Here is a 124,628-nt window from a genome sequence, read left to right as displayed (position 1 = left end):
ACAGTGAGTCTTGAGATGTACCATCTGTAATTCTGCCTCCTCTGAGCATTTAAAATAGCTTTAAACCATTTTATTTATTTACTTACTTATTTATTTGTTTATTTATTTATTTATTTATTTATTTATTTATTTATTTATATAGAGCATGAGTAGGGAGGAAGGGGCAAAGGGAGAGGGAGAAAAAATCTGAAGCAGACTCCACACCCAGCATGGAGCCCAATGCAGGGCTCGACCTCACGACCCTGAGATCATGACCTGAGCCGAAATCAAGAGTCCAATGCTTAACTGACTGAGCCCCCCAGGCGCCCTTAAGATAGCTTTATAGACACCCACTAAGTTAGGGTTGGAAGGCTCCTTCGATACCCCTGAATCCAGCTCAGACTGCAATCTAGTTCAGCCCTGACGGATCACCTTCACGCTGGAGGGAGCCCATCACCTCCCCAGGCAGCTTCTTCCCTCTTTGACCAAAGAGGTGGATGGAAATGTCTTCCTTGCAGGAGCTGAGTTCTGCTCCCTCAAGCCCAGCTGCACTGTTCTGCCTTTTCATCAGTCCTCCACAGGGCAGTCAAGGAAAGGTCGGCCTCTATCATGTCTTGACTTCCTTTAAAAACATCCCTATCCTGCCACCCTTTCCAGTGTGTGGCAGGGTTTCATGGCAGTATCAGGACCAAAATGTCATTTTCTATATATGATCTGACATAGTCCCTGGACCCTTAGTGTTTCCTCTTCCTTTTTTTCTTTTCTTTCAAAGTTTTATTTGGAAGTAATTTAAAGCCAAGAGACAAGTTGTCAGAATCATGCAAAGAACTCCTTTATGTTTTTAACCCAGGAGCTCCAGTTGGCACTAGGTGTTTCTCTAGAAAACAGGATGGGCCAATGTCAAGCCCTTGGAGGGCTCAGCAGGTGGTCCTCATGGCCTGCCTGGGGTGGGGGGTGGATTCGGAGAATGCAGGCAGGGCTACCGAGCTTTCTAGGAGACAGGTTGCACACCATCGCGACAGGCTGAGTTTGACTTCACACACACTCTCCCGCTCATTTTCAATTCCTGCTTCCTTCTCTGTGGCACTCAGCCACGAGAAACCTCAGTTCAATGAATAACCCCTGGTGAGGCTATCTCATTCGTGTTAGTCCACCACCGCTTGTCAAAGTTTTGCTGAATGTTTCATTTAACACACGCTCACTGCTCCTCCCAGCTTTACCTTATCTATGGATTTGAAAGGAATGGCTTCCAGAACTTAATTGTGTTAATTCCTTATGCTGTGTGAAGTCATTAATTATTTGCTTTCTTGGACACAATTTCTTCTTTTAAAAAAAATTTTATTTATTTGAGAGAGAGAGCAAGAGAGCAAGTGGGGTAGAGGGAGAGGAGAAGCAGACTCCCCAGTGGAGCCTGCTGGGGGCTCGATCCCACAACACTGAGGTCATGACCTGAACTGAAATCATGAGTCGGGAGCTTAACTGACTGAGCCACCCAGGTGCCCGGGCCACAGCTCCTTCTGATTATATTATTCCCTAGGCTATATTTCCTCTTTTTTTTTCCACACGGCTAACACTAAATCATTGTTACGTTCCTTGACTGGCATCTGTATTTATGGGTCTTCTTCCAAACAAGGATCTTATCATCAAATGTTGAAAAACAATCTGTACTATATTCCCCCCTGGGAAAATGCACTGCACATGTTCGCATGTCATATGTTCTGAAAAGTCCTGCAATAATAACATGTGGTCAAATGAATTTGGTTTAACCGAGTGCTTCCCCAGTTCCTCGATAATCAATCCCCTTGTTATGGTCACCCTTTTGAGGAACCCTAGTGTTATGGGCAACACCGCGAAGGAGAAGCTGGTTGGTAAGATTTCACTAATTTGCTGTACAAGTCAACCCCACCTGTAGAAAGAAATGAGGCCACGTTGATAGTGTTCAAAACCACCCATTCAATACTTAATTCTAGATACCAAATTTTTTTTCAGGTGAATCAGACTTAATCTTCATTGCTTTTTTCCCTCTTTCTGGAAAAATGATAATTCTTTGTCCAGGTCTCCTCTGTTGGCATCTTCTCATTCACTGTGATCTCCTCAGTCTCACTGACCAAGAGGTGGGTCACAGTGCAAATTCTGTTAGCCTGGGAGGCGGTGTGCAAGTCCGGACCCTGGAGGGGTCTCTGGGTAACTCTTCCTGGTAACTCACATTTCTCGGTCAGTGCCGTGTATACAGTAGGCTCTTACCACACGGCCTTCCTTCCAGGCCTGTGCAAGACTTTCAGAGACGGGAGCTTGCCAAGCATTCCCGACAACATTTCTAAACACCAGTAAGTTGTGTGGATGCATCCAGGCCACGCGTTATTTTTCCCGACCGTCTGCAGTCATTTGTTCCAGCTGCCACAGCCCAGGCCCACAGACTGGGCCACTCCTACAGCAGACACTTACTTCTGGCAATTCTGGAGGTTGGAGGTCTGGCGATCAAGGTGTCAGCAGAGTGGCTTCTCCCAAGGCTTCTCTCCTTGGCTAACAGATGACCATCTTCTCTCTCTGTCTTCACGTGGCCTTTTCTTTGTATGCGGACATCGAGGACATATTCTACAAGGACACCAGGCATATCCGCTTGGGGCCCATCCCTATGACCTCATTTTAACTCGGTCACCTTTTAAATGCCCCATTTCCAAATACAGTCACATTCTGGGGTACTAGAGGTTAGAGCTTCAACATAAAAATTTTGGGGTAGACACAATTCAACTTATAGCATTCTCTCTGTTCCCCTCCCCCCATTTTTTCCTCTCTCGAATCATTTGTACTTGAATCAGAATTCTGTATCTTAGGAGTCCCTACCCTAATTGAATCACTAGAATCCCTGATCTTGAAATCATCCCTCTTTCTCTGAACAGCCGTCTGCTTTCCCGAAGCCTTGAGTACGTGCCCAGTTGTCCTGTGTCCATCTTTTCCTGCTGTGAACTGCAACATAACATGTGACGTGGGGTGAGTCCTGGACTGCTCTGTGCCTCAGCTGCCTCATCTGCAAATATGGGGAGTAAATTGGTGCCACAGCACACAGGGGTGGGGGGCGTAGGGGTGTAGGGCTGTGGGAGGACTGAGAACAGTGCCAGGCACGAAAGTGAGCCCTTAACATATGTTAGAGATTCTTGTAATTCTTATATTATTATTTTTATCATTAACGGGCACTGTCATCATTATGTTCTACTAAAAATCCATGGAACAGATTATGGAACAGATTATGAGACTAAACCTGACCCAAAAGAACGCATTTCAATGATCTTGTGACTATCGATTGTCGCCACCTAACTCATAAATGCAAAGTTGTTCGTTTTCACTTCAGTAAGAAAATACCTTATAAAATGACAGATATCAGATATTATCTTACGCACTTCCCACATTTAGTCAGTAATTATCTTCAAGACAGGCATCCTTTTCACCACCTTCCATGGCACAGATTAGAAAACTAGAGTGGAGAGATGTTAAGCATTTTGCTAAGGTCGCTCAGCTAGTAATGACAGAGTCCGAGTTGGAACACAGGCCAGACTGCTTCTAGAGCAGAGGTCGCTTCCTCGTATGTATGAGCTTCCCATGGTTGCTTTAACAAACAAGGACACCTCATTTAGAATGAAGTCGGGAGGCCAGCAGAGGGCGCCTCCACGGCCAGGCCAGCGCCTGTCCTCCATTGCAGACCCAGCAGGAAGAGAGGTACCTTGCAAATTGACTGCTTACTCTCTCAGCAGGAGGGAGGAGGTTTTCTCCACCCACCAGCAACAGCCCAGCCAATGAAAGACAGTCACAGCTCAGCCAATGAAAAGCCACTATACTTCCAGCTCCCAGTTTACTCCAATGGGCTTTTTGTTTATAACAGCCCCTCCCAACTCCCTCCTTTCTCTATAAAAGAGGGGCCTCTGGTTTGTTTTCCAGACTTATCTATGATTTTGTGGTAGTTTGTGTGTATGTGTTTGCAATTCTCTGCTATCCCAAATAAACCCATCTTTTGCTGGTAAAATAACGGGAAGTTTTGTTTTTAAGGTTAACACAAAGTACTACAGACTATATGGCTTAAAACAATAGAGTATTATTGCATCACAGTCCTGGAGGTCAAAATTCCAAAATGAGTACCACAGCCAAAATCAAGGTGTCAGCAAGGCTGCAGTCCCTCCAGAGGTTCTAGGAGAGAGTGTGTTCCTTCCAGCTTCTTGGTGGTTCCAGACATTCCTTGACTTACGGCCACATCACTCCGATCTCTGCCTCTGTGGTCACATGGCCTTCTCCTTTTCTGTCTATATAACTCCCTCTGCATCTCTTATAAGGACGCTTGTAAGGGCATTTAGGACCCAGTACAATAATGCAGGGTAATGTGTGTACCTCAAGACCCTAAACTTAATCCCATCTGCAAAGACCTTTTTTTCCCCAAATAAAGCCACAGTCACAGGTTCCAGGGATTAGGACCTGGATATCTTTCTGGGGGTGGGGGGTGGGGGAGCATTTTTTTTAGCTTATCACATTATTCCCATCCTACTGCCTGATTAATTCCATGATGTAATTAATACATGATGCTTTTGTGGACCAAGGGGAGAAACATAGCCTCCATGATGGCCCAGTCATGGAAAGGCTGAAAGGTGCAGAAATCAGAGACTGTAGGAAAGCCAGCTGTAAATGTTTTAGAATAAATTAAGGCTGCCATTGAGGCGTGGTCAGGAAGAGGTCCTAAGAATTGAAATTCTGACCATATAGTAACATGTAAAGATGAAAGAGGAGTGTCAAAAATAAATGTTTACCCATTAAGGTTTTTTTGAGCCCAGACTCAAAGAGGATCCATTCTAAAGATTCTAAGTGGGCACACAGCCAAAGGCAATTGTTTTAGAGTGGTTAGAACCTTCTAACAAGAATGTTAATGGAGACCACAGCACCAGAAGGAGCCAAGAGTATTCTGTGAGCTCTTGAGAAGCAAGAAGAACAAAGAGGGGCAGGCCCATTGTTCTGGGTAGAAGGTGTATTGTAAGTGGAGACCCAACAGGAAGCAGAACTATTCACCTGCTATTTCTGCTTCTGGCTCGCCATCACAGAGACTATCAGACAGGAAAGGACAGATGGGACTACGTGCTTCCAGGCAAGTCAAAGCCAGAGATGGGCGTAGCAAAGGGGCTATTATGGAATGAGCCCCCCTCTGAGGCTAGAAGACTTTGCAGACCTGCCTGCAGAGCGAGCCCCTGTGATTCATCTGAGAAATGTGGGGGTGAGGGGGCTCCTGGAGAAGGGCCGGGAGGGGGGTGAGGACAAAGGAAACCCAGGAAACTGCAGATTGGGATCCTCACATCACTAAAGTCTCTGGTGTGATGCATAATGCAGAGAATCCATTAACCATGGCCCAGAGAATAATTTTGAGTTTAGGAGACTTCCTGGAGATGGAGACTTTGAGTTGAGAAAGCACTCAGCAGATTTATCCAATTCTGATATATTGAGCCAGGTCACCAGATGGCCACCCTTGTCTTTCAGTGTTTATCCTCTGCCCTTTCCGAGGAGAATCAAGGGTGTATATGTCTTGAATCCGCTGACTTTAATTCTGGGGAAATCCCTTTTGCTCTTTCCCCCTCCCTTGTTTCTAGAAGCCCACCTGGATGCAGATCCCCTTGCGTACCCCTCCACCCAACATTTTTCCCCTAAATGAGGCCAATGGAGACACAGAGCCCATGAAAGGGAAATCCTGACAGCTCTGGACCAGCCAAAGGGCTGGCAATAGAACTTCTAAGAGGGAAAAGAATAGTTAAGGAAGTGGTAACAAGGTGTTAGCTTGGAAAGTGGGAGCAAATAAAAGTAAAGCTTTGCCAAGAATGTTTCTCTATCTCACAGTGCCATCAGGGTCATTCATGGACTGAGGAAAATGGGCCTCAAGGAATAGAGAACTTGAAATTGGCAGGAGTCCCGTCAGACATCTGTTAGCACCTGCTAAAAAGAAAACCACAGGCCCAGATGGTGTCACTTTGACTGAGTTCCCAAATTGGGGCTTAATACCCCATCTAATTGTGGTTTCAACCTTCCCCAGAAATGTAGTCTTAACTGGTCAGGAATTTTTCTATTGGGACCAAAGAGTCTGCCACAAGGGCCCTCTCCATCCCCCAAAAGGGAGATGAGGTCATCTGCATGGTAAGCCCCCTTGCTTCTCCCCCAGAGGGAAATCCTTGCCTGGAACAATCCTGCTTGTCTGCTAATAACTTTTTTGCTCCCACCCTCCTTCTGCATAAACTTTCCATTTTGTGCAACTCCTCTTGCTCGATGGGAAGCTGCCCGTTTCGTGAATCATTGAATAAAGCCAATTCAATCTTTGAAATTTACTCAGTTGAATTTTTGTTATTTAACACAGCTTTGTGGTTCCAAGTGCTGGGGAGACAAGGGTGAGACCAGAATATGGTCCTGCTGCTCTAATAATTAACAGAGGGAACAGACACTGTGGAAATGTTACCAAACTAACGTGAGTTGGCTCTTCCTGGTGAGTCACAGGTAGAAATTAACCAGGTGGAGTCGTCACACAAAGGACACTTAATCTTCAGCAAATGAGATCACGGAGAATAACATCCAAAACTGTGACTCCCTGAGTAAGGGTGAGTGGGTTTCTTTTTGGGGGGTTAGGATGAATATGCAGAAAGGGGAGTTTTGTCATCTTATGTAAAAGTAAGCATAAAGTCGCACAGGTGTGCTTAGAAAACATGTCTAGATACACATCCTATATTATGTGAATGAAGCTTGTGCTCCTTTTTGGGTGGGGATTCTAACATTATAATGAGGTAGAGGAAACTGAGACCCTCCCTGGTCCATCTGTGCAGGTGTGAGTCAGCGGTTGAGAAACTACCTTCCAAAACAGTCTGACAGTTCATCAAACAGCTAAACAGAAGATTATCTTACGACCCAGCAGTTCTGCTCCTAGGTGTCCACGCAAGAGAACTGAAAACACGTGTCCACACAAACACCTGTACACAAATGGTCACAGTGGCTTTACTCACGGGGGTCAAAAAGTGGAAGTGACCCCAATGTCCACCAGCAGGTGGATGGATAAGCACCGTGTGGTCTATCCATACAATGGAATAATGACCAAGCAATAAACAGCAACAAAGACAAATGAAGTGTGGCTACACACTGTGTGGCCTGGATGAGTTTCGGGAACATTCTGTAAAGTGAAAGAAGCCAGTCACGGGGCACCTGGGTGGCTCAGTCTGTTGAGCGTCTGACTTTGGCTCAGGTCATGATCTCAGGGTCTTGGGATGGAGCCCGATGTGAAGGCTCTGCACTCAGCATAGAGTTCGCTTGTCCCTCTCCCTCTGCGCCTCACCCCGCTCGTGCTCTCTCTGTCTCTGTCGCAAATACATAAATAAAATCTTAAAAAGAAAGAAAGAAAGAAGCCAGTCACGAAGGATCACATACTGTATGGATTCTACTTATATGAAATGTCAGAATAGGCAAAATCCACTGACACCCAAAGTGGATTAGTGATTCTCAAGGGCTGAGAGGGGAGGGAGGAATGGGAGGGACTGCTAATGGGTAAGAAACCTCTTTCTGGGGAGCTGAAAATGTTCTGTAAGTGAATAGTGGTGACAGCTGCCCGACTTTGTGAATACGCTGAAAACGTTTGCATCGTCCGCTTCAAATGGGTGCATTGTGTGGTATCTGAATTACGTTTCAGGAAAGCTGTTATTATTATTAGTTTTTAAAGTACTGAAATTGCAGTTTACGCAGGATGCTGGGCGGGACCGAAGAGGGCCACCAACTCCCTTGAGCGTTCACGGAGCACTTCCTGTGTTTTTTGCACTGATATTAGTATTGCGGCTTCCTGAAGGCCCTCCTGGGTTGCGATCAGCCACAAAAGGGTCCTCCAGCTGCAAATTGCAACCAGGCAAATATGAGCATCCCCTGGTTTTATTTGGCAAATGCAATCTGTTGTCATATTTTTAAGACTGCATTTTCTAGCCATGAGTTCTGCACGGAATTTCTGGAAGGCTGGAAAAAGAAAGGGAAAACGGTGATTTTTGTTTGTTTTCTTCCATGGTTATTTGATCCACGCTTATAGCTCTGCATTTGTTTCTTCCTCGCTTTTTGGTGAGAATGAGAGTCTGCGAGATTAGATGTGATTTCCCATGGCGGAAGCGGCAAACAAACGTCTAGTGATGGGGGTAGTCTCAGGAGTCCATCTTGGCAGGAACTGGCAGAGCCAGTCTTTGAGGAAAAAACAAACCTGGGGGCACAGCAACCCCTTAATTCTCACATCTGCCTCTCAGGATGATCAGGGCATTCAACGAGGACTGAGAATGTTTGACCCAACCCTGGATCTAGAAGTTCCTTGACACCGGGCTTCTCCAAACGCCAGCGAGCTGAATTTTTAAAAGCTCATTCTTGAAAACACTCCATGATTGGTCCTCGGGCTCCAAGACGGCTTTTTTTTTTTTTTTAAAGATTTTATTTATTTATTTGATGGAGAGAGAGACAGCCAGTGAGACAGGGAACACAAGCAGGGGGAGTGGGAGAGGAAGAAGCAGGCTCCCAGCGGAGGAGCCTGACGTGGGGCTCGATCCCAGGACGCTGGGATCACACCCTGAGCCGAAGGCAGACGCTTAACGACTGCGCCACCCAGGCGCCCTTCCAAGATGGCTTTTAACACAAAAACAGGTTTTGCCATTGAGGGGGTGATTCCCAATGGGCTCTTCCACTGCCGGCTAGATTAGAGGCCACCTTTTAGCGACGAGAAGCCAAAACATTAAGAATGGGGAATGGATGGAGATGTTGTAACATTCTGAGTGACTTCTGATATGCAGCTGGATCTCAAAAGCAGCTTCAACTCAATTTAGAAGTAGTCAGGGTAACCTTACCGAATAGAAACCCCCCCTTTCCTTTTTAACCTGGACATTTTTCACTGGATTTGTTGTTCTCTTTCATGTGTTTTATGGTGTTTTGTGAACTTATTGAACCCAAGCAGAATCTGCTCTGTTTGATCTGCATATGTTTATGACTCTTGACTTCATCTGCATGTGTCATTGTCACATATTCAAGAAAGCTTCCGTTTACCATTTTTTATTAGCCATTGATTCAATAGGCATTTCTTAGTACTAGGCTCTGTGACAGGTGCCGGCCCAGGGAAAGGGGTAGCAGTGCCCAGAACTGCTTCCCAGATGACTGGTGGTGAGGCCGTCAGAACCCTGAAGCAGTGCTGGGGAGAGGGAAGGTGTTGGCCATGACAATATTTCCCGGAGATGCTCACAACCCCGGATGACCTCTGACCTTCCTAGAAAAGCACAGGGTGGTGGGTGGACTGTGTTAGCTGGGTATTAAAATCAAGAGTGCTCCCTCTGAAGGCTAGAGAGCAGGAAGACAGAGGGAGTGCACTTAGTAGGTACTCACAAGCTATTGTTAAGTAACAAAAACTCAACCGAGTAAACTTGAAGATCTCACTGGCTTTATTCAATGATTCGTGAGCATTACAGCGTTGCAGCGTTGCATCTACAAGTAGAAGGGTGCTCTGAGGAATTGCACCAAACGGAAGGATTTTATGGAGTGAGGGTGGGGCAAGACAATTATTAGCAGGAACAAAGGACTGTTCCAGGCAAGGCTTTCCCGTCGGGGAAAGAGTAAGGGGTCTTATCAAGCAGATGACCTTATCTTCCTTTGGGGGATAGAGGGGGCCCCTGTGGCAGACTCCTTGGCACTGATGGAAAAACTCCTGACTGACCGGTTAAGACTACATTTCTGGGGGCAGTTGACACTGCAGTTAGATTATGTATCAAGCCCCAGTTTGGGGATTGGCCTCAGAGGCGCCATTTTGGGCCTGTGGTTTTCTTTTGAACAGTAGCTCTCTAAGAGAGCATCGGTTCTCCATTTTGGTTGCACACTGGAACAAGCCGGGGGAGGTTTACAAAAGAGTGATGCCCGAATCCCTCCCCCAGAGAGCCGGAATTAATTGGTCAGGGCAAGGCTGGGGCATGGGCATTTCTAATGCTCCCCAGGTGGCTGCAATGGGCAGCCACAGATGTGAGAGGGGAAATAGAATGCCTTGGAGGCTAAGGGCAGCAGGGCAGGAGCCCCAGGAGGACGTGTAGTGAGTTCCTCTCCCATAAGCCTGGACTCCCATAAAGAGCTGGCAAGGGGAAGGACGGGGAGGAGGGGAAGTTGGCTCAGCTGGCTGCCCTCGGTGTGTGTGGGGGGCTTTCTTGTTTTTGCCACAATGTCTTAGTGGTGGCCCACAAGATGATCTGCTGAATCCCGTCTGGTCTCAGAAGTCTTGGACATTTTCCACAGAAGTGGGGTTCTTCCCTCCTTCAGAGCTGCAAAGTTCGCAGCCTCACCAGCCCGTTGCCCACATCCTCTTCAATATGGCTGCGCTCCAGGCATTCAACAAGGCAGCAGAACGCACCCTGACTATGTCTCATCACAGATCCGGGACGAGCTCCTTTTGTTACACGGTTTCAGAGGTTCCTGCTGAAGGTTCAACGCAAAGAGTAAGTGAGACAATAAATGACAAAGCCTGGCACACAGCACAGCGTTAATACATGATCATGTTGTCAATATTATAACTAATTAAAAGAAAGAGGGCGCCTGGGCGGCTTGGTTGGTGAAGCATCTGCCTTCAGCTCAGGTCATGATCCCAGGGTCCTGGGATTGAGCCCTGAGTCAGGCTCCCATCTCAGCAGGGAGTCTGCTTCTCCCTCTCCCTTTGCCCCTCCCCAGCACTCATGCTCTCTCTCTCCCTCTCAAATAAATAAATAAAATCTTAAAAAAAAAAAAGAAGTTTCAAGTACATTTGAAAGGAAGACACCTCAAATGGTTCCATCATGTAGAAAAAGGGACTTGGACAATTCTGGGGAGAAAAGCCTCTGGGTGCCGACGCAGACAAAGTGAGACTGCAAATAAGAAGGAATCAACTGGACGGTTAGCTAGGACGAGGGTTGCTTGCCCCATGTCCTGGGCAGCATCCTCGTGGTGTAGTGTGGTTGCCATCAGCCCTCCTGTTTCTGTGGCTCTGCAGGACAGCCCCGAAGGCTCTGTGGGGACACAGGCTGAGCCTGTCCTGCTCACCACCCATGCGGACACTCCGCGTACCAGCGTGCGGTGTTCTCGATTTCTCCCCTGTTTGGGGGCCACCTCTCAGCCCAGGCAGCATCCCCTCCAAGAAGTCCCCCAACAGCATCCTCCCTGGCAAGCGGCAGTGGAAATGTTACTTGTTAGACAGGGAGATACCGGGACAGAGCCATCGATAAAATTAAAGCAGCAAAGCAAATGTGAAAATGCACAGATTTTTGTCCTAAGACAAAAACATATTACCAGCTCATTTTGAGAAAATCCTGGGTATTTGGAACACGTATGGAAATCGAAAAGTGCTGAAATGATGACTATTTATGAGCATTTGTGTATTTATTACAATTTTCCCCAACTATTGATTGTGAAAACTTTTTAAAAAGATTTATTTATTTATTTGAGAGAGAGGAGAGAGAGAGAGTGCACACTCACGTGAGCAGGGGAGGGGCAGAGGGAGAGAGAGAGAATCTCAAGCAGACTCCCCGCTGAGCTCAGAGCCCGAAGCAGGGCTGGATACCACCACCCTGAGATCAGGACCTGAGCTCAAGCCAAGAGTTGGACGTTCAACCGACTGAGATATGCAGGACCCCTTATCACGAAAGCTTCTGAAGCTATAGGGGAGTGGAATGTCTAGATTCCCTGCATTTAGAATCATTATCAACACTTTGTCACAGTTACTTCCTCTCTCTCTCCCTCTCTCTCTCCCTACACACACACACACACACACACACACACACACACACACACGCATTTTAACATCTCTGACATTTAGATTCGTCTGACCATCAATACTGAGGAATAGCTTCCATCCTAATATTTCCTTTCTTCCATTCTTCCTTCATCCTTTCTTCCTCTCTCTCTCTGCTGCTTTTTTTTTTTTTTTAAGTAGGCTCCACACTGGGGAGCCCAACGTGGGGCTTGAACTCTCCTCCCTGAGATCAAGACTGGAGCTGAGATCAAGAATCAGACGCTTAATGGACTGAGCCACCCGGGAGCCCCTCTTTCTTTTTTCTTAGCTCAAATACTAAGGGTGCATCTTACAACTGGTGGCATTTTAGAGTCAACCGACAGCAGAACTGGTAACGCGCCCAGCACAGCGTCGGGCTCGGAGTCAGCACCGCACAAGCCGTAGCCATTAATTACTAACTTAACAAGACAGTGAGTTTCTCTGGCTCTCCCTGCGGCTCTAGTTTGATCCATTTTGAAGCTACGCTGTGAAGTGTGTACACGGTTCGAACTGTTTTAACTACCTGATGAACCGAAACTTTTTACAAAGACTCTCTGTGCCTTAACGTCTTCTTTATACGATGTTAATATAAAGAAATCAGCTTTCTTGGTGAGCATTTGCCTGGCATATCCTTTGCCCTCTTTTTAAAAACTTCCCATTTCCTATATCTGTATGTTTTCTGTGGATCATTTAAAAACAGCTAAAACTTTACTATCATTTAAAAAATCCACTCTGACAATTTTATCTTCTACCAGATCCCTCAGTCCATTGACTTGTTGACTTCTTTCTGTTAGATTACTTAACGTTTTCCATTTGTTCTGCCTTTTTTTTTTTTTTAAGGTCTCTTCTCCTTTTTGGTCCGAGTAATCTCTTGACTGAGTCATTTTTCTTATTCTGCTTTTTTCTTTCAGTACAGAGTTTCCCAGCGTCTCCTCTATTGATATTTTGGCCCAAGAATTCTTTGTTGCGTGTTGGCTAGCTTGTGTGTGCTGGATGTTTGCAGTTTCCTAGCGTCCGTTCCCCGGAGGCCAGTAACACCCCTCCGGTTCTGACGACCACAAACGTTTCCATTGTGCCATGTCCTCTGGGGTCAAAACTGTCCCCCTCCCCACCCCGTTGGGAACCACTTCTCTAGGGATGAGGTGACTCTAGAAGTCTTAATGTCCTTAACTGATGCATGTCTCAAATGAATCAGCGTCTTTGTTCTCTGAAACACAGCAGGAATGTGAAGTCGCTTTATCCGAAGGTCTCCCCCTCCATGTTTTAGTTGCTGCCCTGCTCACCCAGAATAGATTATTACTGTTTTATACAGTCAGTATTTGTTTAGATTAACTCGCGTATTTACCAGTTTCTTTCCTCTTTTCTTCTTATGTCTCGTAACTTCCACGTGGGAATGGTATCCTTTGACCTAAAATACACCCTTTAGATCTTTATCTGATCAAGCCCTTTTGATGTCAAACGCTCTCAACTTTTGTTTGTCCGAGTCTTTGCTTTGTCCCTTTTCCTGATTTTGCAGGATATATGGGTCTAAGTTGACCGAGATTTTTGATGCCCTTGGAACGTATTCTATCCACTTCGGGCTTCGGTTCCTGCTGAGAAGTCATCCGTAAATTTAATTGGTCTTCCTTCGAAGGTAATCTACCTTCTCTGTTTTTGATGTCCTGCAGTTTCACTCTGATGTGATTTCTCCTTATTTGTCCAGCTTGGGATTTGTTGGGATTCCTGATTTGGTAGACTGGTGTCTTAAACAGCCGTCTTCTTTGCAAATATTCAAACGGTGCTGTGGCCTCATCCTTTCTCACCTCTCCTCTGAGATTGTGATCAGACACATAATAGATCATCTCACTCTATCCATCATATGTCTTATATATTAACCTCTCATATTTTCTATCCTATGTTTCTCTGTATTGCCTCCTTGATGTTCGCTTCAGATCTACCCTTCCAGTGGTTAATTGTATGTGTCAACTTGGCTGAGCCATAGTGCCTAGGTATTTGATCAGATGTGTCTGAATGTTGCTGTGGAGATATTTTTCAGATGAAATTAACACTTAAATCAGTAGGCTTTGAGTAAAGCAGATTACCCTCCATAATGTGGGTGGGCCTCATCCAATCAGTTGAGGGCCTTAAGTGCAAAAAGATTGAAGTCTTCATGGAAGAGGTAATGCTTCCTCGAGGGCACTTCCGGACTCAACTAAATGTCAGCTCTTCCCTGGATCTCTAGCCTGTCAATCTGCCTTATGTATTTCAGATTTGCCAGGCTCCACAATCCTGTGAGCCGATTCCTTAAAACAAATCTCTCTCTCTACATATAAGTACACACATCCTATTGGTTTTCTTTCTCTGAACCCTGACAAATACACTCTTACTCTTGCCTAGTTCTCTTACTCTCTCTTCAGCTGCGTCTGATTTGTGGTTCAACCCATCCTCTGACTTGTACATTTCAGTGCTTATACTTTTCATTTCCACAGGTCTATTTGCACCCCGCCCCCCCAAAGCTATTTGGTGATTTCTCAGTCTGTAGCAGATTGTAATGATTGCTCCCAATGATTCTCTCCCTTCCTTATAAGAAGATTGTACATTCCCAGTTGTTGCTACAGGATTTGCAGTTCCTCCCCTGGGAGGAGTACTTCCCCACTCTACTGACATTGGCCTTGGCCATGTCTTTGACCAAAGGAATGTGGACAGAAACGTCCAAGCAGAAGCTCTAAGAACTATTGTGGGGTTGACATTTCTTTTGCCATTTAGCATGCCCTTCAGCCTAGATCCCAGAATGAAGAAGTCACTGGGATTAGAACAGACTGACGACCCCCCGCCACACACAAAATGAGTGAGACACAAGTACTTGCTCTTAGTCGCTGAGATTTGGGATTTATGCGCTACCACAATAAAGCAGAATGATCCAGCCTCTTGTGCATTCCTGACCTTATTGGTGCCCCTTACACGTATTTAACCCTGCTCAGAGTGCTGTATATTCTGTGCATAGCAGGTTCCGAAGACGTTGTGGGTCTGACATAGTTGCTTGTTGTTTCCGTGGGCTCTTGCTCATGAGGCTTTCCTTTTGGGTTTTGTGATTTCTAACCGCTAACCCTGAAGCTTTTGTTGACCACCCAGACAGTGTGATTTGGGGCTGTACACCTTTCATTTGAGATGATAACTTCTCAGGAAAGATATATTTTGCCCCTTCACTCAAAAAACACAACCACAACCAAAAAGGTTCCCTTGTAGTCCCTGGTAGGGATGTGTGGTAGGCTGAATAATAACCCTCCAAGATGCCAGGTCCTAATCCCTGACACCTGTGGATGTGACTTTATTTGGAAATAGGGCCATTGCAGATGTGCTTAAATTGAGGATCTCAAGATGGCGAACATTTGCTGGATTATCTGGGTTGGGCTTACATGCAACCACAACTGTCCTCATAAGAGAGGCAGAGGGAGACACACCCAGAAGGGGAGAAGGTCATGGAAACACAGAAGCAGAGACTGGAGGGAGGTTCCCCCCCCCCCACCCAAGGGACGCTGGCATTTGGAAGAAGAAGGAACACATTGTCTCCTAAAAACTCTGAAGACTTTTTCAACACCTTGAATTCAGCCTACTGATACTGAATTTGGAGTTTTGGCCTCTGGAACTGTGAGAGAATATGTTTCTGTTAAGTCACCACATCTGTGGTGCTTTGTTACGGCAGCCCTAGGAAACAAATATGGGGGTGGGATGGGATTCATTTATTCCTAGTCGCCCTTACACTAGGGGATGGCTCTTTGGGATTTCAGATTTAGGGGGAGGGCTCCTTGAGACCCCACCTTGGGTGAGCCCTGGTTCTTGTCTTCTGTCCCCTGAGACCTTGTGAGGGGCCGATACCTACAGGGTTTGTCAATGCCCTCAAGGTGAAAGGAGGCACTTGGTCAGCTTCTGAAGATTTTGGCCTCCAAATATTCCTTCCTTCCTTGTTAGGAAACAACTGAAATGTTTTTTTAAACGTTACATCCAGCACTTCAGTTGATTTCATCAGAGGGTCAGGGAGGTTGTCCAGTCAGCCATGTTGTGGGAAACAGAAGTCAAATAGGCATTCCTTATCACCGAGATTGCGGAAGGATAGACGTGTCCCTTGTTTACTGTGCCGAAAGCATGAGCAGATCGCATCATTAAAGAGGCGGTCAAGAGATAAAAGGAGTGCTTAGGAGGATGGGAAATACCTGGGGTGGGGGGCTTTTCAGCACTAAGCAAATGTCCATCAGCAGTGGGAGTTGGGGCATGTGGGCAGGGTGAGGGGAGCAGACAACAGTGCATTTCTCAGTGTGCTTAGAGTCCTTGGTTGCTGAGGTCCCTCGGGTTCCCCCTCCCACCACACAAAATACTGGGGGACTTCCCCAGTGGGGTGGGGCAGCGCCTCAGTTGTCAACTCTGGGCTGGGGAGGACCCATGGTTTTCTGTCCCCTTGTCTTCCCATCCCATGTCTCCCATCCTAGGAAGGGGGCTGTTAGCTCCCCAGGCTCCATCTAGCCAATCTTGGGCTTCAACTCCTCCTTAAACCTTTCAGGACCTCCCACCTCTGGAGGGAAGGTCTTTCTTTCTTTCTTTCTTTCTTTCTTTCTTTCTTTCTTTCTTTCTTTCTTTCTTTCAAGATTTTATTTATTTGGCAGAGAGAGACACAGCGAGAGAGGGAACACAAGCAGGGGGAGCAGCAGAGGGAGAGGGAGAAGCAGGATTCCCACTGAGCAGGGAGCCCGATGTGGGGCTCGATCCCAGGACCCTGGGATCACAACCTGAGCCGAAGGCAGACGCTTAACTGACTGAGCCACCCAGGGGGCACCTGCTCAGGGTTTTAGATGCAAACATGAGAAACTGATTGGGGCTGACATAAGCAGAAAAGGAGTTTCTTAATATGATGGAGAGGAGCTCACAGATTCTCCGGAAAGGTTGTGGGAAACAGGTTCAGCAGGGACCCAGGCAGGAACAACATCCAAATCAGAGCCCATCTGGTGGGGATGTCACTGGTGCTGGTGTGAGCGCCCCCCCCCCCCCCCGCCGCTGACCACTTCTCCTAGAACCCCTGCCTCTGAGGCTGCCGCCCCCCTTCTAAGTCAAAGCTGGCCTGGAGTCCGGCTTGTGTGCCTATAACCCAGCAGTGAGGGGGCTGGGAAGTGAGCACCAAGCATTGGGGGCCCCCAGAAAGAGGGAGGGGTTCACATTTGCAAGGTGGGAGATTCCTCAGACATGTGCAGGAGATTCAGATGCGAGGGGGGCAAAGGAATGCTAAATGTCCACAGCAGGGAGAGGGTGGGCAATGGGGTGTCTCTTTTCTTCTCTCCTGAGCCAGGTGCCTCCCCGAATAGAGCCCTCCTGTAGCTGTGGGTTTAGGGAGGAAGAGCTTAACTGGGGAAGAGAATCCATTTCTGCTCTGTCTCGAGAGGAGCCCCAGACCACAGTCAGATCTCTGGGGGCACTGAGAACTGAAAATATGGTTCTCACGCCCTCACAGTATTACTGAAAATAATTGAAAAATACTCAAATGTAAAATGAACACAAGGAAGGTCAATGATCTTCTTATCGCCCTTCCCCCGCCCCCCCATGATGCTTCATTTTAAAAATGTCAAGTTGTTCGAAGAAATGTTTTTCCCGTTTTTGTGACCTTTGAGGAATCTGCTTAATTGGGCAATCTGACACAGAGGAAGGGACATTGGTTGCTGACCTCAGTACGTGGAGTTAAAGTCACACCCATGAGATTATGCTGCTGGTAAGAATAGCTACCATTTATTGAGTGCCTGCTGTGTGCTGGCACTGGGGACAGCACTTTTTTTTTTTAAGATTTATTTACTTATTTTAGAAAGAGAGAGAGAGGGGTGCCTGGGTGGCTCAGTCGTTAAGCATCTGCCTTTGGCTCAGGGCGTGATCCCAGAGTCCTGGGATCGAGCCCCACATCAGGCTCCTCTGCTGGGAAGCCTGCTTCTTCCTCTCCCACTCCCCATGCTGTGTTCCCTCTCTCACTGGCTGTCTTTTTCTCTGTCAAATAAATAAAAATCTTTAAAAAAAAAAAAGAAAGAAAGAGAGAGAGAGCACGCGTGCGCACACACGTGCAGGGGAAGGAGCAGAGGGAGAGGGAAAGAGAAACCTCAGGCAGACTCTGCACTGAGCATGGAGCTCAACACAGGGCTCGATCCCACGACGCTGAGATCACGACCTGAGCCGACTGAGCCCCCCAGGGGCCCCTGGGGGCAGTGCTTTTCATGGGATATGACTAATCCTTAGGTCTTTTAATTCCCACGTACAGATGAGGAAACTGAAGGATCACAGGCTCGTAGGTGCATGAGTGGAATCCAAAGCTTCCTAGATGGACCGCTCCCAGATGCCATTAGACCCTCACCCCTGGCACAGTTCCTGGGTGACAGAGGAAGGGACCGAGGAATACCTGATGAACAGACACCGGAAATGGCAAATGAAAGCCTCATGCAGTAGCTGCCAATTACCCAAACGTAGTACCGTTCACGCACACAGATTATTAAATAGAGAATAAAACTTTATTGAGCACCAGCACTATATAAAACATATACAGGTAGCAAAATAAATCCAGTCCAAGTATCCCTGAGAATCCAGAAAGTTCGCTGACCACTTTTGACTTGAGGCTGGTTTTTGGATCTGTCTATTGGCTGTCTGGTTGGATTTTACAGCATCTCAGTTTTTATTCCTCATTTTAAGTGTTTTTGTTTCTTCTAATTAAAACTTGTTCCTTATATTAGTGAGCAGAAGAGGCTGAAAATTATACTCCCAAGTGATCAACAATATATATATATAAATATATTTAAATCATCGAGGCCTTTATAAAGCAGCACGTGCCCACCGTGGAGTGTGTTTGCCAAGCGAGCCTTTAAAGCCTAGCTCTTTGGTTGTTGAGATGTTGTCCTGGAATCTGAGAGTTCTAGATGTGGGTTTTGCTCAGGTGGTTTCCCACTCTGATGACCCTCAGAGGTAGGCGAGAGAAGGAGGGGGGTGCTGTACCCCACTGAGTATGCTCCCTCCTCGGGGACCAGCTCGGAGGACCCCTGCCCAGACGGGGCCCTGGGGGTGCAGCCATCACCAGGATTCTGCCGGCTGCTTTCGGAGACTTGTGTAATGACGCTCAGTTTGTCAAAGACTTCATTCTCATCAGAGGGCGGGAAGGAGAAGAGCAGAAGCGTACTGTGATGAGGGCGGCCCAAAAACTGTGGGAGAGAGAGAGAGAAAAAAGAAAGTTAAGGATCGAAATGTTCCCATCGCTTTTTCGGGGCTTACACAGATTTTACACAGACCTCCCAGCTGGGGAAGGCTGGTTTAAAGCATGTGACAATCACAGCACCAGAGTTCCTCAAAAAGTTAAAAACAGAATGACCGCACAATGCAGCAATTTCACTTCTGAATATACGCCCGGAAGAACTGAGAAGCAGGGTCTCAAAAGAAATATTTGTACACCCATGGTCACGGCAGTATTGTTCACAACAGCCGGAAGGTCGGAGCAACACAAGTGTCCGTCAGCACTGGAATGGATAAATCAAATGGGGTCTATCCGTTCAATGGAAAATTCTTCAGCCTTAAAAAGGAAAGAATTTTTTTAAAGATTTTATTTATTTATTTGACAGAGAGAGAGAGAGACAGCGAGAGAGGGAACACAGGCAGGGGGAGTGGGAGAGGGAGAAGCAGGCTCCCAGTGGAGGAGCCTGATGTGGGGCTCGATCCCAGAACTCCGGGATCACGCCCTGAGCCAAAGGCAGACGCTTAACGACTGAGCCACCCAGGCGCCCCTAAAAAGGAATGAATTTCTGACACCTGCTACGACGTGGGTGAAGTTTGAGGACGTGATGCTGAGTGGAATAAGCCAGACCTGAAAGGACAAATGTTGTATGACTCCACTTGATACGAGGTCCTTAGCAGAGTCAAATTCATAGACAGCAAGTAGGATGGGATGCCAGGGGCTGCAGAGGGCCAGATGGGGACAGATTCCGTTTGGCATGATGAAAAAGTTCCGGCGATGGATGGTGGTGCTGGTTACCCACCAACGTGACCCAGAGTGAACGCACTTAATACCACTGAACGACGCACTTAAAAATGGTCAAGATGGCAAATTTTATGTTCTGTGTGTTTTACCACAATTTCTAAAAATGCGACAGCAAATCTGCACCTCCTACCACCGTCTGACAGTGCGATCAGGTGCCCCTCTGACGGTTCTCTTAAACTGGGAGGGAGATTTTTTAGACCAATCCCAATGCTGGGGCACTAACCTCGCCCGAGCGTCGCCTCCTCTAGGGGGCAGCACGTCGCAGGCCCGGGATGAATGTGTCTTGGAGTAAGGAGCAGAGCAGAATCTCCCGCCGCTGCTGTGGGGCCCTCTTTGGGGCTCGCCAGGACTTTCAGCCCTCAGCCCTGCACTGCCTGCCCAGTCGGTAGCCACGGGTCACGGGTGGCTTACTCACCACCTGAAACGTGGCTAGTCGGCAACAACCTGTGCGGTGAGAAATACCAGATTTCGAAGGCTTTGGTAGGAAAAAAGAACATCACTATTTAAAAAATTAAAAAGAATACTCATTACATGTTGAAATGATTATTTTGTGTATACTGGCTTATAAAATATATATTGTAAATGTTAATTTCATCTGCTCTTTTTTACTTAAAAAAAAAAAACGTGGCTACTAGCTGATTTAAAACCCACGTGGCTTGTGCTATGTTTCTGTTTAGTGCATTTTATGAAAACGGCCTCATTGGTTTGTCTCTCCCCGGGGACGGGGCTGGCTCTGGGTGGGAACCCTAGTCTACCCATTTGGGTCTCTGCCGCTCTTTGAACCACGAAAGACACCCAGGTGTGTTTCCTGGAACATCTGCTGACTTCATGTTTGCCATTTTCCCTCCTCGTAGGTCCACCAATGCTCTTGATGTTCAGGATGAGGTGGAAACGGTCTCCGAGCTCTGCAGCTTTCCCTCTCCCCTCCACTGTTGACTCGTAGCTTCACCCCTGACAATCTGCTTCATGTCATCTCCACACTCAGCCCTTTGATGGGACTTAAGTTAAGCTGCTGGCAGCAGCACTGCCCCTGGTGTGGACCTGTCAGGATTTCCACCTCCCACGCCCTGGGTCTCCACCAGCTGATGGAAGGGAGGGGAGGGGCAAGAGGAATTATGTCCAGATCTCTGTTGTGCAAAGGAAGACACTGAGTGCAGGAGGAACCTCCCCAAACCCTCGGGTCCAGTGGATTCGTAAGAATGGACTAGAGCCATTCTTGATTCTCCAGGGAAAGGGGACAGGAAAGAAGAACTTTCCAGCAAGGATCGGGCTGGTCTCTGGGTGGGACACACACAGAAACTCAATATATCCTATTGGGTAAACCTCCTTATGGTTTCAACTCAAAGTCTCCATCCCCAGTAAGTCTCCCAGAACTCGGAATTATTCTTGGGCCATGGTTAGCGGACCTTTACATCAGGCATGGCTGGAGAATTTCATGATGCAATGATCCCAGTCTGCAGTTTCCTGGCACCTCCTTGGTCCTCCCCCTTCCCCCCCTTCTCCAGCACCTGCCGGCATTTCTCAGATGAATCACAGGGGCTCGCTCTGCAGGCAGGTCTGCAAAGTCTTCCAGCCTCCGAGCAGGGGCTCATTCCAATGGCCCCTTTCCTACGCCCATCTCTGGCTTTGACTTGCCTGGAAGCACGTAGTCCCATCTGTCCTTTCCTGTCTGATAGTCTCTGTGATGGCGAGCCAGAAGCAGAAATAGCAGGTGAATAGTTCTGCCTCCTGCTGGGTCTCCACTTACAAAACACTTTCTATGCTGAACAATGGGCCTGCCCCTCTTTGTTCTTCCTGCCTCTCAAGAGCTCACAGAGGCCTGCCTTTTGGCTCATTCTGGTGCTGCAGTCTTGGTTAACACCTTTGTTAAAAGGTTCTAGCCGCTGGGAAACACTTGCCTGGGGTCACGTGTCTCCCTTTCCACCTGCTGTGGTTGCTGTGTGGCCCAGACCAGGCCTCACCGTGGAGGGGCTTGTGCCGTAGCCTCTGGGAACACTGGCGCTGGCCTGGCTCGCAGCAGAGCAGTCCCAGAAATTGCGCTATACAGAAGGGAGGGGCCTTGGCCACGAGCCTGTGGCCTTCCCAGGGTGGTCTGTAGCCGCTGACTGGGTGGTCTGGGGACAAGGCCTGACATCAGCTATCATGACAATGTGGTAGCAGGACCAGAAGGGAAAGAAGCGGCCAGGCCTTGGTGGGCACACACACTTCAGAGCGCGGGACACTCACTGAGTGAACATTCAGGGACCTGCCGTATCGAGATGTTTCAGGGGTCCCGTGGAGTAGGGTGTGTTGGACATTCTCTCCAAAGTAAAGGAGCAATGATCATATCTCACCCCTCCCACTGCACTAAGAACTAGGACAATCCTAGGTGGGCCTCGGGGGGTCTGGAAGCAGCACGTTCTGCCCCTGGGAATACAATTTATAGAGTGACACAGGACAGCTGCCGAAGGCAGGAGAGGGCCCCGCAGAAGGTACGAGCCATGGGGCAGGGTGTCCTAGCCACATCTTGTGGCGGGTTGGTGCAGGGCTATGAAAGCCCAGCACGATCTGCCAATGATGACACGTCAATTGAACGTGAACCGGCTGTGTGACGTGGCGGGTCCCTGAAGGGTCTGTGGTGGGAAAAGATGCTGGCTGGAGTGTCTGGCAAATCCTAAAAGGAGAATCACAGTGCAGGTCACTACAGTTTTCGGGCCAGGCTAGGCCATCATGCAGCAGAGAATTATACCCTCTTTGAAAACCAGCTCCTAGATGTTATAGGGAGCCGGTGGAGACAGGGCCTGTGGGTCCAGGACACTGGGAGATGACACCCCCCAGAAGTGACCAACCACCATAAGGCTGGTCAGACCCACCAGGTCCTACAGCGAGGTCAGAGAATGCATATGAACGGGGCCCAGCCTTTCACACCATCCACCCCCCCCACACCAGCACGTTTGCCTTTGTTCACACCATGACCATAGGGGGGCCAGCTGAGTGAGCAGGAAGAGGTCAAACATGGTTCACAGGGCGGCTGGCGTGGCATGCAGGCACAAACCCAAAATGGCCTCTGGTAGCACTAGCAGCTGAACCAGGGCCCCTGAGGGGCAGTGGCGAGGAGGAAGCCCTCTACTGGGCAGAGCTTTGGGCCGTGCATCTGGTCATCCTCTTGTGTTGGAAGAAACGTGGGCCAAGACTGGGCTCCTCGTGGACTCACAGGCAGAGGTTAATGGCGAGGCTGGTGGTCAGGGACCCAGAGGAAGGGGGACTGGAGGTCAGGGACGAGGAAGTCTGCGGGAGAGGCACGTGTGTGGACCCAGGGCAGCAGCTCCAAGTGTCTTGGCATCACTTATGAACTCCGAGACCGCCACGGGGCCCTGGGCCAGTCAGACCTCAGCGGTGCCGACCAAGGCCCTAGGATAGGGACGGCAAATCATTCCTCAAACCAACGTCAACTCCAGTTGAGGGGCTCCGCGGCCGCATCCAGTGTTGCCACCTCAGAATGAGACCTTATTTGGAGATGGTGTCTTTACAGAGGTAACTGAGGTAAAATGACTCCTTCAGGTGGGCCTCGAATCCAATATGGCTGGTGTCCTTAGAAGAAGAGGAAGTGTGGACACAGACACACACGCGAAGGACATCATGTGAAGATGAAAGCAGGGATTGGGGTGACATGTCTGCAAGCCCAGGGATGCCAGAGAGTGCCAGCAACTACCAGAAGCATCCTCAATGCCTAGAATACACGGGTCCAGGAACCACAGGGTAAGCAGACACAGGAGTGGCCCCGCTTACCATCGCTCCCAGCCACCCGCTCGGGGAATGTCGTACTCCCTGGGCACACAGTTTTAGGCTCTGTGAGTCTAGAGTAGGGTCAGCAAACTACGGGGGAGCCCAGGAATTCAGCACGGCTTTCAGAGCGTTTAAGTGGTTGTATGAGTACCTATATAATACCTTGATTTTGCCTCTTGGCCTTACAAGGCCTAAAATATTTGTGCTATCTGGCCGTTCAGGGGAAAGTTTGCTGACTGCTGGTCTAGAGGGTTCCCAGAGGGACAGCCTTTCTACTGGGGGCACAGAGGAGTCCTGGTAAACTTTAAGTATGGCCTCCCCCTCTTCATGTCAAGAGCATAGCTGGCAAGGAAAGGAGTCTTCGGGTGTCTCAGGGTCTCCCCTGCACAATTCTGACGGCGCGTGGATACGCAGGGCAGCCCAGGCCTCTGGTGCCAGTGACTGGGGACTCCAGACTTCTCAGAGAGGAGGGCCTGGGTCACCCAATCAGATGGGCAGTGGCTAGTCACGGGCGAGGGGAGAGGGGCTGGCAGGGCGCCAGGAGAGCCACGAGACCACGGGGGTCACTTGTGTTCTGGAGGCCAGCTGTGGTGGAGGGGCTGGGGCTGGGGCCCTTAACCTTGCTCTTGTCCCTTTCCCCAGGGAGAGGGCGCAACGGCCAGCTCAGAGGCCCTGCTCCACTGGGTCGCTGTGGTATCAGGGGTGCATGGGAGTGGAGGCTGAGGTAGGCCCCCCCAGGTCTCCTTCAGGAAGGAGGCCCTTGTGGCCCCAGCTGAGGGCCCCCTGGTGACTCGGGGCTTCAGGGGGGAAGGTCGGAGAAGGAACGAAGTCCGGGTTGGAGGGAGGGCTTTGCCTCCTGAAGCTGGGCCCAGGGGACACGCGCACGCAGAAGGGGGTCACCCTCCAGGAAAGCCCACCGTGTGGCATCGGCTGGCCCTGACTTAAAAGGAGAAGCCCTTCCGGTCAGGGCTTGCTGGTGCACCCCGGCCGGCCCAGGCCTACCTCTTTCAGGTGCTGTGGCAGGCAGTTACCAGGGGAGAAAGTGTGCTTGGTCTTCTGGTACAGATACCACAGCAGGGCCGAGCAGCCGAGCAGCAGGAAGGCCGCGCACACCGACGCCGCCAGGACCACGGCGACAGTCCAGGACGGGGCCGTCTCTGTGGGGGACAGCGGGCTGCGTTAGGCTCCGGTCAAGCACACGCGGGGTCACCCCCACCTCCACACTCGGTCACCGTGGCAATCCAGCGGGAATCCCCGCAAACGGGGTCGCATGCTCATCTCGGGAGGGGTGAGGAGGAAACGTGGGTCACCCGCTCTAGGATCCAGGGGTTTCTGGCAAGTGCCCCCCCTTCCCATCTTTTTCCAGCTTTGGTTTCTGGCACAACTGCTGACATACACGATGAGAACGATAAGCAGGAACTCTGAGCAATGAGCAATGCGCCTGCGCGTGCTGGAGAAGCCTCGAAGGAGGGAATGGGACCCCAGGGCCCCAAGTACACACGCGCACTGCGGTGCTTTGTCCTGAGAAGGGCAAAAGCTCTTGGCATGACAACACCACGCGAGCCCCCGGCACTCACACACCTGCCCACACTCCGGTTGTAGCTTCTAGTGGTGTAAGGCCACGCAGCTGGCACGACCCAGCACCTGCCGTGGGTTTCCGTCTGGAAACACTCAAGGCTGCCTAAAGAACTTATCCGTTTCTTCCGCCAACACCTGGCCTTCCTTTCTTAGAGCTCTTGCTATCAAACGCTTACGCCTGTGACTCCTTCCTCCGCCCCGTCGAGATGCACATGCATGTCCTAAAACCCACAGCTGCCTCTCTCAAGGACCTGCAAGCCATTCCTCTAAATTGCAGTCTTCACGAAGGAGGGCCCCTGTCCCCCAGCCTCGGGGGGAAGGGGAAGCCAGACTTGAGAAACGCCAGTTGGCCGTAGACGCAGATGGCTGAACTGCACGGACACTGACCCACCCTGTCACCTGTTTTGCGATGTGTCACTTTCCCGAATCTCTCTTCTCTGCCCCTCCCTTGTTCTTCCTTTAAAATGCCCAGGTAGCTCTTTCCCTCCTGTTAAGTCCTTAGTGAATAAAATATGTTTTTACTGCTCTAACACCCGGCTTTAACTCTGACCGGGGTTATTCGTAGTCTTGGCTCCCCTCATTCAGCACCAGGCTCCTTCTCCTGTTGCCCGGGGCCACCCACCCTCCCAAAGCCCGGTGCCTGGCAACCCGCACCACCTCCTGATTAAACCCCAAAGCATCTGGTGCTGAGAGGGGACAAGTCAATGAACCCTGCCCTTTAAGAGAAAGTCCTTTTAGAAGGGAGTCATTTTATTTGCGGAGAAAATGTCAACTCCTCCTTGCACAGGGCAGACCAAAGCACGCTGCATGGGGTCCCCACCCCTGGCACTGAGCAGCACGTGGCCCACAGATGTTCCTTAGATGTCTGAACCCATGTGGTGTTTGCAGGGGGAGCAGGGGTTGGGACAGGCCTCCCTCCCTCCCTCATCCCCTGTGTTTTCATTCATGCTGGCAGTGGTGTGGTCATCATCATTTTTCTGGCCTGTGCCCTCGCTGAGCTCAAGGGCCCTCCTCCCAGACCCCCTGTGAAGTCTCGCTTTATTTGCTAGAATTGAGGAGTGCTGCCCTCCAGCCCAGATTTTCAGTACGTCCAACCCGAGCGTGTCGTTTCTTGGTGAACGCAGGGTCACGTGATAAGCGAGTTGGACAGAGTGGCCCCCACCCAGCGAACACGGATTAAACCCTGCTGGCCGAGCCCCCGGGCCCGCCACTGTCGATGACGCTGTGCTGAGCCCCTGGAGGGCAGCGCCTGGACCCCCTGTGACCCAGCCAGGAGGTGTCAGCGTATTTATTTAAGGATGCTTCATCGGCACACCTGGTCAATTCCGAGGATGCTTCTGTGGCTCACCCCAAGAGAGAAAGCGTTATTGCATCACACGGGCTGGGAATTAGGGGAGGATCTAGGAGTCGAACCCTCCGCAGAAAGCTCTCTGACTTCCTTCAGTTCCACCTGACCGCGGCCTGGCGGACTGCCTCTCCCTGTTCTCTGCCTGCGCTCACCTGCGGAAGGAGTCCGCGGGCAGCAAATTACAGGAAAGGTAACCTGCTCCGTCCCTGTTCATTTACTAGCCGAGCGACTGTGGGCAAGTGACTCCCCCTCTCTGCACCTTGATTTCCCGGTCTGTGAAAGGGGCAGATCCTTACAAGGCTCTCATGGAAAAAATGGGTTGTGAGGTGCAGATGAGATAGCTATGTTTATACGAACCTAACATGATGTTTGACAAAAGCAGGTTTTCAAAGGGTTATAATTTTCTTTTATAAAATGTTTGGGTTCTGTCAGTTCCTGGGTCATCGTTTATAGTGACAAAATGTTTGAAATACTTCTCTCGTAGGTCAAATTGTAGGTCTCACAGCATGTCTCGTGCCATAAAGGGCTCAGGACATTTAGGAATCCCTCACAATGTGATTTTAAGAATGTCATTACTAATAAGCATTATATCTAACATATTGAGGGCTCATGTTGTGCCAGGCACTGTTGAGTCCTCCTCCGACCTCTGCCGTGTGGTGCCACCATCTCGGGCTCCCTATTCTGCAGACAGGGCGGCTGAGGCACAGAGCAGTGCAGGACTTGTCCCAGGTGCCATGTTATGTTCACGGGGGAAGGACAGGACACCAGGTGACCCCGAAATATACTCGAGGTTTTGGGAAAGCAGGTAACAGGTATTCAGAGAAAAGAAGGATGATTCCTTTTTAAAGATTTATTTACTTATTTGAGAGCGAGAGAGAGCATGCTAGAAGGGGGAGGGGCAGAAGGGGAGGGAGAGAGAAAGAATCTGAAGTCTCCAAGCTGAGCACAGAGCCTGATGCGGGGCTTGATCCCACAACTGCGAGATCATGACCTGAGCTGAAACCAAGAGTCGGACACCCAACCGACTGAGCCACCTAGGTGCCCCAAGAGAAGGATAATTCTAAGGCCAGGGATTTTAGTGACTCAAGCAGAATGGGGGCTCTCAAGGTACAGAATTCTGATTCAAGTAAAAATGTTTCAAGAGAGGAATAAAATGAGAAAAAAACAGAAAAAGTCTGTAGCAAGAACATGTGGCCTAGAAAATAACTTGCAGCCCACGAAGGGAAGGCTTTTCGTTATTGAAAGGCACTGCAGAGAGGCTCAGCCAGCTGTCACAGGCAGGTCCCCTGGGGCACTGACCTCGGGCTCCCAGCTGATGCGAGGCACTGAACTAACTGGGGACACAGAAAAAGAGAACGACGGAGCGTTCTCCGTCGAAAGACAGCAGGACTTTCATTTTCTATGCGGCTCTGTAGCCCTGAGAAAAACTTTGCTACTCCAACCGCAAAGCTCATGTGCCTGGGAGACGGGAAAGAATCCTGGGTTCAGGCAAACAATTTGTGCGTTTACAAAACAAGGAAGCAATAACAGTAACAAGATTGAAGAAATTCCAGGCCAGTGACCTTGATGCTGATCTCCAGAAAAAATAACAAACATCCCAGAACGGATAATTAAGTGGCTAATTACCAACACATAAAAAGGATAAGGATGATAACCGAAAACTACATTAAGGCACCTAGAAAAAATGAGCTCCAAGTGGCTGCCTTTCCTTTTTTTGGACAGGGTGCTTAGTTGCTAAATTATGGCGTATGATGGGCTGGTTTTTCCCAGGCTGTGTTCCTTGGAACGCTACTCCCCAGAAAGGGTGTTGAAAGATCAGATATGCTCACAGTGCTCACATACAGGGTGATTTTTCTGAAGGGGCCCCATCATTTCCGAGCACACCTGATTACGGGGCTTTTATTTTACTCGTAAATCGTCAGGAGCACAGCTGAGACAGCATTGCACTTGGCACTGGGTGTGTCCATTTTAGCTGGTATTTACCAGTGTTTTACATTTACATTTACAGTGACGTTGGGGACAAAAAAACCAACACAGCTTATATAACAGTCCGCTCTCTGCCGACGGGTCAGTGAGCAGCAAGTAAGCGGTGAGCAGTCTCAAGGAGGGGGCATCCGGGAATGCACCGACAGGTTAAGCAACAAATGGGTCAAGATCCTAAAGCTCTTTGTGGCAAATGAGACGAGACGAAGCCACACTGGGCGAGAAACACGTTCAATGACAAAAAGCAACACTCAGGAGCTTGCTAAGCAGAAATGATGAATCAATGAGATTGGAGCATGGCAATTATCCCCGAACTGCCCTGTGACACAGAGGACGAAAAGCTTTGTTCTCTCTGGAGGGAATTCATTATTACTCTCCTCTGTACTTCTGCAGCCCCCAGATCAGTGCCTCGCTTCCAGGAGGGCCTCGGTCAATGAAAATGGCTGGGAGTGGACCTGCGTGTATTCCTCCTTCCACGGTCTGAGCTGGCCGAGCCTTGCAGCGATGTCTTTAAATAATAAAAAGGCCTGTCGTTTGTGTGCAGACATCCAGGCGGCAAGTCTGTGTCACCCCGTATGCAAATGCAGTGTGTCTGTATGTAAATGACCACAGTGTCCTGGCCAACGATACTCTTCCCCTCCTCTCTCTTGTCTTCCTTCCCTCCTCCCCTCCTTCCCTCTCTCTTTTTCTTAAGAAATAGGGAGCACTGTGAGTGACTGTGCCGGAGGTCTTGGAAGCTGAGACAAGTAGTCCTCGGGGGCGGGTACAGGGATCAAGGTCTCTAAGCTCTCCCTCGTGTGTCTGAGGTGGGTGGAGACAGGCAGCCCAGGGAGGGCAGGCTTCTGAGCAGTGTGGCAGGGCTCACCTTGCTGGGCTGAGAAGACTTGTCTCAGGAGGCCTGAGAGGTCAGAAGGAGCACAGCGCGGGGGGCGGGGGGGGCATGAGGAGGCTGAGCCCGATGAACGGAAAACGCGTCCATCCATCCCTTTGGTCTAAGAGGGAATGCGCTGGCTTGGAAGGGGGTCGTCTCCTTCCAGCAGCAAGGTGATCGGTCGGAGCTGACCTGGCTTTTGCAGCTGGAGCCGGACGTGTTCATGTCTAAGGGACCTTCCAACGCGAACACTCGGTGGGCGTCTAGAAAGCAATCTGAAAGGCTCGGAGGAGCCAGAATCACAGAGCGTGCGTGTCAAGACTCACCATCGTCGGCTGTCGGCTCGCACATGGGCTTGCTCCATTCCCCGGTTTTGTTCCGATCCGGAAGGAACCCTTGAACTCGAACACAGTACGTGGTCCACGGCTCAAGATCCCTGAGGACCTCAAAGTCATATTGACAGGTCATCGGCCACTAGGAACGAAGACAAAAAGAAAAACAGGCCTCAGCCGTGAAGGGGACACCATCTTCTCCGCTCCCCCCCTTCCTTACCAGTTATGATCTTTACTTTGGGCTCAAAACAGGAAGCTGAAGGAAGCATGTGTTCCTCCCAGTGCATCTCCGGGGACCCTGAGAACATGTTACGGCGCGGGGCAAGAGCTGAGTGTTTCTGACAAACCACTGCGTTTCCTGAATTCTCTAGTTTAGACGCCATACAAACCCTCCTACTCCCTTTTTGAAAGGAATTAGGTTGTATGGGCTGAATTGTGTCCCCTCCTCCCCCCCAGTTCATCTGCTGAAGCCCTAACCCTCAGTATCTTGGAAAGTGAGTTGTAGCTGGAGGTAATCACGTTAAAATGGGCTCATTAGGACGAGCCCTAGTCCAACAGGACTGGTGTCCTTGGAAGAAGAGGAAATTTGGACGCGGACATGCACACGCCACGGAAAGATGAGGCGGAGACAGGGTTGTTGGTTCTACAGGCAATTGGGAGCTAGGAGAGAAGCATGGAACACATTCTTCCTCATGGCCCTCGGAAGACTATCACTGCCGAGCCCTGGATCTCGGCTTCCGAGCCTCCAGAACCTTGGGACAACACACTCCTGTTGGGTTTGTGGGGCTTTGGTAGAGCAGCCCCAGAACTGCGACACGGGTCCTTTAGAGCGAGAGGCCGTGTGATTTTCCTTCTAAGAGCCGATTTCTGACCCTGGCGGCCCAGGGATCTCCTTAGAATTGCTCCTCCGAGTGAGCACCTGAAATGCCCTCATCCGGCAGCGGCTGGCCTCCCTGACCCGGCTTCGAGGGAGCGTAAGCCATCCTCACGGATGATAGATTCCTGAGTTTGGGAAACCAAAACAGTTTCCGGCGAAGGAAGGGTAACTAGAAGAGTATATGCCATGCACATTTCCATCATGGTTCTATTTCCTGATAGAAGGGTCCTATTTAAAATGTGCTATGAGAGGGGCGCCTGGGTGGCTCAGTCGGTTAAGTGTCTGCCTTCAGCTCAGGTCATTGTCCCGGGGTCCTGGGATCGAGCCCCGCATGGAGCCCTGCATTGGGTTCCCTGCTCAGCAGGGGAGCCTGCTTCTCCCTCTTCCTAGGCTGCTTCCCCTGCTCCTGCTCTGTCAAATAAATAAACAAAATCTTGAAAAAAAATGTGTGAGGTGAATAGGAACTCCAATAGAAAGCGAGCACAAACTTTTTTTTTTTTTTTACTTTAGTAATTGGTTATTTTTCTTTTGGCGTCGGGTTTGTCGACAGCTTGTCTTTATTCCTTTATTGCGGGAGAAAGCCAAGCTCACTGACGACAAGAATTAGATTATACCATTGACTACACATGAAGAGTACAATATAACTTCCAATAATTAAAAATAATAAATCCTGGCTTGCTTTCCTAGAAATCCAATACCCCGAAAACCTTGCAATGGTAGGTTATCAGAGATTAAACTCAGGGCTGACCCACAGCGGCAGGCAGGGAAGGACAGACATGAAAGGGCCCTCTCAAGTCCCCCTCTGATTGCTTTTTCTAGCCGACTTTTACACCCGGGCAATTTCTGGCTTTCTCTGCTCACATTCTCCCATCAGGAAGAAACAGAATTTCCCGAAGCCTTTTATGCTATGAGTTTAGGAACCCGATATGGCAGCCTTTCAACACTGCCTTCTGGAAGGGAACCGTATTGTCTTATTCCTTGCAGGCCGCTATAACAGAACACCACAGAGTAGGCAGCTTCTAAACAACCAACGTGTATTTCTCATGGTTCTCAAGGCTGAGGAGTCCAAGGCCAAGGCACCGGAAGATTTGGGGTCTGGGGAGGGCTGCTTCCTGATTCTGAGCCAGCCGTCTTCACGCTGTGTCCTCATCACAGGGCAGAAGGGCCTGCCGAGGGAGGTCCCTCTCTGGGGTCCCTTTTACAAGGCCGCTAATTCCAAGGGCCCCACCTCCTAACACCATCACATTGGGGATTAGGTTTCCACACGTGAATCTGGTGGGGGCCACACACATTCAGTCTAGAACGCGCATAAACCGGTCCTGGTGATTTTGCAGACACGTGTGAGGGAGGACCTGGGGAGCAGGCAGCCTTTCCAACACGTGGCATGTCACACCAAAGGCTTCCACATAGCAGGCAGAAGCGACAGGACAGATGTGTCACCACATGCTTATCCTGTGGGCACATTCTAGATAAGAAGCTAAAGATAAACTGGGGGTTGAGTTTCATGCTTGGTGCAGGAGGCACTCAGGTGTGCAGGCCGTGGAAACGGATCCTAGAGAAAAGTCGGCTGCTAAGTCCTTGAGTGGGTCACTCCTGTCTTACCTTTGCATCCCAGAGCTTAGCGGGGATGCCTGCATTTGGTAAGCGACTGTAAAACCTCATCATTCTGTATCCTTTCTAGGCTCACATCTCCTGGGGCCTGGACGATAAGCAAAATCATCTATTCTATGAAGAAGACTGATATCCTACATCATTTAATGGAGGATTTTCGGGAGAAAAAATGAGCTTGAGATTTCGAGGGCCTGTGCGGTATGTACATATACACTCAATTACATCGTTCCTAGGACAACACACATGGGTGACCCTTTCCTCCCAAACTCTTGAGATGTAAGTGACAGAACCAACATTTTCTATAGAGGAGATAACATATATGTAAGCTAACTTACATAACATATTTGTAAGTCAGTTTAGGACCACAAATGGCATTCAGCTTGGAAGCACTAAGTATAAGGAAAACCTTGACCACAGATGAATGAAAATAGCCTTATTATGTCTACATAAGGGGAAGGAAAGCCCCATGTATCAACCACACACTTTGTTCACATAATAGGACAAGTTTATTTTTTTCATCATGTCATTAAACTCCCCCATATCCTGTGAAGTAGGTTATCGTCCCCACTTTGTTATATAAAGTGGGGTTTTTTTTTGAAGATTTTATTTACTTATTTATTTATTTTAGAGAGAGAAAGAGAGAGTGTATGTGCACATGGGGGGAGGGGGAGGGGGGAGAGAGAATCTCAATCAGACTCTGTGCTGAGTGTGGAGCTCAATGTGGGGCTCGATCCCACGACCCTGAGATCATGACCTGAGCTGAAACCAAGAGTTGGACGCTTAACTGACGGAGCCCCCCAGGTGCGCCATGAAGTGGGTTATTATGCCCATCTTGTAGATGTGAGGAAGCTGAGGTTGAGAATGTGACTAGAGTCACAGGGACAGGAGCAACATTCCAACCAGGTCAGACTCCTGGCTCATGTTTTTAAAGGAACCGTCCCCTGAAGAGGATGGTGAGAGCAATGGCGAAAAGTGGGGTCTGACAGGTAAAATGTGACACCGTTCATCTAGCATCCAGGGGCGGGGCTGCGCTGATCATGGACTTGACTACTCCGTGGTGTACCTGGGGCACAGGGGTTCATACCATAAAACAGCAGTCACGCAGTCTGTCACCTGACTCAGCTGACTGCAACTTCCGCCAGCCAACTGTGGAGTCAGCTCTACCTACCCTCTCCTGCAACTTCCCTTCAGGGACAGAAAGGCCTGCTCTCACTGTGCTATCTCCCTGGAAGTCTGCTCTACACATGTCTACTGGGGCCTGGGAAGCATGAGCCAAATACCAGGTATCCCTCAGACTGGGAAGCTTCTGGCCTCAGGGGACCTGGCCTTAGATCCTCTGGACCATAAGGTGCTACCACCTGGCAAGACCCTGACTGGATGGCCTCTTAGCCTCCTTTCTCCATCGTCATGGCCTCAGACTAACACTGGCAAAGAAGGGGAGTCGACATCTGAAATGCATATGATGTGCTGAGCTTACCTTTTCATCGGAACCATTTTTCCAATATTGCATATTATAAACCCATGAGTTATAAATATTCCTCATGGTCCATGTTTCAGGTTCATTCTCAATTTTAGGGGCTAAGAAACGCATATGTAAAGAATTAGCAAGTGCTTCTACTTGTATCCCAGGTGGTCCAATCATGGCTAAGAGGAAGAGAACAAAGCAAAATGACAGTCAAACTCACATTTAAAAAAATCAACATTTATTGTCCATAACTGTGCAGACCAACTGGTCGACTGAAGGACCCTGCTCTTTGATGTAAGCTTGCTACGACATGGACTGATGTGGTCAAGGAGGGTAGTTGGATTTTTTTTCTTTAGAAAAATCTGATAGCCTTTTGTTTTATTAATCAAGTGTAGTCCATTTATGTTTATTGTGATTTCTGATATATTTGTAATTATTCCAACTATATAATTTTGTGTTTTCTATAAAGATTTTGGGTTGAATTTTCTTTATTTCCTTTGCTGGGTTTGAAGCTACAGATGGTATTTCTACTACTTTTAGTGCCTAACATACATAATTAATCATACACACTGTCCAACAAAGGCTAAAGCTGTTTCTGCCCAAATGCTCTTTTATTGGATACTCACATAGCTAGCCCCTTCGCTTTGTTTAGGTCTTGGTTCAAATGTCACCTCCTCAGAGAGACTCTTTTACCACCCCATAGAAACACATATCCCAAGACATCCTGCCCCAGAACTTGCTTTCTTTTCTCGAGAGCCACAGTCACATCTGTCATAAAATATGTATCTACTTGTTTATCTGTCTTCCCCCATTAGAGTACATGCTTCCTGAGGGCTGGGATTTTGTCCTGTTATTATAGCTTCTGCACTAAGAATGTGCCTGGCGTATAGTAGTGCTTAATAATAACTGCACAGTGAATAATAAACATCTCTGGGCGACTGTGCTGTTTGAGTTACATCCTGTTTTCTTCTCTGACTGCAGTTATTTATTTATTTATTTATTTTTTTGAAGCTGTTAATGGGCCTGCTTCCGGCATTTTACCTTGTCTTTATCTGCTGGTAGCTAAAAACCAGATAAGAAAATTTATTAGATATCTTTTCAAAGCAAGTATAAACAGATTCAATGGGACTTCTTGCAGCACTTTCCTGTCATATACACTTCAAGAACTTAGCTGTTGCTAAGTGCACGAACACCGGCCTGCTCTGAATCCTTGCTGGGCCACTCCTTATCTGTATGACCTTTGGGCAAGCTGCTTATCTATTCTGTATTAATTTCTAAAGGGAATTTCCGCAGATGGGCCCAACACAGGAATTGGAACCAGTAGGGACCTGGTAAGTCAGTTAGCAATTACAGGAGCAGAGACCTGTCCTGTTTTGGAAACTTGACTACTGTTAAGCTGCTTGTATTTTTTTAATGTTGATTTTTCTTAGCTTTTATAAAGATACCTTTAGAAAAGATAATATAACTTTGATAATTTCTACTCCAGCAATAAGAGTTTTGTTGTCCCAGCCTGGGACAGAATTGGGAAAGAGCAGAAGGGTATCCTAGCTGCGTTAGGCACTGGGGAAGGTGGAATTGTGGGAGCCGTGGGGGTCCAGAGCAGGGAGCGGTATAAAGACCCCATCCCACACAGACACAATCCTTCCAACGCTTCCCTCGAGCTTCTCCTTGGAAGGCTGCACTGGAGTCTTGTTCATGAGGTTGTTGTCACCCCTTATCCTCTTACTGTCTCAGTTCCTATAAGGTGATTTAATTAGTTTCCGATTCCTGATGTTCCAATTATGTTCACCTCATGACCTCTGGTGAGTCCCCAGGACCCCCCAGATCTAACCTGGGAACATTCTTTTGGATGCTTACCAGTCAGCCTGACCCAACGCATCTGCCATAAGCCAAATCCATTGCTCTGTCCTTCGTTCTGGGCAGGCTGGCTGTCTGCATCTGGGCTTCCTGTCTCCACACCTGCCTCGAACAACCTGTATTCGTCTGCCTGTCATGTCACATTTCTTTCCGTCCTAACTCCAAACTGACTTCCTCCCAGAAAATGTACTACATTCATCCGTCCAGTTCTTCTCATTAACAACTCTGGCTTCAACTCATTCTTTACCCACAAGGCATTAACGTTAATAGATTTATATTTAATTGTTGTATTAATTTAGGACCATTCCTTCCTGTTTCTCCCACAGACTTCTGTCCGGCCATTACATTGCTAATTATAGTCCCTAAGCTCCTTGTGCCAGGCCACCCACTCTGTGGGTGCTCAAAGAATCCTCCCTGACCAGGCTACCCCACGGGGAGAGAAAACCAAGGCACGATGACGGCATTACAATGAAATGGAAAACAAAGCGGCTTACTGTCATCCACAGGACAGAAGGTGATGTTTACCCAGTCTGAATGCTCATCTGCAGATTCGGCCCTGACTCTCAAGGTGTGATCACCATACTTGGAAAGACTTGAGAAATCACATTCCGTCAAGGCAGTGCTTGTGCACATATCTTGGAATTTCCTGTAACTGTAAAATCAGAAAAACAAAACCATGAAAGTTCTCACTTGAGTCTCTCTGGGGCTGACTGGTGCTTCATTAATCCCTACTACCAAAGGATAATGGAGGATAACGCGAGAAAAACAAACCGAATTCTTAATCACCACTTTTGATGAACAGCATGCATCCTTTATATGAGCATTTCCCAAACTGTGCTCCACGGGACTTCAGTGATTCTTGAGATATTATAAGCCGTTTCAAAAATAATCTGTCCCTGGGTGGCTCAGTCGGTTAAGCGTCTGCCTCCGGTTTGGGTCAGGATCCCGGGGTCCTGGGATCGAGTCCTGCATTGGGCTCTCTGCTCAGCGGGGAGTCTGCTTCTCCCTCTCTCTCTCCAATAAATAAATAAATAAAATCTTAAAAAAAAAAATCCGTCCCATGGTCAAATGATTTGGGGCAGAAACTAGGTTAAACACGAAGAGGTGTCTGTCTTCGTAGCAGAACTCCCTCAGCGACTTTCACAGCTCAAGGAGCGTGTGCCTCTCCGAAATGGGGTTGAGTCCTCAATATATTTGACCAAGAAAGCTTTCCTCCTTGATTATGGTATTTATGATAGCAGAGGGACACAGTCTGTGAATACTGATATACACAGGTTAGCCAAAATCGGTCTATTACAAGAATTTCAAACAGCATCCTATAAATGACTGCTATTACTCTCGAAAAACTATACAACGGTTCGTTCTTACACAGATTTGTTTTATACAATGCGTTTCAAACAGAGCTCGAGCCCTGCCCTCACCCTTGAAGGGAGGGTGGCAGAAATGTGAAGTCGAAGAAGGAAAAGGATGTCTGGGAAGAAGGACAGGTGCATGTGACTGCACCTGATGACCACCTGAGGGGTGTAATCAGCTCCACCTGACCGAGGAAACCCAGACTCCTGCCTGGCCAAAGGGGAGGATTTTGTCTGACTGGTCCCTCAGTGTACTTCCTCTGATCTGGCTGCCCCTAGAGGTGACAAAGAAGGTGATGGTGATAAAAATAGTAACAGCCCACTTGTCAAGCACTTAGGTGTCAGGCAGGGCGGGAAGTGTTTTCACCTGTCTTGCCCCACTATTCTACAGTCTGCTCTTTTCACGTCCTGTACCACAAACGTTCACCAATCAACTCTTCCTGGGCTGCCTAACATCCCACCACTTAGAGACTCCAGCGGTCGCGGCATGAAGTGGGCTTTCCCACATGAGGCCACTTCCTTCATTTAAACTAACGTATCAACTGACTGGAACACGGAATATTCCAAAAGCTGTTTTGCAATAACTCCTCTCTCCCCAGCTCATTTTTATGGCATTTAAAAATATTTTTCTCCCCATTAAATAGTCATATAACCCAATCCCCATATGTACATCTCATTTGCAAAGACATTTCCATATTCAAATCACCATGTCATCTTCCGAAGTCAGCTTCTGGTCACCCCTACCCCACGCACACCTAGAAGAGTGTGTGTTACCCAATCTCTCAAGCTGAATTCGAAACACATCTTTCACAAGAAGCCACTGGGAACTCGAACTTACAAGATGAACATCCCAACCAAATGTCTCTACTACAAGGACCCAGAATGGAATAACAAAGAATAAACTCGGGGTGGGGAGAGAGAGAGAGAGAGGTTAATTTTGCACAGCGAAGGCTCTAGAGCTGTCAAGACTGCAGAAACAGACATGAGATTATCAAACCTCATCAGTAGTAGAAAATACACAGCAGGGAAAAATGAGTGGCAGAGTCATCTGTCCCCAATCCTTGAGAAAACTGTCCAGACTGGACTAAGGACCGCAGGTTAGACGAAAGTCCTGCCCCAACGTTAAAGCTGCCAACCTCGACAGTTACAGGTGGTGATGTAAAAGATTACCCTTGCTCTTAGGAAATTCACCATGAAATATGAAGGGGCAAAGGGCATGATGTAAGACAGAGAAAGAGGGACAAAGGAAACGTGGCAAACCTTAAAATTTGGTGAATCTGGACATAAGCTATTTGGAAGTTCTTTGCACTGTACTTGAAACCTTAAAACATTCTGTTAGCGGGGCATTATTTCGAACTAAAAAGTGCCTGAAAAAGTCAACAAAGACTATCTTATTCATCTTCCTACGTCTTCTCTGCCTCGGCAGGCCTGGGATATGTTTGTAAAAGAAATCTGGAGGAGGGGCGCCAGGGTGGCTCAGTCGTTAAGCGTCTGCCTTCGGCAAAGGGCGTGATCCCAGGGTCCTGGGATAGAGCCCTGCATCAGGCTCCTCCGCTGGGAGCCTGCTTCTTCCTCTCCCACTCCCCCTGCTTGTGTTCCCTCTCTCAGTGGCTGTCTCTCTCTGGCAAATAAATAAATAAAATCTTAAAAAAAAAAAATCTGGAGGAGAAGGAGTGTGGGATCAATGGGATCTGGGACCTCTGTTTCCTCCTGCTTCATCGAAGGGACTGTCTATCTTTGTATGTTTCTGAGTCACACTGGGAGCAGGTGTGTTGGCTCATCACCCTTTGGCCTCCTGCTGCTGTTTGCACTTGGCATAAAGCTGTGTCACCTGCATCCAGCCTGCAGTGTATGATGGCAAGCTGCTGAGGGAGGGCAGGCAGGTACTGGGAGTTCAGAGCACCACTGAGATAATCACCTTGGTGACACTCACCGTTCCTTCATAAGCCTCTGCTGCTTTCTGAGGCTAGAGCTTTTCACAGCCAGTAACTGGCTGTCTTACTTTCAATTTCAGGACACAGAGTAACTGAGCACCCACTAGGCAATTCATCTGTACCCCACAGCACGGTGGTGTCGTTATAATCTGCTGGAGTGGATGGGTGGTAGCATGGCAAGCGCCTTTTTTTTTCTTTTAATATTTTATTTATTTATTTGACAGAGAGAGAGACAGCCAGCCAGAGAGGGAACACAAGTAGGGGGAGTGGGAGAGGAAGAAGCAGGCTCCCAGCAGAGCAGGAAGCCTGATGTGGGGCTCGATCCCAGGACCCTTGGATCACGCCCTGAGCCGAAGGCAGATGCTTAATGATTGAGCCACCCAGGCGCCCCTGGCAAGGGCCTTCCTGTTTTGCATACCTCAGTTTTCCTGGCTGGCTCCCACTTGCAAATCATTGACTTCGAGCAATCCAGCTCTTACAAGTGGAGATGATCTCAGTGACATTTTTTTCTCTTAAGAAACATCAATTGTGACAAACCCAATATGCTTGTGTTGCAACAGGCTACCAGTATGGCCAATGACATCCACAGCCACATGATCAAATGTCTGTATCTACCAGTGGCCCTGCGGTTGTCAAACGATCAACCACCTCAACGAGAAAAAGTAAAAAAGACTTGATTTTCTCTTCAGAGAGCAGAACTTTCACAAGAATTTCCTGGACAGAAAGAAAAAGGTCGGCAGGGAAGTTCCCTGTGGGCTACCATGGTCATGCGGGTGACAGCAGTCAGACCCTCTGCTGTGGTCTGGCCCAGTGACCAGCTCAGGACCTTCCTGCCACGAGCACCCCAGACTCACCTTTGGTACTGAGCTGTGAAAGTCAGATTCCCTTTGGGAAAAGCAGGCAACTCCCACTGTAGAATGTTCTTGAAATTAACTGACTTCATTCTGACGTTTTCAGGAGGTGGCACCATTCCTAATGCTGTAAAAATAAAAGGAAAAAGTTTACATCTTTGTGCCTCAAAAAAGCTGCACAAGTAAATGACCATACCCAATACTCGGGTCTCCCCTCGGGCTCCATGTCTTCAAATGGGCATGTGGGTGAAGGAAAAAGAGGCACACATTAGCTGTACTGAGGAGTCTGGACTTTATCTGAAGAACGGCCAGGGGGTTTGGGGGCTGGGGGTGGGGCAGACAGCAAGAGTGAAATGGGGACACATGGGGGTGACCAGGATTTGGGTGGTGGGAGAAAGGTGTGTGGGGGTGGGTAGCTGGATTTTAGATATATTTCCAGAGGTTCAGACTCTAGACTTGCTGATATATTTGGTGTGGAGAAGTTAATATTCATTCCTGGCTTAAGCATCTGACGCCCTGACTGGGGTTGGGGGCAAGGACATCAACAGTCCCATTTTAGCTGCATTAGGTTTGAGATGCGGGAGAGATGCGCACACAGGAATGTCCCAGAAATCTGGAGAAAGGAGCCTGGCACAGAAAGGAGTGATCTGGGCTAAAGGCAGAAATCATTTTTAAACTGTTTAATAGAAAATATCAAATATACACCAAAGGAGACAGAAGAGTATGATAAACCACCACCGGCCCATCACGCCATATTGGGTTTGTCACAACAGAGATTCACACTTGAGTCACGGGCCTATAGCTGGTATTTAATGCCAGGGTTCTGCTGGTATCCCCTACAGGGATAGCGTTGAGGGGAGGGTGGAGGGCCTGGGCAAGAACTGGGCTATATAGAGATCTGGCAAAGGTAGGGGATCCTAGGTAGAAACAGCCTGAGAGGTAGACGGAAAACCGGGAGACTGTAGTATCCTAGAAGGCCGGGGAGGAGTTCATCAGAAAGGAAGGAGGGGTCCATCGTTGTCTGAACCCGGGCAGGAAATTAAGAGGAGGGCAGAAAAAGTTTCAGTGGATTTAGAACTCCGAAGGCACAGAGCTGTGGAGCTGAGGGGCAGAGCTCAGATGCTGGGGTGCTGAGGACTGAACGGGAGGCCCTGGTGGCCGGACCCGGCACCTGATCACTTCCAGCGCGCCTATGGGGTCCGCTCAGGGGTCGCCCTGGGGCCATCGCTGCCGGCGTCATAGCTCGGCCTCCAGTTCCCAAGCGCACGTCGGGCCGCTCCGCGGCCGGGAGCCCCGGAGGCCCGCGGCGCACCGACCGGCCGGCGCCCCCTCCCCGCGGACCCCTCACCTGACATCAGGAGGCAGCCGCCCAGCCAGCTCCGCAGGCTCCGCGGCATCGCCGCGCCGGGAGCCGGGAAGGCGCTTGGGGGACGGCGGCAGCCGCAGGGCAAGCGCCCCAGTACCAGCGCCCCAAAGCGCCGGCGGGTCCTCCCCGCCCCGCGCGGTGGCAGCTTCCGGGTACTGGAGGGGCGGGGTGAGACGAGGCCCCGCCCCCTTCTTGGGCCCCGCCCCGGCCGGGGTCCAGCGCGGCGCTTTGCTAGGGTAGAGGACCGGCGGTGTCGTGGGGGCCTGGCCGGTTGGGCCCGGGCGGGTAGTGGGGAGATGAGGAGGAAGGGGACCTTGTTTCCCCCAACGGGTGGGTGGAAAACACCAGTAGTAAAACGGTTGCAGAACTGTACGTACAGTGCCCCGATTGGGGAGACACGCCCCCAACATTAATTGCATGCTTTTCCAAGTTAAATAAATACATTACAACGCCCACCCAGAGGTTCTATCTGGGGTTATGGGTGGTGGTGGTTTTTCTTGACACCATTCAGTTTTCTCCAAGTTTTCCCTATGATCCCCTCTCCCTGTAAATAGGTTGATTTTAAAGCACTCCATTAGCGAAGACTGTTTGAAAGGGTCTTCTTTACCCCCTCCCGCCCACGGATAAACACCACAAAACCAAGTCACTTACGGGGCAAAAACCTGTTATTCTCACAAGACTGCTTGAGAGAGGTTTAATTTCCTCTTTCAAAGCTTGGGCGGTGGTGAGGCTGGAAATCCCAGAGCAGGGTAAGTACAGGGTGATGTAAGGCGCTGCTTGACATCTGACCACCAGGAACACAGCCCCAGAGGGTGGATGCTCCCTTGGCCCCTGCTGGCCACCGCACACAGGGAGACTTTTGTTTAACCCTAGAGATGCCAGCAGAACCACAAAGCGGCTGCATTTTTACACTAATGAGAAACAACTCTGAAGACATTACCAAGTTTGTATTAAAAAGTATTTATCCTTCACCAACTTCAGACAATTATACAAAATTTAAACACACACACACACACACACACACACACACACACACACACACACACACAAAACAGCCATAAAAAGCGCATTCCAAAACATCACTCTGGAAAGCTTTCAAAATATGAGAGATGATTTAAGAGGGCAGAGAATTGGACTCTTCACAGGACAAAGTCCCTATGGGATTTCATCAGGTCATTAAATAACCCCCTCACCTCTCACATCCCTCTCCTTTGAGTTACTTTAGAACAGTTATAAAAATAATCTCTTCCAAGTCCTTGAACTCATTATTGTTGTTGTCCCCCTTTTGAATGGATTTAGAAGAAAGGTCTGAGAAGCCTGCTCTTGGGGCGAGGGGAATGAGATAGGAGGTCCCACACATTTGATTCACCCTGGGGGCCTCTCGGGGTTGTAGCACCTCCACTGGAGTCTTCTTTCCTGTATTTTCGAATATTTCTCCTAGCACCACTGGATCTTGGAGATTACCTAGTTCAATCCCCTTATTTCCTAAATGAAGAGACTGAGGCTCAGAGAGGCTAAGCAAGGTACCCAAGGTCACACAGGTTAATAGCAGCAGAGTCAGACCTGAGTCCCAGTTCTTGTCTGGTTTGCTACACGATGTTCTAGAACTTCCCTTCTGCCTCCCCCCATCCACTCTGGTCACACATAGGACACTTGGAATCAGGGCACACAGCACTTCTTCAACTGTTAAATAGGCTCTCCAGGAATTTTGTGTCTTATTTCTTCTGAAGACCTTGAAACAATTTTGCATTTGTTCTCTCGCTCTTTTTTTTCTTTTATTTTAAAATTTGGCACTGAGATTCTATCCCCCTCGCTCATGCGAATATTTCCTATTAGTCACCTGCCTGACACTAGAGTTATTTATGTGTGTGAGTTTGTCTTCCTCACTCAAATTGAGGAGTGCTGGGCAAGTGGCCGAGTGTCAAATTCTCTGCGTGTAGGTGACAGAATGTGACATGTGGGAGGAGCTCAATACTGGGCTGGACCTTCCCTCCTTCCAACATGTGCTTCTGTTTCTTTGTGGGTCCCCTGCTTTTCCCTCTGGCTGCCTTCCCTTCCTCCTCTTTTCCTGCCTGCTTTCTGGCTCCTTCCTTGAGCCTGCTGGACTCAACACTGCTGACTGCTCCTGCTCCAAACCCTCCTGAATGAGTGTCTTTCTTTTCTCTCCCCGCTCCCACCCTGGCTAATTTCATTATTTCCCAGAAATCTTGCAGGGCCCTAGACCACCCCTGAAAACCACCGAGGACAGGTAAACAATGCACTGAAGGATACCCTGGTTGCCTTAGGACTCCCCTCCCATATCGGTAATTTGCATGAAATTTGCATAGACGACATCACCAGGAACCACGGAGAGGCAACTGTGGTCTCCAACACGTTCCCTCAGGAACACTTGCAGACCACAGAGGAGAAAGTGACGGTGCAGGGAGGGAAACCCTGGAGGTATTTGTCAGTCCACATTAATTAAATATTTGGGGGGTTCATCTCATTATATAGCCATCCCCAGTGTCAACACCTGACTCAGAACTGTCACTTATATCGGAAAGCACGTCTTCAGGCCACGGACACTCTGCAGAGGGTGTGGGGAAGGGTGGCTGTGTCCCTTCCCCGCGGGCCTCCAGAAAACTTGTTTCCAATCTGTGGGAATCCTCTAGGTTGTATGTCTCTTCTGGAAAACTTGGTGAAGCTGGAGGGGCTTCTGAGTCGTCATAATCGAGGGCGCTCACAAACACAGAGCTTAAATTTACATTGAAGATGATTTTGTCCCCAGACCCTTCAGTGGAGCTGCTGTCCTCCTTAGAAAAGGGGTCCTGCAGCAGCTTCCCTCTCCCCTCGTAGGCCCCACTGGTGCATTCTGACCCCCCGGGGTTGGTCCCCAGTGCCATCAGGGGGTCAGTGTCAGCCTCTGGCTCGGACAGGTCACGCTCCTCGGTGTCGGGCTCCAGGCGGTCCTCCCAGGTGGCCGAGGAGGCAGAGGTGGGACCCAGAAGCCCACCCACCAGCCCATGCTTGGTATAGCCACCTGTGTTTGTCAGAGGGGCGGCTGCTTCATCATTGCTGTCACTCTCGTCGTCGTAACTGTAATTCCACACTTTCTTCTTCCTGTTAATGTGAATCACCTCCACGAAAGCCACTGCTTCCAATGGTGGCATCTCAGGGAATACCCAGGATGACATGTTATGAAAATTCTTTAAAAAAAAGAGAGAGAGAGAGAGAATCAATTCTGTTTGTTCTTTACTTTTTGACATAATAAAACTCAACGAGAGTAACTGCACAGGGGTAGGAAGGGTAATGATGATGTCAGCAATATGAGTAACAAGAACTAAGAATTATGTAGTGTTTACTTACTATTTGCTGGGTCCCACTGCTTACGTGTTATAATGCATTTTACCCCCACAACCATGCCAAGAAGTAGGCTTACGCTTCTTCTCCCCATTTTACAGGAGAGAAAATGAGGCGCAGAGGTCGAAAAAACTTGCCCAAGTTTCATGCATTGTGGTGGCGGGGAGGCTGCATTTCGGGCTAGGTAGGCTGCGTGCAGCAGAGACGAGGCTCTGGCTTCCATTCCTTCCTACTGCGCTCCCCTTGCAGCTTCTTGGATGTCGGGGGAGGGGATATCAATCCACTCAGATTCGGGATTGCCAAGACATTCTTAAGGGGTGTCAGGGAACCGTGGGTGAGGAGAGACATTAGGGAGCCGATTCCATTGGGGTCCCCTGGACCTTAAAGGTGTAGAAGATCCCTAAAGTCAGGGGTGAGAATGGCAAGACTCCCAGAACTCATTCTATTCCAGCTCTTAGAACAGAGCACTGCGGTGATACAGCTGGATACTCTATTTTCCTATGCCTACCTGGGCTCCCCAATTTGACAAACCTGCTCTTCCCCTACTCTACCTAACCCAGCTTTGGGGTGCATTTCTATTGGGTTGTTCATCTTTTTTCTTATTGAGTCATAGGAGCTCTTTCCATAACCTGGATGCTGATTATTTGTTGATTATTTATGTTATTATGATTATTTGTTATATGTATTTTCCCCTAGCCTGTGGTTTATCATTTTACATCATCAATGACATTGGATGAAAAGAAATTCTTAATGTTAATGTAAAAAAAATGTATCGATGTTCTTCTTCATGATTCTCCTTTTTGTGTCCGCAAGAATCTTCCTTACCCCAAGGTCATAGAGAATCTCCTACCATGCCTTCTAAAACTTTAACAGTTTTGCCTTTCACATTAGTCTTTAATATACTCGGAACTGATATTTGTGTATGGTGTGAGGTAGAGACCCAATTTCATTTTCTCCCATATAGATACATTTATTGACCAGCCAATCCTTTCCCCATGGCAATATTTACTCATCGTTAGTCATGTTTCCATATGTGTGGGTCTGGTTCTGGGCTCTCTACTTGACCAAATTTTTGTAATGTCTTTCAATAAGGTTTTATAATTTTCTCCACAAAGGACCTGTAATGTCTTCTATTAGACTGATTCCTTAAACGTTTTAAGAATATTTTTCATTACTATTGTAATGGTATTTTTATTTTTATTTATTAAAAAATTTTTTTTAAAGATTTTATGCATTTGAGAGAGAGAGAGCGAGTGAGGAAGAGAGCACAAGCCCAGGGGAAGGGCAGCAGGAGAAGAAGACTCCCCACTGAGCAGGGAGCCAGATGTGGGGCTTGATACCAGGACCCCAAGATCATGACCTGAGTGAGCTGAAGGCAGACGCTTAATTGAATGAGCCACCCCGGTGCCTCTCTAATGGTATTTTTAAAAAACTGTATGATGCCACTGAACTGTAGGATTCCAAGTTCAAAACCAGGTAAAACTAATCCATGCTGTTAGTAATCAGGACAGTGGTTATTCTTGGTGGGGGGGGGGGTACTTACTAGAAGGTGTCAGGAGAGAGACTTCCAGGCAGGCTGATTATATTCTCTTTCTCGATTTAGGCATGAGTTACATGGGTACACTGAGTTTGTGAAGATTCACAGAGCTTTACACAATGATTTGTAGATTTAATTTCTTGGGTATTAAAAAGCAGCTTCATGTTTATTTTTATGTTGGTTATTTCATATGTACCAACCCTGTTAAACTTATTAATCTTAATAATTGATCTCTAGATTCATGTGAGGTTTTTACTTCACCAGTTATATCACCTATAAATTATCATTGTCTCTACCCTTACTCCTCAGACTTTAAGATCTACGAGGGCAGGATTTTCTGTCTGTTTTGTTCACTTCTGTATCCCTAGTGCCTACAGCATGTGGACACATGGTAGGTACTCAATAAATATTTGTTAAAGGCAAACACCAAAAAACCAAAAAAGCGAAAGAAAGTGAAAAGAAAAAAAAAAGGATAAAAAAGGTGCCATTAAAAATTTTTTTAACATGTATTTCTTTTTTTTTTTTTTAAAGATTTTATTTATTTATTTGACAGAGAGAGAGACAGCCAGCGAGAGAGGGAACACAAGCAGGGGGAGTGGGAGAGGAAGAAGCAGGCTCACAGCGGAGGAACCTGATGTGGGGCTCGATCCCATAACGCCGGGATCACGCCCTGAGCCTAAGGCAAACGCTTAACCGCTGTGCCACCCAGGCGCCCCTTAACATGTATTTCTGATTAAACACATATACACAAATATACTAGGCATTGAGTGTTCTGTTTGCCATTCCTAGAGTTTTTACTTAGAGTAACAATTTTTTTAGTCATTTACCTTTTTCCCTTTTATTTATTTATTTTTTATTATGTTCAGTTAGCCACTGTATAGTATACAGTATTAATTTTTGATGCAGTGTTCAGTGATTCATTAGTTGCATGTAACACCCAGCGCTCATCACAGCACGTGACCTCCTTAATACCCATCGCCCCACCCCCTCCCCTCTGAAACCCTCAATTTGTTTCCCAGGGTCCATAGAGTAACAATTTTTAATGGAGGAATACTAGAAAGACATAAGTTACCAACACCTCCTCTCAGTACTTGGGTCAATGCAATAAATAACAGATTCATATATAAAATTAGCATAGAATTTGAATGCATTTTAGGGAGGGGAGGAACTCCAGGAAGACCTGGGGGGAGGATTAGTAACCAGTTTAGGTAATCGAGGGGGAGAATTTATCTAGGAGGGAATGGGTGTGGTGCTAAAGGCCATTTTATCTCAAAGCTGCGGTGAGAAATAGGGGTTGGAGTAGGGTTTGCCTAAACGCTGAAGGCCAAAGGAATAAATAGAAGGCAGACAGGTGGATTAAAGTTGAGATAAGGCTGCAACTGGCTGCTGGCGTAAAAGACTCTGAATGATATTTTACACCGAGGATAAAAAATGTCCATTCTTGGGGCACCTGGGTGGCTCAATCGGTTAAGTGTCGGTTAAGCGTCTGACTCTTGGTTTCAGCTCAGGTCACGATCTCAGGGTGGTGGGACTGACCCCTGCGTTGGGCTCCCCGCTCATCCATCCATTCTCCCTCTCCCTCTGCCCCTCCCCCCTGCACGCAAGCACTCACGTGCTCGCTTTCTCTCTCTCTCAAATAAATAAATAAATCTTTAAAAATAAAGTCCATTTTTGAAAGGCAGGGATCACGGTGTGGATGAAAGGCAGTACAGAGCCATCTACACTTCCTAAGGCACAGCCAAATGCCGGCTGGGTTCAAATACCAGTTGTAATTAAAATTTCCCAAAGCACACACACCACCCAATAAACAATCCCTCGCCAACCCACCCCGAACAAATAAGAACAAGAAAAAGAAGAGTACAGTTTTATCGACCATGGAGGAATATTTAAATAGGTGGTTGTTAAAAAATGAGAAGAAAAATGTGAAATGAGTTCAAACATAGAAACATGAGATCTTTCTGAATGAAAAACTATAACATGAATATGGAAAGACAGCAATGGGATAGAGAAAATGATACATAATGGGCAGATGTGTCAAAAGACATGAGGAGAGGGGCGCCTGGGTGGCACAGCGGTTAAGCATCTGCCTTCGGCTCAGGGCATGATCCCGGCGGTGTGGGATCGAGCCCCACATCAGGCTCCTCCGCTGTGAGCCTGCTTCTTCCTCTCCCACTCCCCCTGCTTGTGTTCCCTCTCTCGCTGGCTGTCTCTATCTCTGTCAAATAAATAAATAAAATCTTAAAAAAAAAAAAGACATGAGAAGGTTCTGGAAATATGTAAGATCAGTACTCAAACTTGTCTGAGTTGCTGAAGGCTCTGAGCAGCAAGTGCGCACCTTGGGAAGCACAGACAGAGTGGTTGGTTTCACTAATAATTAAAGCAACACACGTGAGAGCAACTGTGGGCAACCTTTATACACACGATACATGAACCAAAGTAGTAAAAACGATTAATCAGTATCAGCAGAGCTTTGGAGAAATGTGGACACCTACACGTTGCCACTGACATTATAAATGGGTCCTTTATCTTTCTCTAAGATAAATCTACCTGTGTACACGTTCCACTGACATAACCCAAACTGAAAGATGATCTTTACAAAAAACGTTAATGAAACATGTTGCGTTATTCATAAAGGCCAAAGAAGAAAAAGAAAGGAAAAGAAATCATTTCAAATGCCCTATAGCTGGAAAATGATTAAGGGAAAGAGAATACATTAATGCCTATGGACTACTAGGTGATCATTAAAAATATTATGGGGGTGAAGTATAAACAGAAAACAGAAAATGGAAATATAGATACATATACATTCAGGTATTATTCAGCGATAAAACACCTTGGTGTTTTTAGAAAATGGGATTTTTTTCCTGCTGTGAAAATATTTGAGAGTATAATAAAAATCCTTAAGATAAAAAATAAAGATAGAAACTTAAAAAGAGACTACATACCAAAACTTTGGGGAAATCATTTCTTAAGCATATATAACCAACCCGTTTCAGTATTAGAATGGTGCTTATGAAGACAGCAGCTATTAAAAACATAGTAATTATTCCTCCTATCTTGGCAGATTCTGATGATCCTGTTGGTGAAAAATGAAATGGCTTTATTTGGAAATAAATTCAATAAATGATCACAGATGGGAATAAACGCACGTCGGGCTGATGATGGAATGAGGTACCGAAGGAGCAAACGTTAGAAAAACTGTTGTTAAACACAGTAGAATGGGATGGAATCCGAGTATACATATTTTCCAAGGATAAAAGTGGCAGATTTAATTTTCCAAAGTAAAACATCTTCCAGTTTCTTTCTTTTCTTTTTTTTTTTTTTTAAGATTATATTTATTTATTTGAGAGAGAGAGAACACAAGCAGGGTTGGGGCAGAGGGAGAGGGAGAAGCAGACTCCCTGCTGAGCAGGGAGCCCACCGATCCCAGGACCCTGAGATCCTGACCTGAGCTGAAGGCAGAGGCTTAACTGACTGAGCCACCCAGGCGCCTCTGTCTTCCAGTTTCTAATGATGTTCGTTGACTGCACTCTCCAACACAGTAGCCATGAGCTGCACATGACTATTTAAATTTATATTACCAAAATTGAGGGGCGCCTGGGTGGCTCGGTGGGTTAAGCGTCTGCCTTCAGCTCAGGTCAGGATCCCAGGGTCCTGGGATTGAGTCCCACATCGGGCTCCCTGCTCAGTGGGGAGCCTGCTTCTCCCTCTGCTTGCCTCTCCCCCTGCTTGTGCTCGCTCTCCTCTCTCCTTTTCTCTCTGTCAAATAAATAAATAAATAAATAAAATCTTTAAAAAAATTTAACTAATTACCAAAATTGAAAAGAAACCCCACCAAACTCAGTTTTCAGCCATCCTGGCCACATCTCAAGTGCTCAATTGCCACGTGACCTGTTCGTATTGTTAAAAAACAAAACAAAACTCCACGCCCAAAATGGAGTCACTTATGCCTGGCCCACACCACCACACGGAGGCTTAACACCTAACCTGACTGCATTTTCAACCTCCCCCAGGACTGTAATCTTAACTGGTCATTCCGGAATTTCCTGCTCGGAACCACAAGGTAATCCACCTAATATAATAAGACCCTTTTGTCCCCCAAAGGGAGGTGACCTCACTTGAGAATGCTTTTCTTCCGTGTGACTTTCCTGTCCTGACTTTAAAAACCTTTCCTTTTCTGAAGCCCTTTGGAGCTCCTTTCTACTTGCTAGATGCGATGTTGCCAGATTCCCCATTCTCAAACCATTCAATAGAGCTAATTAGATCTTTAAAATTTATTTGAATGTCTGTTATTTAACAGTAGGCCCTACAGGCAGGAAGAGGTGGAAAAGAAGAGTTTGTCTGAAAGAAACAACTGGATCAGCCTGAGTCTGGACTTCGGCCACACCAGGGTTCTACTGAACACACTCTGTCCTCCTGAGTGCCCCTTAAGTTTGTCGTCAAAATTCCTTTTGAAAAATTTCAACCTTCTGACTGCAAGTAGCCCTTTAAATTTTGTTTTTCCATCTTTCTGCTGCAATGTAAGCTCCACGAGGTCAGGGATGTTCAATTTTATTTGTTTTGTTCACTGCTGTCTCCCCACCATCTACAAGAGAATCCAGCACATAGTAGGTCCCCAATAAATATTTGTCAAATGGATGGACACAGCTTTCCCTCAACGTGTTCCTGAAAGAGCCAAGCAGTTAATTTAGGACTTGACCAGAGGGGAGACATTTCTCAAGATCTCTGGACTAGCCTCCCCCAGATGAGTACTCCCCTAAGATAGCAGGGGTCTCCCCCGAGTCTGAAGACATTAACACCGGTCCCAGGTTGTCTGTCAAGAATCTCCCACCATCCAAACCTGTCTGGTTCCCAAGCTGGGCTAGTTGAAGGTAGTTCAGATGGCAGTCTGGACAGTGAGGAGTCCATGTTATGTGAACGTTCTTGGTTCCTGAGTTTTAGACAGTAAGAATTGAGACATCAAATATTTGGATCGTGAGGACTTGTACTTGCACTGACTTGGGTAATGATACAAGAAGGGAGCCTGATTTAATATGTAAAATGATGTGTTCACAGCAAGTAAAGACAAAATGACATGACAACGTGTTCAGTTGCAGGACTGTTTCTTAGGAGGTGAAACAGAAAAGCCAGGGAGAAACTGAGTCATCTCAGAACATGTCAACCTCCAAAGAAGGCGTGCCTTTGGTCTCAGACTTAACGTTCGTCTTCCAGGTGGGGACTGAGTTTCTGCAAACCACCGTCTGTCGTGTCATATTACTAATTTGAGTTTTTATTGGTGAGACTGTGATTTATAATAAAAAATACATATATATTTGGTCTGTGTCCCCAGTTCCTGGCATTAGCGCTCTGAAATTTCCTAGGAATTTCCTAAGTGATAAGAGCAAGGAAGGTGAAAGAGTGTCTACCAAGCCCCTTTCTACCACAGTTGAGCTTACTGTTGAGGAAATGACTTCTGGAAAGCCCCTAAGGATGGAAGCTGGTTGCCAGGAGAACCAACTGTTGATTAGAGGGTTGGAACTTTCGATCCCACCCCTGGACCTCTGGGGGCAAGAGAGGGACTGGAGGTTGAATTAATTGCCAATGACAAAGGATTTAATCAGTCCTACCTTTGCAATGAAGTTTGCATAAAACCCTCAAAAGACAGGGTTCTGAGCTTCTGGGTTGGGAAGTTGGGAGGGTGGTGTGCTCGCTCTAAGAGGGCAGAGGGCTCCCTGCTCCCTCAGACCTGGCCCTCGGCAACTCTTCCACCCAGGCTGTTCCTGAGTTGTATCCTTTTGTAATCAACCAGGAATCCAGTAAAGAAACTGTTTTCCTGAGGTCTGTGAGCCATTCCAGCAAATTATCAAACCCAAGGAGGGGGTTGTGAGAATCAGCGATTTACTGCCGGTCGGTCCGACACCCAGGTGACAACTTTGAGGGGCAATTGGCATTTGAAGTGGCGGTGGGGGCAGTCTTGTGAGACTGAGTGTCTAACTCCGGGTAGATAGGGTTGGGATTGAGTGAAATTGTGAGACCCTGAGCTGGTGTGGAAGGATTGCTTGGTTGGGGAAACCCCCCCCACACCAATGGAATGCAGAAGTATTCCGTGAGGAGAGGAGAAGCAGAGTTTCTCCATTCAATTGGTTTTGTTTGTTTATAAGATCATGGTATAATAATAATAATAATAATAAATAAAATAAACTAAAATATCTGGTCTTTCCCCTAGTTCTTGGCACAGAACATCAGTTTCCTGAGTGATAGGAGTGTCTTTTGGGGACCCTATCTGAGTTCATGCTAACGAGGTGAGCAAGGCAGGGTGCTGGAGAGCTCCAGGATGGGAGCTGGTCGCCAGAAAAACCAACCTAGTGATTAGGGAGTGGGAACTTCTGGCCTCATTGACCTTTGGGGAGGGGAGAGGGGCTGCAGATCGCATTTAGACACTAATGGGTGATGATTTAATCAATCACGCCTCCGTAATGAAACCCAGTACAAACTCTGGAGAGCAAGGCTTGGGGAGATTCTGGGTTGGTGAACACACGGCAGTTTTGGGAGGATGGTAACCCCCTGACTCCAAGGGGAGGAGCTCCTGCCCTATTAAATCTGGAGGGAGGTCGTGGGAACTTTTGGATTTGTGGCCAGGTTGGACAGAAGTTCTGGTGGCCGGCCTTGCAGCCCGCACCCAAAGGAGGCAGTCTTGGGGGACCGAGCCCCTTCACTTGGGGGGGTCTACACTAACTCCAGGGAGTATCAGAAATGAATTGAATCGCTGGACACCTAGTTGATATTGGAGAACTGATATTAGGACATAAGTATGTAAATTTGCTGGGGGTTCACATTTTTGTAAGAGCTACAGTCATCAAGAATTTATATGCAAGTTTAGGTTTGCCTTTGTCAGGGACTATCTCATTCACACTGGTGAGTTTTCCTTGCACCTGCGAGCCGCGAGGCAGGCCACCTCGATGAGCCACCGCCCACCTCCATAATCTGACCCTCTCTTGGATACCTTGCTTGCAACTGCTTCCAGCAACCCTGCCTCCTCCAGCCCCTGGCTGGAGTAACGGCCAAGCTAAGGGCATCCGGAACTGAATTTCATCCTGACTCCCTCAAATAGGAGTGGCTTTATAAAGTTAGATATGGGATTGTCCCTCTGGTATGGCGCCTTCAAAGTGTCTCTACCACATAGCTGAGACTGACCAACAGACACATCTCTGTGATGTGCTTTCAGGGGAAGAAATACCTTCCGTGCTCTATGATTTTCAGATTCTTCTCATTAAATAGGTTTTCCCGCAGAGTAAAAGCAACACATGAATTTTTAAAAACTCATACCTGTGTCCTGTGCAGGTGGAAGGAGGGTGCATTTTACTGGAGATCTATGTATTTCTTCCAGATTTCTATGCTTAAAATAAACAGATACACAGTAGTTTGTGTTTGGAAGTAAGTTGTCGATGACGTAAGTGAAATTTCCAGTGACATTTTCATCTAGTGTGGGGTTATGCTGTGAAAAGAAGCAAAGAGTCAGGAAGACTTTGAGTGAGAATTTCATTTAGAGGCAGGCTGGAGAAGTCTCTTTGGGGATTCGTCTTCAAATCTTACGCAGGGGTAGAAATATTGTCGGCTTGAAAGGAAACAGGGTTTTTAAGTTATTTGGGGCCAGCAACTGATGACAAAACTGCATGTATATGTTGTATACCACGCATACTTTCAAACCATGAAATCTACTCTGGCAATCTCATTTTATAAATGAGTAGAAAAAGTTTCAATGAGGAATAAAGGTTTCCGTGACATCATTTTTACAAGATTATTTTGTCTTGCATTAAGATAACCTCGCAAAAATGAGAAAATAGAAAAAGGAGATTACCTTTTTTCATTAATGATACGTATCTACACTTCAGAAGTGCTTTCATATATATTAATTAACGTGATTATTAAAACCGTCCGCAAAGTTGGCGTTATCCCCATTCTCCAGATGACGAAATTACCGCTCAGAGTGGTTAGGTAACTTTCCAAGGCCACACAGCCTGTCTGTGGCAGAACCGTGGCTGCTAATTTCTCATCTTCTCCCTTAAAACACCTTGCCTCTTCCTTCCCAGGTAGTTCCGTTCCATTTTGGAATTAAAGAGATGACACGAAGGTTCTTTCAAGAAAAACAACTTCTGCGTAACACTTGATAGTTTTCAAAATACTCACAGTTCTATGAATTAGGATTTCTAGCAGCTCAAATATGGCCTTCTGTAATAATGTTTTTCTGTAAGTTTATGTTTAGAAGGAGGAAGAATTAAAAAAAGAAAAGAAAAGAAAAAAGAAAACGCCCTAACAAACTAAAATCTCATCCATGGCCAACAATCACTGGAGAAGAAAAGGGGGAGAGAAGTAGAGACTTCCTGGCAGAGGAATAGCCAATGGTAGCCAAGAGTCAGAATATCTGGGTCCCACGCCTGGTGTTGCTATTGTGAGATCCTGATGAAGTCTGCAATGCTTGCTTCCTGTTTCCCTGAGCAAACAGATATGCCTCTGCGCCTGAGCATTCTGCCTCCCCCACTGTGCCTCGGATGTACAGTCCCTGCTCCAAGCCAAGGCCAACCCCTTCTTGCACTCATGAAATTCCATCCATCCTCAATTCCTCTACAGCATGGCTCCACCAATCCTCCTGGTACATTCCATCTGCACATGAACGTGCTGTAACTTCTTCCACTTTAAAGTGTCCCTCCCTTAGATAATGCTAAGTGAAATAAGTCAAGCAGAGAAAGACAACTATCATATGATTTCTCTCATCTATGGAACATAAGAACTAGGATGATCAGTAGGGGAAGAAAGGGATAAAGAAAGGGGGGGTAATCAGAAGGGGGAATGAAACATGAGAGACTATGGACTATGAGAAACAAACTGAGGGCCTCAGAGGGGAGGGGGGTGGGGGAATGGGATAGGCCGGTGATGGGTAGTAAGGAGGGCACGTATTGCATGGTGCACTGGGTGTTATACACAACTAATGAATCATTGAGCCTTACATCGGAAACCGGGGATGTACTGTATGGTGACTAACATAATAAAATAAAAAATCATTATAATAAAAATAATAAATAAATAAAGTGTCCCTCCCTTGACCTCACTTTCCACCAGAGTATCTCTCCTTCTCCTTCTAGAAAAACTCCTTGGAAGAATTCGTTCTCTTCACTGCCTCCAATTTCTCACTTCCTTCTCTTTTTGGAATCTATTCCTACCAGATCCTTGCCCCAACACTTCACTGAAATCACTCTTATCAAGGTCACCAGGACTTCCATGTTGCTTAATCCAATAGTCAATCCATAGTCTTTGTCTGACATGTACCATTAATAGCATTTGACCCAGTAGATCTCTTTCTCCTTCTGGAACTTTCTTCTCTCAGCCACCAGGACATCACTCTCACCTACTTCTCCTCCTACCTAGCTGGTAGCTCCTTCCCATTTTGGTTGCTCCTCTACATTTTGAGTCCTCTGGGGCTCTGACTTTGAACATCTTCTCTCTGCATATCCACTTCCAAGTGGTCTCGCCTTGTCTCAAGGTATCAATACACACCAAGAAGCCAATGACTCCCCCGGACATCTCTCCCCTCCCCTGAACTCCAGACTTGGAGCCTTCAACTCCTGCTCAATGTCTCCTCCTGGATGCCTTGTGGGCACCTCAAATCTGATATATCCAAATCCAAGCTACTGAGATCCAACCAACCACCTCCTCCTCTGTAATTTATCCCATTTTAATGAATGGAAGCTCCATCTACCGAGGTGCTCTGGTCTCTTTCTTCACCACACCACACATCCAATCCATCCAAAAATACTGTCAGCGCCACTTGCAAGACTATGCAGAATTTGACCACTTCTCATTACTGCCAAGCGGTCCAAGCCACCACCAGCTGTCACCTGGATTCCACGAGTAGCCTCTTTTTTTTTTCTTGATCTAATTTAGTCCAAAGACTACTTTTCTTTGATGAAGAAGATACTCATTCACCACTACTTTCCCCTTACAGTGTTGTCACTATCTTAATAAGCATAACGCTCTTATTTTAGACATAATAATCTCAAACAGAGTTAGTAGCTCATGGGTTGAATATAAATTAGATGTGACTGGATTATGATATTTAAAGAAACTTGATACAGTCTCCGAGTTCCATAAGCTTATTTCTTCCCTCTGTTATTTTTGTACCCTTTTCCTAATCAAAGGATTAGGGTGTTGATTATAATCCAAGCAGATATTAAAGGGAAAATGACAATTATATAATTTCCTATTGTGTAATTACCATCATAATAGCATTTTAACTGGTCTCCCAACTTCTACCTTTGGCCCCTATGATCTAGTCTCAATACACCAGGCAGAATGCCCTGGGAAAGCCTCGGGTCCTCCAGTAGCTTCCTGACACTCCGAAGATATAGACCCACAAAGCCCTATAAGATCCGGGCCCTGTTACTCCCCTGACCTCACCTCCTTCTATTTTCCTGTCTTGGTCACTCCATTCCAGCTCCCTGCTGTTTCTCAAATCCACTGGGCCCACTCCAGCCTCAGGACCTCTGACTTCCGGGGCCCTCTGCCTGGAAAGCCCCTGTCCCTGATAACTTGCAGGCTGGTATTACGTGCAAGGGTTTATACTTGGCCAAGGGCCATGCCCATGTACCCTGCTCTGATAGCAGAGTCTACTTTCATTCATTCCACCACGTGGAATTTCGCCCTAGTGTGTGCTGAAATTAGCCATTCTCTTGGTCTACACCACACTCCCTTCTCTTCCCTGTGTGTCCCCTGATGTTGTGCATGTGACTTCTTCTTCGAAAGAAGACCACACTGCTAGGCGAAGTCAGCATATTTCTACAATGAACAAACTATGGAGACTTCTTTCCTGAAGTTAGACCTCAGACCCTCTACCCTTAATTGTTCCAGTCATTACATGTGTCTTTTTCTAAAGAAGAGAGTTAAATATATTCATGGCCAACTCAGAACTCATTTGACTACTTACCTTCTTGACAATCCCCCCTGACTGTTCTTCGATGATGAGTGGTAAGTAAAACTGTAATACTTTGCCATCTAGTATCTTGGGCATGACGGGTGGAAAATTCACATGGACATTAATGTGGTCGGTAAAATCAACAATATCAAATTCCGGCGGTTCCAAGGATACTGTTTAGAAAACAAAACCAGAAAGAAATCCCAGTGTCTAACCGTACCGCTCCCAGGGCCGTATTACAACCTGACTTCTTGACAACTATCTTCTCTTTAACCCACCTATGATCCTAGTTGAGGCATGGGCTGTATTTGTTTGATTGGTGAAAAACTGAGAACCATAAAAGTGATGTGATTTGCTTAATGGAGAAACGGAGGACAGGTTTTGGGATGGAAGTCAGTCTTTCCCAATTTTCAGGCTATATTCTAAACATGAAAGTAAAAATGACTTCTTTTCGTATTACAATAATACCCAACTATTGTAGAAATAGCTGAAAACACAGTAGGCAATTATCCGTGAATGTGGTTAATCGTCTTTTGTCTATAGTGTGTGAGTGTAAATATATACATACGTATATAAACTGAACGACTGTACACACACACACACACACATCTAAACTAAAATTAAATCATTCTTACCCACAGTTTTGCATGGTATATAGTGCACTTAACTCATTTCATAAACATATTAATGCATATTTACCTCCATCGAGGGCTGGTCAACTGGCCTGTGGGTTGGAGTTCTGCACAGGCTGCCAGTTCAGAGTGGTTTTTTGTTTTGAAAGGGTTGCAAAACAATGAAAGAAGAATAGGTGATATAGTGTATGATGTGTGGCCCAGAAAGTCCAAAGTATTTCTTTTCTGGCCTTTTACGGAAAGTTGGCTGATCCCTGATGTTCATCATGACTTTGCATGGTTGATTCTATTCACCAGGACTTCCATGTTGCTAAAACCAATAGTTAATCCATAGTCCTCATCTAACGTGTCCCATTTATAGCATTTGACCCATAGGTCACTTTCTCCTTCTGGAACTTTCTTCTCTCAGCCAACCAAGTGGCTGGCTGTACCATAATTTAGCTGATTTGTTGTTTTAAATAGGAGGTTGTCTCTAAATTTTCTGAATAGGATCATTGCATCAATGAGCATTCTTGGAGCTAAATCATGACATTTGTCCATGATTGTTCTTTAGGATTAATTATTAACGAAGAATTCTGGATTCGAGCAGGCAGGTGTTAAAGTTTTAATACATACTGCCAAATTCTTTCAGAAAGACCATGCCACAGTACACTCCCTGCATTTCCTCTAAACCTGGGTATTTACATATTTTTCATATTTACCATTTTGAGTCTTGAAAAATGACATCTTTCTGACTTTAACATCGTTTCTGCAATAGTCTGAATACCATGATCTAGAAATTGTGCTTTTTCTTTCTTTTCTTTTTTTTAATGCACACAGATATGTAGATTTCTACATACACATAAACATATACACACAATTCTAGTGAATCTCCTATCTAGGTTGTTTGTGACAGTGGCATTCGGTCATTATCACTTTGCTAAGCATGTATGTGTGAGGGGACACTCACATAGCCTTTAACAGGGAGCTGAAGTCCAATCTTTCTCTTGGAAACAGGTGGCACATTAGGCCACTGAAAAAGTGCTGGAGTCTGGCTGAGGACCACTGACCCTGGGACTGTTAACGCAAGTGCCATAGGGAGCTGACTCCAGTCATAGGAAAAGAAGAGAGAGGCAGACCCACTCTCGGGCTCCCGTCTTCTCTGAGTCTGGGCAATGGTGTAGGTAAGAGCTACTGGGTTATGATCTGGGGGAGGGGTTGCAGTATTAAGGAAAACAGTGGCCCAAAGAGTTGCAACAGCTCAGATACAGGCCATCTGGACCTCACTACCTACTTCCCGTCGGGTTCTGAAATATACCAGAAAGTAGCGGCCATTGCTGCCGGAATGCCTGCCTCACACAGGCATAGAGGAATCTTCTGCAAAGTACAGGTCATCAACCCACTTTTGAGAAAAGAAAACTGAGGCTCAAAGAAGCAAAGTAAATCCTTCACAGTTCCAGAGCTAGGAAAGCACCAGGGTCAGGCAGTGCCCCTCGCCCTAAATCTGAGACACCCTCTGCAGAACTTTCTATTTCATGGCAAAGCAAATATTGATGATCTTGATAACGATGATGAGGATGAGGATGAGGATGATAAAGAGAGATCCACTCACTGTGTGTTGCCAGGAAGAAATCGATGAAACACGTGACCAGTGTTGTGTTCCCTCTGAATCCATCAACTGTGACGGCGTACGTCTCGGACAGGACCTCCCACACATCCGTTAGGTCACAAAATGTTGCTGTGATATTTGAACAGTGCTCCACAGTCTTCATGTGGTCTGGTATACTTCGAAAGGAAAAGAAATGATCAAAGGAAAACGTCAGCATTTATGCAATGAGAATCCACTAACCGCCCGCCTTCTTCATTTCTTAATGGCTCTGCCCGAATACCACTGCATCAAGTCGTCTTCCCTAACCACCTTATTTAAAATGGAACACCTTAGCCCGTCGTGTCCACCCTCTCTCTCCTCGTCCTGTCTTTATTTTTCTGCACCCTGTTTACCAGCACTGACCACATCTGTTTATTGCTATCTCTGCCTACTTTCAGAATATCTGCTCTAGGCCCCAGGAGGTCAAGGACTTTGGTTCATGGTTCGACCCCTGGCATGCGTTAGGTGCTCAGTAAATATTTGCTGGGTGAATGAATGAGAAACCTTATGCTTTCGTGGTAGAGGCCCCAGATCTCCCTGTCCCCACATGACTGTCCTCCCTGAAACCCTCTCTCCAGCTGTGGATCACATGGTCCCGTCCCAAGTCAGCCTGTGCTACGTAGGGACAACAGAGACATCTGATTTCTTGAGCTTCAGAAAGGTTAAGTGGGTGGTACACGTGACCGCCTAACGCAGACAGAAACGACGACTTTGGCAGGCACCAGAGAAACTCGCGAGAGGCCTTCTGCCGGGTCAGTCGGTACTAGTAACAGCTATTAGCCAAATAAACAGCAAACCAAAGAACATTCGGAGGGGTAGCTGGATCAAAGCAACAGCTTAGAAGGGTGACATGAGACATCGGAAGAGGAGAGCCATTGAGGGCTCCATCCATTATGTTATTCAACTTTGCAGCCACCCCGACGTAGCACAGTCGGCCCCGAGAAGCTGAGCTCTGTGCCCCAAGGTCACGGCCGATCAGTGATCAAGCCAGACTGTGGACCTGGCCTCTCCTGGTCTGAGCCAGGCAGCTTTCTGATGTGCCACAGGGCTCCCTGAGTAAAGAAATGTGAACCCAACATCAATACGGTCACCGTATCTTTGGACTCCTGTCCTCAGAAAACAGTGCATTCATTCATTCATTCATTTCTTAAAAAACTGTGCTTTACACGTCCAGACTGACTGAGTTAGCGAAATAATTATGAAAAGCATACACAGTAATTATTTTGCTTATGTGGCTCTGACCTGTAGAAATGATTATAAATACAAGCTTTGTCAAAACCAGTTTGAGGTTGTGAACGAACTGAATTTGATTAAAAGTGGACTTGGACTTTTAAAGCTCTGAGCTCAGAGCAGAGAGAGAGGGAGAGAAGAGAGGCGCTCTATCACAAGGAAGACCATGACCCTTCCCTACTCCCCAGTTAATAGAAAAAGAATATATTTAGCAAGAAAAAAATGAAATGCCAAACCAACCTTATGACCGTGTACTGTAATGTATAGTGATCTGGTACAATCGAATGGTTTTTTAATTCCCATGATAAGATGACCCGGAAATTGCGTAATGTCACCTTGAAAGTGCAAGATTTATCTGACAAATCTAAAGGAAAGAGGAGAAAGAAAAAGAAACACTGAAATCTGGAACCCAAGGTTGTCCAGTCTGTCCCTTGGGATCTGGAGCCCACACGCCCAGCAGAGAAGCCCCAGGGTCTTGGGAACACGGGAAGGACATGGTTCTAGTGGACACGAGAGATGAAGTAACGTAACTAATTCATGAGCAACACATCGTTAGGGCAGGCAAGCTTTGGAACCAGAACCCAGCGCCGTGGAAACTTCAGTTATCATGGACTCACAGCGGCTCATCGGATCAAAAGGATCTGTGTCCACCTCATTCTCTCATCTCAACTCCAACTCTGCCTATAGTCTCCCTAAGCAGCTCAGCCCACTGCCTGCTTTCCCTCCACTGACCTTCCCATTGCACTTAATCCCCCGTCACGGAAAGAAGGGACAGATAACGCATGCCTGGACTGGCCCTTTCCAGGCACTTAACCTCAGCAACAATGCTGAAGTCAGTGCTCGGAAGAGACCCATTCTACAGACCGTGAAACTGAGCAGTTGAGTTATATAATGTAATGCAGCTGGGAAGAGGTGGCGGCAAGTGAGATCGAAAGCTACAGCGGTCAAATCCCGTTCAAATTCAAGTCTTTTCTTTCTTTTTTTTCAAATTCAATTTTTATGACCCTCTAAGTTGCCTGTGGTTCAGACCTAGGACTTTGTTTCTTGGCTGCGAACTCTTCATCCCTTGCGCTCATCACAAGGTTGGACACAGAGTTGATGCGGAGTGAGATTATGTGGACAGGCTTATAGATGTAGGCAAGATGTTTGGTTTAAAAAAAAAAGTATTTTCCTTTCTCTGGCACCAGGTACCAGACAGCATGTGGAAGAATGCAAATGAAGGGGAAGTTATTTCTCGATCATTCTCTGTTTGACATAGTCTGTGCCTCCTCATTCTTCGATTAAGGGGTTTGAAATTGAATATTCTTTTAAGGAGTTTTAAAATGACCCCTGGTGTTAATTTCTTTCTTTCTTTCTTTCTTTCTTTCTTTCTTTCTTTCTTTCTTTCTTTCTTTCTTTCTTTCTTTCTTTTTTTCTTTCTGTATTAATGTCTTTGAAGAGTTTTGAGAGACAAATGTGCAAATTTGGCTAATTTTTGCTCCTTAGAGAAAAAAAGAGTATTTGAGAAAATCAAAGAAAAAGGATTCAAACAAAATGGGCAACAGATCTGGGATCAGAAATCAAATTCCCCACATTTTAGACTTCTCAACGGTCACCCCCGTCCTCTGGCCCTTCCACAAATTTCAGTCAAGCCAAGAAAATCTCTTACCAGGCAACGAAGATAACACACCAAACATGAGGTTGATATACACTAGGAAGAAGGAAAAAAATGTTAGACAAGCAAAAGTACTCTCTCCAGGCTCCATTTGTAATTCTCGCTCTTGAGTCTGGCCTTCTTTTGTATACGTGTCTTAACGTTCGGTTGAGACTTGCTTGTGCTAAAAAAAATGTGCAAGCAAATGGTTCTTGGAGGATCGATGTTGGTATCCGCGGCCCATGGTCCATGGGTTTCAACCTGGGCGAATCCAAAATGAGATCTATCTGGGGGTTGCCGCGAATAACAGGGCTGCTGGGTAGGGAGAGAGCCCGAGAAGCAGCTATGCGTCTGGAAAAAGTCTCAGCATTTGAATACGCATGTTGTTAGTTAATACACGTTAAAGGTTAAGACATTTGTCAAGGGTGGTGTAGTGACGAAAATCGCTGGTGATGGGAACTGGGGACTCTCCTTCGCTTTCTGGCTGTCACAGGGACTTGGGAGGGGCGCGGTTACAGGCATGTGCAGCCCCGTCCAGGGGAAAAGTGTCCCCCTCATGGATCCCCTACCGGCAAGCTATGAAACGGACGACACAGTGGCACTGAAATAGAACCAAAAGAAAGGTGGCGAAAAAGCAGCACAGACAACAGAAAAAAAGTCAGGAATAAATGAAGCCCAGAAACCAAAGCTCAGGGAGGACTTTTCAGTCTGGTAATGCGGTAGGAGTTAAGGGTTTGGCCTCTTCCTAAGGAGGGGAGGAGAGTGAGAAACTCCGCCCTGGATTCTAACGAGAGTATTAAGAGAAATTCCTCTTCCGAGTGCCTGCGAGGGTACTCCCCGTCATTACGGAGTCATTCTTGTTTGTTTGTTTGTTTGTTTTCCTAAAATTAACAGTAGGGCGGAGACTCCAGGGCAGGCTTCCTATCTACGTTCCATTTGGCTCTTGGCACTGGACAGGCTGAGGATACTGGGCCCCTGGTTAGGGACATCCATGCGCTACTCCCCAGCAGGACTCTGGCTGATGGCGACTTGGCCGGCTTGCTCCTAGGAGAGCTGCGACAAAAGTTAACACTTACCCACGAGATACAGATTCTGTGGTCTAATCGGGGAAGCATTCTGGCTCCAAAGCATCTTGGTGATGAAGTCTTTTCTTTACTTTCACATCTGAAAGGAAATCAATGTTGGCTGATCCCAATGCTGAAGCATGTAATTAAATGACAAATAAAAATGGACAAAGACAGGACAACGAGAGGGGAGCCGGAAGTTTCTACTTCAGGGAGAAGTTTTATTTATTTATTTTATTTTTATTTTTAAGATTTTATTTATTTATTTGAGAGAGAGAGAGACAGCACGAGCAGGGGGGAGAGGGAGAAGCAGGCTCCCCGTTGAGCAGGGAGTCGAATGCAGGGCTCGATCCCAGGACCCTGGGATCATGACCTGAGTCCAAGGCGGAAGCTTAACCAACTCAGCCACCCAGGAGCCCCCAGGGAGAAGTTTTAAATTTAACTTTGGAAAAGGCGACAGAGTTATCTGTTTCCAAAAAACACGCGAATAAATAGCAAAGGGTCTTGCTTCCTTCAGAAAACTACTTTTATTCATTCTTTGGTGAGTCGGAATATCTTTATGCACAAGCAAAACCAAATATATTATTTCTCCCCCTTTTCTGCACAAGAGATAGAATATACATTTCCTGTCCTACTCCTGCTTTTTCTACTTGAAGATATATATTTGGGAGATCTTTCTACATCAGCACCCAAGAGAATTTCCTGTTTTTTTTTTTTTAAAAAAGCAGTTGCATAGTCAACTCTATGGACACACTACCATTTAGATAATCAGGCCCCATTAGATGTCTGAGTTGCTTCCAGTCTTTTCTGCAATGGATTATCTTGGACACGCATTGTTCTGCACATGTGCGAGTCTAAGCGTAGAAAAACTTTCCAGAAGTAGGATTGCAGGCAAAAGGTCACCCACTCAGGGTCTCAGCAGGAAAAAGAGATTCAAATTAGGATATTTTGAGAAAGACTTTAATCAGGGGACTATTTACAAATGTGTGAGCAGGATGTAGGCATAAGAAAGAAGGTAGTACCTGGAGCTAACAACAGCGGGGCTGCTAAGCATCCTGGGCTTGGGGTACAAAGGGAAGGTGCTAGAATCTGGTAGGAGAAAGTCCTGTGGGAGCCCAACGTGATAGTGCAGGGAGGTGGCAGGGGATGGGAGGGTAAATATCCCTCATTGTCTTTCCTCCCCTCTCCTACTTGGGGCTCATCACTGGCTGATCCCAATCAGAAGTCATAGGACCAGGGGCGGGTGCCTGCACCCATACAAGACAGGATCCCAGAGCAAAGCAAGGGGCGAAGGTGGGGAGGCTGGGTCTGGAGGGGTAGATGGAAGACACCTGACACAGAGGGGCTCCACATTTGTAATTTGAATAGAAACGGCTACTCTCCTGCCCTGGTGGCTGTATGACTTACACAACGGCCTCTGATGTGTGAGAATTTTTCCTTCTGTCACGGGCTCTTCACAGAGGCTGTCATCAAGCTCTTGGACTTTTTATTTTATTTTATTCTTTTTGAGATTTATTTATTTGAGAGAGAGAGAGAGAGCACACGCATGAGCAGGGGGAGGGGCAGAGGGAGAGGGAGAAGCAGGCTCCCTGCTGAGTAGGGAGCCCAACACGGGGCTCTATCTCAGAACCCTGGGATCATGAACTGAGCCGCAGGCAGACGCCTAACCAACTGAGCTACCCAGGCATCCCGCTCTTGGACTTTTTAATCCCAAATTCATAAAGAAAAAACGATCTTCAGACTAATACAAATTTATATTTCTCTTATTCTGAGTTAGTATCCATTTGCATACATGTCAGAGTTATTTGTATTTCCTTTCTCGTTAACTGTTTGTATCTTTGCTCATTTTTCTACGGAGTCGTAGCTTTTTTTCTTATTGGTTTATTTGCAGGAACTTTCTAACTATGAGTGAGACTAGCCCTTTGTCTATGATACAAATCACATCTTTTTCCCCTCTGTTGTCAACTTGCCCTTTGATTTGCTCATGCTGGCTTAAAAAAAAATCTTTTTTTTTCACGCATTAGTTTCTGAGCTGTATGTTTCCCAATTTAAAGCTATTTTCTTTCTTGGCATCTGCATTTGGAGTCACAGTCCGAAAGGGTCCCTCACTCCAAGGTGAGAAATTCTTCGTGCATTTTATGGAGCCCCCCCCAATGGGGGGTCTCGTTCCTTCTCTGCCTCAAGGATTTTGTTTCCACCCAAGCAACTGGGCTCTGTCGATTCTGGGTGTTCTGTCCCCCCAACATGGAAGCAGCATCAAGCCCCAAGTCAAAACTGAAAAAGGACCACAAAGCCGGCAGACTTGAGTTCGAACTCGAAACGAATTAAGAAAGTCCTCCTGACTGTCAGGGTAACAGGTCCCAGCCAAGGTACTCTCCTGGAGGAATCCAAGAGATTCCAGGTTAAAACTGCCATCCCTGCTGAAGACTCCGCCACCCATGCGATATCCAGGCACCTCTGCCTATAGCTTGTCCCACTATAGGGTGCCCATTCAGAACGTCTGCAGAGATCATAGGGACGTGTGACGTCATCTCCCACCATGACTCCCAGCAGAGGGCCTGCAGGGTTGTGGACATCCCCTAAGATGCTGGGCGCATCTGGAGTGTAGAAAGCCACATTGGGGGGGACGGACACTCCCTTGTGCTTGACCATCTGCCCTGCAGCCCTTCCCCCCATTGTCTTTTCCCGATGGTGGTACTCTTCACCTCTATAGAACACTTGTTTTCTTCTGCAGCAAGACACACACACACATACACAATTGTGAGTCCCTCAGCCTCTGTGGTCCAGGGGATGTTTCCTTCCCTTCTTTGTTCCTGATGACCCATACCCCACTTCCAACCCCATGTCTAGTAACTAGATTCCTGGTTGTTTGGAAAATCTAATTTCCTGTCTCAGCATCCTGCCTGGAATTGTTAATGAGGCGCCTGGAAACTCTCCCTGACTACGAATCAGCCTCCCTAAAGCATGGCTATTGTGACTCTCATCTCTGCAGCCAGCCAGGGCCGGCTTTGCTCTTCCCCCGCCTCCCCTCCCGGGTCCTGCAGCCAAAAGGGATTCACACTTGCTTTACTGCTGTCCCGTGGCTGTCCTGAAATTCTTAGTATTTTTATCTTTGAACTTGTGTTTTGTTAGTGACATCTGATGGGACGGCGGGACACACGGTGAGCTGGTAGCCTCAGCTCACACTTGGTCTTGCCCCCCTTCCCCTGCAGGATGGGGTCCCAGGCCCTGCCTGGCCTCTCTCTCTACCCTGGGGACTGCTGATGTACTCTTGTGTCAGTGGCAGCTGGGTCACATCCCCAGAGAGTCCTGTGTTGCCCTGATGCCCTCCAGGTGTGTTAGAAGACAGGTTGGGGGCCCCGACAGAGTGGCAGCTGCCCCTCCCCCAGGCTGGCAGTAACTTGCCTCACCCAGGGAGGCAGCTAGCTGGACTGCTGGAGTGACCATCTAGGCCACCTCGATCCAGGTGCCCAGCATGTCCAACGGCAGAGGCTTAAAGACCTTTGGACGTTACTAGTATGTGGTGGGTTGAGAACGCAGGTCCTTGGGAAGGAGGGATTCAGGGCTGGACTTCCCCAGAGCCCGCCCCAGACTGGGGTGCAGGGTGGCTAGCAGGAGGGGGAATCCCAGCATCCTTCAGGCCCCAGAGCACGTGTGCCCAGAGTTGCAAGGGGTGGAGTGGCATCGGGCACCTGCTGGGAGCTGCACTGGCCCCGACGGTAACCCTGGGCATGAGGGAATGCTTCTGGGGCCATGTGCCTGGGGGGACCTCTCTTCTCCTTCCTGAGTCTGGCCTGCATTTGCTTCTCTTGGCTAGTTCAAGCTACCCAACTGTGTAATTCAGTGATTCCCCATATGAACGAGATGCTCTTAGATCTGGCTTTGCACTATAGAAAGAGGAAAAGTCCTGGGGCGCCTGGGTGGCACAGTGGTTAAGCGTCTGCCTTCGGCTCAGGGTGTGATCCTAGCGTTATGGGATCGAGCCCCACATCAGGCTCTTCCGCTATGAGCTTGCTTCTTCCTCTCCCACTCCCCCTGCTTGTGTTCCCTCTCTCGCTGGCTGTCTCTATCTCTGTCGAATGAATAAATAAATAAAATCTTAAAAAAAAAAAAAAAGAAAGAAAGGGGAAAAGTCCTGCTAATAATGTGAATTTTTTTTTTTTACTCACGACGGCGTTAAACAGTAAATATGAAAGTGACAAGCTGAGAGACAGAGACAATGCAAGAAAAGAAAAAGCTTTATAGTTTAGGGCCTTCAGTGGTACTTCTTGCTCTGTAAACACGTGGGTCCTGCATTTCTATTTTGCTCCGGCCCCCCGTGGTCTGTAGCTGTCACTTAACAAGGCATCGAGCGCCTTGGGTTGAATTCAAGGCTGTCCTCAGCCTTCTCAATTTTCCCAGGAGTCACTGCCCCGCACAGGCCCCCAGCTCAGGCAGCTCTCACCCAGCTCCGACTCTCCGCTCCATTCCTCCAACCCTCACCTCTGAACCCTCAACACCGTTGATTTTCAGGGCCCAGCTCAAGTGGACCCTATGGGGTAAAGTGATTCTTCCCTGAATTCCAACTCCTCCTAGACAGACAGACAGACAGACAGACAGCGCTCAGTCTCCTGGTGGAGAACATAAGGGTCTTTCCTTCCATCTGGCCTGATGCCTGGCACAGCATTGGCCGTCCATGAGTAATGAATGGACTGCATTCAGAAATACTACACAAACGCAATTACGTAATCTTTTTCCCCCCCTGGAAATGAGGAAAAAAATACAAAAAAGTAGAAAGAAGAAAGTAACAAGTATCCTTATTTCTACCGCCCAGCATCAACCATTGTTAACATCTTGGCATGTTTGTTTCTGATTGATGCTTCAAATGTTTTTCTTGTTTCTGCAGCACGTCTTTTGGGTGCTCATTAAAAAAATTAAGAATGTGTAAAAGTGCAAATTCCAGCATCCAGATATTTCCATCACTAACATTAGGTGAGCATAATCCCAGAGATCTTTCCTGGAAAGATCTTGGAACCAAAAACAAACCTGAAGGAAAGACTGAAGGGATTATTGCAATCTGAATTATTTTTCTCTTTAGGAGAAGAATAACTTCCTAAGATAGCCCACTAATGTTAAAAAAAAAAAAAAAGGTTACAGAAGACATTAGGAAGTTGGGGGATTATATGTTCACAGCACCTTTTACTATTAAACCATATTTATTGATCCATGCTCTCAAAGATGAGAAATTTACTACTCTCCTCTTCCTCCCATCCTCCCTACCTCCTTATTTCTTTTTTTTGCTTTATTGTTTTTCGTGTCTAGATTGATACAACAATTACATTTTATTCCACCTACAACTTCCAAAGCTGTCTGGTATTAATTCTACATTTAGAAAACTAACTCACCAGCACTCCTTTTGAGCATGCGTTCTCTATGCTTGGGTTCTTTATTTTAATTTATCTCATAATTTGTTAATTTGCTGGTTTTTTTTTTAAGATTTTATTTATTTATTCGACAGAGATAGAGACAGCCAGTGAGAGAGGGAACACAAGCAGGGGGAGTGGGAGAGGAAGAAGCAGGCTCACAGGGAGGAGCCCGATGTGGGGCTCGACCCCATAACATGGGGATCACGCCCTGAGCCAGGCAGACGCTTAACCGCTGTGCCACCCAGGCGCCCCTTGCTGGGTTTTTCTAATCCAGCAGTTTTTCCCCAAAGAAGCCTCATTGGGTCTTGAATTCCCTTGGCTCTTTCATACTTGAGAAGGCCTGCCAATTGACTTTTACCTTGAATGACAACTTAGCTGGATAAAACACCCTCTTGGAGACAGTGTCCTCCATTTAGAATACTTCTCAGCACCCCAGTACTCTGGCATTTAGCTCTCGAGAGAGTCTGAGGCCAGCTTGATTTTGTTTGCCCCTCTTTTGTGAACTTTTTCTTCTTGGATTCCTAATTAATTCTTTTCTTCTAAAAAAAATTTAAATTGCTTTAGGTATCTTGGTGCTGAGCATTCCCATAGGAAAATTTCCCCGAAGGTGGCAATTTCCCGGAAAATATTCTTTTGGCCTACAGACCATTTTTTCCTTCATTTCAAGAAAATGTCTTTTCTCTTACTTTTACGTGCATTTTCTGTCCCATTTGTTGATTTCTCTACATCAGGGATCCCAATTACCCTAACGCTTTGTCATGCTTTCTTTATCTTGCACATCAGATTCTCCTTAATTCACTTGATCTTTCTTCTATTCATTTGTGTTCACAGGCTTGAATCAAGCCTTTCCTCTATTAAAAATGCTTTTACTTTCAGCAGTATCTATTCTTACTTCTTACTTCTGTGATTATGTTTCCATGGTGCTCAATTTACCCCCTTAAGTCTGCGATCTCCCGTTCCACCCCGATTTAAAATATTCTCGTCTTTCAGTTTATTCTATTGAATTCATGTTTTTATCAAGTTGTAGGATATAAGGCTATTGGAAGAAATTTGCTCCTAACCCAGGAGTAATATTATTTATTTTATTTTTTAAAATTTTAATTCTTTTCTTTATTTTATTTTTTAATAAGACTCCTTGCAAGCTACGTCGTTTTTGCCCTTCCTTACCACCCCCCCCCACCACTTCCAGTCACCTTGCTGGTACTTGGATGCCTCTGTCACCTGTTACTGTGATACAGTGCAGTGAAATCTTAACCTCCTTGCCTCCTTAACTTCCATACCTGATTCCAGTTTGTTCTGTAAAGACTGGGCAGTTTCTCAAGCCCGAAGGACTGGCTCTGGGGTGGGGGGAGCTCAGTCAAGGGAGAGACAGATGTCAGGATACCTGGGCCCTGCTTTCTCCTGGAAGATTTTGTTCTCTGCCTCTGGTGGAGCGGTGAGGGAGGGTCAACCACTGGGCCTCTGGCTGGTTCTCCGGATTCTGGCACTGGCTTTCCCGCTCCCACTTGCCCCACTGACTTTCCCCATCTCACGGCCTCTGACCACTGTCCCTCTGTCAGAGAAGGAGAGGGTCAAGTATGCCAAGGCCTTGTTTTCTTCCTTCCTGTTTATTAGGAAGCCTTTTAAAGATTGTTGTTAACTCACCAGTATAGTTTCTGGTGGTTGGGTACACTCAACCTTTAAATATATTTAAATATTTTATTTATTTATTTGAGAGAGAGGGAGGGAGGGGCCGAGGAAGATGAAGAGGGAGAGAATCCCAAGCAGACTCTGTGCTGAGCTCGGAGCCCCACGCAGGGCTCGATCCCACAACCCTGAGATCAAGACCTGAGCTGAAACCAAGAGTTAGATGCTCGACCCACAGAGCCACCCAAGTGCCCCACATTTTAACTATATGAAAAAAAAAAAAACCCTCAGAATTAAAACAACAAGAACAAGAACAATGCTTAAGATTCTCTCCCCCATGTACCCGGGGTTATGGGGAAACTAAGTGTCCTCATTTTCCTGCCCGCTCCAGAGAAAATGTTCAGTGGCTCTCAATTACTCCTTATCTCTCTCTTTTTCCTCTTCTCTCGACTTCTCAGGACTCTTAACTTCAGCCCACCAGCTCTCTCAACTAACTCGTTTTCCTCTATTCTTCTCAGATTGCATACCAACCAGTTTCACTCTCAGAAGGAAGGAAACGTCCTCAGGGAAAATACTGTCAGGCCCTGTTTCTGCTCAGATTACATTTCACAGATTATAAAACGCAATTTCTTTCTTACATCCAAACATCTCTGAAATCAGAATGTGTGTTTTTCTTACTTGGTTACGAAAATAAAAGTGCATCTTATACTTATACTTATACTTATATTTGGTGACATATGATGACTGATAATCAAAGAAAATAAATGCCATCGATTCTTCAATAGTTTGAAGGTTTATAAATAAAACAGGAAAATGAGTTAATCTGGCTCTGTGTGCAAGTGGGAGGGATGAAATATATATTTTAATCAAAGTTTCACTTCTAAGGCTGTCTCTGGGGTTGTGGTTCTAATTTTTTTTTTTTTTTAAGATTTTATTTATTTGTCAGAGAGAGGGAGAGAGAGCACAAGCAGGGAGAGCGGCAGGCAGAGGGAGAGGGAGAAGCAGGCTCCCCTCGGAGCAGGGAGCCCGATGCGATGCGGGACTGGATCCCGGGACACCTGGATCATGACCTGAGCCAAAGACAGACACTTAACCTACGGAGCCACCCAAGCGTCCCTCTAATTTGTTATTAGACAAATTACCATTTGTCAAATCGCAGCAACTAAAATTCAGGGAGATTATCTTTAACTTTTAAATAAATACTTGAGGAAGTTTAGAGGAAATCTGGGTAAGAATAAAAGAGCCACTCAGATTTTTGATGTTTTTAAAATGGCAAGCCAGCTTGTGAACTGCAGAACTTAAAAGTCCAAGCCCTTTCCTGGAACAAATAGATCAAACCTTATCAACGAAGTCCATCCTGCTAGGAGAGTTTAGAAGGTGTTTTCTTTAGTGCAGAATTCCGGCTGGCCTCGGCTTCCACCCCTTTGTTCCCCAAAAGGGCACAGCAAGTGAGAGGAGGGGAAGGTACTTAGAAACCTTGCCAAGGTGTGGGACAGGGGACGGCCTGAGTATCTTGGTCCCCAGGCTCACTTAGTAGGACGCCTGGGGAGCGGGGACCGACTCCAGGGTCCCTGAGCCGGCCTCTGCACCTCCCTGCTCCATCTGGCTCAGATCTGACCCTTCTGGCCTGTTACTCCAGCTTCTAGATCTCTTCCCAAACAAAAGCAAGGGAATCAAACAAATATTAAAAGAAAAAAATGAGGGACGCCTGGGTGCCTCAGCGGCTGCCTCCCGCTCAGGTCATGATCCCCAGATTCCTGGGATCGAGCCCTGAACCCAGCTCCCTGCTCCCTGCTCCCTGGAGAGCCTGCTTCTCCCCCTCCCTTGTCTGCTGCTCCCCCTGCCAGTGCTCTCGCTCTTCTCTCTGTCAAATGGATAAATAAAATCTTAAAAATGAATGAATGAATGAATGAATGAATAAATAAATAAAAAGAAAAAAAATGAGCAGGGATTCCTAGAGTTGCTCAATAAAGCTGCCATTAATCACCTAAGTCTGTTGACGGATGGAACTGGTAACTGCTTTGAACTGGCTGTTTCTCCCGGTGGATACTCCAGTATCCACGGGCACCCGGTTGTCCCCATGCCCCAGCCCGGGAGCAGGGCCGCTCTCTGTCTCTCCGCCCTCTCCTCCCCCCAGCTTCCAAGCGAGGGGTCTGGAAGGACGCCGGACACCCCAGGCCCCGTCGTCCCTCGGTGACCCTCTCCGCAAGGCCACAAAGGCTGGTGAATTCCGGGAGTTCTCTTGGAGGGCGCGCCGCGCACCCCGACCCCGAGGCCCCAGCGCGTAACCCAGTTTTGCAAGGCCGAGTGGATCTTGAGGCATATGACCCTCACATTTCCCAACGGCTCCTATCTCGCAGCCGCCAGTGCCAGGGTGTGCCGGGCATCTTTCGTGGGAACAGGGGGCGCAGGACGGGGTGCAAAGACAGAAGGCTCTCGGGGGCGGCGAGGAGGGGAACACGGGGCGGAGGGGGGGGCGGAGGGGGGGGCGGGAGCGGGGAGGTACAGCAGCGGACGCCGGGGCCAATCCGCCCGGCGGCGGCGGGGGAGCGGGTGTGTGGGGGGCGGAGGGAGTGTGGGGGGCAGGGGGACCCCCGCGGGCCGGGAGCTGAGCGGGCGGAGGCGGAGTCCGCGGGAGGCCCGGAGTCTGCAGGGCATTCCGGGAAGCAGCTGCGGGGAGGCGGCGTTTGCCGAGAGATCAGGCGCACCAGCGGTCCCCATCCCCCGACCCCGCCCGCCCTTTACCTCGGCCGGGTCGGCTCGCCGCTCCCCGCAGGGGTGCCAGCCTCTGGGCCTCCGCCTGCGCCCCCGCCCCTCCGGCTCCGGCGCCCCCCGTCCGGATGTGCGCTGCGGGCGGCCCTGGCTGCTGTGGCGGCGGGCGCGGGCGGGCGGGCGGAGCGGGCCGAGGGACGGGGGGCGGACCGCGGGCTCCGCTGGGGAGGACACCGGGGTCGATTCGCGGGACTTCCTCCCTGCCCGGTGGCTCGAGTCTGCGACGCGGGTGCGCGCTCCAAGCGCCCGCCTCCGGCTGCCCGTGGAAACCGGGGGGGGGGGGGGGGGGCGGGGGCGGAGCACCGACTAGTTCCTCTCCTGACGTTTAGCTAGTCGGCTCTTACCACTCCCCCCCGCACCCTCCCCTCGGGAGCTCTCTAGGGGATGGGACCTGGGGTTTGAGCTTTTTGTTTCTGCGGGATCCTCAGGGGCTAGAGCAGCGTGTGGCGTTTGGAAGAACGCCCAGTACCTTTCATGCACTCAGCAAAAGTGCACTGAATGAATGAGCGAATGGGTTCTCTCCTGGCTCCCCCACTTACGAGTTCTACAAAGCGCTCTGATCTTAATTCTCCAATCAATAAAACAGGGATAAAAGTAGCCACCATTGAATTGTACAGGCTTGGTCTAGTTCCAGGTTCCAGCAGGCCTTTGCAAGTGCTGTCAATTCATTCCCTCCTCCTTATCTGTGGGTCTTCCCTCCGTGTTCCTATTTCCCCACTGATCAAGGTGTTCAGGGTAGGTATAGAGGGAAGATAGATAGGCCCTCATTATTTTGTTATGTGTTGTTTATATTCTGTCAATTTCCAAAATGTCTGTATATTTTAAACATTAAGGCTACTAATATGGAAATGTTAAAAATTCTTTTGAAAGAGAAGAAAAAGAAATACACTAGCCCCCTAAATTATGCTCATTAAGCATTCAATCTCACTGTCAACTTTCTGGCCTCTGAGGAAAAGGGGAGGAGGATGTTTCATACTTTTTGTAGCTGGAAAAGGGGACATTTTCATCCATCCGGTCAACTAATATTTGCCCACCCCCCTCTCTACAATATGCACAGAGACTATCCTAAGAGGATGTCTTCCTGTCTGCAAGAGGGGCAGGATTCTCAGCAGCCCCAGAAGGTCTGAAGGGAATTCATCACCCAGCTCGGGTCCTCATAGAAGACATTCAATGCTGAAAATATTTTCCCCAGCAGTTTTAGAGAAGATGCAGAAATCGTCCCTGACCATGGCGGAGAGCCAATACAAAACTCCATGCACTGTATGCACCCTTTTATATAAATAAATAAAACTATGAATATAAATATATATGCAAATAGAAATAAACAAATAGAAATATAGCAAAATGATAACAATGATTAAATTGCAGTCTGGCCTATTAGAGGTGATTTTTTATTTTCTTCTTTTTACTTCCCAAATTTCTATGTAAATAGTTTTACTTAATATGATGAGGGAAAAGATTTTAAAAAAGAAACACAGTCTGCTCTACAATGGAAGGAGCTTAGAAATTGTTACTCCACGTCTCACAAGGGAAAATCTGAACCGACTGAAAATCTCTCCTTAGATCCATCAGGGAAGGGAGGTCACAGGGCAAACTGCAGCTGGAAAACTAGAGAGACAGACAGACAGATGTAGAGAATCCGTGTACAGGGAGTGGCAATCTCTGAAACGTTAGGAAAACTGAAACGGCATTTGACTCACTGCTGAGGGCTGAGCATGGACTAACTCGAGAGTGAAAAACTCCTGGGAGCCTAGTCTTAGTGGGGTCCTCCTGCTTTCTTGATCTTTGCCACCAGGTGCTCTGCCCGCTTCTCCTGGTGAACATGAAATTCCCCTCCTGTTTGGGAGGGAGGGAGTAACGATTTTGCAACACACCCAGAATGTTCTGTACAAAAGCCTGCCTTCAGAGGGAATCAGTCATTCTACCAGAACCCAATCTGATCCAGATCAAGGGCAATGAGACAGCTCAGCCCCCTCGAGCCTTCCTATCTATCATAAGAGGAGAAAAAATAAGGGGGTGGGGACTCCAAGAAACTCCTCTGAAGGTCACAGTCCAGTCTCAGGCCCATCAAAAAGAAAAACAAGCCCTGAGATTTAATTATAAAATTATAAATGTTTCCCCTTCACAGTATCGTTAACACCACATCCACAGGACTCCATGATAACCAAAGTAGATTACAATTCTATTTAAGGGGGAGTTTCTAGGGAAACCCCAGAACCACAAGGAAGACAAAAATGAAGACACTGGATGAAATCAAAGCCTCTGACATCTACAGGTACAGCAAACATTAAAGGTATGCATAGCATTTCACACTAAAGGATTATTTAGCTCAGCTCTTATTATCTGATACATTATGCCTGGCTTTCAACGAAAAGTAGGCGGCATGCTAAAAGGTGGGAAAAAATAAGATCGGAAGAGGCAAAGTAAGCTTGAGAATAAGGTTAAGACGTGTCAGAGAATTGGGAATGAGGAGACTAGGACTTTAAAAGCAGCAGGATTAATATAGTAAGGGTTCTGTATTATCATAGAAAAATATTTGGTCTTTGTCTTTCGTTCCTGACGCCGAGCTCCTAAATCCCTTGTAATTTCCTGAATGGTAGGGGTGATAGGAACGTGTTTGTTCCAGTGAAGTGACACTTGGGAGGCCCTAGATAGTTTCAGGATGGGTCACCAGAAAGACCAAGCCTTGTAACAAATGAAGTTTGGAACTTTTAACTCACCCCCCAACCTCTGGGGAAGGAAGAGGGGCTGGAGATTGGGTTAATAATTGATCATTCCTACATGATGAAACCTTCACCAAAACCTGTCCGTGACAGGTTTTGGAGAGCTTCTGGGTTGGTAAACACATCTAGAAGGAACTGAGAGGGTGAACTGGAAGGGTGAACCCCTTGCACAGGGCATGGAAGGTCTGTGGCCCCCTCCCCCCATACCTCACCCTATGCATCTCTTCTCTTTGGCTGTTTCTGAGGTGTCTCCTTTATAATAAGCCAGTAATAGTAAGGAAAGCACTTTGGTGTGTTCTGTGACACACCATTTTAGTCATTCTGGCAAATGATCAAATCTGAGGGGGTGGTCATGGAAACCCCTGACTCTGTGGCCAAGTCAGAGAGAAGTGTGGGTCAACTGGGGACCCAATACTTGTGGCTGATATCAGAAGTGAGGGTGGTCTTGTAGGATGGAGCCTCAAACCTGTGAAGTCTGATGTTAATTCTGGGTGGTCAGTGTCAGAATTGAACTGAATTCTAGGACACCAGTTGATGTTAGAATGGGTTGGTGTTCAGGAGGAAAAATAACTTCTCAGGTTCTGATGGACACATGGACAACAAGAAAGAACAGACGAGTAATGTCAGTAGAGAGATGAAAATTCTAAGAAAGAATCAAAAGGAAATGCTAGAAATTTAAACAAAACAAAACACTGTAACAGAAATGAAGAATGCTTTCGATGGGCTCATCAGCAGACTGGACACAGCCAAGGAAAGAACCAGTGAGTGTGAAGATAATGTCAATAGAAACTTCCCAAATGAAAAAGTAAAAATAAATAAATAAGTAGAAAGGAACAGGGTATCCAAGAACTGTGGGAAGGCATAGCATGTACACAGTCAGACTATCAGAAAGAGAAGAAAGAGAGAAAGGAGCAGAAGAAAGAATCAAAATAATAATGACTGAGAATTTTCTAAAATTAATGAGAGATACCAAACTATAGATCTAGGAAGCTCAGAGAATACTAAAAATAAATACCAAAAATCTACACCTTGGCATTTCACATTCAAACCAGAGAAAGCCAAAGACAAAAAGAAAACCTTGTAAGAATCCAGAAGAATGAAACATCCTACCTTATAGAGGAGCAAGGATAAGAATTTCATCTTATTTCTTTTCAGAAACTGCAAGCAAGAAGAGAGTGATGTAAAATTAAAAAACAAACAAACAAACAAACAAAAAACACGCAAAAAAACCCAGCAACCTAAAATTCTGTATCCAGCAAAATCATCCTTCAAACAATAAAGGGGAAATAAAGACATTCTCAGGCAAACAAAAATGGAAAGATTTTTATCACCAGTATACCTGCCTTACAAGGAATGTTAAAAGAAGTTCTTATGTTAGAGAAGGAATGTTAGAGAAGGAATAAATAAAAGTAAAATAAAATATTTTATTTTTCTTACTCTAAATTGATCTAATAGATTACTGTTCAAAATAATAACAGCATTGTATTGGGTGATTATAGCTTACAGACAAATGAAATGTATAATAAGATTATAAGGGATGAAAGGGAGGAATTGGGAATATATTGTGGAAAGTTAACTGCACTACTCATGAAGTGGTATAGTGTTATCTGAGGGTGGATTTAGAGCAGATGCAAATGGATATTGAAAATTCTAGGGCAATCACTGAAGATATGTTTAGAAGAAGTATAATAAAGGAAAGGAAATGGAATTATATAAGACACTCAATTAAGAGAAGGCAGAAAAGAGTCAAAGATTAAAAAAAGAAACAAAGAACAAGTGTAATGAATTGAAAGCCATTACAAATGTGGTAGACCTTGATCTGACTATATGACTAATAACCTTAAGTGTGAATGGTCTAAATCTGCGAGTTAAGAGACAGAGACTGACAGAGTGGATGAAAAAGTAAGACTGAACTACATGTTGTCTATAAGAAATCTCCTTTGAATATAAGACACAGCTAGATTAAATGTAAAGGGTTGGAGAAATATATGACATGCTACATTAATCAGAGGAAAGCTGGGCTAGCTCCGTCAATTTCAGACTAGCAGATTTCTGACCAAAGAAAATGATCAGGGATAAAGAGCGCATTGCATGATGATAAAGGGATCAATTCTCCAAGAAAACATAACAATCCTTAAGGTGTGGATGCCTAACAACAAATGTCAAAATATGTGAGGCAGAATTTGGTAGAATTGCAAGAAGAAATAGACAAATCCATGGTTATAGAGGCTTCAATACCCCCTTTTCAGTAACTGACAGATCTAGCAGTCCGAGAATCGGGAAGGATATAGTTGAGCTGACCAACACCACCAATCAACTGCATCTAATTGACATTGATAGAGTATTTCATCCAACAACAGCAGAATATACATTATTCTTTATCTCGCATGGAACGTTTGCCAAAATAGACCACATCATGGGCCATAAAACACACCTTAACAAACTTGAAAAAATAGAAATCACACTGAGTATGCTGTCAGGTCATAATGAAATTAAACCAGAAGTCAGTAATAGAAAGATTGCAGGAAATCCTCAAATATTTGGAGATTAAACAACACACTTGTAAATGATACATGGAAGCCTAAGAAGACATTAAGAAACATTTTAGCTAAATGAAAGTGAAAATGTAACTTACCAAAATTTGTGGGAAGCACTACAAGCATAGAGGAAAATTTATAAAATTAAATATATATATATATACTTAAAAAGAAGAATATATATTTAAAAAGATTTAAATATATATATTTAAAAAGAATATCAAATCTATAATATATATATATTTAAAAAGAAGAATATCAAATCTATAATTTAAGCTTCCACCTTAGGAAACCAGAGAAAGAAGAACAATGTAAACTTAAGCAGGTAGAAGAAAAGAATTAATAAATACTAGGATAGAGATCAATGAAACTGAAAATAGGAACTCAGTAGAGAAAATCAACAAAACCAAAGCTGGCTCTTTGAAAAGATAAATGAAACTGATAAACTTCTAGCCAGACTAACCAAGAAAAAAAAGGATGAGACACTAATTACTACTATTGGAAATGAGAGAGGGGCCATCACTACTAATCTAACGAATATTAAAAGGATAATACAAGAATATTATGAATCATTTGTTGTGCCCATAAATCTGATTACTTCAATGAAATGGACGAATTTTTTTTTGAAAGACACAATCTACCAAAAGTCACACAAGGAGAAATTGATAATTGAAATTATTCTATAGCTATTAAAGAAATTGAAGCAACAATTGATCATCTTCCAAAAAGAAAGCACCAGGCCCAGACGGTTTCACTGTGCATTTTGCCAAATATTTAAGGAAGAAATGACAACAATTTCCTACGATATCTTCCAGATAAGTGAATACTTCCGAACTCATTCTGTGAGGCCAGCGCTACCCACTCTAACACCAAAAGTAGATAAAGACAATACAAGAAAAGAAAACCACAGACCAATAACTCTCATGAATATAAAAGTACAAATTCGCAACAGAATATCAGCAAATCAAATCCAACCATGTATCCAAAAGAATTATAGACCGTGACCAAGTGAGATTTATCCTAGTTATGCAAAGCTTGTCCAACCTTCAAAAATCAGTTAATATAGTCTATTATATCGATAGGCTGGAGATGAGTAATCACATGAGTGTATCAACAGATGCAGAAAAAGCATTTAACCAAATCCATAATTCATTCCTGACAAAAACTCTTGACACACTAAGAATAAAGGGAAACTTCCTTAACTTGATTAAGAATATCTACCAAAAAGCTTACAGCTAACGTTATAAAAACTGGATGCATTCTCCCATGATCAGGAGCAAGACAAGGATGTCTCCTTTCCTCCCCCCTATTCAACATCGCACTAGAAGTCCTACGAATATGGGAGTAGAAGGTATACAGATTGGGAAGGGAGAAATAAAACTGTCTTTGTTTGCAGATGGCATGATTATTTAGAAAACTGCAAAGAACTGACCCAACCCCCCCCCAAACAAACAAAAAAGCCCTCCTGAGAGTAATAAGTGATTATAACAAGGTGGTAGGATACTAGGTTATTCTACAAAAGTCAATTGCTTTCCTATATACAACAACAACCAGCTGAAATTTGAAATTAAAAGCACAGTACCATTTTTATATTTGCACCCCCATATTAAATACTTAGGTATAAATCTAACAAAATAAATAGAAGATCTGCATGAGGAAAGCTATAAAATTTTGATGCAAGAAATTTTAAAAAATCGAAATAAATAAAGAGATCTCCATATTCATGGACAGGAAGAATCATTGTTAAAATGTTAGTTCTTTCCAATTGAATTTATAGTCAATACAATCCCAATCAAAATCTCAGCAGGTTCTTTTGTGGATACCAATAAAGTGATTTTCAAGTTTACCTGCAAAGACAAAAGACCCAGAGAGCCAACACATTGCCAAAGAAGAACAAAGAAGACTGAAACTAGCTGACCTCAAGACTTACTACAAAACTACAAGACAGTGTGGTATTGGCAAAAAAATAGACAAATAGATCAATGAAACAGAATAAAAAGCCCAGAAATAGAGCCACATAAATACAGTCCCCTGATCTTTGCCAAAGCAGCAGAGACAGTTCAACGGAGAAAGGATAGTCTTTCCAATAGATGGTGCTGACACAACTGAATATACAAAACAAAACAAAACACACACACATGCACACACACACACACACACACACACACGCACAAAAAGCAAAGGAAAGGAAAAGAAAAAAAAGAAGCTAGATACAGACCTTGCACCTTTCACAAAAATTAACTCAAAGTAGATCACAGACCTATATATGTGAAATGCAAAACTTTAAAACTTTTATAATAAAACATAGGAGAAAATTAGATGACCCTGGGTTTGGCAGTGACTTTTAGATACAACACCAAAGACGCAATCCGTGAAAGAAAAAATAGGTTAAGTTGGACTTCATTCAAATAAAAACGTCTGCTCTGTGAAAGACAGTATTAAGATAATGAAAAGACTAGGTACAGACCGGGAGAAAATATTTGCAAAACATATCTAGTAAAGGACTTGTATCTCAATGAACAAAGAACTCTTAAAACTCAATAATAAGAAAACAACCAAATTAAAAAGTGGGCAAAAGATCTGAACAGACACCTCACCAAAAAAGATACACAGATGATGAGTAAGCCTATAAAAATGCTCAAAATCATAGGTTATCAATGAATTGCAAAGTAAAACAACAATGAAGTACCACTATGTACCTATTAAAATTGCTAAAATCCCAAACACTGACAATACCAAATGCTGGTGAGGATGCGCTACTCTCGTTCCTTGTTGATGGAAATGCAAAACAGTAGAATCACTTTGGAAGACAGTTTGACAGTTGCTTACCAAGCTAGACATACTCTTACCATATGATCCACCAACCATGCAGTTACTACAATGAGTTGAAGTCTTGTATTCACATAAAAACCTATGGCAGCCTTATTCATAATTGCCAAAAGCTGGAAGCAACCAAGATTTCCTTGCACAGGTGAATGTATTAACAAACTGGCACATCCATACAACGAAATATTATTCAGTAATAAAAAGAAATGAGCTATCATGATACAAAAAAGTCATGGAGGAATCGAAATAAAAAGAAGTCAGTCTGAAAAGGCTACCTACTCTATGATTCCAGTGATTTGACATTCTGGAAAAGGCAAAACCATAGACACAGTAAAAAGATCAGTGGTTTCCAGAGTTCTGGTATGAAGAGGCTAGGGATGAATAAGTGGGTAATAGAGGATTTTCAGGGTGGTCAAACTATCCTATGTGGTATTATAATGGTGGATCCATGACATTATACATTTGTCAAAACTCACGGAACTGCAAAACACAAGGAGTGAATCCTAATATCAACTACAGACTTTACTTAGTAATAATGTATCAATCTTGGCTCACCAATGGTAACAGGTGTATCACATTAATGCAAGATGTTAACAAACAGGGAAACTGTGTGGAGGAGAAAGGTTATATGGGAAACCTCTGTACTATATGCTCTATTTTTCTATAAGTAAAGTCTACAACATCTTTAAAAATACACATTTGTTTATTCACTCAGAAATATCTATTGAGCACCCACTCATGCCAAGTATTGGTGTGTGTTTTGAAGCTAGCACGGTATCTGACACAGGCCAAGTTCCTGCTCTCTGGTGGGGCTGATATACTAGTGGGTGGGGGGCGGCGATGCAGATAAAAACCATAAGCAAGCAAGATCATTTCAGAGTGACATGAGGACAGAGCAACAGGGGATAAGCGGGAGGGTGCCTGGGAGAGCTACCTGGGACAAGCTGGTGTGGGAGGGCTTCCCTCAGCTGAGAACATCTAGGCTGAGACCTGAACAATGGGAAGTCTGAGGCTAAGAGTTCCTAGAGGGCCAGGCTGGAAGAAGAGCTAAGTCCAAAAGCCCATGGGGCAGGAATCAGCCAGAAAAGGAAAGGGAAGAGCCAGTCTAGCGTGGAGTCATGGATGACCATATTGAGGGCTGGAGCAATGGGCTGGCTATTGGGATCATGAACTGACATGGAAGAGTGAGAGAAATGGTCTAGGGGTAGACGATGGAAGCCCAACATTCTGTTTTGCAGTGTTAAGTTTGAGAGGCCTACTGATACTCAGGCAGATAGAGTCCTAAAGCCATTAGGTGGGGCAGAGCAAGACAGGGGCCATGCCGGTGAGGGATGGGGGAGCCATGGAAATCCACCAGGGGTGTCAGATTCTAAACAGGATGAGGGAGACATCTATGGGGGCAATCTTGTATGAGGAGTCAGAGCATGCCAGAGAATGAGGGTTGCATCCACACTGGGGTAGGGGGCAGTGTGAAGCACCAAAGGGGTAAAGAAGGAATTCTCATGGGGATAGCCTGGAGCGGGGTCTTGGGGCTCAGTTGGGTTGAGGAGGGCATCCATGCCGAGAAGGAGGTGGCAGGGGAGACCGGAGATTGGGGAAGATCAATCACACTATAAATCTATTAAGGCTAATGGGAGCTAGGGTTCTCACCGTTGGAGGAAGAAGTTACAAGTTTTTTTTTTTTTTTAAGATTTATTTATTTGACATTTTGTGCATGGCATAGGCCTATTTTTTATTCCATCTTGAGTTGTTTAAGGTGTGAGATAGGGTCTCTATTTTAGATTTTTCTATTCTTTTGAGTGAGGCTTGGATGGCTATGTATTTCCCCCTTATGACCACCTTTGTAGTATCCCATAGGTTTTGGACCGATGTGTTTTCGTTCTCATTGGTTTCCATAAATTGCTTAAGTTATTTAATTTCCTGGTTTACCCATACATTCTTTTTTTTAAAATATTTAATTTAATTAATTTATTTATTTGACAGAAAGAGAGAGACAGCCAGCGAGAGAGGGAACACTAGCAGGGGGAGTGGGAGAGGAAGAAGCAGGCTTCCCGCGGAGGAGCCTGATGCGGGGCTCGATCCCAGGACCTCAGGATCATGCCCTGAGCCGAAGGCAGATGCTTAATGATTGAGCCACCCAGGCGCCCCTACCCAAAAATTCTTAAGCAGGATGGTCCTTAGCTTCCAAGTGTTTGAGTTTCTTCCAAATTTTTTCTTGTGATTGAGTTCCAGTTTCAAAGCATTGTGGTCTGAGAATATGCAAGGAATAATCTCAATCTTTTGATATTGGTTGAGACCTGATTTGTGACCCAGTATATGGTCTATTCTGGAGAAAGTTCCATGTGCCTTCGAAAAGCATGAGTATTCTGTTGTTTTAGGGTGGAATGTTCTGTATATATCTATGAGGTCCATCTGGTCCAGTGTGTCATTCAAAGCTCTTGCTTCTTTGTTGATTTTCTGCTTAGAGGATCTGTCTATTGCTGAGAGTGGAGTGTTGAGGCCCCCTACTATTAACGTATTATTATCTATCTGTCTCGTTATTTGACAGAGAGAGAGAGAGAGAGAGAGAGAGAGCACAAGCAGGGGGAGTGGCAGGCAGAGGGAGAAGCAGGCTCTCTGCTGAGCAGGGAGCCTGATGTGGGGCTTGATCCCAGGACCCTGGTATCATGACCTGAGCTGGAGACAGATGCTTAACTGACTGAGCCACCCAGGTGTCCCAAGAAGTTACAAGTATTGAGAGGGAGATGTTGGAGGTGTTGATGTAAACTCATGATTTTCTCTAGATGGATAGATAGATTCATAGAAAGAAAGATGGAGAGATACATAGAATATAAAGAGATATAATAATACGATATATAATATAATTAGATGTTATATATAACTACATTATATATTATAATATATAAAATATATACAATATAGATATAAATGCACATGTGTGAATGTATATATTTTTATATGTGTGTGAATATATATTTTTATATGATATAGATATATATAATTATAAAATAAAGATATATTTTCCCCTAACTCTGCCCTCTAAAATATGGTGACTAACATAATATAATAAAAATATTATTATAAGAAAAAATATATAAATGCATGCACGTATGTGTGTATTTTCCTCCCTAGTTCTACCCTCAGAGAGGCCTTGTGACATTCCAATAGCGATAGGCATACCTAGTTCCCAAGTCTTTGACTCTAAATATAATACGCAGCAAAAGAAACTGGGTTCCTTGGAGAAATGTCTGATTCTGGGGGAGGGGGGAAAGCACAAGGTAGGTCTAGAACATCTGATTCAGGAAAGCAAGGCAATTCTCAAAGAATGATAAGGGCATCTCAAAAAGACTGGCCCAATTAGGGACAATTAGAGCATCAAAATAAATAATGCTAGTAATGGATTATGACCCACTGAATAAAAAGGGAAATCATGAGTCCACACTGGTAGTTTCCTTGTTTTATACTAAATAAATTGAAGGTTTGATGAAGAGCAGGATGTTTGCCAAGTTTCAAAGCATCGCTCCACAAAGATGCTTATTAATTACAAAGGTGAAGAGAGTATCTTTACAACGGCAAATGTTGGCAGAGGTCCTCTTAATCAAGCGATATAATTGAACATCCTCAATGTTGGGATGAAGCAAAATTGCACACCACTGAACTGGAAGCAATGGGAAGAAGACAGAAGTACCTCATTAGTGACACTCCTGCCAAAGGGGCATAACCAAATATAGTGATATTCTAGAAAATAACTGGCCAGTAGTCTCTCAAAGTCATGAAGGTCAAGGTCATGAAGCTCACAGTCTGCAAGAGATTAAAGAGACGACAATTAAATACAACTTGTGACTGTGAACTGGACCCTTTTACCAAGAGGACATGACTGGTGGCCTTGAAGGGGGTCAGGAGATTAGATGGTATTAATGCAACAAAGTGAATTTCTTGATTGTGAAGGTTGTATTGTAATGTTATCAGAAGAGTGTCCTTGCTTGTAGGAAGTAAACATGAAAGCATTTATAGGTGATGGGGCACCAGGAAATGGCTCAGAAAAAATGTTCTTTGTGTTATAGTTTGACTTTTCTGTAAGTTGGTGATTGTTTAAAAGTAAAAATTTATGGAAGACATACAAAGAGGAAGGTAGCGAGATTTACAACTTTTCAAAAAAGATTTTATTTATTTATTTGACAGAGAGACAGCCAGCGAGAGAGGGAACACAAGCAGGGGGAGTGGGAGAGGAAGAAGCAGGCTCCCAGCAGAGCAAGGAGCCCGATGCGGGGCTCGATCCCAGAACCTCGGGATCATGGCCTGAGCCGAAGGCAGACGCTTAACGACTGAGCCACCCAGGTGCCCCATGAGATTTACAATTTTTGACCTTGGTGGAAAGGTATGAGCTGTAATTATAAAACTGCACATCATCGGCATGGAACTGGAATGTTAAGTCATCAGATGTGTTGGGTCACCTAGGGAACAGGTGCAGAAGAGGACAGAGGACTGAGGCATCCAGAAGAGAAGTGAGGCAAGGGAACTGCCCTGCATCGTCAGTTGGATGGGAGGAAACCAAGAGATTGGATGTCATAGCAGCAGGGAGAAGAGAATCGTTGATTGTGGCAGATGGATGGAGCAAGATGGAGTGATCATTGGGCTTTGCAACTCAGAGACTGCCAGTAACCTCTTGACAAGAGCTGTCTCAGTGGAGTCCAGTTAGAGAGTATGGCAGGCTGAATGATGCTCACCCCTATCCACCCATCTCCTGATCTCCAGAATCTGTGACTCTGTTACCTTAGATGGTAAAAATGATTTTGCAGATGTGACTAAGGATTTTGAGAGGGGCAGATTATCCTGGATTATTTGTACAAGCCCAAGGTAATCATAAGATCCCTATAAGAGAGAGACAGGAGGGTCAGAATCAGAGAAAGAAGATTTAAGTATAGAGGAGGGGCCAGACATTGGAAGAGGCTGCACTGCTGACCTTGAAGATGGGGGTTAGGAGCCATGAGCCAGTGCATGCAGGTGGCCTCAGAAGCTAGAAAAGGCAAGGAAAAGATTTCCCCTTACAGTCTCCAGAAGGAACGCAGCCCTGTCCTTGACTTTGGGACTCCCAACCTCTGAAATTGTAAGGTGATATATGTACGTCATCTTCAGCCACTAAGATTGTGATCATTTCTTCTAGCAGCGACAGAAAACTGAGAGAAGGAAATCCAGAGAAAGAGACAGAGTTGTGAACAAACATAGTAGGTGAGAAAGGAAAGAGAAAACAGCTTTCAAAAAGCTCTGGTGTCAAAGTGAGCAGGGTGGCCCATGGGACACAAATGACTGGTTTTATTTTATTTTTTAAAGTAAATAGGTTAATTCATTTCGAGCCCCTTTAGATTCACAGGACAATGGAGTGGAAAGTAGAGCGTTCCTATAGTACCCCCTCCTCTTCCCCTCTTAACATCTTGTATTAGTGTGGGGCATTTGTTACAAATGAGCAAAATTGAATCATGATTATCTACTAAAGTCCATCTTCCACATTAGGGGTCACTCTTGGTGTTGTGCATTCCGTGAGTTGAATACGAATAACGACAGATAATGACGTGGACCCATGGAAAATGAAACGAATAATGATATGGGTCCCTCATTATAGCATCATACAGAGTATGACGCCCTGTCCTCCACTTATTCATCCCTCTTTTTCTCCTCTCGACCCCCTGGCAACCATTTATCTTTTTACCATCTCCATAGTTTTGCTTTATCCAGAATCACGTATAGTTGGGATCATACAGCACTTAGCCCTTTCAGATTGGCTTCTTTCTTTTGGCAGTGTTCTTTAAGTTTTCTCCATACTTTTTTGTGGTTCGAGGGCTCCTTTCTTTTTAGTGCTGAATAATATTCCATTGTCTGCACATTCCTGTTGGTTTATCGATTCACTTATTGAAGGACTTCCTAGTTGCTTCCAAGTTTTGGCAATTATGAGTAAAGCCTCTGTAAACATTTGTGTGTAAGTTTTTGTATGAACATGTTTTCAACTCAGTTGGGTCTATATCAAGGAGTGCCATCTCTGGATCATACGTGCAGCTTTGTAAGAAACTGCCAAACCGTCTTCCACGGTGGGTGCATACCATCTTGCATTCCCACCATGGGGCTGAATGTTCCATATCCTCGTGTTAGCATTTGGTGGTATTGGGGTTTTGAATTTTTGTCATTCCAGTAGGTATACAGTTGTATCTTGCTGTTGTTTTAACAGGCAGGTATTTTTTTAAGTTTTTATTTAAATTCCAGTTAGTTAACGTAGAGTGTAATATTAGTTTCAATTAGTGATTCAACATTTCCATACAACATCTGGTCCTCATTACAATAAGTGCCCTCCTTAATCCCCATTACCTATTTCACCCATCCCCTCACCCACCACCCCTCTGGTAAAGGGGTGGATATTTTTTTAAAAAAAGATTTATTTAGGGGCGCCTGGATGGCACAGCGGTTAAGCGTCTGCCTTCGGCTCAGGGCGTGATCCTGGCGTTATGGGATCGAGCCCCACATCAGGCTCCTCTGCTATGAGCCTGCTTCTTCCTCTCCCACTCCTCCTGCTTGTGTTCCCTCTCTCACTGGCTGTCTCTGTCTCTGTCAAATAAATAAATAAAATCTTTAAAAAAAAAGATTTTATTTATTTATTTGAGAGAGAGGGAGAGCGTGCATGCAAGTGGGGGGAGGGGCAGTGGGAGAGAATCTCAAACAGACTCCCCACTGAACACAGAGCCTGATGGGGGCTCGATCCCACGACCCATGAGATCACAACCTGAGCCGAAACCATGAGTGGGACACTTAACCGACTGAGCCACCCACGTGCCCCAGGGGTGGGCATTGTTACGATGGGAGATGACCAGGCATGTTCATAGTCTGTTGAGGATGATCCTGTAGATTGATAAATCGATAATGGGGAGAAGAGGAGATAAAGGGAAGAGTAAACTTGTTGAGATGGGAGTGGAATCCAGAACACTGAAGGGGCTGGTTTTAGGTAAGACCAGGGACATTTTGTCCTTTGTAACAGGAGGAAGGAAGGCAGAAAGAGTGGCCATATTTGAAGGCAGAAGGTAAGAGGGTATCTGACAGGAAGTATGTGGCTTTTCGTAGGAAGTAGGGGGTCACATCTGTTAATGAGATAAGCAGAAAGGGTCATGAAGGTTTGTGGAGAAAGAACATTCTAGATGTGAAATACCCTTGTAGATCAAAGGCTTCATGATGAGAGGTGACCCAGTGAAGGCATTTCTCTGGGCTGGAGAGAGTCCCAGTGCATTCGATCCTTCCCTTCATAAGATCCATACTCCTACAACTTTCTACCCTCCCAGGGGGTCACTGGAAAGAACGCCAAATCAGGAGCCTGGAGAACAGGATCTGCTCTCAACTCTGGCATGAATGTGTCATTGGCCAAGTTTATTTCTGGGGCCAAAAAGTTCAGCTCTAGCTTCCTCTTGGCAGGTCCTGGCTGAGGCTATTGATGGCTGTGCCCATTATAAGATAAGAGCTCTTGCTCAAACTTGCATGTGTGAGGACAGTGAGGGCCAATCCCCCCGCCACATGTCCCCCACCCCCCACCGAGACTCTGACTGAAACCCTAAACCATGGTTTGATTATACTTTGTTTCTCTCTCTCTGCGTGCAGCTGCCTTCTGTGGCCCAGGCAGGTGGAAAGAGATGGTGCATGGGGGTGGATGGGGCTGCTGCTTCTGGCTCAGCTCCCAAATCTCTCTGCTAATAGTTCAGGGTGTCGCAGCCTTGGCATTTCGGCATTTTCTGGCCCTGTGTGACAAAGAGGCCCTGCCTCCTTCACACCCAACCTCAGCTCAGAGACTAAGCCATATGCACCCGACTCCCCGTTCCCCACCTCTGGTTCTCAGAATGAGTCATTTCCTTCCTCTTTCGCTCTCTTCTTGGGCTAGCATCATTCTCTCAGGGCTTGGCTCTGTCCCTCCTTCATGTTACCAGGCTCTTTATGAGTAAGGTTCCAGGGTCCTGGGGCAGCTGCAGTCCCGTGGAGCCCAGACCATAGCCCAAGCTTGCTTGAGAAACGGGTGCCACCAGGACTTGAAGGGAAAGACAAAAGGAAGTGAGGGGGTTTGAGACAGTTTTCTTATCCAGAGCGTGCTGATGGACCAAGTGATTCCTAAAGTCTATTGAGATAATACTATGGCAATGACTTAATTTTGTGTATACGTTATTGAATCCCGTCTAGTGAGCTCCTATGCAAATGTAGATTCATTTTTTAAAAATCCCTCAACCTTACTGTTTTCTCACATATCTTAACTCTCCCAATGTTGCACAGCCATCCGTTGGGAAGACTATGAGCATGGGAGCTGAGGGGTTCCCAGGAAACCCTGATTTTCTAGGGGGAGTGGCCCAAGAGGGCAGGCAGCTCACCTCAAACTGCCCGGACTTGACCCTCAGTCCTGGTGAGTGCTGGGGAGCAGTGGCTAGTGGTACCATTTTCCAAGGTATTATGTGTGATGGCTTATTTTCTTTGGCACTTTGGCTAGGGTATGTCTTTGGGTATGGCAGCCCGCCGAGGTTCCCGATCTCACTGGGGAGGATTTAGTCAGTGTCCCCCAGGGTGAACGCTGTAGGGAACTGTGGAGCCCTCATTAGTGCCCTTAGAAGAAGAGAATGAGACTCTCACCAGGAACAGACTGGTCAGCACATTGATTTTGGACTTCTGGCCTCCATGACCATGAGAAATAAACACCTGTTGTGTAAGCCACCCAGTCTAGGGTATTTTGTTGTAGGGCCCTAGCAGACTTAGATGGTACGGTTTTAATATAATCGAATTTTCTAGAAATGTAACTGCTGTGTAAATTGAGGAAAGATTGTACTCTGTTTCATGCAGAACTTTACCACCCGCTCTTCATTCTGGAAAAGCACACACCAATAACGTCACTCATGGTATCTGACTCAACGATCGTGCCTGTATCAGACTTTGTGGCAGCTGGTGAGTCTGGAACCAGAAGTCAGCACAGTCCAGTGTACAGATCAGCAAATTCACTCCTCATTGCATCTAGCGAGGGTTTGAGGAAGGTGAGGCCGGAAGGGCAGAGTGCAGGGCTGAGACTCTGGTGGTAGCTCAGATGTGACGGGGCCTGGGCCAGGACGTCTGTGGCAGGCATGGGTTAGAAATATGTCAGGAGATGAGTAAGTGGGACTTGGTGTGGACTTATGGTTACATAAGGAGTCAGGGCAAATTCCCAGGACCCTGGATTAGGCATCAGTTAGATAGTGGTACCATTTTCCAAGTTGTTATGTGTGAAGGGTAATTCCTCCAAGTTCCTCCGGCAACTTGGCTAGGCCGTGGTACCCGGATTTGGGCTAAATGCCAGTCTAGATACTGCTGCAAAGGTATTCTTTAGGTGTGATCAACATTTAAATCAATAGACTTTGAGTAAAGCTGATCCCCCTTCATACGGTGGGTGGGCCTCACCCTGTCACTTGAAGGTGGTAAGTCACCCCGTGACTTGAGGTCCCTTGAGGAAGAAGGAGTTCTCTCTCCAGACAGCTTTGGACTCAAGCTGCAACGTCAACTCTTCCCTCCTATGTCTCCGGCCTGCTGGCCTCCACAATCACGTGAACCAGTTCCTGGAACCAAATCTCTCTGTTTCTCTCTCTCTCTTCATATCGCATTGGTTCTGTGTCTCTGGACGCCCCTGACTAATACAGTATAAGCAGGAGCAGACGTTGGGGGTGGAGGAAATGGTGAGCTCAGTTGGGGGCACAGAGGGTTCAAAGTACAAGGGCCTTGAAGACGTTTCCAGGGGATAGTTGGTTCTATGCACCCAGAGCGAAGAACATTTAGCCCACGGGGGGGATTTAGAGGCCAGCTGTGGACAGATGGTGACTGTCGCATTGAGTGCAGATGAGCTACTCCGGAGAGCCTGGAGAGCAGGACCTGGGGATGTGAGGACGGAGCTACCAGTAGCCTCAACCTTTAGGGAACAGTGGAGGAAAATAAACCAGCCGATGAGACAAGAAAGGAGCAGTCACGGAGGCGACAGGGAAACCACAGCTGCCAGGGGAAAAGGGTTCATGGAGGAAGTGGTTGACAGAGTCTAAGGGTGCTAAAATGTCAGGAAAATTAAATGCCTAGCTGTCGCGGGTGACTTGGGGGAGCGCGGGTTTTGTGCGGTGGGGAAGGGGGAAAGCCAGGTGGCCGTGGGTGGCCTGAGGACTGAAAGGCAGAACGCAGAGGACTTGTTTGCAAAGGAGTTTTGCCAGGAAGGTGTGGGAGGAGATAGTGTTGCTGCTGGAGGGGTTTTGGGGGGAAGAGACCTCCTGCTTCATTCCCCCTGTGTGGGAGAGCCTTGGGTGTGTTTAGTTTATTTTTTATTTTTATTTTTTGAGAGAGAGAGAAAGTGTGAGAGCACGAGTGGGGGGAGGGGCAGAGAGAGAGGAAGAGAGAATCTTTCTTTTTAAGATTTATTTATTTTAGAGAGAGAGAGCATGAGCAGGGGAGGGGCGGAAGGAGAATCTCAGGCAGACTCGGCGCTGAGCTCGGAGCCCGACCTGGGGCTCGATCTCATGACCCTGAGATCATGACCTGAGCTGACATCCGAAATTGGACACTTAACCAACCAAGCCACCCAGGCGTCCCCTTGGGTGTGTCTAAATGCTGGTGCACAGGAACTGTTGGCACTGGGGAGGACAGGAAACAGCAAACAGGGCTAAGACAGAGTTCAAGGTCTGAGCAGGTGAGAGTGGTGCCTGACCATCATAGATCTTTTCAGACGAGGCCTTTCTAACAAATGGTAATTTCTACTTGCATTTTGGAAGTTTCCCAGGGTGATGAGTTTGCCCTAAAGGAAAGAAGTCACTGCCTCTTCAGTGCTATCTGGACCCCAGCTGCTTTCCCTGCCACAGAGGGAACACACTTTTAAATTCCCTAATATATTATATATTCTTTTATTTAACATTTTTTTTCTTTTCTTCAATTTTAATTAAACCTCAGGTACACAGAATTGGAATCTTCGTAATGCTTCACGACATTTTCATGACATTTTCCCATCACTGGTCCGTATCTGTTCTGCTTCAAATTAGTTATTTTGAATAATATAATAACATCCGTGAACCCACTTACCCGCTCTCATCTATGCCCCTAACAGTAACCTACATCTAACGCTCCCGCAGCCCACCTGCCGGATTCCCCCAAACCTGGGCCTATCATCTCCCTGCTTTCTCTTTTTTATATTGCTGTGTTACATGAATATGTATCCCTTAAAAGCACTTAATAATTTTTAGTTGTTTTTAATTTAGGGTCTTTAGGACTGCACATTTCCATATAATACTAAATGGCTAAGGACCATCCCCACAGCTGCAGGTGGCTAGAATTCATTCCATTTGGATGCTACATCATGTTCATCACGTGGCTAGCCCGTGGTGGAAGGCAGGATTCCAGCGTGGCCCCCTAGGTCCCGGTGTCCACACACTTTATTCAGTCCAACACGAATCTAGGTGCTGCTGTGATGGGATTCGCTGGATGTAATTCAGGTCTGAAATCAGTGGATCTTAAGAAAGGGAATTTGACCTAATCCTACGAGGCCTTAAAGTCTGGGGCTAGACCAGAGATTTCAAGCCACAGAGAGATTTCCCTGCTAGCTTTGCAGAGGAAAGCGGTCATGCTGTGGACAGGGCCATGTGACAGGTGGCCGACAGAAGCGGAGCACGCCCCAGCTGACAGCCATCCAGAAAGTGGGGCCTGTGACCTGCCTCCGCTAGGAACTGAATTCTGCCAACAACCCGTGAGCTTGGAAGCCAACCCCAGCCTCAGAAGAGCTGGCCGCCCGATCCAACACCTTGAGCCAGACTGGGCAGGCCGTGAGCAGAGAACTGAGCTCCGACCCGTCCAGACTTCTGACCTATGGAACTTGGAGGTAATAAATCGGCGTTGTTTTAAGCCACTAAGTCTGTGCTAATTTGTTACGGAGCAGGATGAAACAAACACAACGATAATCTAATCTCCTCCGTTCCCTTGATGAGTATCTGGGTTGTTTACAGATTTTTCTTTTTCCTTTTTTTTTCTTTTAAGATTTTTTTCAAGATTTAGGTAACCTCTCCACCCAACGTGGGCTCGAACTCACAATCCCCAGATCGCCAGTCACATGCCCTACCAACTAGCCCGCTGGGCAGCGCCAGGGTTTTCTTACTGCGAGCAGTCCTGCTCTAGACGTCCTTGTGTATTTGCCCGTTTGACAGGGGCACAAGCTGCAGGGATGTTTCGGAGAGTGAAACTGTTGAATCATAAGGTATGTGAATATTTCACCTTAGAAGGACATGCCAAACATTCCCCCTGTGTTCTCACACGAGTGTATTCCCCCACCAGCAAACATGCAACGATTTCTGTTTATTCGAGCCTCTAGCTCAGGTACGTTTGGGCAAGAAGGTCTGGTTGGTGTGAGGATCTATTCTTTGAAATTTGTTTAGGGGCTTCATGACGGCCTAGTGTATGAGCAGTTTTTGTAAGTGTTTCATGTCTGCTTGAAACACTGTGTTTTTAAAGCTTTGGATGCGTAAGCCTCTGTATGTTTAAGGTGATATTCAGATCTTTTATATTTTTGCTGATTTGTTTGTTTGTTTGTTTCCTTGACCCATCATTCGCTGAGAAGGGTGTGTCAGACTCCCCAGTTGTGAAGGTGGACTTGATCAATTTCCCCCTATATTTCTATCAGAATTGTTTTATGGAAGTACGATTAACATACAGTGTTACATTCGTTTCAGGTGGACAATATAATGATTCAACAATTCTATACATTCCTCAGTGCTCACTACAGATGTGGTCACCATCTGTCACCATGCATTATTACAATATTATTGACTATATTCCCTATGCTGTACTTTTCATCTCTGTGACTTTTTTATTCCCTTTATCTATTTCACCCATCCCCCACCGACCTCCCCTCTGGCTACTACCTGTTTGTTCTCTACGTGTAAGAGTTTGTTTTTTTGTTTGTCTCTTTTTCCCTCCGTTTACCAATTTTTTTGCTTCACATATTATTGGGGAATTAAAACTTATGATTTTTAGAAATCCTCCTCATTCTTAATAATACTTTCTGATTTATTTTATACTGCAGGGTTGACCACACATCTTGATTTGCTTTAGACAGTCCTGTTTTATTTCTCTTTTCCTGCTGTAACTCTTTTTAAAAATTTTTATTTATTTATTTTTAGAGTAAGAGAGAGAGAGAGCAAGAGCAGGGGCAGGGGCAGAGGCAGAGAATCTGAAGCGGACTCGCTGAGCACAGAGCCCGACACAGGGCTTAATCCCATGACCCTGAGATCATAACCTGAGCTGAAACCAAGAGTCAGATTTTTTTCCTTTGTATAAACTGTTTTTTTCCTGTAGAAAGCTTTCAGAATTTTCTTTGTCTTTGATAGTTCCATGTCTTAAAAATTATTTTTATTAAATCTCAACTCTTGAGTACTTTTTTAAAAGTATGATTAATATACAGTGTTATATTCATTAAGGCGTACAACAGAATGAGTCAAAAATTCCCTGTTCAGTGCGTATCATGATAAATGTGCTCTTAACCCCGTTCATTTATTTCACCCATCCCCCCACCCACTTCCCCTCTGGCAACCACTAGTATTTTTCTCCACATTTAAGTTTTGTTTTGTATTAAGTTTGTTTTTTCGTTTCTCTCTTGTTTTCTTCGTTTGTTTTGTTTCTTAAATTCCACATATGAGTGGAATCCCATGGTATTTGTCTTTTCCTATCTGGCTTATTTCACTTAACATTATACCCCCTAGGTCCATCCATGTTGGCACAAATGGCAAGATGTCATTCTTTTTATGGTTAAGTAATATTCCTGTGTGTGTGTGTGTACATACAGTACCATGTATACAGTACCATGTATACACACACACGCACGTGCACACACACACACATACACACACATCTTTATCCATTCATCTATCAATGGACACTTGGGTTACTTTCATATCTTGGCTATTGCAAATAGTGCTGCAATGAACATAGGGGTGCATATAACTTTTTGAATTAGTTGTTTCTGTTTTGTTTGGGTAAATACCCAGTAGTGGAATTACTGGATCATATGGTAGTTCTATATTTAATTTTTCGAGGAAATTCCATGCTGTTTTCCACAGTGGCTGCACCAGTTTGCGTTCCCACCAACAGTGCATGAGGGTTCCTTTTTTCACACATCCTCACCAACACTTGTTGTTTCTTGTATTTTTTATTTTAGCTATTCTGACAGGTGTGAGGTGATATCTCATCACAGTTTTGATTTGCTTCTCCCTGATGATGAGTGACGTTGAGCATCTTTTCATGTGTCTGTCGGCCATTTGTTCGTCTTCTTTGGAAAAATGCGTATTCAGGTCCTCTGCCCATTTTTTAATTGTATTATTTATTTTTGGGTTGATGAGTTGTGTAAGTTCTTTATATGTTTTGGATATTAACCTCTTCAATATTTCATTTGCAAATATCTTCTCCCATTCAGTAGGCTGCCTTGTTGTTTTGTTGATGGTTTCCTTCACTGTGGAAAAGTGTTTTATTTTGTCGTAGTCCCGATAGTTTAATTTTGCCTTTATTTCCCTTGTCTCAGGAGACATATCTAGAAAAATATTTTTATGGCTGATATCAAAGAAATTACTGCCCATGTTTTCTTCTAGGAGTTTTATGGTTTCAGGTCTCACATTTAGGTCTTTAATCGATTTTGAGTTTATCTTTGTGTGTGATGTAAGAAAGTGGTCCGGTTTCATTCTTTTGCTTGTAGCTGTCCAGTTTTCCCAATACCATTTGTTGAAGAAACTGTCTTTTTCCCATTGGATATTCTTGTCTCCTTTGTTGTAGATTCATCGACCATGTAAGTATGGGTTTATTTCTGGACTCTGTGTTCTATTCCATTGATCTAAATGTCTACTTTTGTGCCAAGTGTACTTTTGTGCTTGTGTTTTGATCACTACAGCTTTGTAGGATATCTTGAAATCTGCGATAGTGATACCTCCTGGTTTGCTCTTCTTTCTCAAGATTGTTTTGGCTACTTGGGGTCTTTTATGGCTCCGTACAAATTTTAGAACAGTTGTTCTAGTTCTGTGAAAAATGTTGTTGGTATTTTGATAGGGATTGCATTAAATCTATAGATTGCTTTGGGTAGCATTGGTTCTCCCAATCCGTGAGCATGGAATATTTTTCCATTTGTTTGTGTCATCTTCAATTTCTTTCACCAGTGTTTTATAGTTTTCAGACTGCAGGTCTTTCACCTCCTTGTTAAGTTTATTCCTAGGTATTTTAGTCTTTTTGGTGCAACTGTAAATAGGATTATTTTCTTAGTTGTTGTTTTTGCTACTTCTATTATAAGTGCAAACAAGTGCAACAGATTTATGTATATTAATTTTATATCCTATGATTTAACTGAATTCATTTATCAGTTCCAGTAGTTTTTTGGTGGCATCTTTAGGGTTTTCTATATAGAGTATCACGTCATCTGCAGTTAGTGAAAGTTTAACTTCTTTCTTGCCCATTAGGTTGCCTCTTTTTTTTTTTTTTCTTGCCTTAATGCTATGGCTAGGACTTCTAGTACTACGTTGAATAGAAGTGATGAGAGGACATCCCTGTCTTGTTCTTGATCTTAGAGGAAAAGCTCTCAGTTCTTCCCCATTAAAGATGATGTTAGGTGTGGGTTTTTCCTGTATGGCTTTTTTTTTTTTTAAATAAAGTGTTTTATTTTATTTTTTTTAAAGATTTTATTTATTTATTCGACAGAGAGAGAGACAGCCAGCGAGAGAGGGAACACAGCAGGCGGAGTGGGAGAGGAAGAAGCAGGCTCATAGCGGAGGAGCCTGATGTGGGGCTCGATCCCATAACGCCGGGATCACGCCCTGAGCTGAAGGCAGACGCTTAACTGCTGTGCCACCCAGGCGCCCCTCCTGTATGGCTTTTAATGATAGTTCCCTGTTTTATTTAAGGTGTCTAGGTGTGGTTCCCCCCGCTCCCTATTTTTCCTCTTTCTCATTGAATAGGCCCTTTAATTCTGAGATATTTCTTTTTTTTTTTCAAATTAGGAAATTAAGCTCCATTATTCCTTCAACCATTTCCTTCTTTTCATTTCATTCCTCTCTCTTTCTGGGTCTCATTATTGGGATGTTAGCGCTTACACATAAATCACCCGTGTTTCTTTGCTTTTCTCTAATACATTCCATTTTTTCTTGTCCTTCTTTTAAGGAAGTTCCTCAGTATGGATTTCCAACTTACCAACTTGTTCTTGACTTGCATCCAGTCTGCTCTTTATTTCCCTCAATATGCTCTTTACTTCAACTCTTTATATTTTTTATTTCTTATGCGCAGTTCCCTTTTTATGTTGCTTTATTATTGTTTCACTTCTGTCTTTTGTTTTTAAATTCTATTTATTTGAGACAGAGAAAGAACAAGCAAGAGAGTAGATGCAGGGGGAGCAGCAGAGGGACAGAGAGAAGCAGTCTCCCTGCTGAGCAGGGGCTCCACCCCAGGACCCCTGAGATCATGACCTGAGCTGAAAGCAGACTTTCTCCTGGGGATATCTGGACCACAGTTCTGGGTCGGGATGGGTGTCGGGAAGTCCTTGTTTGCCCCTGACATTGGCTGGGGAGGTACAAGCACAGAGCTCGTGTTTCTTTTCTGTGTGAGCCTTTTCAGAGCCAGCCTGACAGCTCCTCCTGCCTTCTGGCCACCCCCCCCCCCCATGCTTTCACAACCACATTCCCCAGGAGTTTCTCATACTTTTATCAGTGTTCTCACTAAAGTCTCCCCTCGCTTTATCTTGGGTGAAGCAGCACTCTTGCTGAGTCAGCATCTGAAACCAGAACTGGAATCCACTTATTAGCTATTTCCCAAAGATCCACTCTGCTCTGTGCTGCGCTGGGAGCCACAGGACCCTCAGTGAATGAGGCTGGATCATTCCTCATCCCATGGAGCTGCTTCCAGAGCCGTGAAGAAAGACATTCAATAAAGTGCGACACAACCAGATAACTCCTGATAGTTATGATCTGTTCTAGAAAGGAGACAGACCGGGAGCCATGAGAATGGGTGGGGGCACTTATCCTGGGGAGTTAGGGACCATGTGACATTTAAACCAATACTGGGACACCAGAGAAATGTTCGCATTAGCTACCAGGGCGGGGGGGTGGGGAATAAGAGAAAGGGCATTTGCTAAGGTGGGGGTGTTTGGGATTTTGGGTTTTGCTTGTGTAATTATGGAGTAAAGATTTGGTTGACATAATATAATGTTCTTTGTTAAAAAATAGTGATTATAGTTTATTTAATGATCAGAAGCAGTAAATATTTTTTAGCTGATTAGTCTCAAAAATGTTTCTTGTCACCAAAGTCGTTACTTTAAGTGATAAGGAGGTGATTATAGTACCTAGCACGTTAGTGCCACTGAGGAGCCATCCGGAGGCGGCCGGGGCTCCAGTGACTCGACAAGGGTGAGCGATGCTGGAGAGGCAGGCAGGGTCTTCCTCTCAGGCAGTGGGAAGGATTGGGGGCCGGACGCTGAGAGCAACGGGAAGCCACCGGTGAGTTGGAGCAGGCGAGTGGGAGGACCAGAGCTGCTATCCTAGAAGGTGATTCTGGTTGCTGGAAGGACAGGGACTTGGGAGCAGGGAGGTGTGGGAGGACGCTGACTGCAGCCGTCCTGGCAGAGACGACGGGGGCTGGGGCTGAGCGCTGGCTGTGGCTGAGGAGAAACCAGCGGGGTTTGGCGGATATTTAGGAGCCTGCGAGGTTGGGCTCGGTGACGGCACTGGGTGCAGGGGGCCACGGGGTGATGCCAAGGAGGGAGGAAGCACATCCTGGAGGAGAAGCAGCTTTGTGGGGAAGAGGAGTTGACTTTGGTCATATTGACTTTGATATGCCTGTTAGACACATGTTTGCCACATACCACACACACCACTCAGTGCACAGACACACACCACTCACTACACGTACACACACTCACACACACACCACTCACTACACACCCACCTACACACCATTTACCACACACACCACTCACTACACATACACACACACTCACACACACTCCTCACTACACATACACACACTCACTACACATACACATACACACACACACCACACACCTGCACACCCCCACACCACTCACTACACATACACACACTCACACCCACCCACCACTCACTACACACACACCACTCACCACACAAACCCCCACACATACACCACTCACTATACATACACACATCCCACACCATTCACTACATGTATACACACATAGTGCCACATACGGACACACACGTGCCATATGGTATGTGACACATGCGTGTGTCTAAAAGAAACACCAGAGTTCGGGAGAGAGGTCTGCCCGGGGAGTCGTTGGCCTGCAGATGGTAACGGAACCCGTGCGAGTGGATGTGGCTACCGTGTTTCTCAGTGGGAGGTGAGTAGTGGCCTTGGGGGTGGACAATTCTTTGGTGATATTGCCCTGTTTGGCTCTCTGGCCCCCACCCACTAAACGCTGGGAATGCAGCCTCCACTCCATCCCTGTAACCACCCCAACCTGCCCCCCACATTTCCCACGCTACCTCGCCATGGAAGCTTGTAGCCCAGAGAGAAAGTAAAGAACGACAAGAGAAAAGGACCCAGAACAGAAGGTGCACATTGAGGTTTTGTAGAGGGAGAGGGGCTGGCAAAGGAAGCTAAGCTGCCAGAGAGGCAGAAGAAACGCTAGGAGTGTGTGGTGTCAGATAGAAGCCGAGAGAAGGGAGTGTTTTTAGAAAGAGAGGGACGTGAATTGTGTTGAGTGCTGTGGGGAGATCAAGCGGAGAACCAAAAGGTGTCCGTTACATTTTCGAGCCCGATCAATGAGGGGCTCAGCCATGCGGGGTCAGTGGAATGTGGGTGAGAGGCGCAGGCCGGGGTGGGGAGGTGGGGGGAGAAATGGGGGAGGAAGTCAGCATGGTGGGGGGCGTTCTGCGTGTATTACGATGCGTGTGCACATATGTATGTCCGGATATGACAGCTCCACATTCTGGATTTTTCTAGGACAGTGCCATTTAAAACATTTAATTCTTCCTCACAAAGGTAATTAATTAAAAATACAGTGAAGTCGAATTTCACTTTGTAATTTTCACAGAAATTATACAAATCAGGTAAATTACCAAATGAAGACTCCTTGTCATGGTTTTTAGTTGAGAAACTATCAGCTTTTTTGTTTTGTTTTTAAGACACAACCCCAACTATTGCTGAATAATAGTCCAGTAATGCTGCCGTTTCGCAGAAAACCCCCGACATAGCGAGACTGAGCTGCAACTTTGTGGAAAATTCCCAAAGCAGGTTCCCACATGTTTTGAGCAGTGGCCCATTGCTGGCAGAGGCATCTGTGAAGAAAAGCTAAGAATGATCCTGGCCTGAGGCCTTCTGAAGTGACTCTCAAGAGGCTGAGTCACTCCATTACTGTTAGCGTGTCCTATGCAGACCCACTGGAAGCAGGAGGAAAGGCTGACAGGACTGAACATTAAGAGGAAAGGAAGCTGGCCCAGGGAAGAAACAACTCCCACTCACTGAGGCATCATCTGGCGGATTCAGTCACAGGCTGTGGGCGCTGGATGTTTTCTCTATTTTTCAATCTGTAGTTTCTTGAGTTGCTCCATTCTGTAAAGTGTGTGTCTGAATCATTGGACATGATTGATTTTCTCTGCCCTGTGTTTACAGTTCTACTTATTTAATGGTTGGTTTGAAGTAAAAGTTACACACACACAGACACACAGACACATCCCAAACAAGTCAGTACTTATCCTTGCCAAGTGCCATGCAATGTGCCTATTCTATTCTATTCTATTCTATTCTATTCTATTCTATTCTATTCTATCTATTCTATTCTATTCTATTCTATTCTATTCTATTCTATTCATTCTATTCTATTCTATTCTATTCTATTCTATTCTATTCTAATTCTATTCCATTCCACTCCACTCCATTCCACTCTATGCCATTCCATTCCACTCCGCTCCACTCCACTCCATTCCATTCTCCTCCATTCCATTCCACTCCATTCCTCTCTATGCCATTCCATTCCATGCCATTTCACTCCACTCTACTTCATGCCACTCCATTCCACTGCACTCCTTTCCACTGCACTCCATTCCACTGCACTCCACTGCACTCCATTCCACTCCATTCCATTCCCCTCTGCTCCATTCTATTCTATTCCACGTCATTCTATTCCATTCCATTCCACTCGCCATTTCACTCCCCTCCACTCCATGCCACTGCATTCCACTGCACTCCATTCCACTCCACTCCTCTCCACTCCACTCCACTCCACTCCACTCCACTCCACTCCATTCCATTCCATTCCATTCCACTCTGCTCCATTCCATTCCATTCCACTCTGCTCCATTTTATTCCATTCCACTCCATTTTATTCCATTCCATTCCTTCTTTTTCTGTAATGCTGTCTGAGACTCAGTGAAGTGATTTCATGACCCACTAATAGGCTCCAAAGTGCAGTTTGGAAAACACTGATTTGGAAGGAGGCACAGGAAACCCACAGGCCACTGTAAGCAAAGTGCAATTAAAAATCAAACTTCCTTAAGTTCTATAGATTTTGGATACTAGCCCTTTATCTAATAAGACATTTGTAAATATCTTCTCCCATTCCATAGGTTGCCTTTTAATTTGGTCAACTGTTTCCTTTGCTGTGCAAAAGCCTTTTATCTTGATGAAGTCCCAATAGCTCATTTTTGCTTTTGTTTCCCTTGCCTTTGAAGACGTGTCTAGTAAGAAGTTGCTGTGGCTTAGGTTGAAGAGGTTGCTGCCTGTGTTCTCTTCAAACTCAACACCCAAAAAACAAAAAATCCAGTCAAGAAATGGGCAGAAGACATGAACAGACATTTCTCCAAAGAAGACATACAAATGGCCAACAGATAACATGAAAAAATGTTTACCATCACTCGGCATCAGGGAAATACAAATCAAGACCACAATGAGATACCACCTCACACCTGTCAGAATGACTAAAATTAACAACTCAGGAAACAACAGTTGCTGGAGAGCATGTGGAGAAAAGGGAACCCTCCTACACTGTTGGTGGGAATGCAAGCTGGTGCAGCCACTCTGGAAAACAGTATGGAGTTTCCTCAAAAAGTTAAAAGTAGAGCTACCCTATGACCCAACAAATGCATTACTAGGTATTTATCTGAAGGATACAAACATAGTGATTTGAAGGGACATATGCACCCCAATGTTTATAGCAGTCATGTCTATAATGGCCAAAATATGGAAAGAGCCCAGATGTCCATCAACAAATGAATGGATAAAGAAGACGTGGTATATATGTGTGTGTGTGTGTGTATACACACACACACACATATTGGAATATTACTCAGCTGTCTGAAAGAATGAAAGCTTGCCATTTGCAATGACATGGATGATACTAGAGGGTATTATGCTAAGTGAAATGAGTCAGTCAGAGAAAGACAAATACCATATGATTTCACTCATATGTGGAATTTAAGAAACAAAACAGATGACTATTGGGGAAGGGAAGGAAAAATAAAATAAGATGAAAACAAAGAGGCAGGCAAACCATAGGAGACCCCTAACTGTAGGAAACAAACTGAGGGTTGCTGGAGGGGGGGGATGGGGTAATTGGGTGATAGGCATTAAGGAGGGCACATGATGTAATGAGCACTGGGTGTTATATGCAACTGATGAATCACTAAACTGTACCTCTGAAGTTAATAATACACTCTATGTTAATTAAATTGAATTTAAATAAAAAAATCTTTAAAAATCAAACCTTAGGGTCAGATTAGCCATGCAAATACAGCAAGGGGCCCTCTCCTGTCAGCTCTTCTTGCAAGCTACGAGGCCTGCATCCCCCCATTCATACCCCACCGTGGGAGGCAGCTGTGTGTCAGAGCTAGGGCCCAGGCTGGGACCCCGCCCATGCCTAGAGCGCACCCTGCAGCCCACTCTGCTTCCAAGCCCCATTCACAGCAGCCTGGGGGCTTCCCTGCCTCCCTCTAAGGCAGTGTTTCCCAAACTGCAGCTTGGGACCTACTAGTTCATGAAACCGATTTAGTGAGCCTCAGACATCATTAGAAAAAAAAAAAAAAGAATGGAATGGAATGGAATGGGAAGAAGAAAAAAATAGAACAGAACATAGCACAGCGCATTGGACGTAATAATGATAAATATCGAACTGTTCAAGTGTGCGTGTTGCATATGGTGCATGTGCGGTGTGTGCGGTGAATGGTGTGTGTGTGTGTGTGTGCGGTGAATGGTGTGTGTGGTATGTGGTGTGTGTGTGTGGTGTGTGGTATGTGTGTGATGTGGATGTATTGGGTTGTAATAAGAAGTGGCTTTATCCCAAGGCTAATGAAGCTTGAACCTCAGGGCCAACAACCCCCTTGCAAAGTCCTGACCCTATTTTCCCTATTTTGGTATTTGTAATGCTATATTGTATTGTTTATCATATTGTTTTTCCTTTTTTCTTTTTTTAAAGTTTTTTTTTTTTTTTTTGGCAAGAGCACAAGAGCAGGGGGAAGGGCAGAGGGACAAGCAGGCTCCCCGCTGAGCACAGAGCCCTAGTGTGGGGCTCGATCCCAGGACCCTGAGATCATGACCTGAGTTGAAGTAAGACGCTTAACAGACTATATTGTTTTTCTTCAAGATGAATAAGCGTCATTCCCCTCAAACCCTGGGCCTCTTTCTGGTTGTGGGGCAGCAGGCTTCGCTTCCTATAGGTCACAGGCAAACATGAAAAATACAAAATCCCATGCTCTCATTCACTTTCCACACAGCAGCCAGCACCATCTTGCTAAAATGCAAATTCCATCCCCTTGCTCCCTTGCATAAGACTTCTGGGGCTCTCATTGTCCTTAGAATGAAATGCAGACTCCTCCCCGGGGTCAAAGGCTACCTGCTCCTGTCCCCACTTTCTGCTCCAGTCTTTGGGCCACTCCTCAACCCATTCTCTGCCCTGCGAGGCTAAATGAGTGTCCTCCCTTGACCTCTGGTTTCCCTTGTCCCTGTGGGGCTGTGCACGCGAATGCTCTTCCCTGTCCCTGCAAGACACTCAACCTCCTCTTTTCTGGTTCCTCCTTCCCTTCCTGGACTCTGCTTAGCTGTCCCTGTCCCCAAATGTGGGCAGGATGACCCTCCCGTCAAGCCCACAGCACCCTGCCCTTCCCCCATCACAGCACGTTGACATCACGGTGAGGGGCCACCTGTCCCTCGGCTGTGTTTCCCTGGCTCATCCCGTGTTTACCCCCCAGCGCCGCTGACGCTCCTACGCCATGTTGGCGCTGTTGCGCGCTCCCAACGTACGACGTCATGTGCTCCCGCCAACCGGGAGAGTCAGGAGCCGTTAGCACAGACGAGGAAGCAGAGGCCCAGAGAGGACTAGTAACCTGCCCAAAGTCACACAGGAAGTGGTGAATCCAGGGTTCTAACCTTGGGGTCTGGCTCCAGAGCCCTCGCTGTGACCATGATGTAGAAGGCATTCAATGAGAATTGGTTACATGGATTAAGAGAAACAGAAAACTTAAATGCTCTATGGAACCTAAGCTGATCTTGAAAGAGGGCAGATCATGTTAAAAAGAAGGTGCAGGGGAGTCCCTACCTGGGGCTGGAAGTGACCCGTGGCATGGGGGCTGGGGAGAGCTGGGTTTCCCTGTATATGTCCACCATCTTGCTCTGTGGGCTGGAGGTAGCCCTGGGAGGCGGGAGGTCCAGGATTGAGGGGCGGGGCTCCAGTGAAGTGGACCTGATGTGGGAGAAGGGGACGGAGGAAGCAATCACTCAGGCGCTGAGAGCTACTCCCCCACCCAGCCCTTGCCAGGCTCGGGAAGAGCCAGAATGTTCAGAATATTACAGCACATATTGTGAGATTGTTTGTTGTGGATTATGGAATGCAATCCCCCGGCACTCCCCTCCCCCACCGCAGTACATTTTCCAGAGCGCTCATCATGCTTTGTGAGTGGATTCCTTTGGCAGAGCTTAAAATAGTCCTGAGATCGTACTGCCGTGACAAGAGGGAGATTCTAAGAACACAGGTCCAGGGAGCTCACATCCTGGGTCTCGATATTGATGGACCTGAGCCAATCACAGTTTGATCTCTAAAGGGAAAGGAGCCCCAGCTGACTTCTGGGATCTAGAATGAATGGCTGAGTGAATCAGTGTTGATTCCTAACTCCTATTACATTAGAACTGCCCCTGTGCCCCGGGGGTGAAGCGGGTGCCCCCTCGAGGGGGGTGGAAAGGCTTGCTGGCCTCTGGATCCAGATTCTGGCTTTTAATCTCTTCAAAAAATTAAACTCTACCTCAAATGTCCTGACATACCCAGTAAGTACAAGCACACTTTAAGCAAAGAATCCTACTTTAAGCAAATAATTGTCCTTTCCTGATCACATCTGCTGTGCTGGTGGTGGTAATGGTGTATTTTGCATAAAGTCTCTGATGCAGGAACGCCTGAGAAAGTACCTACAATAATTTTCGAATGATATTTAGTTGCAATGAATTGACTATAGGGTAAGACTTCGGGTTACTATTTAGATGCATTTGTTCATCCTGAAGACAACTCTTTAGACATTTTAAGACTGCAGTGAGAGATGTGGTGAGTCTAGGGACCAGTGAGCCTGACCCCTCAAGAACCTCTAACTGCCCTTGTCTCAGCTCTAAGGCTCTAAGTCGGGGTGTATCAGACAAGGCTCCGTTTGCCTGGGGAGCAGAGCGTGTTCCCCTGTAGTCAGAGATGGCTGTTGTCTCGCTGAAAGATGGATGAGGCACACCAGGCCCCGGAGGTTTCCCTGCACGACTCCAGGCTAGCCAAGCAGCGGAACTGCCCCAGCCTTGGGGGTATGAAGCTGCAGTAAGAGAAGCGGAAATCAGGGGGGAGGAGAGAGCTTCTGAGACTGGGTGTGAGGATGTCTGGGATGGCTCTTACTGTCATGGCATCATCTGCACTCCCCATTCCTTGCCTCAGGAACCCGACTTGGCCTCTGTAGGTGGTGGCCAGCCACTCTCCTTGTGTCTTGACCTCACTGACTTCCTTCTGTGTCTTTAGATATGTGAACTTGCACAACTCCCCCAAGAGGTGCCTGCGTCTGAGCTCCCTGTCAATCTGAGCAAACCATCCACGTGTGCCAATATGGCGGTGGGACAAGACCTTTGAACCATGTGTTTATCATCACAGGAGTAAAAACAGCATAGGTTAGCAAATTTTTAAAAAAAGATTTTTATTTATTTACGAGAGAGAAAGAGTGCATGTGCACATGAGTGGTGGGAGGGGCAGGGAAGAGGGAGAAGCAGGCTCCCAGCTGAGCAGGGAGCCTCATGCGGGGCTCGATCCCAGGACCCTGGGATCATAACCTGAGCTGAAGGCAGACGCTTAACGGACTGAGCCACCCAGGCACTCCCAGGTGAGCAAATTTCTAGACAACAGTGGAGAAAACATTTAAAAATATACATCTTTTAAAAAGTTAACAAAATTGAAAACAGAGTGGCTGTTATGGGCTGAATTGTGTCCACCCTAAGTCCATATGTTGAAATCCTAACCCCCAGTATCTCAGAAAGTGACCGTAACGGAAATAGGGCCTTAAAGAGGTAATTAAGGAGGGCACCTGTGGCTCATTGGGTTAAGCCTCTGTCTTCAGCTCAGGTCATGATCCCAGGGTCCTAGGATGGAGCCTCGCGTGGGGTTCCCAGTTTAATGGGAAATTGGCTTCTACCTCTGCCTGCCGCTCCCCCTGCTTGTGCTTGCTCTCTCTCTCTCTCTCTGTCAAATAAGCAAATAAAGTCTTAAGAAAACAAAAAGAGGTGATTAAGGTAAAATGAGGCAATTAGGGTGGGTTCTAATCCAACACGACCAGTGTCCTCAGAAGAGACAGGCTCAGGACATACACAGAGGGAAGACCAGGTAAGATAGAGAGAAGGTGGCCATCTGCAAGCCAGGGAGAGAGGGCCCAGAAGGAATCAACCCTAGGGACCCCTTGATTTCAGACTTCTGGCCTTCGGAAGTGCGAGACAATACATTTTTATTGTTTGAGCCTCTCTTGGTCTAGGGCACGAACGCTGTGGCCATCTTGGGTTTGTAGCAACTTTTATGCTGGGACATGGCTCCCTCTGCTGGCCTTCCTGCTACAGGCCAAATGCCCCGGAAACAGTAACTCCCGTTCCCACCGTACAGAATTAAACACAAAAGTACTTAGCTGCTACTTTGTAGAATCCTTTATAGAATCTTTACGGAATAGACTATAGAATCTTTATAGAATTCTTCACCTGTCATCAGGGTTGATATTAAAAATATTCGGCAACTGGGGTGGCTCCCTACTGTGCCAAGGGGGTGGGGAGAGGTGTTGCGGGGCTGTGAGGAGGGGATGGAGGAGTTGGGAGAGGGGCTGCATGGCCAGGGCAGTGTGGGCAGGACTGGGGTGGGGAGGCAACTACGTACCAACCTGTATGGAAGACGAAGCTGTGCTGGGCGTCAGGCTGAAGATCAGTCTGTAAATCTAGAAAAAGAGTTGCCTAATGCCTCCTTCTAAAACTACAGATCTTTAACCTGGTCTAGAGCGCCTGGAAATAGTCCACAAGCAAGTACCCTTTTCAAAGCAAGAAATCACTGTCCTGCTGTGGTCTGTGGCTGTTCCACACACATCCTTTGTAAATCAGATTAGCGCTATCAACTGCACTGTCCTTGCGGTGGTCAAGCTGCTTTGCTCAAGCCGTGAACAGGACAGCAAGACCCGACCAAGTCTGGCGTATTGCAGTCAGAACGTCAAGCTTTCCACCACTTTCAGCCTGTGTCAGCGCTATGAAACAGATGGCAATCCGCGCCACTTGTGTTCCCAAGAGCTACCTTGAGATTAGAAAACTCAGCCCCTAGAATTGTGCTTGGTGCACAGAGTAGGTACCCAAGAAACACTTTTCAAAGCTTATCGGGCACCACGAAAACACCGGCAGCCTGTGTGTTCCTAACTTGGGTAGTCACTCAACCGTTCTGGAGTGCCCCAGTGATGTGAGGAGTTCGCTTCTATTGTAACATGCGCCCAGTGCATGTCTTCTGGAGGTGAATGAGAAAGGTAGGGGTGTGTGCGCAGAAGAGGCTGGCCCACTCAGCCTCAGCTTCCACGACCCAGGCCAATCAGAGGACCCAGCATTTGATATAGGGACTGTCCTGGCATGTCCAGGCTGCACGGAGGAGAGAGTGTGGTCAAACCATTCCCCTTTGAAGGATCAGGTAGCTTCTGATGACTCCTGAGTTGAACCTCCCATTCGTTCCATCATTCACGTCTTCAGGAAGCATTTACCGAGCATGTCCCATGTGCCTGGCCTGTGCACGGCTTCCGGCAGTGAGCAGAAGGACACAGACCCTCCTTTCTGCTCATCAGAGACAGACAATTCCCAAGGGGCTGTGATCGTGATGAGGCTAACTAAGGAGCAGGACAGGGTGGCAGGGCGACAGGAGAATGGAAAACGAGCAAGGTCAGCTGTGAGGGGCTGGGAAGGCTTATCTGAGACAGTCGCCTCTAAGGTGACACTTGAAGACAGCACAGCCCGAGTAAATGCCCAAAGCTGCGTGTGCCATCAGAGCTGGCCAGGTGTGGGGGGGGGGGTGGTAGTGCACGGGGGCTCAAGTCCAGCTGTGGGGCTCTTTGACCCAGTTCCCATGAAGGCATCCTCTGCATGCCAAGCCCATGCCTGGGCTGCAGTGGCCCAAAGCGTATGTCTTTCCCAAACTTGCCAACGTGGCTTTGTGGGCGGGCAGATCCCAGAGCCTGGTTCGTTCAAGGAGCAGAAATTACACCCAATCACGAAGAGCTAAAGCCTCTTGGCCAGTCCCTCGCTGCTCCTCATAGATAACGGTCCTCCTCTTCACCTGTTGATTTACGGGTACTCGTCTCTCCATTTAGCTTAAACCCAGTTTCCATTGGTTGCCTTTGCCAGTCAGGGAGATATTCACTGATTCTCTGGTGTCCTAGCCTCCTGAAGAGCAGAATTTGTCAAAAGGAGGCAGGTGGAAAGAAGGAAAAGAGACGGCTAGCAGGATGAGAAACACGATGGCATTGACGGATGACAATGGATTGCGAAGACCTGGAGAAGGGTCATACCAGGTTCCAATTGGGATTAGCTGAGCTGCCGCTGCTGCACCCCACTCTTTCGGGGACACACGCCATGTAGACATTTCTGCTTCTCTGCTCCGTTTCATGCTCGAGCGATGGTCGCCTCTGTGGTACGACGATCAGCCCTGAGCCAGGCTGGCTCCCTTCTATTCCCTCCTTCTTCACCGTGGCTTCTGAGACACGACAGACCTGACTTACCAGTGCTGATGACGTGTGAGGACGGGATAGACAGAGCCAAGTGTTTCTTCCTCAGCTCCCAGTTAGCTGCAACTTGGTTATCCCTCAAGCCTGAATAACATAATTTCCTGATAAAAAGCTGCTTACAATGGAGAAGTTCCTCACTTACACAAGACATTGTTATTTTTTTTCTTTTTCTGGCATCTGTCTCGTGGTTTACAGGTCATGTCTTAACGTTTCCTTCCCCAAAGGGTCAGGCCAACTCTGGTGTCTTACTCCATCTGGGTCTTTTCCTACTTCCACCCAGAATCCGAAGTTCATAGGCACTTCCTCCCACCCCCCTGGCAGCCGGGCTCCTTCCTTGGGCTCTGTCCTCAAATAACTCAGCTATCATCTCAAATAGGTCTGATCCCCCCAGATAGTGTGCTTCCTGTTTTCTGCATGGAGAACATACATCCTTTCCTTAATGCACAGCATTAATTAATTAATTAATTAATTAATATTTCTGTGCCTAGTATTCTGTGACATGTAGTGGGGGATACAGAGACTGAAAATCGATCTTGCCAACTAAAATCACATAGGCATATGTGAATATAGGAAGGTGTGAGATACACAGCCCAGAGCGCCGTGGCATTGGCCGTGGCTCCCTACCTCTCTCCTCAGTGCCGCACAAGGGGCTTATTTCCAGATATGATGCGTTCCCCGGGCTAGCACTTTCTCTGCCCAACCAAGAAAACCTCTGGAATTGAGGAAGGGATGAGATATTATCAAAGGGACAATCTTAAACGGTCTCTACTCTATTTTTCAGAAGTGTCGTCACTTAGAAATGGCGATACTTCGTAACAAGTCGCCATCTCATGCCTTCTCCTGGGCCACATCCGTCAGAGGAACACGGCTGGCAAAGACAGGGCCCTATTCTGCACACCGATCACACTTCAAGGAAATAAACCACGTTCTTAAACCGCCTTGGCGTCCAAACTGCTGAGCAACACTGGGTCAGAGATAAGCACTTGGGAAGGGGCAGCCGCTATCATGTTCTGGGTTGACTGGGGTCCATCCTCGCTCAGGAGGACCGTGTGAATACGTGTGTCTGCGTGTGTCTGCATGTTCGAGGTTGGAGGCCAGAACTGGCGTTCTGGGCCTCTCTGACTCTCAAATTAACTTGTGTCAAAACATGTGGATCTTAATGCCTGTCTTGCAAGGGCTGTTGTGAGAATTTGATTAAAAAATAATTTCTCGAGAGCCCTCAGCACTGTGTTGGCCTTGAGCGGTTGCTCAGTAAATATTTGCTGTGCTGGAAAAAACGGTGTTTACTAAAAAGTCTGTTATGTCATTTTTCTTAACAAAAGTAAATAAGAGATATCTCCAAATGATATCGTCCTAAGATAAGAACAGGTGGAAACTGTCTCGAGTGGAATTACCTAAATGGTTATCATTGTTCCATAGGCTTCAGTTAATCCAGCATGTTCCTTGCTTCCTTTCCTTCCACCAGGAATTGTTCTGTGGGTGAGCTCTGTTGGGGGGGGGGGTATGCTAATTAGACTACGGTCATGATCTGTCCCCGGTGGGCCATTTAGCTCAGCTTGGCTCCATGTCCATACACATTGCTCTTAACTCAGCTGGCAGACTCAGAAATGTGTGACCACGTCCCAGAGGACACCAGGGGGACCGGTTTCTGTGGATCTGGTAAAAACCCCTTCTGCCTGCTTGAACGGCAAGCAATTGCTCTGTTATGGTCACTGTGACCTGAAGGTGGCGCTGTTTCCCAAGGAAGAACGGCTGGGGGACGCTGGCACCTAACTTCAAAGAGTGTGATAGCTTGGCAGCATTGGAGAGAATCTGCAAAGTAATTTAGTTCAATTCTCTCACTTTCTAGGCAAAGAAACGGAGACCCAGAAATTTAAAAAACCTCTTTCCTGAAGCCAAGCCACAGAGGTGAGGCTAAACATGGGTCTCCCAGATTATAAACTTCTGCTATTTTCACTACACCGAGGGTGTCCTGGTCCTACATGGCATTAAGCAAGTAATTATGTTCAGAACCAAATCAAATCAATCATTGATATTTAATTGGTGATACTTCCAAAGAATTAAATTGTCAGCGAATTTCGAATGCCCATTACTCCTAATCACAGGCCAGATTTAAACTGTGGTTTTTTTTTTAAAGATTTTATTTATTTATTTATTTATTTGAGAGAGAGCGCGGAGAGAGAGTGAGCAGGAGGGAGGGGCAGAGGGAGAGGGACAAGTCTGCTCAGACTCCCTGCTGAGCAGAGAGCCCAACAGCTGGGCCAGGATCATGACCTGAGCTGAAGGCAGACGCTTCACCGACTGAGCCACCCAGGCTCCCCTGTTTTGATTTTTCTTATAAGAAGTACTTGTATGTATCTGTGCTTAACGGATGATTTATTTCCTTTTCCATACCTAAGGGAAGAAAAAAAATTGGTATGGGTGAAAATTTATCTTATTCTGACTTTTTTTGGAAACGTAGGTAAGCATGAGTCCTGTTTAAATGGTCACGATTGAGACTGCATGTGAATTTTAAAAAGGTGCTCGTGGACAGCAGCCCGATAATGGAAATGATATCAAGTTAGTGCTTTTTAGCACCTTCATAATTCATAGAAAGTGGAGTACGTTGGGGAGTGGAAATCACAGGTGTGACAGGCACAGGCACGTACAGATTTGGAATTCAATCTTTTAGAAGGTTTCTGCTATGACAATAGCTTTTTTTTTTTTTTTTAAGTAAGCTTTTGCCTACTCTCCAGGGATAGAACTGAGGAAGGGGAGTGTGTGTCCTATGCTCGGCAAGGTATGGTCAGTGAGGGGCCTCGAGGTGTTTGGAACCTGTCAGACAGAATTCAAGGTCACCGCAAAAGGCAGACTCCGGACCACTGCTCTCAGCACCTGTTAAAACCTTTTTTTTTTTTTAAGATTGTATTTATTCATTTGACTGAGAGAGAGCACAAGCAAGGGGAGCAGCAGGCAGAGGGAGAGGGAGAAGCAGGCAGAGGGAGAGGGAGAAGCAGGCTCCCCACCGAGCAGGGAGCCCGATGCGGGGGTTCAATCTCAGGACCCCGGGGATCATGACCTGAGCCAAAGGCAGAGGCTTCACTGACTGAGCCACCCAGGTGCCTGGTTCAGCCTCTGCTTTCATGTCAGGGTTTTGTTTTTCCCCACGTGGTCATTGTTAGTCATGCAAAGCCACCGATACTGAGGCCGTGGTGCAGCCGACACTAATCTAGGGTTTGAGAATAAAGATGAAAGTCCTGGCCTTGAGGAGCTTATGGGGGGGACCAGAAATAAGCTCTGCTTGTTTAGAATACGTGGTATGTCTTGTAGTGCTAAGCTGGGGGAGGGGGGGCGGGCAGGATGAGGGGGCGGGAGTGTGGGAAAGGGCACAGTGGTGTAGGGATGGTTAGGAAGGCCTCTCCAGTGGGGGGACCTCTGAGCAGGGAGGGGTAGGAAGTGAAAGAGGGGCCACGGGGAGGACTCGAAGCAACCCCATCACCCTCTAAAATCACTGTGTGCCACGGTTGCCAGATTTAGCAAATAAAAGTTCAGGACACTCTCTGTTTTTGAAATTGAAGTTGCTGTTGCTGTTCAGATCAACCACAAATAAGATTTTGGTAGAACAGACTTACGTGTAATATTGTAAGTATGTCCGATTTAGAATATGGGCTAGAACACAGTACGGGTACTAACGTAGAGCGTAATTTTTTAATATTTGGGACGTATTTATAACTAAAATATTACATCATTATCGGAAGTTCAAATTTAACTGGGTGTTCTGTATTTTATCTGGTGCGTCTCTGGGTAGCCAGTGGCCCTGGACGGGCCGTGGCTGGAGGAGATGGCTTTCTCAGCCGAATCACCGCTTCCCTTCTCCGTGGACCTTCACCTTGCTCCCTGTGCCCTGGGCAGGGACACAGCGGCCATCTGTGGCCTTGTTGCGTTATCCCCACAGATGACGCCTGCATGTAGTTGTCAGGTTAGAATTTCCTAAACTAAATATTCCTTTAAAAGTCTTTCAAGTAAAATCCCCACATCTTAGAACATCTCTAGGTGTACGGTGCATTGTGAGTGTATCACACACCTACCCCTGGGGAAAAAAAGCTCACCGTTCCTTGGTCGGTCTAATATGTGTAAGAGAAACCCATCATTTATTTTGCAGCAACCTCAACACAATGCAGTGTTTGCAGTTTTCCAAGTGCTGTTTTTGATGTGGGATGGGCAGCCCCTCCCGACTCTTCCCAGAACAGTCTCTGGCGTAACATCTGTGAGTCTGTGCTCAGCGTCAAGCCATTAACCTTCCAAATTTAAATAAGGGGAAATCCTCCTCCTCTTCCTCCTTCTCTGTCTTATTTATTTTTACAAAACCACACCAACTGGCAAGGATGTAGCTGCTGACATAACAACTGGGTTACATCACTTTTTGGTAATTGACCTCTTGCAGAGCCCAGGCTTGAAGGCAAGGTTCTAGAACTTGAAGGTTTTGTGTTTTCTAATGAGGGCATGATGACGGTAAACAGACCACCTGACTGAGCCAAGATACCCTGAGGGGCTGCTTTGCGGTCTTCTCTCTGGTACTTCCGAACACCTGCCATTACAAGTTAAAATGATCAATAATACCCAACAAAGCCAAGCTCCCGCTGCATTTCATGAAAGCAAGCCCCGCCAGCGAGAGAGGTCGTTACAGCTGAGTTTAGGAGCAGAACTTCCTTGTTGCCTCCTGGCTTTGGACCTCCCAGCGTGGCAGTGGGTGGCAGGCCGTGGGGATGCAGGCCAGCCCGGTGCAGTGAGTCTAGGTCTGGAACTACAAATGTGACAGTTTCCTGGGTGCAGCTGGAATGGGCCAAACCGCCAGAGGACAAGCTCTGAAGAGACACTTTGTACAAGTAACATCAACACTGTGAACTCAGCTTCGAAACGGTTTTAAATACATTGATTCTCAAGTGCCCCTGGAGCTAGCGGTTTTTCCCAAGTAATTAGGAATATGCTTCATTGGGGCGCCTGGGTGGCTTAGTCTGTTAAGCGTCTGACTCTTGATTTCAGCTCAGGTCGTGATCTCAGGGTCCTGGAGTCAAGCCCCACATTGGGCTCCGTGCTCAGCAGGGAGTCTGCTTGAGATTCTCTCCCTCTGCCCCTCCACCCTGACTCATGCTCTCTCTCTCTCAAATAAATAAGTAAAATCTTGATTTAAAAAGGCATTTTCTCTCTCCCTCTCCCTCTCCTCCCATGCTCTGTCTCTCTGTAATAAATAAATAAATCTTTAAAAAAAAGGAATACACTTTATCTTGGTTTCTTATGCTCTATTTTCAGTAAAAAGTGAGAAGGCCTATATAAAAGAAATTAAGTTGCTGTTCACATTAATTCGCGGCTCCATGGGAGAAAAAGCGAATGGAGACTGGTCTGCCATTCTCTAATGCGCTAGGAGCACATCTGTTCAACTGGCTTGGTTTGCAATTTAAAAAAATATTTTTAAAATTTGAGATCGTGAAATAAATTGTACCTACTGTGTGTGTGTGTCTTGCATTTGTATTTTTCACATTCTACAGGCTTTCCTACTCATTAGTTACGACTTGGATTTGTGCAATCGGAACCTTTTGTTAGAACCTTCATGATCACAAGAAAGGAAAATGCTCAATAAAAGTGAAAAACAGGAAAACCTACCACCAAAGATCAAATGAAACCAACCAACCGAGCAGCCAACCAACCAATAAGTACATAAAAAGAAGAAAGGACAGTTACATTTTAATTACTCATTGGGCTATTATCAGCGTGAAATTTGAAAAAATGTAACACAAAAGCAAATTTTTAAATATAAAATGTATGTAGGAAGATTGGCGACAATACTAAATATTTTGTTTATAAATATAGTTGTCACATTAAATAATGTAAAGTGAAAATACATGTAATTTGCACATGAACTACAGAAGTCATGCTACTTATCCGAGTAGCATTTCTTAAAAACAATTGTTTCCTTATTGCAGTCATGATACATGTATATTGCAGGAAATTGAGGACACAGAGATAAGCAAAAAGAAAACAATTAAAATCACAGGTAATCCTAGTAGGCAGAGAGGACCTCTGGGAATTTTGGTATACATCTTTCCAGTTTTTCTTTGTATGCATGTGTTTTTAAAAAGTGGTGTGGCTCGGATCATTTAATTTGTGTATGAAACGGCAAAGGGAGGACACCGAAGAGAGAGGAAGGAAGATGAGATTTTGCAACAACTGATAATAACATAGGAAACTAAGACCCACTGGACAAACAGTAAACAGAGTATCATAGTTCTCTGTGGTTTTTATCTGTGTCCTGCAATTTCCATCCTCACAGTCATTTATATGTTTCGTGTGGGTTAAAAGCACATCTCTGCACGATTTAAGAAAGAATGAGTAGGAGTTCTTCTTTAGCTGTGATTAATTGCAGAAACGTGAAAGTTCCATCCTTGTCCTGTTTGCACCTTGCTACCATAATCACACGGATTTAGTGGTTAAGATTCTAGCACATTTTCTTATCTGTTTTTTCCCAGATGAAAGCACTTGTCAGGAAATGTCTCGCTTCCAGCCTCCTGCATCAGAGACGTGCATGATGAAGGAAAGCCGAACATTTGCACCCAAGCCAGAGGCCACCGCGAGAGCCTTTCTAGGTTAAAAACCCGCGAAAACAAAAATGTGCGGCAGAGGAAAGTGAAAAACCTCACACATTTGCCCAAAGGCTGAAAACAAATAGGCAACAGACTTAGGCTGCATCATCAGAAAACTCGGCAGTGGGGCGCACGTGGACAGAAGCCGGCATTAACAACAGAGCAAGACTAGCTGTGTGTTCCAGCCGGGCCTGTCGCCATATTGTTCTCAACGTGAGGATGTTAATTTCACAGTTTTCACAGATAAGTTTAAACATAGAAACATGTCACAAATAAGCAGCAATCTCTGCGAGGCTACCTCAGCTGGGATTTCAGTCTGCCATTTTTAAATTCAGCCGGGTCCCCAAGGACCAATCAATATTGGTGGCAATTATTCTTAGTACACAGTCCAAATGAAATGGGTGTGTGGTTTTTTTTTTTTTCTTTTTTATCAAGGTGGGAGATTGTGATATAGAAATAAGCCAATTCCCCGGTGGATGGCAATTGGGCCTCTAACAGCTGCCACAAGTCGGCTGTGGGTATCTCCTGCCTGGTCCTCGGGAATAGTCCCATAATGACCACATTATTTTAACCCTTCGACGTGAGCTGTGTTTGATAGCGAGGCTCGGGAGAAACCTAGCACGTGTCAAACAAAGAGAGGCAGAAAAAAAAAAAAAAATAAGCAAGCCCGGAGCACCTCCCCAAGCAGCTGCTGGGAGCATTACCTTATACACACGTTTTATTTATACCCCGGTTTCTAAGCCCCAACCTCTAGGGGGCCAATGCTTGGGACGCAGGGATGTTTTCACGAAGTGGAGTCAGTTTACGTTCTGTAGGGAAAGGAGGCGAAGACCTTTTTTTTTTTTCTTCTTTCTTTCTTTCCTTCTTTCTTTCTTTTTTTTTTAAATTTCTACAAGGCAGATATTGAATTATGCAAATCCCTAGATTTAATTTTGGAAAAGTAAAGGTTTTTCTTATTCTTGAGAAAGTTAGGTTTTTCTTGAAAGAATTTTTTTCGATGAGGGGTTGTTTGAAGAGGCATAGTGGAAATGAAGGTGGGGGATGAGAAGCAGAGTATTGGGGGAGAAACGGACCTCAGAATGACAGTTCAAGTTCTTTTTCCGGGTGGGGCCCAAGTTTGAGTTAGCTGGCACCAACCTCGAGGGATCTGGCTAGCAATCCTAACAAAACCCAAGTCATCAACGCAGGGCAGAGGGGACGGAAAAATACCCTCCGTTAAGACAAATAAGGATTGTGTTTCAATTTCTGAGTCCTTGGAGGAGGGCTTCTTTTGTCTTCAGCCTGATCCCAAATTGGGCTTTTCACCCAATGTGGGTTTTGATCAAATTAATCACTTAAAATGTCAGAGTGCTAGGACTCTAAAATTATTGAAGCTCATTTTATGTTAGCTGATAAAAACAAAACAAATCAGGACTGTGGGCTCTGTTTCTCCCTGTGATTTCAAATCAGCAGGTCTCCTAAAAAAAAAAAAAGAAAGAAAGAAAAAACCACAGGAAATGAAAAATTCTGGAAAAGACCGAGATGCAAGCAGAAAAGGCCCATAATAAAAACAACCTGGTGGATCTTTCTAGAGACCCAGTCATCCACTAGCCACCTTGGAATTAGGGATTTTTCTTGTGGAATTTGATTATTTTTCTCTCACCTTGAAATGAAAACAGTAATGAAAGAAAGGGAAATATTAGGAGAGTTTCAAGACCATAAAAATCTATCTGTCCTCTGAAAGTTTCGGGCACACGTGGATCCTTATGTCTAACTTGGGGGGATTCCAGGAGGGAGTTGGGGGTCGATGTAGGAACAGAACTGAGTGCTATCGAATCTACGATGGTATTTCTTTCTTTCTCGCCTGAAATAAGGGTGTGGATGAGGTCTTCATTCACTTAGAATTCTCTACTGCCAGGTCGTCAATCACATTCTTTCAGTTTCTTTGAGATCAAGGTTGCTGGGAATTGGCGGTTAGAAGTCAGTATTCTAGGGGTGCCTGGGTGGCACAGCGGTTAAGCGTCTGCCTTCGGCTCAGGGCGTGATCCCGGCGTTGTAGGATCGAGCCCCACATCAGGCTCCTCCGCTATGAGCCTGCTTCTTCCTCTCCCACTCCCCCTGCTTGTGTTCCCTCTCTCGCTGGCTGTCTCTATCTCTGTCAAATAAATAAATAAAATCTTTAAAAAAAAAAAAGTCAGTATTCTAAAGCTCAAAACGACTCTGTTTTCTCCTCCTCCTCCCCCACTTTGAAAATGTTTTAGAAGAAAGGTTCCTTATTGCAATGGTGATTTGTGGTTAATATCATTAGACTTCTGGTTTGGATTAATGCTGCTAATTAGTTTCTGTCCTTGACTTTTTCCAATTAAAGCACAGAGGCCTTGGTGCTAGACACCTGGGCAGATTACCTAATTAGATGACAGAAACATAGACAATTGCTCCTAGGTAATTATTTTAACTTTCACTGCTTGTTTGGTATTAAACACACTGATGAAAAGGGCATCCTTTCTGCCCTGTGAATGACAAAACATCAGCTCCTGGGCAGGAAACCGGTTCTGCCCTCTGTATAGCCAACGCTGAGTCCTTTTTTGGTGAATACGTGCAGAAGGGACAGATTTTTCCCCCCCCAGACATGGGTGCACTGTGCATTTGGGTGTTCTGGGGAGCATGCTTGTCTGTCCCAATGCTGAATATTGTTTGGGGAGCCCCATTGCTGTAAAGGTGGGATGTATTTTCTGTTTCAGAATTCAGAAGTGAAAACCCAGCTTCTACGTTCTTAAGAAAAGATGGCAAGCTACTGGGATCTTTTCAACCATGAGTGTGGCCCCATGGATCATTCCCAACTCAAGCACGCTCGAAGGAAGGGTCAGGTCCAGATGCAGCTGAGTGGGAGGGACCTGCACTGAATCCTTCTGGGACCCAGAGAACATTTTACCCTTTGAAGCGCACACTGAAAGCTTGTCGCCACCAGCCTGTGTAATCTCAGCCTCGGCCAATCCCTACAGACCAGCCCAAGGACACCACTGGCCACCTGCTAAGCTTTTCCTCTTACTAATTCCGTCCCACCCAGCCACACCTTCCACCACATCTTCATCCCTTGGGACTCCCCTCCTAATTGAGACCCCTCTCCCAAGGTATTCCTTCTCCAGAACCTTTCCCGGAACTCGCCATTGATTTATTTCTCTTTCCTTTGAAGCCCCACAGCTTTCCCGACCGGTCCTGCGAGCTTCCTGGGTTCTGTTTTGTATTAATGTTGTTCTAGGCGCTAGCTCAGCTCTCTGGTATTAGCAGCCCCTGCATTCAGTTGCTGAGCAAGCGCTTGATCTATGATCTCTGCTAGGTGCTCATTCTTCTAAGCGCCTGAGATTCAGTGAAGACAGAACAAGTTGCCTGCCCACACCGAGCTTCCAGCCCAGGGACGAAGGAGGGCAGACAGCACAGGAGCAAACTCAAGCATAGTTGTAATACGGTCCTACAGTGATAACAGCTGGGAAGGAAAGGGTATCACTAGATAGGGTGATGAAGGAGCTAATTCAGAAAATAATAATGAACACTCCCTGAGCAAGCCCTGTGGTCATGATTTCTACCTTCAATTTGCCTAATCCTCACAACAAGGCTAGGAATTAAGTGCCACCAATGATTTCATTCTAGAGAAGAGAAGCCGAGGCCCAGAGTAGTTAGGGAGCTTGCCTAAGTCAACAGTGGAGCCTGCAGTCTGACTTCCGGGTCACACTCTCAGCCAGTACTTGCACTCCCAAGGTCACCTTCCTTCCCTCTCATCACATCACGGCCAGGGCGGTGCCTGTAGAGCGTGACCTTGGATGTGGCAGGCCCTTGCACGCTCCATGGGTCATGCGCCTGCGGACTTCTTCCTCTAAAATGACTCATGCATCTGTCCCTTTCTTCCCTCCCATCCCCCTTGCCCTAGATCAAGGCTGTAGGATCATGGATTGGGACACCTGGCTTCGGCCCTTCTCACTCTGGTCTTCCTAGTCTCCAGTAGGTGGGCAGCTGCCTGGGTCTTGGAGGGATCTGGCTTCGATGAGGAGATGAGAACTCATGGGATACCCCCTACGCCCTCCTGCTGACTCTAGAGAACCCCACTGAGTGGTGGGAGGAAGGGGTCTGGCTAGAGGTGAGCAGGGCTGTTTAGAGCAGCCTGGGGGCAGCTCAGGAAGGCCCAGCCACCCCTCAGATGCAGGCCAAAGGCTGAAGTCCCTCTCTCTGCCAGGGAAGCTCGTGGGCCCTGGGAAGCCTGCCTCCCAACCGGATGGAATCAGGCTCTGCTGTGTCCCTTGGACTCCCTGGCTGCCATCTTGGACCCAAGCACCATCTGACCCCACCTTCTCCTACTACCCGTTTTCATCCTGCCCCAGCTCACCTAGATGTCTTGAGCCTTCCTTGTTTCTGCCATGCAGTAACACGGATGGATAACCCTGAGGACCAGACAAGGGCTGAAGTTCCTCTGGGCCAGTGGTTCCCCAGCAAACCTCAGTTTACCGATCTATGAAATAGGTAATAATAGAGTTGCTTTAAGGATCTGACCCAGTGACATGGTAAGTACCAAGCTGAAGGCCTGGTCCCCAGCAGCTGCCCAGTAAATGCTAATTCTCTTTCCTCCAGGAGATTCCCAGGCTGGCATGTACATGGGCTTCTAGGCCAGTCCTCCCCACACAAGCTGTAATCATGGCCACCCTTGTGCCAGACCCTTTTCTGGCCCCTGCACCCTTAAGATAACATGAAAATACTGCCCCTGCAGTTTCCCATGACCTGCCCCCAGTCTGCACATGGTTTCACTTCCACTACATCAATCCCCTTGTCACCACCTCAGTGTTCCCGCCCAAATGTGGTTTGGACACATGACCCAGCAGGGCCAATCGGATTTGCTCTCCCAGGAATTTGGCACCGGGGCTGAGTCAGGCCCTCTGTGTGGCAGCACCTGGACCCGGCCGTGGCTGCTGCGGACAGTCACTGTCTGCTGTGGGATAGGCGAACCCCGCCCAGAGAGCTTGCTCCCTCTCCTTCCTTGAGGGCACAAAGAGGAGCTCACGTAAGCAGACCGCAGGAAGGTAGCTGCCTGCGAGTCAAGGGAAGAGGCCCATGTTGTCTTCAGTTTGATCTTGGCCTCCCGGCCTCCAGCACTGTGAGAACTACATTTCCACTGGTGACGTCACTCAGTCTGTGCTGTTGTCTTACAGCTAAGAGCTACCTGTCATTAACCTGCATCATTACACGGCGTCGTTCAAGGCATGGGTCAGTTCCCACTTTGCACACCCTGGAAATTACATCAGAACCGCAGGTGGGTCACGTGGCACAGCTCCTGTGAGGCGGAGACAGCTCGGCTTCCCAGCCTGTCACTAGCCTGCCCGCCAGCCTTGCCCTTCGTTGTTTGAATGCAAACTTGCTGGCCATCTCCATCTCGAGCGAGGACACTCTGGGGCTTTCGTTTCATATTTGAACTTGTTTCTGAAACCGATGGTCTGGGACCAGTGCACTCATCTCTGTGGAGCAGATTTCAGCTAGCCTACTGCAGAGTCCTGCCGGCAGTACCTTACAGATGCCCCCCCGCCCCCGGCAGAGGGAACGAGAGACTGGAAGACATGATGCGGGTGGGCTCGCCGAAGGTCTACGCCCACCATGAGGCCTTCTTCAATTCTCACATATATCTGCCTCTTTCTAGCCATCCATCCAAAGGCCTGCTGGCTGGTCCCCTTTAGTGTGAGGAATCGCTGATGCTTTGGGGTTTCCACAGCAAGAAGGCAGCCAGCCAGCTTTGCCTGTTTACGGACAAGACGGTGATGCCTGAGTAGCTTGATGGCACCGCATTTGTGACTCTGGCCATCTAGCATTTGTCACTTTGCCGGCATGAAATTGGCACCTCCTCCTGACCACAGGGGGACCGGAGTGTCCTTTGAGAAGACAGCAACATTCCCCTAACAGGTCACAGGAAACACACGTGGCCATGCCATCTTATCCTTCCATCAACCTGAGCTGGGATTGGCCTGAGATGTAGGAGGCTGTTAAAAAAAATCTGTGGAATGAGTGAATAAATGGGCATCAATTCAGGAGTTTTCAATACCCTGATATAATTATTTGAATACTTGGGATTTAAATGTGGGCCCCTGACTTTATCAAATAATTCTACTTTTTCCTTAAGTATTTCTGATGTCCAACATTGTGGTTGTCCTTACATTAAGTGACTAGGCTACTGAAGGACCTCTATGACCTACCCCCAACTCATGTCCTCAGCTTCATGTCTGTTTTCTCCCTCCTCCACCCATGGTGCTCCAGCCACGCAGAACTCTGTTCACTCCGGTATGGGTGGGCGGGGCAGGCCCCTTCTTGCCCCAGGGCCTTTGCACATCCTGCTCTCTGTGTTGGAGCTTTCTTTTACCACTACCACTACCACCACCACTGCTAGCTTAATTCATTCATACTCATTCTTCAAGTCCTGGATCTGATGTCGTTTCCCTAGGACACCTTCCCTAATCTTCGATATCTCTGGGTTAGGTGTATCACTTATGTTTTTGAAGCAAGCTTTCTGGTGTCTTTTCCTGTCCTTGTAAGGGTGCTAATCCTATCATGAAGGCGTCCTCCTCATGACCTCATCTGACCCTAACTACCTCCCAAAGACCTCATCTCCAAATACCACCACATTGGGGGTGAGAACTTCAACATATGAACTCTGGGGGGACACAAACCTTCAGTTTATTTCAGCAGCGGACATGCTAGCTTGCATGGCTAGATTGCTAGCCCGCATTGAGGTCAACCTGTTACTGTCTCTTTTCATATTTGATCGCTCATCTGAGAATTTGAGAGGATAATGCGGAATGCAGGAGTACATAGATTTTGCTTTTCTGAGTTCAAGAAGCTGCATAGATTTCATGGGTAAGCCTCAGGATCTTTGGTGAAGAGGACGGAATTCAGAGGTGGCAAATAGGACAGCAAACAATGCAAGTCAACATTTAAATATTACAGGATTTCACCTAAAATTTTAGATTCATGACTTCTCTTGAAACATGGCAAGGTACAGCTCAGTCATGACAAGTGACAATGGCTGAGCAGCAGCTGCCCACTGCTGGTTATTTTCGTCCCCGTCTAGTTTTGGTGGGGTTCCCCAGTTGGTGGGGTTCCCTGGGGAGCAGACTCTGAGATGGGGATTTGCAGCCAGGAGCTTTTTGGAGAGTGGGGGGGAGTAGTGGGGAGGAAGGGAGGAAGGATTGGATGGAGAAGCCGAATGGCGGTGGGGTAGATTAGTCCCAACCAAGGGCTCAGCCCACCCCACAGAAGGCAGGAGGGTCTGTCTGGGTTGTTCTGCCTAAGGGAGCCAGACTTTTACATCCCCCATCGAACATTACTGGATGTGGGTGCCCCGGGAAGGGGCATGACCTTGGGCAAGATAGCTATTTTTTTGTTGAGGGCAGTCCCCTGCTGAGAGCCACCAGCCGAGAGCCACACCAGCGAGCCGTGTGTCAGCCCTGCAGGGGCATCTGGGCAGCACCCCACAGCACCCCCCACCCCTGTTCGTTCCCGAGCTTGCGCCAAGTGCCACTTCATGTGTAGTTGACCCCTTGCTGCTACCTGCCTATGGCTGAGGCTGTTTCTCTGTTACCTATGTCTCTGGCACAAGTTGCCATGAAGCACTCAGGGAAGGCCGCCTGTTTCAAGAAAAATGGGAGAATACATGGGTCCTTTTGGAAGTGAAGGATATTCATTCTTTTTTTTTTTTCAAGATTTTATTTATTTATTCGACAAAGATAGAGACAGCCAGCGAGAGAGGGAACACAAGCAGGGGGAGTGGGAGAGGAAGAAGCAGGCTCATAGCGGAAGAGCCTGATGTGGGGCTCGATCCCAGAAGGGCAGGATCACGCCCTGAGCCGAAGGCAGACGCTTAACTGCTGTGCCACCCAGGCGCCCCAAGGATATTCATTCTTATGTGATTGGTTTGCAAACACTGCACCCACTCCGTTGGTTCATATGACTTGTCCAGTCCCTGTAAGTATGGGGGTGCATGACCCCTGAGAGGGCTTGGGCAAAGCCTGGAGTCAGGGGAATCATTTAACTCATGATCTTCTCCTGGGAGGAGCTTTTCCAACAGAAACCAGGGTTCCTTTGACTATACTGTTCTTCTTCACATGTATGCCCAGGTTGGACCAGGCCTGGCAGGAAGGGCTTTTGTGTGTGTGTTTTTAAAGGATTGATTGATTGATTTATCAGAGAGAGAGAGAGTCAGAGAGACAGATCACAAGCAGGGGGAGCTGCAGGTAGAGGGAGAAGCAGGCTCCCCACTGAGCAAGGAGGCTGATACGGGACTCGATCCCAGGACCCTGGGATCATGACCCAAGCTGAAGGCAGATGCCCAACCGACTGAGCTGCCCAGGCGCCCGACATTTTAAAATCTAGATCTGGAACTGGCACAGGGTAACTTCTGCCACATGCTGTTGGTCAAAGCAACTCATAAGACCAACTCAGAGTCAAGGGGAGGCGGAACAGACCCTTCAGTGGAGGAGCAGGAAAAATGGATGGCCAGCTTCAATCACCGCAGCCATGATGCTCCCCTTCTCCAGATTTCTGATGAATCACTATTAGACGTAGATAAGAAAGGACACAAAGCCAGTCCCTGGGTCTGGAAGTGCACTTTGGAAACCCTTTCCTGTGCATAGTGATTCTGCTAAGCCCTCCTATAGATATAGAAAGATGGGCTGGCTGTCTCCAGGGAGGAGTTTTTCCAAGAAACCCCAGGGAGGAATCAGCAATTCTGTAAATTTCAGCATCAGGAGATTTTGACGTTTAGCTTCACATTCCCTCTGCATAATTTCATTCAATTGCTCCCAGTTGTGATCATCACCGTAGGTGTCACATCA

General features: G+C 46.4%; 1 protein-coding gene across 4 annotated transcripts; it reads right to left on the bottom strand.

Annotated features, from left to right (window-relative positions):
• Positions 1 to 18,261: 18,261 nt before the first annotated feature.
• On the bottom strand, positions 18,262 to 73,029 carry IL10RB (interleukin 10 receptor subunit beta). 4 transcript variants are annotated; one of them, XR_015724262.1, is made up of 16 exons: positions 72,770 to 73,029; positions 63,006 to 63,093; positions 61,945 to 61,986; positions 60,537 to 60,660; positions 59,031 to 59,203; positions 56,820 to 56,980; positions 53,168 to 53,336; positions 48,808 to 48,938; positions 44,006 to 44,171; positions 39,624 to 39,747; positions 35,978 to 36,135; positions 33,639 to 33,805; positions 29,668 to 29,815; positions 24,564 to 24,718; positions 20,020 to 23,505; positions 18,830 to 18,966 (listed from the first exon to the last, which is right to left on the bottom strand). XR_015724262.1 is itself a non-coding variant. In XM_045785533.2 (15 exons), exons 2-15 carry the CDS (start codon positions 63,058 to 63,060, stop codon positions 18,640 to 18,642), a joined length of 2,100 nt encoding a protein of 699 aa, XP_045641489.1. In that variant the 5' UTR covers positions 63,061 to 63,093; positions 72,770 to 73,028; the 3' UTR covers positions 18,262 to 18,639. The 4 variants fall into 4 exon arrangements, 3 of the variants coding, with proteins under 3 accessions (XP_045641489.1, XP_045641492.1, XP_045641493.1); XM_045785533.2 differs by lacking the exon at positions 20,020 to 23,505 and having other exon boundaries at positions 18,262 to 18,966; positions 72,770 to 73,028; XM_045785536.2 differs by lacking the exons at positions 20,020 to 23,505; positions 60,537 to 60,660; positions 72,770 to 73,029 and having other exon boundaries at positions 18,262 to 18,966; positions 63,006 to 63,095.
• Positions 73,030 to 124,628: the final 51,599 nt, after the last annotated feature.

This window comes from Ursus americanus, chromosome 4 (assembly GCF_024610735.1).
Source record: "Ursus americanus isolate L20-20 chromosome 4, mUrsAme1.1.p, whole genome shotgun sequence".
NCBI lineage: Eukaryota > Metazoa > Chordata > Mammalia > Carnivora > Ursidae > Ursus > Ursus americanus.
This window is presented reverse-complemented; position numbering and strand designations above follow the sequence as displayed.

Coding starts and splice junctions, on each gene's coding strand:
- IL10RB (XM_045785533.2), bottom strand. CDS start 63,060: ATGCTTTGGAGCCAGAATGCTTCCCCGATTAGACCACAGAATCTGTAT. Junction 61,987..63,005: donor ACAGAATCTGTATCTCGTGG/GTAAGTGTTAAC, acceptor CCTTCTTCCTAG/TGTATATCAACCTCATGTTT. Junction 39,748..44,005: donor CGCCCCTCTGACAAACACAG/GTGGCTATACCA, acceptor TTATTTTTACAG/CATTAGGAATGGTGCCACCT.